General features: G+C 38.4%; 2 protein-coding genes across 4 annotated transcripts; one reads left to right on the top strand and one right to left on the bottom strand.

The window, feature by feature from the left end:
- Positions 1 to 68,347: 68,347 nt before the first annotated feature.
- Positions 68,348 to 69,334, bottom strand: LOC127463747 (uncharacterized). The gene has a single exon (XM_051773563.1). The coding sequence runs from the start codon at positions 69,332 to 69,334 to the stop codon at positions 68,348 to 68,350; it is 987 nt and encodes a 328-aa protein (XP_051629523.1).
- SLC12A2 (solute carrier family 12 member 2) lies at positions 69,082 to 132,081 on the top strand. 3 transcript variants are annotated; one of them, XM_051773538.1, is made up of 27 exons: positions 69,083 to 69,833; positions 91,240 to 91,359; positions 93,097 to 93,172; positions 93,777 to 93,872; positions 95,383 to 95,522; positions 96,163 to 96,273; positions 99,233 to 99,341; positions 99,792 to 99,919; positions 100,008 to 100,092; positions 104,131 to 104,279; positions 108,757 to 108,864; positions 109,463 to 109,586; positions 110,756 to 110,857; positions 112,084 to 112,239; positions 113,221 to 113,320; positions 116,007 to 116,118; positions 118,502 to 118,642; positions 118,847 to 118,953; positions 120,653 to 120,732; positions 122,049 to 122,186; positions 122,855 to 122,902; positions 124,241 to 124,363; positions 124,523 to 124,634; positions 125,112 to 125,198; positions 127,148 to 127,283; positions 128,286 to 128,353; positions 129,080 to 132,081. In XM_051773538.1, the coding sequence occupies exons 1-27, from the start codon at positions 69,333 to 69,335 to the stop codon at positions 129,213 to 129,215; spliced, it is 3,393 nt and encodes a 1,130-aa protein (XP_051629498.1). In that variant the 5' UTR covers positions 69,083 to 69,332; the 3' UTR covers positions 129,216 to 132,081. The 3 variants fall into 3 exon arrangements, with proteins under 3 accessions (XP_051629499.1, XP_051629498.1, XP_051629497.1); XM_051773537.1 differs by having other exon boundaries at positions 122,046 to 122,186; XM_051773539.1 differs by lacking the exon at positions 122,855 to 122,902 and having other exon boundaries at positions 69,082 to 69,833; positions 122,046 to 122,186.
- Positions 132,082 to 144,179: the final 12,098 nt, after the last annotated feature.

The raw sequence follows: 144,179 nt of genomic DNA, 5'->3' as shown, positions 1-144,179 counted from the left end.
ATAAATATCATATAATAGTTTAACAGTGTAATATATTTTAAAATAATCTTACATTTTTCACTGATACTTGTAAATCAGAGTGAGAGCTGTCTCTCTCAACCAGAAACACAAGCACACATTTTTTTCTGAGTAGCATTATATTGATTCTACCTTCTTTATTTTTCTTAATAAATAATACTGTATATAATTATCTATAGCTATATAGATATAAAATTATTATTGCCCCATTCTATTAGAAGAGGATTCAGAGTAAATCATGCAAATACAATGGCAACAGGAAGTGATTCCAATGAACTACAAACTTTAATTTGTACATAGATCTACCTGGCAAAGGTAGAAGTAACCTGCTCCTCATATGTCATCGCAAGAAACTGTATCCCAGGCAGCAGACTCTGTGTCCCTCTTATTTAGGTCCTGGCTTTTTCCAGGTCATCTGCAATTTGCATGAAGCCCATCGTCTTAGCAGGTTTCTGTTTCCAACAATTTAGATGTGGTATTTTTCATGTATGTGATTCTTGTTGAAGCCCCTTTCTCACGCGTGTCTCCCACATGTTTTGCCATTATTTATTTCGCAAGACATTTGCCCTAAGGAGAAGTAAATTAACTGAAAACAGATCAACTGAAAACAGATGTATGAAAACTGGTTTTGTTTTTTGTCCCTGTGAAGGTCAGTGACAATCACAGTGCCTGGGGGAGCAGTTTCCCAGGCAGCCCATTGGGTGACATTTCTTCCGTGCTCTTCATTCCCACAGTTAATGAAGCTGATTCCAAGCCCATGGAACCACTGAGAATAGTACAGTTATCTCCTCTGTGTCTTAGGTCAAGTCCTCCAAGTCTCTGAAGAAACCATTTGTGACTGGTAGAGGTTTATTTTGTTGTGTCTCTTACAAGCAGGGAGAGTGGTTTTATTGATTCATGTGGCATGATCCAGCAAACATGTGACAGTGGCCCTGTGCCAGCAGGATTTCAGGAGCACCCGCTGCTCCTGCCACTTCTCCTGAGCTTGTGACCTCAGTTGTGACAAGGAGACAGCTGAGAGCCTTCTGCTCTGTTTGCCTGTGCTATTTCTCCTGCCTTCATCCCAGCTTGTCCTTAGTTAAATAATGTAAAACTGTGAAGTCTTCGCCATATAAAATCTGCATTCTTTGTGGGTTTCCTGTAATTTTTGTTGTACTGCTCTACCACTAATATAGTATTAGCCAGACTGGGTAGGCTGGTATTTTTTTTCCTATTTGTCTGTATTTACACTGTGGAAGACTGGCAAACCTGACAGGAATAGTCAAATCTGATGGGATCCGTGGTGCTTTTCTCCCTCATCTCAGCACTGGTGATGCTGCTTAGACAGAAATGAGAATTCCAAAAGTTCCCCACTGAGAATTTGTCATGTCCTTTTACTGTAGCCACCTATACTGAATGGAGAAAAAAAAGAAGAAATCAAGGCAGAAGAATTTGCTGATTATTCTAAAATACAGATGAGTGTGGGTTGTTAGTTTTCAAAGACTCCTTTTACTTCTTTAAACAGGAGAGATGGAACTCTCCCTTGAGCACAAATGAAACAATTGGTCTCGATAACCTTGATTTAGTAATGCAGCTATTAGAGCCATGATGCTGTAAAAATATAAGGCAGAGTAAAATTTCCAAGTAAGGTAGTATCTTTTATTAGACCAGAACTAGTTAGTTCAGTTAGAAAAGACCATCAAACTTGGAGGCACACAAGCCTTTCTCCAGAATCACAACTGCAGTCTTTACTAGAGTTCTCTCCTGTGTGCATTATCCAAGAACTGTCTTTAGCCACACTGACGTAGACCTTTACTTCTAGAATATTTGTATTTCCCCTGCCTCTTCTGTTTAACTTCCTTCAGGTTTTGAAGGGTTATTTAGGTTTCCCCTCTGAAAGACAGACTTTATTTTGTTATATAGTCAAAATAAAACCCAGAAGCAGCACTGAATATGCTCAGTTCATGTTTTTTTACTGTCTTTCTTCTTGAGATTTCTATAGAGTTGAACGGTGTTAGAAATTTCTTCCTCTTGGAAGCTTAGAACTGAATAGGTTCAGGGAGAAAAGTATCAATTCTTCATTTTTTAAGATATTATATAGGTATTTAACTGGACAGAAAATTCCGATGTTTGGAGAGGACTGACTGTTCAGTTCAAAGTGGTGGGTTACTTGTATAGTCTAATAATGTAGATGAGCAGAATGATCCACTTAGTCCCTCAACTAGACTGCTGGATGGAGCTGTGATATTTTTTTCTTCCCCCCTGACAGTTTGCCTTTTGCTGAGGTAACCTGTTTGTCTTATATCTGTTTTAAGGCAGAAGTTCCCTGCACAGTCTCAAAATCTCTAAAGTAATAGTTATGCTGTTACAGTGACTGACAGCTGTTGAACAGGAAAAAGAACAGGTGAGGGTGCACGACAAGTAGGATTCTTGAGCTTTTTATTCCTGAGAGTTCCTTAGAGTAGAAGAAATATTATAGCTCTGCTTTTTTTTTTTTTTTTAATTTTCTTTTCCTTTTTCTCTAACAGAAACTGAATTTTGTTTGTGTATGTTTGTTTGTTTTCAATTTTTGTAGGAAATCTCCCAGACAAAAACCATGGGTTGCTTAAAACTTCATCTGCCCCAGCTGTGATAACCTTCTTGCAGACACTTGTAAGCATAGAACAAGAGTTAGGGACTGGGACCTTAGGGAATGCATTTGAAATCCTGCCAATTTAGCCAGTTGCCTCCCACTCCTGAATTAAGCTCCAGTCTTGTCAGTCGAGGAGATGGATAGCATAGCAGTGCAGCAAAATGGGCTTCAGAAAAGGAGTGTTACCACTGTTAGAAAGTGATGAATCTACATTAGAGTATTTAATTTGCACAGGTTGGCAATTATTTTTGCTTACTGTATATGGATGATTTTACATGGGAACAGAGGGACTAACAAAAGCTTTTGAGGCATCTCATCTAATCCTCAAAAACTGTAATTCTTAAGACCTGAAGAAAAATAAAAGCACTGAACTTCAAGGTTTGGGTGTGGGTTTCCACCAGATAGTGGGGCGAGTAGAAAGGAACTATTTTCATATCCTGGAAAGATAGTTCTTAATGTTGAGGACAGAAAACATAAGTCTCTTCCTCCCTCCAAACATTTATTTTCCTTGAAAAACAAACAAGCAAACCTCCCCACAAAACAAAACAAAACAAAACAAAACAAAAAACCAAGCAAAAACCAGAAGCAAACAGACTTCATTTTTAGCGGTGTAATAATGTTTCAAAAATTCAAAGTGTCCAAATGCCTGGGGCCTGGGATTTTAAATTATCCCTTTTCAAGAACTCCAAACTTATTCTGAAAGTCTTTGCTATCTCTGTTCTCTGATTTCTGTTTTCTGCTGAAACAAAACTACAATGTAGCTGTTTCATATGAAGTTTGGACTCTGTAATTTAGGTAGGAGGTGCAAGATTTGGAGTCTTAGTTGACAAGTATTAAAAAATGTGAGAGCTGAGTTAGAATCTTGAGAAAGATAAAAACTTGTAGGATTTTCAGAATTTCCTATGTTCATTTGAATCAAGAAAGAAATTTTTTATGTCTGTTCCCATTGTTTTCAAAGATAATATGTAACCCTTCTCTTCTTTGACCTTTAAATTAGCTGTGTCTTTTGAACTAGATCTTGTTCAGGTTGGCTTTCTTTTCAAAAGGCTTTCTTTTCAAAAGATCTGTTACTCCTTTTTAAATTCAATTCGAACCTTGAAAATGTTCTGATCAATGTAATAATACATACATATATATATAAGTAATCATAAAAAGGTAGATTACACCAGCAGCTGAAACTGTTCTCTTTTATGGAAGACAAAGAAAGAATTATAATAATAATAATAATAATACCTTATTTTATTTGCTTTGTAATATATTGTAATACAATAAAATACTGTAAAGTAATGTAACATTCCATTGGGAAAAAAAGAAGAAAGGAGATAATACGTTTATAAAATTGGCACAAGAGGAAACTGAGAGAAATCCTCAGTTGTCTTTATCATCTAAGCAGGTAATTACAAATTCTTCTGTTAGGACATTTTAGATCTCGATGTGCCATGTGAAAATCCATTTTTTCATTTATTTTAATTGAAGAACTGTAGGAACTTTGATGCGATTTAAGTGTCTACATGTCTTCCCACTTACTTTGTTGAAGAAAGAACAGACAGACAGATGTAGCTCTTTCAAGGTAAATCAGGTTGTAACTGAAGTAGGTTAAGCTGAACGACAGCAATGTAGTTCTTGGCCCATGATAACCATACCAGAAAATAAGGTGAAAGCCGATAGAATCATCATATTTACCTTAGGTACCTGGTAAATGCCAAGAATAATTAATTAAAAACCCTATAAGACTGCTTGAGATACTCAAGCCAAATTATTTTCTTAATTTCATGGGAAAAAAATGTTATAAAATAAATTAGGAGATTTTGAGAAAAACTATGATCTAAATAGACTTAAAGAATTTTCTATCCAAGTTTCAGTATCTCAGCACTAAAATAAATGAAATAAATGTGAATTGCATGGTTTTTTGGGGTTTCTTCCCAGTAAAACAGGTATCTAACTCAAGAAACCTCAATATAGCCTTCTGTTTTGGTAGGGCAATGGACTGAAAAGAATTACAGCATTACTGCTGTAATCGCCCTTGTCAGTTTTTGTGTCAGTTTTAAACTTATATTGGTGGATGGCTATTAAACAATATGAACTTTATCCCACTAGGACCAACTTAAAGGAAGCTGTGAAGTGCAGGTACTAAAGGAGAGGTGGTTATATTACCAATATTATAAATTTTCAGTTCATATCTGATAATCCACTTATTTTGAAATGGTTAAAGTCAGTCCTGAATATCTGAACCAGTCACCAATTTTGAGGCATTGGTCATGGTGAGAAAGGACTAAATGTGTTTTCATCCCTGATAAAGACTGATGATGCCTCACTGGAGACAAATACAAGAGAGAGATGAGTAAAGAGGTGAGAAAGAAGATTCTTGGAGTGATTTGAGCAGGCCTGAGGCAAGAGGCCTAGAAGCATTTAAGTCTGGCAAATATTAATTGGTTTTTGAACAAAGACCTGAAAGGGCAAAGCATTGACAGTCACTACTAATGTGACATATGAAGACATGTACCTGTTTTCCATTTATTTTTGTAGTATTTGAACTTCTTTTAGTGTCATTTAAACAGATGCTTAAATGTTTCTTTAATATTGATAATTTTCTAAAGCAGAGGCTTTGGTTCCTATATTTTAGGTTGGAAGGGACCTCAAAGATCATCTTGTTCCAACCCCCTGCCATGGGCAGGGACATCTTCCACAAGACCAGGTTTCTCCAGGCTGCATCCAACTTGGCCTTGAACACTCAGGTCAGGTAAGTATGGTAAGGCTTAGAACAAGCCTTATTACTGCTGAATGTGATAATGAAATACTGCTTACTGCTGTGAAAATCAAGGATTAATAAGTTCTCAGAAAATTTCTGTCTCCTGGACATGCACAGTGAACTCAAAGGTACAACAGACACTGTAGGTACCCAGGGTGTCCAGCTCAAGACTGAATTCAGGAAAAATAACAGTCTTGGCAGCAAAAATACTTAGGCTATATGTTCTCAAAACAGTAGAAATTTAATTAATGACTGCTTGTCCAAACACTCCTGGGAACTACTTTTTATATGGGAATGAAAAAATCAGATGGCACCAGACTACAGTAAACAAACACAAATGCTTTCAAAACAGTTGGGGATTGTATTTTTCCATATTATGATTGAAAATGTCCAAACAACGCTACTGATGGTGCTAAAATGATGCTGTCGATAGAAGTGATAAGGCATTATTATTTTTCGTGCAATTTTTCAAATTACTAATTTATGGTTTTTAATTAAATATTTATATACAATTTTTTCAGGAGAACAACATCAGAATAAGATCTGCACTGGTTAAAATAGCTAAGATAAATATGAATCACAGGCATATTCTCACATTGATTACAGAAAATGAGTTCAGGTAGAGCTCAATTGCACCCTTCTGAGTTGTTGCAGATGAAGGAGTAGGGACCATGACCAATGAGTTATCATTAAGATCATTAAATAGCATGTGATTTCTTTGAGAAGGGAAGAGAAGGTTTAAAAAAGAAAGCCTAATGTTAGTAGTTAAAATTAAATTTAGAAAATTTAAGGAAAAGCTTTTTATTTATATACATGAAAAATATTCTGTATTGTGGTAGCTATTAATACATGAATCAGCAATTTCTGATTCTCATTTTTTAATAGTTGAACAAAAAGATGTTCTTATTTTGAAGAGTCATATCCTGAAGTCTTTATTTGTTATTCTGTAGGAATAAATATTCATTGATGCCTTGACATATTAAAAGAGTGAAAAATAGGAGGAAGAGAAGAGGGTGAGATTTAAAAAAATAACCCCCCCAAATCCCAACAATATGTTTTCCACTTCCTTAAACACTGTTTATGAAGTCCTCTTTTATCTGTTTACGCAGACACAACCTGTTAAACTCTGAACTCCAACGTGATATCAAGAGTAAATTCACCCCCTAAATTTATGAAATTTTATACTCTCAAAACACTCATCATATTTGGCTCTGAGAGCTGCAAATACTGCAAGTGCTGTACCAGGTGCATGAAACATGTTAAACTATCACACTTCATAGCATGACTTTTGTATACATGAAAACCCCTTTATCTTAGAACAGAAAAGGTGATAAGATTAAATGTCCTTCACAGAGGTCTAGAAAAGGTATCTTTTCTGGGCTCATGCAGTATTGCAGGGCTTGGCCCTTATAGGTGTTCAGACAGTAACCCTTTCTCTTTGTTTTAACTATTTGACATGAAAATTCCTCACAATAATTGGACATGAGTGTGCAGTTATTTTATTTTTTAACAGTTATACAATAAACCATCAATTTCAGAGTTCACAGAAAAGGTCTAAGGACATTATCACTAACATAGGTCATTGGCTGATCAATGACAGGGTAGATGCAAAATTGGATTTGTAGTACTCAATACTTGTTCCCCAAATAACAGAATAATATGTTGATGCCAAATTTTAGTGAAGTTACCTCAAGATATATTCTTTCAAAAAGTGTTGACTTAAAGAGGAAAAGAGTATCTTCTGTTGGAGAAAAACCATGTAATTGTTCTGATTGCTTTTTTTCAGGTGCCTGAAGTATATTGTGGCATAGTTGCTCTGCCCACAGGGATGGGCTTTCTCCGCTCTGGACTACAAGTCTGTAGATTTACATCTTAAAAGAAATGAAAACTGTGCCCAGAATTTTACATTAGGAATGATTGTTCACATCAGTCAAACAGGTTCATTGCAATGTACACTGTATGAATAGGATTACAAAGATACTCTCAACAGCTTATTCTTATTTCTAATTTGACAACCACTACACCATCACATATATGGATTATACATGTGTTTTATATAAACTTATGCTAGTAAATTTATCTAAACATGGAAGTATATACATAAAAATATATCTACTGAAAATGGGAACAAGCTGCCCAGGGAAGTGGTTGAGCACTGTCCCTGCAAATGTTCTAAAAACATGAAAATGTGGCACTCAGGGACATGATTTAGATGGAAGTACTGGGTAAGTGGTTGGACTTGATGAACATAGAGGTCTTTTCCTACCAAAACAATTCCATGATTCTATGGAAAGCACACACACAGGCATATAATTAGTATATTGTAGGTAGTATTTATATCATATATAATATGTATATTTTAAAATTACACACACATACATATATATGTAATATTTTCAAATGCAAGGACCTAATCCAGTTGTCTGTATTTAAATAAACTTGGTTTATTCTAAATAGAAAAGGTAAGATGCAGTCTGCATGACAATGCAGTCATAGTGCCACCTCAGAAATTTCAACCAAAGTTTTAAGTGCTCTCACCTCCTTGTATTTCATTGGCAGCCTTTCAGGAATTGAACTCATGCATGAGCACTTCTCTCCATCCCAAGAAACTTCTGTCCTTTGTTTCTTTGGGAGAGTGATGCAACCACTTGAAAATTTTCCTATTCCAGGTTACTTGTTTTATTCACTTTATCCTTTAAAAATAATGCATTATTCATAATGATGCTTTCAAATCAGCTTTAATCTGCATTTATATGATGAAGTATATGCAGCTGTGAACAATCTTTCATTTAGCTTCATACTAAAACTAGCATTGAGCAATAACCAACAGGGGTTTATTAACAGAAATTGCAGATGGTTTTGATTGATTTAATCTCTGTAAAAAGCTAGTCCGTTTAATACATAATATTTTTTTTCCTCCTGTAGTATGCTGCTTCCTTCTTTCTTTGCACAAGGTGCAGTAAATTAAATAGAAAGTACTTGGACATGATATAAATACTAAAAACGTCTGCTTGCCTCCCTTTATATTTGTCTTCTTCCCTAGCCAGTACAACCTTATTTAGACAAGTTTTATCTAGTCACAATCTTCCACTGTGAGCTCTGCAGCATGGATTGACCATAGTGCTTCTTCATGTCATGTTAGTGCAATTTGAGACTAATTCATGATTGAACACTCTTGGTGTAACTATTCAGTAGAATTGAAAGGGAGTTTGTTTGGTTTGGTTTTGAACAGTAGTGGGAAAACTAGAGCCAACATCCCATTAATTTATTCCTTGGTTCTGAAGAAACGAGAAAATATCTGAGCTCCAGGGAGAATGCTATTAGATTTTTATTTAAAAAAAAATTCATTAATATATGCAAAAGTCTACTAGTGATCAGTATATTATGCTATAATCAAAGGTTTTCATCTGAAAGAGAGGAAATTCTTAAAAGGCTGAAATCACTTAATAAGATGATGCTCCACTCTACTGAATATTACATTATTTGATAACTGTCTAATTAGAACGTTTTTCCCCCAAATCTGAGTGCCTAGAAGAAATGATGGAGTTTATGGTTTTATGAAAAGCATTTTAACTATTAATAGTGTTCAGAACACAGAACATGCATTTTGAGGAAATAGCTTAGCTTCCCACTCTCCTCCTAACCCCTTGCTGAGGCTGAACTTCTTATGCTGTGTTTCCAGTAAAAATAACACTATAAGATTTTCCTAGGCAAAATCCTAGAATAACACCCTTCTTTTCAGCACTGTAGCTTCATCTCTGATGTGACTTTGAAAAATTACATTCTCATTTAATTGGACTCATATTTGCAGGTATCGTATGCTTTTTACCAGTAATGTTCTTCTTATTACAACTGGATGAAAATCTTATATGAATTTTTTCCATGGTTTCTCAGTGGAAAAAGGATTTCTGATTTGTTTTTGAAAATTTCTGGGGCCTACGAAAACATTAGAGCATCAAACTGCAAAAGTTCGTGTAGGGGAAGTGCTTAGCAAGTGCCTGACTTCTACCTTCAATAACCATGTTGATTTTGCTATGAGCTGGGCTTCCGAGCCTGACTTCCCTGTTCATGACACCTTTAGACTGCCAGAATCTTTTCCCCAAAAAGGAAGAGGGTGGTGAAGGTGCACAGATGAAACCCAAGTTGTCTTTAGGGGAAAAGCTGGGAACATTCAGCCTCTGAACTACAGACATGATGTAGAACACCATAACGCTTCCAAACTGAAAAATACCACTTTGGAGTTTTCCACCTCAATGTGGAGATTTCCACTGAGAAGAACCAGGGAAGCAAAGAGGCATGCCTAGTCCTGCTCCCACCAAATAATTTCAAAGATAATATCATCATATTTTATTTTCAGCAGCACTGCTAAACAAGGGCAGTTTGGGGACAACAAGTGAAAGCTTTTCAATTTTGGTCCATGACCTCCAGAACAGTCTCCTAAATCCCATTAGTTGTATTCTGCAACCATCAATGTAAATGTTAATCCCATATCTTTGAGGAAACATACCAAGCCCTATTTCATTGCTTAGCCTGTTTGAGAAGAGAGATATTTACCTGTCTTCTGAAGGGTCCAAGAGGAGTAGATGAAGGATACTGGAGAGATAACTAAGAAACTTTTCATTCATAGACCAAGCCTCTGTGAGACAGGCTAAAGAGAAATAAAAAAAGTCCAAGCCTGGTTTGTCTTTTTTTTTGAGACTTTTCAAAGCAGAACTCAGTAGTGAATGCTAACAAGTCATATCCTATTCTTCTGTGACTAGGACTTAACCATGACAACACAGTAATGACAGTTCTCTAATCTGTGTACAGGGATATGCCTAGTTGAAACAGTCCCATGTGATCTCTGCCCTTCTCATATCTCATAAATGCTCACAGGGAAGAGACAGAAACTTTGCATCATGTTCCTTGAATTTTCTGCTTCAGTGGACCTTCACAAGGGCTCAGGGTCATTCGACTTCTGAGTTGGAGACAAATGGTTGCTTGGGTATTCTATGGCTGAGTAAAGGAAATGCTGTTTAGTGGAGCTGTGGATGGACTGGCCCCATGGCACTCAGGCATGACACAGCCTGCAGTGAGCCCTAAACATGCAAAAGAAAGCAGTTCTTGCCTGTGATATCTGGTTGCTTCAGATTACTCATTCCTGATTAGTTTTGCTCTGCTATGCTTTCACCATCAGATGAATTTGTAAGTCACAGCAGCTGACTCAAGCAAACATTGCAGTTGTATTCCAACCCCACACACACACCTGAGAAGTTGGAGTGAATAAAAAAGGGGGGCTAAGGTTACTAGCACAGATCCAGATTACATCTAGGCATTTGTGTTTAGAACATTACTGCCTTATTCAGCATTTTAGAAAATTTCATCACCGTTTCTTTCTGATGAGCCTGATATGGCCAAATTCCAATGTACAGAGTAGTGATAGCATTGGGAAGTACCACCGCATGACAAACACTTAAACTAAGGCTAATACTTTTCAGGTGTCCATTTGTAGGTTTTTTTCCGTTGTATTTTCAATTAGAAAGTTTACTCCCATCCCATGTGGGACAAAAATTCCTGGTGAAGTACTACCTCTTATCCTGTGTGCAACAATTTTATCTGATCTTTTAACCCATGCTTTATGAGCAATAGCGAGTAAAGTATCGCCTTTCTTTACTGCTCTGTCTGGACCACAGACAGTGATAATTATCTTTTCTTGTGAAGATATTGCCTTGCAAGGCAGCTGCTCTCCTTCACTGTGAAATCTGCCATGCATTCCTCTCCAACTGCATCCACTGTATGATTAATAGTATTTGGGGCCTGGCCATAGAACCTACACATTGGACCCTCCCTACCACCTTTCTTTCTTTCGCATACTTTGGTAGCCAAAATGTCCTACAATCTCTTGTGTACTTTACCTTAGACTCTGCTTATAATATGCCACTTCATTTTCCCTTAGTTTTTTAAGGAAAACTGTGCTTTCTTTTTCTGTTTCTTCTTTATACCACCTGTCTGCTGGATTTGGGGTCAGGAATTTGGCTTGGAACTTGCTTTCATTTCCAGTGAGGCCTTTATGCACCCTAAATAATAAGTTTATATTTTTATCATTATATATCCTTGTTTCACACCACTCTTGATGGCTGTCAGCCCAAAAAGTTTTACTTTTTGGTCACTTTTCTCTCAACAAGATGAATATAGAGTGGAAGACACTATCACACAGTAGCAGTCAGTTGCTACTGCAGGGTTAAAACCTGCCCATTATCACTTTACCTTCATGTTGTCACTAAAGTCCCAATTTTCTGGGGTTTAACGCCAAATGAAAATGAAATTTCATCTGCTATATGTTTGCAATTATGAAAAAGAAGTTTGAAACATACATGTGATTGTAGAAGCAGAGAAGTGTATTGGTTATGATTTTTGTAATAACTTTATTTTTGGAGAACTCAATATTTCTGAAGGTATCTGACATGTCCTTGACAAGGTTCCTGGAGGTTATTAACAACCCAGCACAGCAAATGCCTGTCTGTGACCATTCCTGACACTGGTGCTTGAGGACCTCAAAGAAAAAAATATCAAAGTATGTAAATAAATGATAGGATCCAAAGGTCTACATTAAAAAAACACTGTACACTATAACATAGCCTTTCTCTTATGAACGACAGAACCCTTTCACACTTTGTCCTCCTGAAGGCTTGGTTAAAAGAATAGCTGGGTCTCAGAAATATATTGTGCAGTTTCCTTCCCTTTCCTTGTTCTTTATTAATGAAAATATTTAGATAAAAAGGGAACCTTTTTCCTAACAGTTCATCCGCCTCTCCTGTTTTTTCTCTACCTGGTGTCACAGTCCTCCGAGTTTTGGCAGTTCAATAATTTCCATAGCAGTCCTGCTGTGGACACCCTCACGAGCAGAGGATTAGGATTTTAAATTCTTAATAAGCAGAAAACGAAAGATGAATACCTAAACAAAGACTCTGTCTTTAAGTAAATATCCTTGATAATGTGTGATAAGGAAAGAAAAATAGGGGAAATGTCTAATACCTACGCAGAACTGTTTAAGAACAGTTTAGCTTTCTCAAACTTTTCCACACACTCCCAGACGGACTTCAGAAATCCACTGCCTTATGTCTTTATCCTCTCTGGTTCTGTATCATTTTGGGCAGCAGAAAGTGCTTGGCAAAGTTTCAGGCTGAAATGAATTAGATTTTAATGACACTTTTGTAAAGCTAAGTGGCAGGATCCTACCTTAAATACAGGCCTGGATTTCCAAAATAATTAGTGTAGGGAGAATTTGTCCAGATGGGGGCATATCAAAGTGGGTATGAGATGGGCTGGGGAGAACGAGGCAATCTTCCTGCTTATTGTTCAGGGCTTGGGGCTGTGAAAAAACATCAGAGGTGATTCTGAGGAGGCCCTCAGTAGTTTTTAACCTGCATCATGGATCACACTAAAACAGATACATGGCTTGGACTAATTGGGTTGGCTGGTCAAGCGCATAAATAATTGAAGATTTTAAATGAAAGCACTATAAAGCCTATGAAGCAACTGAAGTTTGACACCATGAATACAAAACTCAGGTGTAGCTTGCTCAAATCCAAGTTAAAATAATCACTAGGGACAAGACTGTGCCATCAGTATTCCCACCGGTTAGTTGTTTATTCTCCAAGTAATCCCTTCGAAAGAGAGACTGTTTAGAGCAGCAAGATCTGTTGTAAACAGGTACCAGCGACTGACCAGATAGCAAATAAGAATTATCTGAAAACTTATGTTTCCATATTTTAGTTGTCCAGCCATGTTAGACAACTAAAATAAGGCTTTATGTGATGTGTATTTTTACTGTTATCAGAGTAATATTTCTGTGATAGCTGTCCAAGTCATAACATTTCACACCACTTATTAAATACGATGGTATAACTATAGTTCTTGGGAAATCTGCATTTGTTCTGAGACAAAAACAAACTGATACAAAACATGAAGTTTTAAGACCTGCAAAAGATAATGTGCTGCTTTCCATGGAACATGTTTGTCTGTAATTTTGCAGATAAAGTAGGAAGAGAATTTTTATGCTTTGGTTGAAAGACACAGCACACAATTTACAAAAAGACTGCTATTTTGCATATTATATTTGATAATGTCTTATGTTAAATTCTTCCCTTCAAAACACTGAATTTTTTAGTGATGTTCTGAGACTGATTATTTTTATATTGGAGTAAAACAAATCTACCAAGCGTCTACTCTAAGGGGAAACCAGGTCCTTGGTGTTTACTTCCTTGCTGTATGTTTGCAGTCTCTTATACAAGTTCAGTAGTCAGAGTAAGATGTAAGGTAAATACACTCTGGTCTATGACTACCCTCCATAGTTCTAGTCATTCCTGTATCAGGCAATTGGTTCTGATTTTCTGAAAATACAGCACAAAGTAAATGTAGCACAAAAATGTAAGGTAGCTGTTGAGTAGACTGGATAAACAGTCTGCTACCATCTAGTTCAAGCAGGTTTTCAGGACTGCATTTGCATTTCATGTGTATGTTACATAGACAAATCAGTCATACTGTGAAGTGTTTTCTTATACATTCCTGAAGGAAATTATTGTGTAATATGTCTGATGGTGGTTTCATTTGCATATGCAATTATGACCATTATATTTGCAAATTAAGTATGTACTTATTTACACACGTGGGATAACCACAGGTAAGAAAAAAAAAAAAAAAGAGAGAGAAAATTTAATGCCACTAGGGGCATTTGGCGATTTTGGTGGTTTTATTTGGGTACAGTGTTGTCTGGGTTGTGGGGCTGGGTTTTTTCATCTTTTATGAGAAATTACGAGGAATTAATTTCTTGACGTTAAGATGCTGTGTTGAAGGCAAGGAGAGAAGGGTAAAAATGACAGGTAAGGTGAATACCAAAGTAATTTCAAATTGTTTTTCTCTACTATTTCAGAGTGGAAGAATCTGTTACTTGTAAATCTATTGCACACTGCCAAGTGGTGGCAGGTTGTAACTGCAGGTATGTCGCCTTAAACCACGGGGTAAAATAAACACTCTACACAGGCACCTACTATTGATGAATTGTGTGCACTTGTGTTAACTAGTGCACTTTCAGGAACTGCAGGTGAATGACCACCACTCATAGCATACAACCAAAGTATGATGTGGAAGCCCTGGTATAACACTCCTTGAGTGTATTTAGTTGAGGGAAATTTGTCAAAGAACTTGAGGATTATTTTTTCACAGTATCAGACAGCAGTGAATACTTCTAAGTCCCAAGCCTTTCAGAATCAGACCTGGGAAACAGGATGTGGGATTTAGCATTCTGAGTAGTGAAAAACACCGCTTTTATGTAGACACCATGAAAAAATAACAGGAAAGTAAACTTCTCATAGTGCCGAGAATTCCCTAAGGATTTGAAAGAGGGACTGTGTTTCTGCAGGTGCAGGTGGAAATGTCTTTGAGTAGGAGTCACAGAGTAGATTTTTCTTAACTATGGATGATGCAAAAATATGTGTTTCAAAAGTCCCAGGGACTCCCATATGATTTTAGGGTGTAGGTTGGATTAGATTGGATAGCCTGCTACCACCAATTCCTATTTTAGCAATATTCATTCAACTATTTGTCCCCGAAAGGCTGGATTTCAAAGCTAGTGCTGTGAGGGACTATGTGGGACACAAAATCAGTTTAACTTACCTTTGTAGATGTGTAAGGATGTAGCCTGGAGCTACACCAGGCCAGTACGAGAATCAGTGCTCCCCAGGGAGGAGGTTCACACAGTCCCACCATCTTCCTGTCTTATGTGGAAAGAGGAGGTGCCATAGAAACTACTCTGGTGTTTCTACTTCTTTCTGTTGGTTCTTTATCCAAGATTCAGAACAATATTTTTTGAAGAAAAAATTAGGGTTTAGCCTAATGTAATTCCAAAAAATTTTTGTTTGTATCACACTTCCCAAAAATTTGAATGCTGTTCAGACTAAACTTCATGGATTTCAGAGTACTCTTCTGAAGAGAGAGATTTCCTTTTGAGCCTCGACCATGATATTACCTCCTATGCATTACTGATGCTGATTCCAAAGTAACTGCATTACAATGGTCCTGGTTGCAAAATCTTGAAGCTTTTGAGCTAAAGTAGCTACACCAATTTTAAAATACATCTGTTATAAAAAATCTGGAAATTCTACAGCCTTGTAATGGTCATAGACCCTTGCTTGCAGCTTCTACTAAGGAAGCAGACTAAGAAGTGTGCAGATGCGGATTCAGAGAGCAGAAGTCTGGTTTTGGAAGGCAGAATGTAGTTGTTACACTAGTCAAGGTTGGAAGTTCTTTATTTTCTGACTGAAGAGTTAATCCTTAGGTGGCCAGAGGAGCTGGATTTAGGCTAGGCATTACAACAACAGCCTCTCTGACAGCTGGCTTTGAAATATTGTCTTTTTTTTTGTTGTTGTTGTTTTTGGTTTTTTTTTAATTAAAGAGAGAAAAAACAAAGCCAGAGAAACAGAATTTGAGAACTCAGACATTAAAGGATCTGAAAGAAGAGCATTTCTCTGGTGAGGAGGTAGTGATGCTGTGGTTTCTGACACTGTTGTATATTTTTCCATCAGGCAGCTCCTTCTCTCTCATCTTCATGAAGCCACATATTGTGACCATCTTGGAAATACATCACCCTTTCTGTAACAGTTGTGCTGCTTTCATGTCTTGTCCTTTGTTCGTTACTCTTCTCTTTTGTGAATCGTTATTACCATAACTTTGTTCTAAGCATAATTGGGTTGGGGAAAAAAGCATTAATGTCTAAAAATGAGAAGACAGTGGAGCTTTATTGTGTCAGTTTTACTGTCATTTGTTTTAGCAGAAGAAACTTTATTTGAGATTAGATGAATGAGAGATAGTCATGGTTCTTACATTTTTAGAACTTGCTGAGGTCCTTTCATGGACACAAATTAATTTTCTATTAGACACAACTGCTATTTTATTTTCAAGTTGTTGTCAAGTGTATTGCAACTAATCATCCAATTTATTACCTTTACTCTAGGAAATAAATGGCCCTTCACTTGCAGGTTCAAGCTTTCCCAAAAAAATATTGTTTAGATGAACCATGGGTCAGTACAGAACCACTGTAAGCTATATCTGATATTTTTTCTAAAACTATTAGGTTATATTGTGGTCTGTTTTCTAGTAAAATTAAAGCTAAATAGAAATATGTGAGTCAAATATTTTTATGAATATATTTTCTGATATTTGCTCTAGTACAGACAATATAATTTTTCAGCATTGTGCTGAACATTAGGAAATAGAAAACATTGAAATTATCTGTTTTCATTTCTTAAGATGAAAGGAAAATCAAATCACATAAATAACAAAAACATTAAACTATAGAAATAACTGTTCAATTTTTCATATATGTTTTCTTTTAAATTATTAATTGTGGAAGAGTATTCCTCTGGATACAGTCTTCTGAACATACTTGATAAAATTAAGAGATTAAGGCATTGCTAAAACTGGTAAATCTCACTGAGTAACTTGAGAAGCTTCACTTGTGCTTTCAATTAATGCTAGTATTTTTACTATTATTTAATTAACTAACCATAACAATTTGCCTTAAAAAGGGCTGAAAGGTATCAAAGGCAAAGAAGAAAACTTCTAGAAGAGTTTATTGCTACATATGTAAACAGGAAATGTTGGCCACATAGGGGCATGTTTACCATAAAGACTTGGTGCGTATGCAGGGAAGGTCACAGATTTGCAACGTGGAGAAACCCAGTTCTGTCTGGAAGGGCCTGGAGCTTTCTAGGAGGAAGTTTTGTGTCATTGACCTTTATTTATGGTTTGTAGTCATGTATGCTGTGTGGTGAAATGTTCAACATTTCTTTTATGAAGATCTGCTTCAAATACTGTGTCTGAAAGATAACTTCACATAAACAGATAAATTGCACAAGAAGCATGGACTTTATTGAGTTTACCACTGAAGCAGATTTCAAATGTAGGTGTATGGGGGTTTTTCTGTTTGTATTAACAAAAACAAAGCGTTAGTGAAGCACCCTGTTAAATGGTAAACTGAAACATCATAATTGAATAGTAGAAGTAATTGTATATAGAAATGTAAGAGTAAAATGTCTGGTACACTGAGGGAAGATGTACTTCTGTAGAATATACTTGAAGATATTGTTCCTTTATCCCATGTGACTACTCTAGTAGCCTGTGACTTCAAAAAGAAACAGTAATATAGCTTATGCTTTTTTCTCGTTATTGGGATTTTCTGGTTTTAGCTTCCCCAAGCATTTGTATTTCTGCTGTACCTGACTAAGAGCTGTGACTGTACCACATACATTAACAGTGTTGTGGATTGTCCAGTCTTGCCCTGACTGACATAAACTGTAGGTTCACACTGATTTGGCAGGTTCATAGGACACTTAAAGGTAGCACCAGCTAGTTCCACTAGATTCACAATAATCTTGTGCTCAGACATCAGCATGAGGCTGTTCTAAAGAGCTTCGGAGTCAGAACAGATTTCTTCACTTTTCTTCAGGTAATAAATAAAAAATTGTTTTAAAATAAGCAGGGAAGTAAAAAATTCAGAAATGCCAAGTGCCAACCAATAAAAGAACTCACAAAACCTGCTGTGATAGGAACCATTTTTCAAGGCAATTCAGATGTTTCAGACCAAGGCAGCAGCCAAAAAATGTGTTACTCTCATTGTTTTAGGTGTTTAAATCCTTTTAGAAATCTGTCCTTCAGTCATGTGTACTGTGCTTAGCTATCAAAACACTTGTACCCATTCTTTTTCAACTTGCATTTTCTTTCAGAAGTTCTTCAGGATATATAATTTCTGTGAATCCTATACTTACTTCATGTGCTTTCCCTCCTACTGTCTTCCTCTTTTTGTTCTATCTCTTTCCTCTAGGGAAAGGAATGACTTTCAAGAGTATGGAAAAAAGTTGAATACTGGATTTGAAGATCCTTGCATTTGTCATTGCTTAAGGAGCTAATAAATCATCAGATATTTTACCTCATTCTATGGTAAGCCCTAGAGCCTCAAACTCTGTTCCAAATTCCTCTCTGTCAGTGTCATCATAGTTGTTAGCTGTTTACAGTAGTGATAGTAATCTGTCTTCACTTACTTGGTACCAAAATATGCTGTGGTAAAAAATTCAGATAAAGGGAAATAAGAACTCTTCAAATACAGCTGGTATAAGTTCAATTTCAGAAGTTTTCCAGCAGGAACCCACACTTGTCAACATCAGTTACAACTCTTTAACCTGTTTTTTCATTTGTTTGTTTTTACTTTTCTAAGAATTTGTGTGATATAGTGGCCAGAGGAAAAAGAAATTTCTCCCTTAAGCCAAGTGAAATTGAACAGACCTTTTTTTTAAAGTTTATTTTAAAGGAAAACCTGCCAGATGGGTCTGTAGAGATCTCACACCAGTTGGGAAGAGAGACACTAGGCTTTGTTTCATTCTGCTGTCATCTACTTGAGTTTCACTGTAGCATGAGAAGATAAAGCAACTGCAACAAGTTTCAGAGCAAAATAAAAAGAAGATGCAGCAGCTGGTAGCAGATTTGGGGTCCAAGGCTATTCTGATTGCTAAAATCTCTTGGAAATATTTATCAGAGGTACCAAATGGCAATAACGTAAGGATAAATCTCACTGAAACTTCTGAGAACTGGGACTTTCTTAACTGAAACCACTAAGTTTATAATGTGTTATGAAATCAGCCAACGTCCACACAGTTCTCAGAAGCAAAATACACAAAAGCATGTTTCCCAGGAATAAACAGAACTTCTTCCTGCTTAGTTATATCACTTAGAAATAGAACCCGACAAATTTCAAAGCCAGATCAGGAAGCTGAGTCTTAACGGTAAGTTTAATCACATAATTAGCAAGATATGAATAACCTTGGGTGAGGGAGACACAGTATTAGTTAAATTGGAAGGAGTGCAGCAGTCACTCATCAGGGAAAGCACTGAAAAATAAACAGAAATACTGGAGTTCAAAACTACTTAGCAGAAATATCAGATTGTGCATTTCTCTTTGGGTGTCCTATATATTGAATTCACTGCAAAATTATTCCTAAGCAGTAAATTAGCTTGAAGTTTCTCTCCGTTTTCTCAGTTTTTTTGGTGTTGCTTTTTATTTGTCTAGAACAGATTTCACTAACACTTCATAAATGTTTATAATGCTAAAAAAGAAGGTCTGGGCAAACTGTGGTGTGATAATTTCAGTCAAGTGGGCAAATTCCATAAGGATGTTGAGAATACAAAACTGCATGAGAAAGCACAAGATCCGTACTTTCTCTCATGTCTGTGGCTTACTAAAAAAGGAAATGGAAATACCGATAAATGTTCTACCTTTGTCATACAGCACGGTGGGAGTAATCCCTAAGGGGGGAAGATTTTTTTTTAAAGTGGAAAGGGAAATTTCAATAAATCCAGAACCGCAGTGTCTAACCCCTGTACAGGATGCCAGTGAGCTGATCAGCAGCCTCACAAATGTTATGGATCAGTCAGAGCTGCAGTCTAAGCACTTTTCGCCCTTTTTCCTCAGATGACTAAATTCCACAGGATGGGCAGAGGTATGGTCCTGACCACAGTTCATCAGCAGGTCAAAGTGAAGGAAAGGGGAGGCATGTTGCTCCTTGCAAAGTTAGGTGTTTTTTGTGGGTTCAGGGAAGATTTTTGATTCTTGTTTCTACCATTTAGTGGCACAGTACAAAAATTACTACAATATGAAATCTCATTCATTCTGTAGGGATAGCTTTTAACTTAACAAAGAGCAATCCTTTCCCACCACAGCTGCAGTCTGTGCTGTACAGGTTCCAGATGATTTAGAGAGTCTCCCACAGTCTCTACAGTCTCCTCTGCAGTCTCTCCTAGAGGCTGAAGCACAGTCTCTCCCAGCTGCCACTCAGGATTACATTTAAATGTTTTTTTTACTTCTTTAAGACCCATAACTTATTTCATTTAATGGGCCATTTAATAATAGAATGATTAAGAATGTTTGGGTAGACTTTGTACCATTTTAGGACACAGAAATTGAGTTGTATGACCAAGGACGTTAAGAGATATCGAAACATTGAATGGGGCCCATTCATGAGACAGCTTGATTTTGTCACATGCCATGAGACGACATATCCGTAAGGCCCATTGTCCCCCTTTGGACTTTGAGAGGCTGCTGATACTGTACAGCATCAAAGTGAAGGTTGGTTGAAATATGATGTAATTGATTTTCCATTAGAGAAAACTGCTGCGATAGAAATTTCTTTGTTAAACAAATCATAGCATTTTTGATCTTTTAAGAAAAAACAAGTTGGAAAATGTTTAAAAAAATCCAAAAGCCCATTTTCACATTTTAAATTTATATTAATAATTTCAAAGTAATTTTTTGCTTTTTAAACTTCTTACAGTGTTTCAAAGGAATTTGAATTCCAAATGTAATGTTTCACATTTATTATAGTAAAACACTTATGTTGATCCAATTTGACCTTTACAGACATATGAAAGTATCCATGAGCTTGAAAACTAATTTTCTGACAAGGCATAATTAAGCTTATGACAGAAAATATAAATTCATGAACTATAATAATTAACGAGATTTGTAATCTTGCATAAAGAAGCGCATAACTTCAGTTAGTTATAGAACAAACACCCTGTAGTCATGTAAGAATTGAGTAAATCCACAATAAAGCAAATTCAAAGTAAATTTACTTTTAAAGGAAAGTAAAAGCTATTTCAGAGTCAGTTCTTCTGGATCAAAAAATTATTATTTTCAAAGCCAAAAGTTATATCCAGATACTCCTAGTAACAAAAGGCTGTAACCTGCAACTTCATTTGAGGGGTCTTGTATTGATTCCCTCCTATTGGGAGTCTTGAAAAACTGTGACCCAAAGTGAGCGAAATGTACGGCACAAACAGATCTTTGCATTTCTAGGCACTCTACAAAGACAAGCAAGCATTAAGATTTTTGTTTGACAGACACAAAACTAACTCGGGGGAGGTTAGATGGGCAGTTATGAAGCAGGAAAAACAGCTCTGGTCCCACATGCCCTGAAAGCCGTGATGTTTGCCATCAGAAATTAGCCAGCTGCAGGAGACCTGAGGAACTGTTCAGGACAGACTATGTAGTTTTTGTACAGCAAGACTGTAAAAAATCCCAAAGTGCAATATTTTAAATTTTTAGAATGGATTATCACTACTTATCACCTAAGTCCTGATGAAGCAAAGAGTTTAAGCATCACTGCTAATCCCTTTGACTTGAATGAGCTTTGAGTCAGTTGCTTTTTTGTGTTCATACCCTTTATTGTGTTTTTTGATGCAAAACAGAGTCTAAGTTGGTTGTATTGCTTACTTGCATACAAATACTGTAGTTGTTGTTTCATATCGTTAGTTACCCAGTCCAGAAGTATGAAACTTGTTCAAAGAATCCAAAGCAGCATCATATCACACTACTTATTGGGTGGTATCCTGTGTACACAATATAATGTATGTGACAATATGATCCTGAGAGGAATTTGGTGCTCTTAAACATGGTTTATTCTTTGGAGCATCACTAACTCTTTGAAATCTCTTTGGAGCAATTACATGAAAGTAATATCCTACTTAAATGTAGAAATGTTCATTCTGTTTTTCCTATGATTTAGAAACCAAATATATGAGTTTGTGATAATAACTGCTTCTGCAACAGAGTCTAGCGCAATATTTGCTTCACTTAATAAAAATTCAGCAGGTTAAGCTAAAGGTTTAGCTAGCACATACAGAAAAAATACCCAAACCAAAATTACACAATAAACCCCTGCATCCTTATAGTTCCTATAGAAAATATAAATGCCAACCAACAAGGACACTTAGAAATATCTTTAAAATATATTCATAAAAACCCATAAAAGTTAAGCTAAGCACTTCTACCAGTAATTTATTGCACAGGCATAACTAGCTAAATACGTGATATAAGGTTTTGTATATTTAGGATAAACAATTGTTCTCTTAATAATTTAACTATTTTTTTTTATTTCTGTATGCCTCAGAAATGTTTAGTGTGAGATGACATCATCCCATACATACAGACATACTAATGACTAGTTTCAACATTTGAAGGAAGAAAATTTCAAATGGAAGACTTGCATGAACAGAAAAGACTTTGGCAGTAGGTCAAAACTACAGCAATGTAGCTACAAATATAGCTTTGTGGAAAAAAACACTTTTCACCAATTCTTGGCTCATAATTTGAATGTTTTGCTCATTAAATTCATTCCTACATGTTCGCAAGGGAGTGAGAGCAAGAGTGAGAACGAGGGTGTTCTATCATTAACTTTGGAAAAGTATTAGACCAGTCTTTTTACTTAAGCATAATGACAAAGCACCATTTTCCAAAGATCTAACCAAATATATGGGAAAAGTAGTTGAGACATACAAGCAAGTATATATGATGCTCTAAAACTTAAAGGCTCTTGTCTGAGTTGAAAAATTAACATCATTAATATTAAAGTCCTAAATAAATTGCCAGATAAATGTGAGAACTATGTAGAAAGTAAATTATTAAGCTTTTCCTGAGCCTTGAATAAAAGAATTGTTAATTTTTAAAGAATATGTCCCTGAAAGGATGTGTTTGTACAAGGACGCAGATAACTTCACTTTACTGTGTTTTGGCTCCTCCTAAAGAAAAATATAACAAGCATGTATCAATTGTGAGAAAACAGAACAAAGGCAAGATAGGGAGGAAGAAGAAGACTAATAATTACACACTTTTTTACACACTTTGAAGTGTGTAAAAAATTATCTGTTTGTATTAAAAAGGGAGTCCAGAGGAGAACCATAAAGGTGATCAGAGGGCTGGATCAGGTCTCCTATGGAACCAGGCTGGGAGAACTCAGGTTGTTCAACCTGAGAAGAGAAGGCTCCTGGAAGACCATAGAACCCCTTCCAGCACTTCATGGGCTTATAAAAAGGAGAGAGAGGGACTTTTGAAAAGGGCATAGAGTGACAAAACAAGGAGTAATGGCCTTAAACTGAATGAGAGTAGATTTAGATTGGATATTAGGAGGAAATTCTTCCCTGTGAGGGTCGTGAGGCCTTTGCACAGGTTGCCCAGAGAAGTCATGGGTGTCCCATTCCTCGAAGTGTCCAAGGCCAGGTTGGAGGGAGCTCTGAGCAATAAAATCTAACAGAAAGGTGCTCCTACTCATGACAGCGCAGTTGGAACTAGCAGAACCTTAAGATGAACCCAAACCTGTGTATGATCCTATGAAAATAACAGATTCATATTGGTGGATTTTTGCTCACCACTGACGGTATGAATTACTTTTTTATACATAACTTATTCATTTTTATGTATTTTTATTAAAGGAAATAGGGCCTGATGTTAGGGATTTTAAAATGGATGCAAAGTTTTTTCCATTTTTATTTTGTATTCACTGGATTCGTCTCATGGACTATAGAAGAGCAAATGTGGGAGAAAAGCCTTGATTACAGGCTCTCTCCTAGACCATTTCTAACTTGTTTTAGGGGTTTGCACGCTATTCTGGAGGAAAGTGTTTGCAACAACTTTCTGTAGTGTAGTTTGCTCACTGTCATCTGTACAAAAGTACAGTTCTTATAGAACTGTTGATGGAATAATCAATGCAGTAGCTCCAACCACTTATATTTTAGCCAGTTTTATTGCTGTTTTTCTTTCAAGGCAATTATCACCTCAGGATGTTGCAGTTTTGTTTTTAAGTTGCTGAAATAACTCCAGACGCGGATAGAAACCTCAGCACGACTTTCAAAAGCTGACTTTCAAAAGCTGACATTCATCTTAAAATTAATTAGATGTGCAGGGGTTTTACAAGTTCTGTGTAGGTATGTAATCTCTAAATACCCTTAAAACCTTTAAATACCACCACCTTGATAAATATCAGTATCGGCTTTCAGGGACATCCTTCCAGGAAGTAATAAGCTCTCTGTGTAGAACAAAACTCATTTCTTTGTGACATTTATTGCACATGCTTTCAGGCTAAAACAGGTAGGTCATTTCAGGCTATAGAGTGGGAAAAACAAAGAGGTTTGTATGATTGCTGCCCGTTGCAGATTATGTAGAAAATAAAAACTCTGTGTTTCAGAGGTGATTTAACGTCTAAGTACTTAAGCACTACTATCAAATACAAATGATTGAAATGTGCATACTACCATTTCTTCAAATTAAAATGATGTGGCAATACATGGAGAATATACAGAATAATATTTAAGTTTTATTTTTTTAATTCTTGCAAGAAGAAAGGCTCAGCCTGGCATTTTTTCCCAATGTAGGATGAAATACTGCTAAGCAAACAGCTCCCATTAGTTGAGAACTTTATTTCTGCTTGTCATATTTGTGGATCTGTAGTTACAGTCTCGTAATTCTCAGAACAACTTGTCTCTCTGTAAACTTCTCCACACATGAAGTTCAATGAGTTATGGATTTTCTATATATTGTGTTTGAAAAGTGCAGGTACTATGGCACCTTGAATGAATGATCACTTCCCACTTTATCCCTAATACATGTGAGATGATTTTTACTTCAATCAGTAGTGTCACACAGTTCAGTCACATATGCAAAAATCAGTAAAGACACTTCTCTCTTGTCTACCTGTCTTGTAAGGCAATAAGTCCCTCTTCCGTCTTTTACTTCTTTGCCCAAAGCATGGGAATTTCCATGCAGCTTCCATTCTCAAGAGACCACCCACCCCCAGTTGCTGACAACACTTACTACATACTCACTGTGCATTTCCCAATAAGGAACGAAGCCACATTCTTTTGCCTTTCATTTAGCTTTCACAGTAGCTTTGTTCCACTGACAATGCGTGGTCCTACCTAGCTGGATTCTGCAAGACTGGCTGTAAAACCAGTTTTGAGGGTGAATGTTTACAAGTGGCATTGTGTACTCATTAAATTCTCAGGCAGTCAGAATCCAGGAACTGAGTATCATAGCTATGAGTTTAAAAGCAAACAGTTGGGACTATTAGCCTGGTCCCCCCAACACCATCTCCACCATTCTCTGTTTCACGAAAAGCATCGTGGTGCCACAATGTGAAGCCAGGAGCTGCCACGCACTTAATTCTATATGTAGCTCTGAGTGCTTCATATCGCAAAGCAGTGGTACAAAAAAACGTTCACATAATCAAAATAAAGCGTATGATACGTGAACAAGAGTGGCATAGAAGTGGGAACATGTATGCTGGAGCTCCTCTCTTTGGAAAAGTCAGAAAAAGGGCCCAGACAGCACTCCATGAAAATCACTTGAGACAGGGAAAATGCAATGGCTTGATTGCCTTTCAAATACAAGAATTAGGAAACATTTAACAACACATCTGAACAAAACTGTGGTCTTCCAAGTTCAGCTAAAACAAAAAGGAAAGATAAAAATTGTCATGTATTCAAAAAGCAACCATAAAAATTTAATGGAAGAACAATCCAGCAAGAGTGATTAAATATAGTGGAGGAGTCCTCGGAGTGACAATTACTGGAGGCCCTGACTTTTCTGGAAAAATATTGTTACTAGGTGTCCTCTGTTCTTATTTTAGGTATCCAGTGTTGGCAGCCATTTCCTTTATTACTCCAGTTATTTGGAAGATTTTCTGCAGATTTTGAAAAGACAACACTGACGCTGCTTGTTACTGTCATTTTTTTTCTTTTTTAATTTCCACGAGAATCAGTACATCTACCACAGTGATTGTTGTGCTCTGTCACTGCAGGAATATTAAATACCACGCTCTTTCCCAAACAGGAGGGATTCCCAACAGTGCAGGTTTGATTCACTTGACTCCTTCAGCAACAACCAGCCTTATACCTCAGAATAACTGAGAAGTCCCCATTTCTCTCCTCCATTTTGCTACACCAGTGGTGTTCTATATTTGTCTGCTTTATTCTTATCTGGCAAAATCAGTGAAGCAAACCCTGCACACAGGAACTGCCAGTTATGTAGTAGCTTCCCTTCACAACAAATCCAGCTAAATTTCTTTAGCATATTTATTCTTACACGTTTTAGAGGATTATTTAAAAGACTCCATGTAAGCAGCCGTTTCCTTTTACATATTACATGGTGGGTTTTCTCCTGTTTGCAGATAGAGTGTAGCCAGAATTTACCTCCTTGCTTCTTCCTGGCAGCCTCCACTCCTCACAGTCTGGAGGGAAGCTGTTTGAGACGCTACCATGGAATTCAGTCCAATTAAACTTGGTATTTATTGTGATCCCATTAATTTACTCTACCAGGAGGGCTGAGTGAGCTGTGTGACAGAGCACCTGTCAGTAGAAGAATTCTGGCTGATGCTGATGCTCACCTCAGCTGAGCGCTTACATGGAGCCCAGGATTCCGGAAAGAGGAAGGCCCTGAGAGTTACATTAAATGGGGTGGCAAAATGAGAAAGTGAGTTGGCTTACACCATGGAGCCTTCACCACTTCCCATGCACACACCAAAACCTACTGAGTGTAAAGACAGAGAGGAGACACAGGGAAGCTTCTGAGTTTCCCTGCAACAGGCTAAGGAAAGACTTCTGAAAGTATGTCCAAAGTGACTGGAGAGGGTCTAGGTGTTTCAAGCACAACATGTGCACACCAGTATCTGTGCCAGCCTGTGGTATGTGCAGTATTGTTGCTCAACTACATATTGGCTTGAAAGTTTTCTTGCCCAACCAACAGTACCTTTTAGATCAAAAATAAACAGATCTTTTAGAAAATAAATAAATTCCACATTTAATGTTATGTAAACTTCTGTGCAACTCCTTAGTTGTTATTTTCCCATTTTTTAAATTCTTTTCATCAACTATGAACATGGCAATCAAGCTTCTCACATTGTATTTGTGCTTTTTGCATCTCCTGAGGATATGAGAAAAAATGCACTTTAAAGAGTGAGCCATTCACTTAACCTCACAGAGGCAAAGTCAGAAAAGCCTCCTCGCACTTTTTGGGGTTTGAAAGAGACTAATTATTTTATTTCCACATTCTTGTAAGTAAAGAGTTGTAGCACTCCTACATTTAATGAAAAGGACACAAAGAAATATATCCAAGAGTCAGACTGAGAACAAACTCCAGTTTTGACTTCGACTTGACAATCCTGCTCAAACTAACAGGAAACACTGAAAAACCTTCTCACAAACATATTATTCTTTTCCCTTGACAAACATGCATATACATAAATAGACTAAAACTTCACCACCATTTGTAGGTGCAGTTTTATGATTCCAAAAGGAGCTGAGCCTCTTGAGCAGGCATATACCCTACAGGACCAAAGAAAAATTTCTATGGTGTGATCACAAATTATTTTGTGCCTCAGAAAAACCTCTTTTGCTGCAGAACTCTTTGTTTCAGCTTTCAGCCTTGCTCCGTGGCTGAGACAGCCAGTCATGGGAAACTGTGTTTAAACCCCCCCCTTCTAACACACTGTGGGAAGAGTCCTTTCAGTTGCTACCATGGCTACGAGATATAAGCCAAGGTCATTGTTTGTTATGATTGTAGCTGTGCTAAGCCTGGTTTGTTTTATTTTTAAATTGACAGCTGTTGCATATCAGGGAAATTAAATCATGTTTGAGGCAGATATAAAGTGTAGGATTTTTCTAATGCAGGTGAGTCATGTTGATATTTCTGTCCTCTGTGTGGCACAATCTCTGATTTTCACTATTGCTCCATTCATTACCTTTAAATACAGAATAATATCTCTAGTTGTCCTGCACCACAAAAGGAATAACAGAATATATTAACTCTGTATGAATGGTTTCAAATAAACTGGTAGTTACAGAAGTGGGTTACGCCTGCATGTTTGCAAGCCTCCATGTGTTAGAGATGCATTTTCTAAAACTAATGGCATTGCTGGCAATCTGAGCTTGTGCTTTATTTAAGTTGTATTATCCTCCGAATTAATCAGATTTATCAGATTTATTCTGCGTGGATTTAGGATCAGCCATTCACAAGCCATTTCAAAAACAAGATAAAAAAAGAGACAGGACATAAAAAAATAAGGACCCTTCTCTCTATACCTGTAAGGTTGATTTGGCTATTTTTGTGGATATAAAAATCACTTTCAAGTACCTGGAGTGTAAGAAAATCTGTCATGTATTTTAAACGAGGCCTCTGTACTAAGGAATACTTCCATGTGGTGAATACATACCATAGGATGCAAGAAGCTGCTCCAAAGCTACATTCTTGTTTTTTAGGCCCATTAAGGCAACAACAGAGATAAATATAATTCCTAGGGTAACTTGAAAAAAATCCAGAATTGTTTTATTGTGTGTGAACTCGGATTGTTTCCTCAAGTAACTTAATGCTTTTATTAGGTTAAAATTGCTGCAGCAGTCTAGCAGGGGGTTTGATACAGAGCAGAAGCCAAAGCAGTAAATAAATGAGATATGATGTGATATGGTGAACAAGAGAGTTCTTTGCAGTAGTTTTTTCTAAGTGTAAGACAGAGAACTAAAATACAAAAGGCACAACATGTATTATTTTGCTTTTTGTTTACTTTCTATTTCTAAAAACGGTTTTTCATGTGTAACCTTCCAAAATACATAACAATGCCTATGACAGGTATTTATCACAAAAGAGAAATATTGCCAACATGTAGATTCCTCTGCAGAAAATTTCCCGTACTGCATTTTCCTTTCAAAATGGTGTAAAACACAATGCTTCACATTGCCAGATGAAATATGATTAGTCTCTAAACATCCACTTCCTTAAAAAAAAATTATATATATACTCACATATAATCAAAGCTGTGCTTATCTTCTATTTCATGTGGACAGTCATGTAATAGGTGTTCTTAAATGCATCCATGACCTTAGTTAAACCTTACAGTGGAGGCTCTTATTTTCCATCATTTCCTTTCTGACAGTTGTTGACACTAAGCCAAGAAGGCAGAAAGAATTCTTATCTAGATGTATAATGAAATAAATAAGGACATTACTTTTGCAGGACTGAATCATTTTGTTTCAGAAAAGCACATGGAATAAAATACTTCAGAAAGAATCACTAAGTTAATTATCTCTTCACATCCAAGCTTTAGCATATTGCAGTTTTTCTGAATGTAAACAGACTGAAGATTTGTTAGTAGGGAGAACACTGGATGACAAATTCTTGGGTAAAATTATTTACAGGAAGATAGGAAATGAGTAAGGATTCTCAGGAAAAAATAGCTATCTTACAGGCTTCTGAAAAAATGTCCAAAGCTTTTTTTTTAGATGGAGAAAGGAAGGGGAAATGTATCAATAGGAGTTACAAATCACAAATTCCTAACTTCCTTCTTAGCTGCATACCAACTTTGTATTAAACTTCTAGTGCTAGGCACCAATGGGCAAAGAAGAGAAATTTTTAGCTTTATTTGGTATATTAAAGGCTCCTCGATGCAGATGCCAAATAGAAGTCGAATAAGTAATTTTGTCTGCTTCTGAATTTCTTTGGAAATATCAATAGCACTGCAGAGAAAAGGTTTCTGAGAAAAAGTTTCTGAAAGCTGCTTCAGGAGCTTTTCATATGCAATGCAGAAAGCATTGTCATATGATAAGCAGAATAATAGAATGGTTGGTATGTGGTAACTACAGTTTTGCGTGCTCAGAGGAATCCAAAATGTTCATGGAAAGAATAAGGAAGGTATCAGCGAAAACAATCACTGAATAACATTCTTTAAATGCTGATATTTCAAAGGAATGGCTTTCAAGTTGAGGAACACCAGATTCCAATAGCATCATCCAGTACATTCTTTTAGGATTACTTGCCATTTGCATGCAGCAATGAGATGGATGTCTTTCTATATTCTCAACTCTCTCCCTCGCCTTGCTATCCAAGAGATATTAAAGAGTCTGTGAGACTCTTGTTGGGACCAAGTGACAAAAGTTGCATTCTAGTCAGAAATTTGAGGTGGATGAAGGACAGGAGATTACTGTGGGCGCTGTTTTACTAAACAAGTGAAACAAATTCTCACTTATGTATGTTCGAAGATGACACCAAGTGTTGATCTTTTGGAGGGCAGGAAGGCTATGCAGAGGGATCTGGATAGACTGGATCTGTGGGCTGAAGCCAACTGTGTGAGGTACAACAACGGGAAGTGCTGGTTCCTGACCCGGGGTCACGACAACCTCCTGCATTGCTACAGGCTGGGGACAGAGTGGCTGGAAAACTGCCCAGTGGGATACGACCTGGGGGGGTGCTGGTAACAGTGACTGAACATGAGCCCAGATGTGCCCAGGTGGGCAAGAGGCCAATGGTCCCTGTGCTGTCCCAGCCATGGTGTGTCACAGGCCCAGGGCAGTGCCCGTCCCTGTGCTGGGCACTGCTGGGGCCACACCTCGAGTGCTGGGGGCAGTTCTGGGCCCCTCAGACAAGAGAGACATTGAGGGACTGGAGTATTTCTAGGGAAGGGACCGGAGCTGGGGAAAGATCTGGAGCACCAGGAGTGGCTGAGGGAGCTGGGGGGGGCTCAGCCTGGAGACAAGGAGTCGCAGGAGGGACCTTCTTGCTCGCTGCAACTCCCTGACAGGAGGGTGGAGCCAGGGAGGGGTCAGTCTTCCAGGTAACAAGTAATAGAATGAGGAAATGGCCTGAAATTGCACCAGGACAGGTTTAAATTAGGCATTGGGAAAAGTTTCATCACTCAAAGGGTGGTCAGGCATTGGAAGAGTCAGGCCAGGGAAGTGGTTGCGTCACCATTCCTGAAGGTATTTAAAGGACCTGTAGATGTGGGAGTTGGGGACATGGTTCAGTGCTGGGTCAGTGATTGGACTCAATGATCTTAGAGGTTTTTTCCAACCTAAATGACTCTATGATTCCAAGAACATGAACCCAGAGAGAAAGGGCTCGTTTTTCCATATAGTCTAATTAATTTAAAAAACCCACACTGGTCCATGTGGTCAAGTTTTACTGGCATAGTGGCAGTAGAATCATTACTGCCCTACAGAGAAGTTGGTCAGTTCCTTTGTATAGAGGAACAGAGAGTAGCTGCTTTTAAGGCCTTTTCAAGATTTGGAAGTAGAAAGGGTTGTGAATGTTTTTCAACTAAACTGTTGTAATTTGCTTTAAAAATTTAAGATTAATCAACCCCAGTCTGACATCTTTATTTCAATTTAATAAGTCAGCTTATAGCTTCGCAGTCCAAAAATCCATTCACTTAAATCAACTGGGGAACTGATCTCCTTCTGTTAGCCCCAAGAGAGTACCAACATCCACAGTTCTAAATCATTACTGTCAAGCTTTTTGAAAAGGTGGTAGTTCCCTGGAAAAAAGAAGTACATGTCAATCAAATCTCACATACAGAGGTTTTTTTGTATAGTACCCATAACTTATTTTTATTGTAATCCTTAGGTATACATGTCAGCAGTAAAAAAGCCAGCCCAAATGGCAACACAGGCTTTAAGGAACAGTACATTTCTATATACTAAGAAAAAGGATACACAGATGATTAATAGTTTGGTTGATTTTTTTATTGGATGGTTTGTTGTTTTGTTGTTTTGTTTTGTTTTGTTTTTAACACAGGCCTGCTTAAGTTAAAGTCTTATGATTATATTTGCTGTTGCTCCATAAAATACATGTTTAAAACCAGAGTTGCTCTTGCATTAAAATAACATAAAAATGACTCTAACTAACTATTGTGTGATGGTCTCAGACTTTGATTTGGCAAAGCAGGCAGAAAATTACCTAATTGATTCTCTGTACTCTTCTTAGGTTATTTTAGTCTTCCCAAAGCTGTAGAGAAGTATTTTAGGTATGTAACCTATATTTTAGATAGTCTGTGTTACCTTTTAAATATTATTATTGGAAAAGAAATACTTAGAGAATTTTTATATCAGAACAGATCAATCCCTTCTCTTGCAATCCTCAGAATGGGTGATAATCAAAAAATAAATCACCAGCCAAAAATGTTATGCAATCATTTTGTGTGAGACCTTGTGCATTATTTTACTGTCCATCATTGATATTATGTTGTACATGCAGACAGATTAATTTCCTCCTAGATTTTCCTCTAGTATCAAATGATTTTAGGACTTCTTTTAACATAATTTAATCTCCCTCCAAAGTTCTGTGTCTGTTTGCTTTCATGAGTTTTTAATATTTCTGTTTCATCTTTGAGTTCTTATTACCATTAATGATCTGCATCTTGATTGTTTAGAAATGTTGCTTAATAACAACCATGAAGTCAGTTGGCAATTTTCTTAACTGGGGAGGAGAATAGGAAAACATTAAACTTAAAACTAATTCAGAATTGATATATTTATAATACTTATCAGATACTTTTTTTTAAAAAGTTTAGCATGTCATCGGAAATTCAAAGTCTTGACTTCAACAGCAACAGTCATGGCAGTTTATTGCAGATCAGGCCCTATATATTTTAAGCCCCTACAATACAAGAAATGCTCACCATCTGGGAAAATGTGACTTGGTCAGCATTGCATCCTAACTTATTATTCAAGGTGACATTCAAGAACTATGAATGTGAAACTGTTTGAGTTTTTCTGGATTTTTTTTCTTGATTTGTTACCCACCTTTGGTTACATACAGTAAGTCACATATGTAATTAATTCACTTAATGAATATGTAAATACATTCCTGTAATGTATGAATAAACATTTTAAATCTTGGACTTTTTACCTTTGGATAATATTTATAATTTTTTTCTGCTATCAGATTAGTTAGCCATCATTGGAATGTGTTTGAAAACTGACAATCTGATGATTGCCTATGGATTACAAGTAATACTTTTTTTATAATTAATTTTGAATACACTTATGTAAGCTTGCACCTCTAATTCCAAAATTCTGAATAGTATTTAAGACATATTTGTATCTACACCTGGATGCAAATGTAATTGCATGGAGTCAAAGTCCTATTTAAGCCAAGTATTTAATGAATTCTCCTCCTTAAATAAATGTCACGGATTATAGTGTTCTTTCAGCCATGTAGCTGAAACAACAATAGGTCTCATTAATTAATTAATGAGAAGGATAAGAAAGAAAAGAATCAGCTTATCAATAAATACATTCAACAGTTTAGTCATAATAAGGTGCTCTTACTACCATGTGAACTTTCAGGATACAGGATTGAGCAAAATGGGTACAACTTTCTTTGTAAAGGTCAGGTGCTGTTGAAATTTCTCTTCCGCAGAGAATAGAATTTATTTTACCTTCTAAATTCTCACAAGGTGAAGCTTGTCAGCCAAATTCAGTTCGAATATCTGATTTTAAGGTCATATTTTTCCAATATTTTTGCCTTTTTAACTGTGAAAATCTACAAAGTTTAGAATAATTTCTTTACATCTCCTTTGAAATGGAGTACTTTCCGTGTATTATGATATTTCAGTCTTAATTCCTGTAGGTGCCAGATTTCTCTTTTTACCTTTGAATCAAGAGCATGTTCTGTTTTATTAGTCTAATTTAAAGGCCAGAAAGTAATTTAAAGAGAGCTGATCACTTGAATAACTTTGTACAGCTTACATATGGTAGTGAGGAGGTAAGACAGTTATATAGTAGTTTTAACTGTATGAATAAGCACTAGTAGAGTTTCTTGGATCATCTTCGCTTATACTGATGAGGTCTTTTTAATATGACAGCAGTATTTGAGGACTTCATGAAGTACTGAGTTCTTATTTTGCTGAAGATTGTGCAAACATAGCAAAAACAACCTGTCCACTGAAAACCTCTGGACTAACCTGTCTGCCATAGAGCCATGAAGAGAAGACAAAAGGTCATAGAAAAAAGTTTGATATCTAATTGTTATATGCCCAGCTCTTGATTATCTTTATGTGTTTATGTACCTGTCATTAGCTTAGTTGTTACTTGTTGCACTGTTATATTGTTATATATATTGTCCATATATAATAACCACATCTGTAGAAACTTTACCAATATGATAACCTGCACTGTCTGTAATACAGACCAGTTACAGACCTTCTCTTGTCAGCAGTAACTGTCAAAGGAACTAATCTGTTTTACAGATAACTAATTGAAAGATGCTTATCCATGCTTGTTACCAAAAAAGCCTGAAAACATTGAGGTCAGCTTTAAATAACTTATTAAGAGTAGTACTGTATGAGTCCTAAAACTCTCACATTATTACAGTATTACTGGAACATGACTTTCATTTGTCATAAAAGCTAAACCAGACAGACCTGTGCAGCTGGAAAAAATTACAAAAATTAGAAGTTAAAATCCCTTATATTTATCTTGGCCTTATGCCTTTTAAGGAGAAAGCAAGATTGGAAACATGAGTTTTCACAAAATTAAGACAGAAAAATAAGGGAATCCATGGTTCACAAAAGTTGTCGCTTCATGTTTTATTACACCTTCATTTTCTCTCTGGATGACAAGGCGCTGTGTTTCTGGAATTAAGGTACTAGACTCAAAAAAGAAAAAGATATATTCTTCCTGACCTCCTGTGCAGGAAGTTATTTAGGGGCTAAACCCTGAGTTGACCATGCCCCAGATTAGCAAAGCAAATCATCTATCCTCATTGAGAAGTGTTTTGCTTTAGCCTGTAAATAAGTGAGCACATTTTCAACACAACAATTCAAGAATCTTGAATTGCAGTAATTAATTCATGGAGACATCACACAGTTGAAGAAAATGTGTCCTGTTGATTAAATTCTTGAATGGGAATCAATGGCTTCCTTGCTTGGACCATATTAACTTTCTAAATATCATCACTGTGGGTTTCATTACAGAAAACACAATGGGTCGCACATGACTGAGGGAGGCCCACCTGGGACATCAGTCACTCAGAATTAACCTACAGTAGTCTGTGAATCAAACTTTCCTGCAGAAAGAAGGACACAAAGGGAGGAAAGTTCAGTGAAAGAAACAGATTCATTGTATTTTGTCCTCCAATTTTCCTATTTGTACAGCTTGAGAGTTACCTATTCTGCCACATGCTAAATTGCAAAAGAGAAAGAAAAAAACCTCAAACATTTAATTTGCATTAAAATAATAACGTTCTGGAATGAAAATCAGAAAATATTTTTACAGAAAAAAACTTTTCTTTTTTGTTTTAACCACTTCAGTTACAGGAGGTGTGGAGCTTCTAGAATACAAGGTAAGCATGAACTGTGCAAAATCTTGAGACACATGACTTGAACTAAAGGTTGCCTTCATTGACAAAGAGAAGGATTCTTTGGTGATGTCCTTAAACATGGTGCTAACACTGATGGAGTGCTGTCAAGTGGACTGTTATAGTGGAACTGTGGTGTTTGGGATGCTCCAAAGCTATAGTGTGTTACTGTACCACACTATCACCTTTTTTTAATGAGTTCCTTGGTTTTGCTTGGTTTTTCCTACCTCTTCTTTTTTCCTGCCTCTCGTGTATCTAAAACTTACTTGCCTCGTGCTTTATTCTTCCACCCCATGGTGGGTACAGAACATGGCCAAGTACAAGCACAAGCACTACCTTAAAAATGCGACCATTGAGGGCAGATCCTCTCCTCAAACCATCTGCAAGTCTAGTGTACCTCTTTTACTGTTTTTGTGTCAAGAGTAAGCGTTAGAAGACAAAAGATAACAATATATGTTTCCTATATATTGATTCTGTGATTTTTTGCAACCGGACGTGCCTGTCTCGTATTGACCTTTTTAGCCACCAGCCCCCTTGTAACAAATGTGGGTAGAGCCCTTCCCAAATCTTCATGCGCAAAGCCTAGCCATGATTCTGTGATTCTAAAGTATTTAAAATCCCTCACCAAAGGTGACCATTTCTACAGCATTCTACACAGATTTCCACTTCCAGAGCCAAAAGAAGTTCTTTTACTTGGCATTATTTGGTATTTTGAATGGACACGTGATTAAAAATCTTTTTCTTTAACTAACTGAGGAGCTGGAATCCTGATGTTCAGAATATACAGAGTGTTGAAAAGATAAATGGCACTGCTCTATTAACATCTTAATGAACTTACAGGGAAGGGAAGCCCATCTGATGTCTTAAATTCATGTTTCACACGTGTCGAACAGTTTTAGGTTTCTTTTACATTCCTTTGAAGTCCTTACATGCAAAAGGTCATCACAGCATTTTTTTTTAACCTCAACTATTAAGAGCAGTTGCATGTCTGACTCCAAGCATGTTACCGACTGCTGATATATGGCATACAGGAGAGAAAACAAAATGCCAGGCCTTTATCATAAACACCACCTGTTTCATACACTGTCAGTTACCAATCTTTTGAACTTCTCGTGTCATTGCAGACATGGCACTGAGAAAGAGGAAAGGGAGCTGGGGGAGGACAGAAAGATTTCAAGGCAAAAGCTCTAAAAACAAACTCCAGCTTCCTTCCAGTCCAGGGAGTACATCAGAAATGTCTTTGCCTGAAACAAAGCAAAGGGAGGAGGGGTGAGGTTGAATTTTGTGTTTTACAGTCTGTCTCAATTCCACATGAGCATTTCTTATGGATCAGGCCAGAAACATATTTCTGCATCAGCACTGATGAGACCAATTTGTTTCAGCATTTGCATCACAAAGCAGTTTTGCAGTTTCATCAGTACACTCTTCGTGGGCCATTTCCAAGGTCCATCTAATCTGTGAAATTTATCACAATTATGAAGGAACACAATTTTCAATCTAAGCCCTTTTGGCAGTGATTTTGGTTACACCTTGAAAGAAAAGGGAACCTATTTTTTTATTTCAAATTTTCAAAAGTTTTGTCCTTACATTGGAATTTCAGGAACTTAAATTCCAAATGTTGTAACTCCTTCAGACTTGCTGTTAAATAAAGTGAGACGCAAGCATTTAATTTTTCACAGTCAGTGTTCAGATGGAGTAATTTATCTATAAGATGATGATAAAGAAATTGCTCCTCCGTTATGTCAGTATATCACAGTCCAGAAGGCTAAAAAAATTTTATGGAAATTTTATCTCATAACACCAAATTATGGATATATAAAAGTAAATTATTTATTAAGATGGCTGCCACCAGCCGTATGCCACTGGACTCTGGCCACAATGGGCCATGCTACCGCCGGCTGCACGGCACTGCCGCCGGCAGGGGAGAGGAAAGGGGGAGCTTTGCTGGCAGGGATTGCGCCCTCGTGGGAGAGGAGAGGGGGAGCTTTGGAGCGCACAGAGGTTTGCCAGTCTGGTTTGGGGGAGGGAATGGGTGTCAGGCGGGCAGTGGGGGTCCTCAGACTGGTGGGAGGGCTGGTGGGGCAGTCCTGTATGAAGTGTTGCAGGTGAGCAGTGCGAGGGAAGATCTGTGGTAACATGGGGGGGGAGGATAAGGTCAGGGTGGATAATGTGTTCTTCTGAGGGGTTGAGGGGTCTTGGGCGGGCTGGGATCTTGGGAGGTACCTGAGCCCCAGGTGGGTGCAGGAGCCAGAACGGCTTGGTTTTGGCTCTCCTTCGGTTACTGTCCAGATTCAGTTTGGTTTGGATTTATTTATTGCATCCTGAAAGGGCAGTCAGAACAAAGGGATGTTTCTGGGTATTTCCCTGGGATTAAGTATAGATGGGTGGCAGAAAAGCAGGGAGTGAAAGGCTTGCCCTAACTACTTTAGTGGGAAAGAAGCCTGTGTACCCCATGTGGTTGAGAGCTATGCTGGCGATGGTACGTGCCTTCAGTAGGGTCTCCCATGCCAGATAGGTCAAAACCAAAGGGTCGGATAAAATATGTCCATGGGCAGGATGAGCTCGCTATCCTTCTGGCAGTCATCCTAGGAGAAGGTCAGCTCTAATTCCAAACCCAGGCAGATGGAGCTCGCTTAACCCTGTAAGGCCATCCATCTAAGAGAAGGTCACTCTAATCAAACCTACATCCTGAGGACCTTGCTGCCACTGTCCAAGCTCGCTAGGCCCTGGCAGATGAACATTAGGATTAAAGGGCGAGTCCAGTTCCACGCATGCTGCTCTCAGTGAAGTTCATCTCCACGAGGAAGGCAGCCTTAGAGAACATGATGCTGGTTACACACTCTTTTGGTCAGGTAAACCCAGAACCAAAAGGCATCTTTCAGGAGTTGGCTTCATGATTAAGAACTCTATTGTTCCTAAACTCGAAAATCTGCTGACAGGTCATTCTGATCACATTATCTCCCTATGCCTTCCACTACACAACAAACAACATGTTGTCCTCTTTAGTATATATGCCTCAACTATCCAATGGTGTGAAACAAGGTTGCGTTCTTGCACCAACCCTATTCACAATCTTTTTCAGCATGATGCTCCAAAGGGCCACGGTAGACCTTGATGAAGAAGATGGTATCTACATTCGATATCGTATCGATGGAAGCCTATTCAACCTAAGGCGACTGGAGACCCACACTAAGACCTTAAACCATCTTGTCCGTTGTCCTAGTTAGAACAGCTGGGACCAGTTCATCATTGTATGGATGTAATCAAAAACTGTGTATTCTATAGCCTTCCATGCCATTTCCCAGAAACTGTTGTCAATAGACTACAGTTTAGGCTGCCCAGAGCAGCCTGACTCCTCAGGCTATAAACTAGGTGTTAAGAGGCCTGCGAGATAGGAGGATGCTCCTGTCCTCATACCCACTGTGGAACTCCCCGCCCTGAGTGAGGTACTGGGCATTCCTGCCTGAACTGGAGGATATATTATCTTGGAGTCTTGGGACTTTTTTAACCACTCATGGGATCCAGAGAAGGACTGTGACCACCATTCTCAACCAGACTGCAACCACCACTCAACTGGACTGCAATCACCACTCTTGACCAGACTGCAACAGCACTCTCACCAACAGGCTTTTTCCCTCCCCTTTTACTTTGGACTCAGGGGGCCCAAAGAACACCACTCTGTTCATGCCCCAGAGTGCTGGGTTATACATTTGGGTTTTGTGGGTTAAAACCAATTGTTTGTCTGTATAATCGTATTTATTGTATTATTTTATTAAATTGTTATTCTGATTTATAATCTCTCCTTTGAGTTGAGTTCATTTCACATCCATGAGCTCACATCCATGAGCTGCTTTACGCTGACGATGATGCCCTTGTCGCTCACACAGAAGTAGCTCTGCAGCGTTTAACATCCTGCTTTCCTGAGGCTGCTGAGCTTTTTGGGCTGGAAGTCAGTTTGAAGAAGACAGAAGTTTTCTATCAACCTGCACCTCAGGAAGTCTTCCATCATCCCCATATCACCATTGGCCAATCAGAGCTCAAATCAGCCCAGCAGTTTAATTACCTAGGTAGCATCGTCTCCTTGGATGGTAAAATTGACGGAGAGATAGACAACAGGTTAGCAAAGGCATAGAGAGCTTTTGGAAAACTCCATAAAAGGGTCTGGCAAAATAAACACCTGAAGAAAAGTACAAAGATCAGTGTTTACAGAGCCATTGTCTTGTCTACTCTTTTATATGGGTACAAATCATGGGTCATCTACCGCCACCACCTGCGACTTCCAGAACGCTTCCATCAATGCTGTCTCCGTACAATCCTAAACATCCACTGGTCAGATTATGTAAGTAATATGTCTGTTCTTGAACAGGCAGCAGTTATGAGTATTGAGGCCATGTTGCTGAGAACACAGCTGCATTGGGCCGGACATGTCTCCACGATGAAGGACTACCACCTCCCCAAGATCATACTCTATGGTGAACTTGCCACTGGCCACCGCAGAAGAGGACCCCCAAAGAGGAGATACAAGGACTCCCTGAAGCAACATCTCAGCCTTGGCCACATTGATCTTCATTGCTGGTCTACCCTGGCCTCCAGGGTGTGTCTGGAGCCATACTATCCATAAATGCTGCTGCTTCCTTTGAGAACGCATGAAGGATCATCCTTGAGGAGAGAAAAGACAACACAGAAAGAATCGTATCCTGCCGATACCATCCAAGGAGTCTTTCTGTTGTGCCTTTTGCAACCAATCTTGTATATCTCGCACTGACCTCTTTAGCCACCAGCGCACCTGTAGCAAATGCGGGTAGAGTCCTTCCCAAATCTTTGTTTGCAAAGCCTAGCCATGACATGACATAATTTATTATAATAATGATTAACCTAAAAGATCTTATTAAGAATTATTTACCGCACAGTATAGGTAGCTCTAATTACTAGTATAGTATAGCATAGTGTGCTATTTCTGGAGCAATATTGAAGTAATTATATTGGAGCTAGCAAAAAACAATTATCAAGTAGAGGTGGGTGTTGCTCACCCAAGGACTGTGTGCAAATCTCTCTGTGAACTTCTCAAAGAGATAACTTTGAGTGGTGTCCCCAGTCAAGGGAGGGATCTCAGACACTCCAGGAAGGGGTGTGTTAGAAGACCCTCCCATTAAAAAGTGGGACTGGGCTTTTATAGTGATTTTATTGTGACTGACTGTCAGTCAGATGTCTCCAGGCCACCTTTGGATAAGTTATCAGCAGTATGACTTGTTTGTTCCTTTATCGGGTACTTTACGAGCTCTGCCACATCCTCACCTCACTATCAGGATGTTTAACTTTGGCATTGATGAATCAGGCCGATTTCACATTATTCAAAACAAAAAAGCACAGATACCCCCTTGTCCGCTCACAGTTGATGGGGTATTTTTACAATTGTTGCACCCCTACTCCAGGCAGAGCATCCTGTTGCAATTACTACTTTTTATTTTCTCTGGAGCACCTGAAGTGGTGTATGTGAGTTGGAAAACTTTTTGGCTGTTTTTTTCCTCTCACTCTGGTTATATGGATGGAGAGGCATTCACTGAGGAGTTTGTTGGTTTTTTTGTTTTGTTTTGTGGTTTTTTTTAAGGGTCCTTATGAGCTTAGAGCAACATATTCACCTTCAGAAAGCTCGATGAACTGGAGTGGTAGGATTCTGGGACAAGAAATAGGATTGATTTAATCACTTACAATGTTGCTGGCAATGTACAAACAAGCTTTCTGACTGAAGACTGTTGTATCAGTAAGATGTTTAGTAGAATAAGAAATAGTATCTTAAGGATACTTGGGCTGCCTAAGGTAAAGCAAGTGTTGTAAGGCACAGTGGAGACTTTGAAATACAACATTGGCTTGTTATGATTATAATTCATATTTATCACTTCAGTTGTCATGAAAAGCCTTGCAAACTGAGTCATCCTGAATGATATACAAACCTCCTACATACACCCTGTAAAGAACGGTCCTTTATAAATATATACTGTAAACATCCTACCCATTTTCTGAAGTTACTGTCGGATATTCTGTTGTCTTTGTGTTGCAGGAAGGAGCCTTACATGTAGCAAATAATATAACATTTAGCACTGTTTTTCTAGTAACAGCTTAAAATCCTTGAAACAGGTAGGAGTCACCTTCCTAATAACATACACATTTCTGAGAAAGCCAAGATATTAATGGGAAGTCACTGCTATTCTGGTACATGGTGAATTACTCACATGTTTCTCCAGACCAGAATTCAACTTTTTTATATAAGCACTAAGTGATGAAATATGAATGAAATATTCTTAAAATACTTGACACATCCCAGAACTGCCACTGAGCTACAACTGGACCTGGTTGGCAATTCCCCATCAATAACTCCACATGAAAAGTGGAGACAGTTACCCAGAAGCAAATTGAACTCTGAGAACCCTGAGGGCACTCAGTATAAATAAATGAATTAACAGCTGCATCAGGTGTTGAATAATACCAAAACAGGCACAATTTTGTTTTTTGGATCAGAGCTGGAGAACCCTAGGCTCCTCTATGTCTTTACTGTTCTTGGGAACACTGCTTTATTAGATCATAGAATCATAGATCATAGATGCTTTATTTGTTTCCCTGGATGATAAACGTGGGTCCCTTCCAACTCAGCATATTCTATGATCTGACAGCTGATCTCTGTAGTGCCTAAGATGGTGAGTTTATAACTGTACCCCTTTCTGCTCCCACATTGGGTACTACTGACTGCCAGCTCAGTTTGCCACTAAAGGAATTTGAGTTGTTTAAACATTGTGATGTTTGTATTTGTTTTGTTGACATTCAGAGGGCATTGTGTGTTCAAATGAAATGTGAGATCTTGGTAAAACTGTGACATCTAACCTTACCACCACTGCACCAATTTTCACATGTTTTTTCTGGATCTTCAAACTCTGAATAAAACATGCTTTTATAGTATCTAACACACAACTGAGTTTCACAGCAGCTCATGAACTGCTAAATTCTTTTAAAAATTAGTCTGGCAAATATTTAAATGTGGAAGGTGTTCTTTTTAGAAACTTGTTTACCCACCTACTATATTGTCATTATCTCACTTTTAATTGCCATTTATTTATTGGATTCTGACAAAGAGTTGCAAAACATGCCTCTGATGATTGCATACATTCAAACACATTTAGATAGCACTTGCCTTAAGCAATTGGTGCTGTGAAAGTATTCCTTATGTAAAAGAGGTGAAAAAACCCTGTGAACTAAAAAGGAGACAATTTTCTGTCATCTTTAGAAACACACAGTCAGTCAAACACTAACAGCAAGTTTGCTAAAACAGTGGAAAAACCCCAAGCTTTGTACGTCAGCATTGCAGTATCTTTCACAAATGGTTCCTGCAGCTTTGTGACCAGAAGACACAAGACATCAATCTTCTCCTCATCTGCAACAACAAAATCATACTCCACTTGGGACATCTAATTTATTTTCTCTGTCTTATAGGCAGGAGCAATGTTCCCTCATGCACTAAAATGCTCTGAAATATACATGGAGCAGTGCTGTGTCACTGAAAAACATTATTGGAATAGTATCACAATTGTAATGGTCTAATGATAAAGTGAGAAGTAAGGTGTGACAGACTAGATTTCTCTCTTGTATTTAGACATCTGGAAAAAGATTTGTGTAGAATGTTCTGTCATCCAAACAGTTGACTTGGTTGCCTTAATGGGTCATCATTTCCTCCTTTCTGCAAGAATGTCATCAGCATTCACATATCACCCTGATATGTGAATATATTGGCACCTGGTTCCTTCTTACTCTTAACAGTAGAAGGCATAAAAGAAGTACCAGTTATGCCAAGAGGGAAAGAAGTTAGGGAAGGACTGTAAGACAAATAATAACTTAGGGAACAGGGGTAGAAGTCACTAATATAGCTAAACCAAACATTTGCTTAACTAAAGAATGTTCAGTGACCCATTTCTATCATAAGTATTAATTATGACACTGGTGTGTCTCAAACAGATCACTTGCAGTGCAAGGCAGATTCTGCTTGAAAAAACCCATTAAATAACAATATTAGAAAGTGTGTGACTGGCTCGCCAGTAATTCGAACTTGTGTCCTTCTCTCCGCGTGCTTGCACTGCCTCTTGCTTGAATTTAGTAAAGCAGAAGATTAAAGCTGTCAGTTTACATATAAGGGTTAAGAACTCCAAAAGGATTTATGATCTCTGTGCAGTCTCCAGGGAGAATAAGCAGACTGTTCCCTGCCAAAACACTCCTAAGCTGCCCTGCAGTGAGAAGCATTACAGGAAAAGTACCAGAGTTAGACAGGGGGAGGGGGAATAGCTCGGGAATAGGGAAATGCAGCTGTCAGCATCTTACCTGCTGTGTCTATTCTCCATTCTTACTTCAGCATACTTCTTCTTTTCTTTCAATAAATGTAAATTTAAATAGGCTTAAATTTAATTCAAATTTTAATTAATTCAAGTCACAGAGTACCAGTACATCTTCTGCTGCATACAGAAACTTCCTTAGAATAATGAACTTTAGGAACTCAGAAATAATGAACTACTAAGAACAGTGAATTACTCATGAAGATGGCTCCTTTCTCAATTTGCCTATTCCTTGTTTGAAAAAATATTAATAATTTACAACTCCAATGCTGGCTGAGACAATTTTTATCGCTTTAGCACTCTCCCGGAGAATAGTGTTTATCAAACTTTAATTAATGATCACAGTATTTTAGTGTCTGAAAATCTGGGAATAATTTGCTTTCAGCTCCTCTCATTGAAGTATTACCAAAAGCAAAATCTTTAGGAATGATCACGGTCCAGTCTCTTGTCAAAACACAATCATATCATCTGCTTCTGCCTCAGTAGCTTTTGCACAAATTTATCAGTCAGCAGAGGTCTTTCAATGACTGATTTCTCAAAGGGTTGTTGAGAGGACAGTAACTCTAGCCAAGGGAAAAAAAACCCCTGTGATTTTACTACAGATCTGCATCTGAGGCAAATGCTTATGTGTTGCAGCTGTGTGAAGCATCCAGCTGGAGGAACACACATTTCTGTAAATATCAACCATAGTTCATCTCAGTCTGCATTTCCACTGCCTCATCAGACTGTGGCAAAGGTAATGACAAACATTTACAGGAGCCTAAGCTCACCCACATGCTTATTCATGCGATTCCTGTCATTTGGGTTGGCATTTCAAAAACTGCCCAATTGGCACCGAATCTGCTGCTTAAGGGTACGTTCAGCAGGGGTCAACCCCACCTTGAACATGGAGAGGGGGGCTGTTTCTCACTGTACAGCCCTTCCCCATTAGTGATGAAGAAGCAGTGTTTTTGTCAGCCCCAAAACAAGAGGGAGGGTTTCACTATCTGGCTCAGAGAAGGGCCATGATGACTGCACCTCAATAGTTGTTTCAAGCAAGACATTGCATGTCCTCACTTGTGTAGCAATTTATATCTTGTTTGCATAAGGTGTGTGAATGAGATGCATCTTTCCTGTGAAATTGAAGCATTTCTGAACAGTCATGTAATAAAGGTATTAGCGTGCCTGTCTGCATGCATAATGCCGAAGGAGAGGGAGGAAAGTGGCTGAAACTGGAAGGAAAATTAAGAAGCTCAAGAATTCTCTCTAACTCCAGATCAAACTTCTGTGCATCTTTGGCCAATGCCTTTCTGCATTACGGAACACTGGCAAAACGAAATGCAGTCTGGTGTAAGTCATGCACAAACCCGGCTGTGGCTTTGAGTATGCTGTGCAACCCCAAGTAGTGCTAAAACTCGGTAAGCAGGAGAAGAATCTGATACTTCTGTATACTAGATTGGCTCCAAAACATGCCTTCTTAGTGTACCTGAGAAGTAATTTTCTTATAATGTCATTGAATGTTTTAATTCCATGAGCATCCACGTGTAACAATTCATGGGGGGAAAAAAATCAACCATAGATTACCTAGAGATGCAGTTCTGCCTGAACTCTGCAATTCTGTATGGTTTGGGTTAAACTGGTTGTCAGAATGACTCACTGAACTGAGATCATTACAATGGGAAAGAATTCTTCTGGAAGGAAATTAATGAGTTGAAGGTACAATCTGGCAAGACCCAGGATACTGGTACCATTTCCAAGCAAATAGGAAGTTTCTTTATAGAACACAAGTATTTTTTGAGAGCACTAAGACAGTGCCATAAGGAAGTGTAGGAGGAGAGCAGATTACAAGGCAGGATCTCAGAAAAACTCAGAGGCAGGAAACAAGCAGAAGAAGCTGTGGGGAGCCTGTCTACATCCCAAAGTCTCTTTGGAATGACTCCAAAGTTAGGAACTGAGAAGACATGGGAAAAGAAAGACAAGCTAATATATTTTCCAATTATACAATGCTTTTATTGTTATCTCCATCCCTTCCATGCCAGACCTAACAGCTTAATAAATTTTCAACCTTTTTTTGGTCAGGAAATGAACTGAAGTTGTACTTCAAAATCCCCTTTTTCTTCTACTTCCAGCGCTCAGCCCCAGTGTCAGTCTTGTCACACTTCAACACCTGATTTGTTTCCTTTCTGGGCAATGCAGGACATTTTATCCTTGTATGAATCCCTTTCTATCATGGTTTCTCCTCCATATGGGCCAGAAGTCCAAGGTAGATGGCTGATAGCAGTTGACTGCATTTTGTCTCTAGCCACCAACTGCATATGCAAAAAGCTCAAACCAAGAATAAATACAAGCAATACAGTAAAGCAATCACAAAATTACCATGAATACAGTTCCTTCCACATTGTTAGACACTGAAATCAATGTATTTTCTAAAGAAAACAGGAAAAAAAAATCATCATATTTCTTCTTTCCTCAAGGATAGTCTCAGTATTTGTTTTTTAATTTATTGCTTAAGTTTAGCATTCTCCATAGTCAGGTGACAATAATTTCCCTGTAATCCCTGACAAATTCTTCAGTGGTTTTCCTGTTGTGGAGGATTTCTCTCAACTAATTTTACCTGTTTGAAAGTCAGATATCTTCCATAAATTCAAAATCTGGGTACCTTCTCTAATGGAAAGATAAGCACTTCCCATCTGTCTTAAATTTCTATCTTCAAGTGGCTGAATCATCCACTGGAGGTGCCTATCTCTCTCCATTAGAGCAGCGTGAGAAATCAGACAAGTAATTTAAACTTGATGTTTAAAGTTAGGTGGCTAAAGTCAGGTATGATGAATCCCACCCTTTGACACTTTAACAGCACCTTGAGTTACACTTCTCTCTATTTCCAAATGAGAACAGTTTAGGAGGATTTATAATTGCTTGAGCCACACACTTCTTGCAGATGATCCCAAAGTAATCAGGTGTGAAACTAGATTATAAATATTTGTTGAGAACAGGAAAAGCAAGCCAAATTTTTTTGGCTGGAAATTTTTTTGTTCCCTGGAAAATTTTACTGACATTCAGTGACAGAAGGGAATACTGATTTGGGACAATTTCCTGTAACAGAGGATACTTTAATCTTCATCAACATTGTTTTGTAGATTGAATCTTTTAGCAAAATTTAGTACACCTGTTTGATGTCTTATGGAAGAGGCCATGTTTTTAAGCTGCAGATACTAAATCTATAACAGTTAATATCGAAGTAGTATGTGGTTAGAGCTTTGGTTAAAAGTCAGTTTTGATGAAGTTAGTTTTGGCAGGGTGAGTCTAATTTATAACATATACTGTACTGCCTACAATTCATATAAACCAATCTTCTAGTGAACAGCTCAAAAAAACATTGTGGTGAAACACTCTTAAAGGTATTTTTCATTAACTACATTAGTGTACAGATGATGGCCAGAGCACACTGACTAAACAATTTTCTTGTCAATGTTCTGTCTATATTGTCAAGAGTTAGAAAGGGGAATATAATAATTTTTAAATCAAAGCTCTGTTTAATGGTAGTGCTCCATCTGAGATGCATGCCATTTAGTTTTCCTGTGTTGAGTTCTGGTACTATGTTCCCATGTTTCTGAGTTCCTGTGTTTCTATCCTAGGATGCCGTGTTTCTTATGTTGAATTCTCATACTCTACCAAAGTGCACAGGAACCTCGATTATCACAGGAAAAATGGTTCCTAGGTATCTTTAATTGACTTTGCAGGATCAGGGGCTGTTTTTGAAATCTCTGATATGAATGATAATTCAAGGTGACCCCCAAAGACATCAGTAATTCTAGGAACAAAGCCTACTTATTTTCAAATCTGTTGTTTCAAATATTGCTTTTTTTCTGGTTTTTAGAATTACCGTTCTACTACAAAATCAGGTTAATTATAATTATAAAGTACCAAAATCTTGTGTGCCTTAAATGCATCATGTATTCAAGAAACCCTAGATGCATGAATTACATTCCCAGAGGCATTCACAAATCAGTGTAATTAAGTTAACCTCCATAGTTCATACATTTTCTGTCTTTTTTTTTTTTTTTGTAAATCATTAACTGAAAGAATTATTTTCTTACAATAATGAAAAAAAGCAAACATTATTTGATCATGACTTTTACTCATTACCTTTTTCAGGCAACAAAGCAAAAACTCAGGGTTACATAACCAAAATGTGCCCATGGACTCAAAGAACAGAAAATTTAACAGAGCCAGCATTGTCCCTTCAGAAGGTGGCTGGCAGGTGAAATGAGTGAGGAAGAGCCTCAGCAGTGAGTTCTGCAGTGTGACCTCAGACCAGCACAAAGCATGTGCTTGACGCCGGTTTCTCCACTTCTTAAAGGGCAAGAGCAAGAGAAAGGCTGATTCCTTGAGCCCAGCTGATCCAGAGAGAGCAGTAATGTTGTCCTTCTGGTAGCTGGAAGAATGTTACCATCACTTGATCACTAGGACTGCGCTCAGAGAGAAGCACTGTAGCATTTAGGAAATGTCTGTCTATACTTGTTTTCATTGTTTGTGTTATTTGGAGCTATCTGCCATATTCCTACAAAGTGACTTCATCTGAGAAATGTGCAACCAGTTACAGCCAAGTGTCAAAGAATGCAAACAATAAGACAGAGAATGTAGAAGTTTAATATTTACTTAGTGTTTTAAAATAGAACATCTATTCCAACATACGTAGAGGTTTAGATGCCATGAGAAAGGGAGAGCACTCATCTGAGAAGTGCACCAGGCAGTTATTATTACCCTGTAGCTTTCCCTTTTCTGCTTTTCAGTTTTCATGAGACTTCACAAGCAATTCAGTTTCCAGATCAATTTACACATTGCCTTGTACTCATCGGAGTAACTTTTTTTTTAATTTTTTTTTTGGTCTGGAACATTACTGAGGGGAGAGATAATTGGAGAATGTGTGTAACATGAAACACCTGCAGATTTGTATAAAGTAAATAGTATCTTGTTTATGTTTCCCATGACTTAGTTAAAGAATTGGGAAACAGGCCCAAATCAATACAGCTAAGTGTATGCATTGTGTAAATATGGCCACATCCCAAAAAGAAGTATTAAGTGGGAGGGCACTGGACACTGGGTAGTTTTTTTGCTCATGTTTTTGCACATAAGTACATCCTGTAAAAAGGATAATTATGTATGTGGCACTTTCTTTTTCTTTTCAGAAACTAGAATAACTAAATGTTATTATATTTAGCAGGTTTGTAGTTAATCTGCTTGAGTACCAGTTTAAAATTTCACTTTAGTCTTTTTGTTTATTTAAAATTCTGCCCACAGATACTCAGACACTATTCTCTAAATCCACATCCTTATGTTCCAGGTTGTAGTTCAGAATAAGGATAACCCAAGCTCACAGCACAGACTCAGGCACTGTTTCCCTTGGAGCTGAGGTTCATTCCTACATGCCACTTGGTAAAGCTGGTTCTCAAAGAAATGGCCTTTCAGAAGAGCAGGAGCTTGAAAGAAAGGCTTAGGAGAGGAGCTTATGACTAATTTGATTCAGCCAGCTCACAGGCATGTGTCTTTCCCAAGATAATCAGCCTCCAATCCTTTTCTGGTGATAGTAAGCATTCAAGAAGCTTAGACTGGACCTGCTAAACCCCTGCACTTGTAATTCGCTTGCACTGGCTTCCTCTTATATATTCCTTAAATTCCAAGTGCTTTCTGCAGGAGTTCTCTGCTGTCTCTCGCCTATTAGGGACCTCTCTTCTCTCATGATTAAGTAACAGTTATCAGGTATGTTGTAGGAGTGCCAAGGATAAGGAAAGGCTGCCTGAGGCTCATGTTGTGAACAGTTCAGCTGTAGCACCCACAGCAGTCTACCTCACGTGCTGTTGGACTGAAAACTCCTGGGCAGTCCTAATCCTAACCTCAGGAACAAGGTTACCATGCGACTCAACTACTCCAGTCCAGTTAACATCCAAACTAAATCTATCGGAAGCTCATGTCATCTGCCTTGAACCCCACAGAGCTCTCTTCTTTTGGCCTCTCTGGGGTCCAGCCTCTGTGAATGTTTGGACAGATGGTCCTTAACACGAGGAAGGTTGGTTTACGAAATTGTACATTTTCAGCCTAACAAAATAATCGACTTCAAGGGTCTTGGGATTCTTAGAAGTTGGGTTTTCCGTGATGTTTTAGTCCTGGGGAGACACACAGTGGTTTCTAAATGTGAAAAGGTAGTAGAATAAATGGGACTGTCATCTGAGTAATTTGGGGGTTTTATGCTGGATCAAGATGGGAACAAAACGTGAAATTGCTGTCATAACTTGCATATCAGCCTCTCTTTGTCTATTTATTGCGTTTGTTCCAGTAATGACTCAAGAGTAAACATGGACAGGGTCTCACTTATCATCGTACAAAATTAAATATATAGCAATGTATATTGTTGCTTTTTTTAGTGCTTTATATCCAAAGTACACTTGGAGGCTCTCTCAGGTACACGTTGTCCTGCTTGCAGCCAGCCAGTCAGGGAGATGATCAAGAATTCTGTGCTATGCAAAACCGACATTCTGAAAACATTGTACCTCCTAAGCATTAGTTTGAAAGCAACTTACCAGCATGGAGACCTGTATATCCTCAAATAAGAAAGATCTTACTTGCAAATGGGGAAGTAAAATGATATGAAGTTTAGGACAAACTCTAAATGACCAGAATCATTCTCTTTAGTGCAGGTCAGCATAATCCAAGGAAGTTTTAGGTTTAAAAATTCTCAACAACACCTTGTGTGGTGTGGTTCTTCAGATCCACCATGTTCAGATTAACACTTGATTGATCCTCCTGGAAGGGTCACTACAATGGGAATAAAAACCTCACTCACTGCTGCTCAGGCAAATTTTCAGAATACTTGTTTCTACTTTTGAAAAGACAAGACAGTTGCACGGGGACAGAAATGATACTGGCAAATTGCTGCAAGGAAACCACCTGACCAAGGGTGCAAGACTCTAAGACTATTTTATTGCCAATATCACTGTCAAAACATGAATACTGTTTCCAACTCTCCTGTTACTGGGCATCTCCTGAATAGTCTAGTACTTTCAAAATTGCTTTGAAAGATCTCAGCCTTAGGTACATTTTTTGTCTCCCTCTGTAAATGTTTAATTACTGGCTCACAGCATAATGTCCAGTTGACACAAGCATGCACACATCCTGATGTCTACATTTCCATTACCTTATAGTCACACAACACTTTGTGAATGCTGTTAGAAGCTATTTAAATGTTTTGCACCACATCAAAATCACTGTGCAGCATGTTGAGTGTTTTCACAAAGATATGCAAAAATCCATACAGTCACAACCTCATAGTGCCTGATAATTTAGATGCAATTTAATAATACTGTAAATGTATTGATATATATATGAAAAATACTTTTTAAAACCCTCTCAAAATTCAGTAATCCACTTTATAGAAATTGGACTTACAGAAAAGATATTCCCGCATAATGAAATATAACAGTGCTTGGTTGGAAATACTTATGCTGCACTGTAACTCTAAGCTCTGCTGGAGTATGTAAGATTTTATCAAGACATGTCAAGTAAATTGTTCGTAACTGGATCACAGCAATGCAGCAAATCTAAATCAAGATTAAAAACACAGCAGAATGCATATAAAACCTCCACAAATCTGCCTGAGAGGTACTTGCAAGTGGTTTGTTTGGATGTGTGATATCTTGTTCCATTTTTAACATTTTCAGCAGAAAACAAGCTAAACTCAGCACTCAAAGGTGAAAAGAAATGTGAAAGTACTTATCAGATGATGAACATGTGGAAAAGATGGCACCATCTCCGGTTTTGCTATTATTAAAATCACTGTTTCTGCAGGGAGTCAACTCCTGTGCAACAAAGTCTTTCAGCATATGCCAGCATTTTAGCACCAACCAGTTCTATTCCTGATTAATGAAACATCTAGTCAGTTCTAACAGAATTTAAATATGTATAAAAATTGTAAGTTTAAGTGAGTTGCTCAAAGCCACTGATCTTCTGTCACAGAATTTAACATCACCTGAATGTAAATGTCATAAGTTAAACAGAAGCTGACTTCTTTCACTCTGGGGATTTTAACATTACTCATAAAGCACTTAGTTTGAGATTACTCTACTGAAATTAATCAGTTTTGCTATCAGTTATTCATGATGCTTAAATTTAAAATTTAAATACAAAAAAACCACCAACTCCTCAACATATTTCAGTCCACTTCATAGTGAGTGGTAATTTTGTCTAATGCAGATTTCTAACTTTTAACAGTGTAGATGATACTGTTTTGATCTAATTTCCACCAAAACTTAGTAAGCAGCACATTGCATACTCCAAGGAAAATGCTGTATTCCTCAAAGGGTAGATTATCAAAGTACTTCATAGCTCTAATTATAGCTTTCTGGCATTAACAACCTAGAACACAAATGACATCCGTTGGATATTTGTTAATTATGTTTTTGAATTGCTTATGGCTACAGTGGAGGATATATTCCAGGCTCTGATTTCTATTAATAGATGCCTGCTTTGGAAAGCATAAAACTCCCTCTTTCCTGTCCAACCCCTCCATAGCTAAGACAGACAGTCACCTTCTTTTAAATCACCTACTCTCAATAAAATACAACAAACTGCTGTTCTCCCATATGTAGGGAATATCCATGTGGATGCACAATGTGTAGATCTCTAAGTTTTGTGAAATGGTTTGTGAGCCCTTAAAAAATGCAGAACACTAATTAATCTGAGACAGTAGTTGTATTTAGTGCTTTCATGGACTTCAGTGTTCTGTAATCCTTTAGGAATAGGTGAGGTTCAGTTCAAAGGGATGCTTATCATAGCTATCTGAACACACTGAGATTAGACCATACTGTAAACAGCATAAAGTGAACTTTCTTACTAGGCATCTATTAATTTCTCTTTTGATCACTCGGAAACAATTCAAGTGCAATCAGACCCCATACCAAAACCTGGAACTGTGGAGCTATAATATTTACACAGTCTTTTGATAACAAATACTGAATTTCAGAAAGTTCTGACAAAAGCTCATGTCTGCTTTTGTTTTGCCTCTTCAGCTTTACTGAACTGACTGAATCTAAAGAAGGACCATATGCACGTAAGATTTCTCCCCAGTTTTAGGACCACCAACAGCTAGTCCATATGACAGGAGCACAGATTTTCTCTTCCACTATCACTGTTAAGTCCCCTCTGCTTCTACAACTGTGAGGAGGAAGACGCATAGTAAAGTACCTGTTTCCCCATGAGTGTTTCCAATAGAAAATACAAGATATATTTTGAAAAGTAAGAAGATGTAAATGAGACCTGAAAATGCTGTGGAATGATCTCTTCAGGAGATGGAATATTGCTACACCAAAAGCAGATATTTTAAAGTTCACAGTAGTCATAAAATATTATAATTATGATATAAGTAATACTATTGAATTAATTGCTCTTTTTGTATAACAAGGTGATAGTCTTTTCAGAAATCTTACCCCGTATTTTCAGAAATGTCCTTGAAAAGAACGTACTCTACGTACTCACTGTAGACACAAACATTTACATGTTGCAGCTCGTGGTAGAGATTAAAAAAAAATTCATGAAAACATATTACGTATGAATTGACAAGTTGGATAAGAATGTAAAGACTGATCCAGGAACATGTATCTGCCACTTTTGGCATGGAATAAGCCTGACATTACACCTGCCCTGGCTAGGTGAAAGATTGTCTGGATATGAAAAGGCAGAACAAACACTGACAATGGGACTTTCATGTGAGAGGCTGGAGAACTTTGTGGTGTGAGGGTAGGGCAGATAGAAATATCTGCTCAAATGCGCTCTCCAAGGGCAGAACACCAGTGCCAGTCAAACCCTAGATGAGAGACGAGACAGGGGGAAATCTACCATTGCAGGTTTTGTTAGGCAAGCATGTATTGTAAATGCCATTGGGGCAGTTGATTTGTCTTACTCCAAAGCTACAGTTACATACCTTCTGAAAATCTATTTTTCTTTCTCCTCACCCTGCCCATTATTGTTCTCATGGTCTTAGGCCATTGCACTTTTTTCTTGGTCAAATTTGCCTCTCTAGGTCATAGATGGCTGTAATAACTCTACTGCTTCCTTTCAAGGGTGAAAAAGAATCAAAAGGAGACCTAGAGGTCCTGCATCTAGAGGCAAAGATTTTATTCTCCAATCATAGAATCCAGTGTAGAACAGTTCTCTTCTCATAGCCTGGGTGACAAAAGCTTCCCCTCCCCTACCCCTGCCCTGAGTCTTGATGCAAGCCCCACACATCTCATGGGTTGTGTGCCAGCTCCCTCATTTTGCAAACTTTTAGAACTTTGCTGGCCTATCTGCTCTCCACAGCCAGCAGAAGGAGTTAGGACCCTTTGGGAGGTGACTGGAACTTGACTAGGCCAGTTGCCTTCTAGAAATTCTCTCCCCACCAGTTTCAGACCGACTCTGGGAAGACAAGGCCCATCAGCTGAACAGATTCATTAATTTCCTGTGAACCGAGGCTTCTGTGCAGCACCATAACTGATTTTCCTCAGAGAATAGGATTGCAAAACTGAAGGGCTCTTGGAGTTAACCTTTAACTCGAATGACTAATCCAGTGTTTTGTATACCCAGGGCAGGTAAGCTCCTAGTGTTCCCATCAGAAGAGGAAGACAAGGTGCTTTGGCACAGCCGGGTTGTAGGATGTTGGCACTGGAAGGTAGTTTAAATGGGAGCTCTGGAAGAGGCTGTTCTATTCCTGTCTTTGGGCAATTCCCATTTGGGCTAGTCCTGCATAGCAGAAATGAGGTATCAAAGCAGCAAATTTATTCACTGAGAATGGCTTTTTCCCTGCTAAAATTTATGTTTATACTCTGTAAACCAGGAGGTGAGGAGCAAAAGAAAGACTTGGCTCTTACTAACCGTGGGGAGGGAGAAGGAGGAAGCAAAGGAAGAAAAAGAACAGCCTTATCCTGGCAAGAAAACAATGGTGAGAGGGAGAGGAAAGAATTTTCCCTGCATACTTTCCCAAGTTGGAACACCACTGAGGAAGCATCTGAGTTACTTCTCTGAAGGTTGTTTGCACCCTTGAATCTTTGGCAATAATTTAATGTACAAAGCAGTTACTCCCGTATTTACCAGGCAAGAAAAACTGAAGTACAGCATTTCTTTTGTGAAATTAGGAGGACAACAAATTATTGACCCAATTAGTCACATGGCTTATAATATTTTATATATATAATATATATGGTTTATAATATTTTTGTCAAATATATAGAAGTACATATGTAATTTTCTAATGTTGTACTGCCTAAATCAGAGTTGCTGTCATAATTAATTCATCTTTAACTAAAGAACACCTACTTTCCTGTATATATAAGTAAATAAATAAGTAAAAAAAAAAAAAGTATAAATAAGTAAATAAATAGATTTTCAGTTTGCATTTCAGCAAACTTTTCATGCAAGAGTGCTATGTATCCATAGTTCCCATGAACTACAGGGATACATTTCAATTAATGCATTGTTATGATGAAACTCTAGAGCTATTTCTGAAAATCCACTATTTTGAGAAATGCTAGTTCATGTTTTAGAAAATAAATCTTAGGAAAATAAAACTGGCATCAAGATACTAATTTACAAACCCACTAACCAGACTCAGAACAAGACAAAAGAGTGTCTACTACTAAATCAGTCTCCAAACCTGACAAGAATTTGAATAGAGGTTGCAATATTTCAGTGACAGGGCAGGACTAAAATAAACAGACTGATTACACATTTTGATCTTGTTTTGTGGGTTTGGGTTTTTTTGGGGGAGTTGTTTGTTTGTTTGTTTGTTTGTTTGAAATAATAAAGTAGCTAAGCATTTCAGCTGCATTCAGTGTTCATCAATTACATTTAAAAAAGCAGCACAACATCAATGTAAGTTAGAAACGATTACATCAGAGAACAATGGAAAAATGATCCAGTAGAATCTAAGGTTTTTCTCAGTACTGTGTTTTCCCCCAATATCTGCAGAATGACTTGACTGTTAAAAAATAGGACTGAAATCTGACCCATGTCCAAGTCAGAATGCAGGTGAAGAAATCAAGAGTGCCTTCAATTGTGTATGTGAAATGTTTATCATTCAATATGACATTAGCCAGATTAAAAACAAGAATTTTGGTACATCTGGATAGTACAGCAACAGCTGCAAAAATTTAAAAGTTAGTATGTACTGTAACATGTTATCCTGGATTTCTAAACTTTCTGCCTTTAGCCCCGACCTTTCCTTCCTGTGCATATTGGATAAACAGAAAACGCAATCTGTACTGTGAACTCTCAGTGAATCACATTTGTATTCATGAGTCAGTTATCTTAAAGGAATATTCATTCAACCACTAAAATATTATTTATCAAAAGACTAATTATTTTACAGAACTGTAAGGACTATATTGTGTGAAGTATTCATAGCTAACACAACAGTTTTAATGCATAGTTATTTTCTAATTTCATTGTCTTCAGTGGTAAAAACATTACGTAATGTTTGAAAGTCACCCTGGTTTCTTCAAGAAAAACCATTCATTTTCTTTGAGAAAAATTGAAATATTATGGGGTTTTAATCAAAAAACAATTTAATGAAATATCATCAGAAATCCAGTTGAAGATGCAAATGCATGAAAACTGATTAGATTATTAAATCAAAGTTGCAGTTTTCACAGAGCACTGTTAAGTACAAGTTTTCGGGTAATCTTACTAGGGAAGGCCTTTCTAGTGTCTTCTATATATTTAATGACACCTACATTTTAGTTATGGTAATAATTCATAAGTAGACGACCATTTAATTACATCCAGTTGCCAAATGCTTGAGATGTTAACACTTCATCAATCTGTTGACGGAGAATCAAGGAATGATTGGAGTGACAAGCACTGCCTTCCTAAACGTCATTCTCAGCATTTACCTGTTTTACTTGGTCAAAAGGAGAAAACACCTGCTTTCCTGTTGGAACATGAAAGTGGGTGCATTAATATCCTACCTATACAGAAATAATTGTCAAATTAGCAAAGTAATGGTGGCATCCATATTCTATTAGTAGTAGAAATCTAGAAAAAACCCTCCATACTTTTTTGTCTAATATTACATTTCTGAAGTGTCAGTTTCCCTTCAGACAAAATATGCTGTGTGTTATTTCCTGCAAAAGCTGTAATTAGAATTTAAAATTTACCAAAAGTTTCCCCCAAATCATACACAGAATTTTTTTTTATATTTAATACAGGAACAAGTTACAATGCCTGTGGATGGATCAGAGTATATGTTCACCTGAGGAGTGAAAAACTCATATGGGAAAAACCCCATATGAATCATTAAAGAATCTGCAATGGAGTTCAGTCTGCGGCTCACAACTAGGTTCAGTTGCTAGAAAATTAAATGCAGAGAAATTCTATGTAAATATCATTACTCAATTCTATTTCCAGTTTCCATCAAATACATTTCTTTCCCCAAAAAAAAAAAGAGCAACCAAATAAATAACCTCAGTCACAATACTTAAACATGTCTGGTGAGAGGTGAAGTATTTCAATCCATATCTCTAAACCTCCTCATTTGTGTCCATATATTTTACCTTTTTTTTTCTTTTCTCATGTACTAAAACGTAAAACAAGGGATCTCTTTTAGCAATCCACCTCTGTTTGGCATGTGTCTTAAACAAACTGCTTGACCTTAGTGAACCTGAACAAGTTGAATGCTAAATGAATTCTTCAGTGGCTTGCTGAATAGCAAAGGAGATAAACACATACTTATATAATTTGCTAAGTTGGGTGTCCAGCTATGTATATAATATAGATATTCAACTGAATATTTATTCCAGTACAGTATAGGAGATAAAGCAGTTTTTAAAATTCAGTGGCCTAGAGGAGTACTGAAAACTGTAATCTGGGATGAGATACTTTTCAACCTGCTAAAACTCCAGCTGTATTGTTGGATGAAGGCCAAGAGGAAAGACAGAGCAGAACAAGACAAGGAATATAAAACAGAGTACTAGCCATCATTTTAGGAGAAACAATCAGATAGGGATCCAGAATTTCACTTGTAAATGAGACAAGATGGGCGGAATGGTGGCAAATCCTTGTCTATGTCTTTGCTGTGGAAGGTGACTGATCACACAAGGAACAAGGTTTTGTCATTACAGGGCCAAACTGGAGGACAAAAGTAATGAAAATCAGTTATCATTTCTGTTACAAAACAAAACAAAAACATTCTTTGAAGACATCATACCATACAGGGTATAGGAGGAAAAACTGCTGCTTACTGACAGAGTAAAGACATAAGAAGGAATACTGAGCACTGCAAAAAGACAAATTTAATTATTTTTGCATTTTGATGTTCCAGCTGAGAAGGATAACCAGATCTCACAAGTAGAGGATGTGCAGGGACAGCTGCAGGACAGTATTTCTGATGCATTTTCTTCAGCCACTGAGAAGATGAAGCAGTGCCTAGGATATTAATTCCCTTTGACATAAATGCACGATGACAATAGGCTGTGACATGTGGGGGTTATGCTTCCCATATGTTTTTTGACACAGTTGAAGTAGTTATTTTTGAAACTGCATAAAACAAATTTTACAATATGACATATGGGATAGGAATGAGCTGTAGCTACAGTAGAAGTTCTCCCTCTTGGTCTAAATGAACTGCTTACAGGACATTTTGAAAATATGAACCAGTTAGTTGACCAAAGCAGGAGCAAGTCGGTCTCTGTTTTGCTGGTGCTGTAGGTACCTTTCATTAAGGGGGAAGAAAATGGAAAGAGTAGATTATCTTTTGAATATTTCTACCAGAATTTCCATCCAATTTTGTGTTGCCAGTTTAGTTTCCAAGTATTTATAAAGATACCTGATGTCCACTTTTTCCACCAGCTATCTCTGAATAGAGGTGTTTTCCTAGGAACAAAAGTAAGATAATGCAAACATCATCTGGAAATCTTAAGTGACCTGTGCCAGAAGCAAGCAGGGAGAAAATTCAGATAGCAATTAGTACACTGATTTGGTGAGAAATTCTTTCTAATCCTTGTTGAGAGTTCACATATACTTTGACAGAAACAGATTAGGAGCTTTTAAAAAAAAATCTTCCTCTGCCTGGAAACTGCTGATGTGTTGTTGGTTATTTGAATGGCTCTTCCCTTCTTCCCACCTACTTAAGTCTATGGCATCTGCATAAATGACTTTATTACGCTGTATGCCATTATTTTTAACTTAATTGATTGTCCCATTCTAGTGGAGTGGTTGACTGTAGCCCCCTGTTTTCCCTTTTCCAGTGCCTTACGGCATTTTGCACACATATGCTAAGCCCTTTCTTATTTGACCTCTCTGAAAAAACACAGCCTTTTCAGTTTCTTATTTTTCCACTTCTAAACACTTTCATTTCTCTCAAACTGGAGCTTTTTGTCTACTTCTTTTTTCTTTTATGCAAACTAATCAATCAGAACTGTCTGTATGATTTCAAATGGAGATGAGTGACTGATTGATTATTATTATTATAACAATTTCATAGAATAATAAAATTATAGAATTGTTTGGGTTGGAAGGGACCAAAATGACCATCTTTTTTCAAAAACCCTGACATGGGCAGGGACACCTTCCACTAGACCAGGTTGCTCCAAGCCCCATCCAATCTGGCCTTGAACACTTCCAGAAATGGGTCATCCACAGTTTCTCTGGGCAACCTGTACCAGGGCCTCACTACCCTCACAGGTTTTATCCCTTTTTTAACTGTTACAGCATCATGATGGGCCTTTCATCATAATTTTTTTTCTTTTGAATCATTCATGCTTACTTAGCTGAATGTACAGCTGTCTTTACCAATGAATTTTCATAAACATTAAATTTCCTTAGATGTCCTGGGGACCATTCATTCAGGTCACCCTGATCTTATCCTGGGGAAAAAAAAGTTCAAAAACATTTTTAATGATAGAAAGAAAAACATTTGGATTCCAGCCCTACATAAAGTTCTTTTAATAGAACTTCAGTATAATGATTTTCAGAGATTAGCGATAAACTCTTTGAAAGGATGCAGGTGAGTCACTGTGTTAGCATTTAAAGACTTAATAGCATATACAAAAATACCCCAAGAAAAAAGAACACTTGAATATTTAGCATTGTTCAGGAATACAATATACAGCAACTTATCCTGGCAACATATCTTTAAAAGTTACACAAAGAACCTACAACTAATATCTATAATGCAGTCTGTAGTTCTAAGTCTGAAAGCAATGGAAAAACAAGTACATTGCTACAAACGTGCGTTTTCAGCTTCCACTACTTATAAGATTATAATGGATTTGACTGCCTCTGCTATTAATAATTTCCCAAATGAATCTGTGGGTGGAACAAAAATGTGGAAATGAAAACTGAGAGGGTATTGTATGTTCAGGATAATCCACCTCCACTCTTATACACTAGATGCAATTTGAGCTGTCATCTTTCTATGCCTTAGTTTTCCCATTTGTGAAATGGTTCGTTTCTACTAGATATCTTCTACTACATTAATTCCTTTTTATTCCCACACTAATTTCCTGTTCTGAAAGTGAAAGGAGAAAAATAATTATGAAAAGTGCTTATGAACAAGCTTACCTGATTCCCTCCGAGTGGCTGTGCTCCAAAGGTTGGGTATGTGTGTGGGACACAATTCTCCTGTGCAGACACCCTCAAAGATGTGGTAAAGATGGATCTTCCCTGCACGGTCCCCCAGGATCCTCTCCTCTGATGCCAATCATACACCATAAGCATCACAATTACATACCGTACCTCCCCAAGTATTTGAATATTAATTGAAATTAAAGGAGTAAGAGAGGACACTGGTGGCATATAATAGAAGTAGTGTAATCCTCCTTTCCCATCACCTTAACTTCCTGAACATTTAAACTCTACAAACTCAAAAAGTAACATGAAAAAATATATAATGAATGGATAAACAGCACTTTATGCTGCTGGCATAAAGAGACATTTAGTTTATCATATCGGAGGAGGATATTAGATTTCCAAATAATTAGACTTCTCCCTCCAGTCTGAACCACTTAGTTTAAGCAGATATTTTACTCTACTTTGCCAAATAGCTTTATGGCACCTACCAGAAAGACTCTGAAGCTAAATTCTTCTTAGATTTCTGACTACCTTAGGAAACATCCTAGAATTAATTAAAATCTGTCTTTCTGGCAAATTCAGTAGTAGAAATGAATGAAAAATTCTTTCGTTGCAGGGACATGTAGCACACATGAATCTCTTTGGCAGTGCCTGCTCCGGTTCCCACTCTTAAAATGCATGTTAGAACTTCTGTTGATGAGTGGTAGATCCCAAATCTGACTCAAATTGATTTAACTTCTATAAGGTCAGCATACAAAACTTTGCAAGTTTAAACTGCTGTAAAGCTACATATAAGGAATCCACTGATTCCACGTGAAATAATGCATATAAGGTATCATGGAGACATGATTGGCATCAAGTGACATCAGGCAGTAACCATGAAAAACTCTTTAATAACCGCTCAAGCTGATAGTTACACTTTAGAGGCAAATCATGATAGTTTGTAACATGAGAGGCAGTCTGAACAGCTGTGGTCAAAAAACAGTAAGATAAGTCAATACGAACCTGTCAGCATCACTTGGGCTACAAAGGCTGTGAAAGCAAAATGCCATTCTACTAATTTCTGTAGTTTCCATTAGTTCTGGATTATTGTTTACAAGCATAAACTTAATTTGAAAGACTAGGATTTTCTAGGTTTGCTGCCTTTTTTTTTTTTTTTTGAGAAAACTGTGTTATAGTCCTCAGATGGATCAACGTTTAAATCATCAGGTATGTCCCTGGTGTATAGCTGAGCTCTGTGTGCATCTGCTTGCTGAGATCACGTCTCTGGCATCCATGCTGGCAAGACCCAGGGAGATGGAGTTGAGCAGCCTCATCTCTCCCTCTTCCAGGCTCTTGGATCCAGCAGGTTGTATTTGCTCACTTACGTGGTTTCCTACACTTCTTTTAGTCTTCTGTCCCTTCACCAACCTGTCATTAAACAATAAATAGTGATAGATGGTTCCTCGTAACAAAAATGCAGGAAAAAGTGTCTAAAATAATACATTATAATAAGGCAGGACAAAAACTAAGAGTTTTCAAAACAGTGAATGAAGTAGTCAGGTGAAAAAAAAAACCCTACAAAAGGATGACTGTACCATAAATGATTGGTAACTTCCACTCCATTTCAATAATGAGTGTTTATAGAACATGAAATAAAAAAAATATTAACGGACTGACTGTCATAATGCAAGAAGAATTAAAAGAAAAGGACTGAAAATTAATTGTGTGAGTAGAATGTGGTTGGCTGGCTTGAGCCTCTGGAAATACAGATATCTGTGGATACTGGTGGGCTGCTGGCCAACCCCCCTCCTCCAGGTTCTTCACAAAATGGGTATTTGCTCCAAAGGACACACATTTCAGAAGATAATGAAAGGAAAACAAAGATGTGGAAGCTATTCTATCTTCAAGAAACATGATTAAGTAACCAAACCCAAAATACATCTCTTTGAAAAGGAAAAATGGGAAACAGCTACACCCCTGGAGGGTAAAGTATTTCCTCATCCCTGTATTCTGGCTATCTCATGACCATATCCAGATTACAATCTCCAGAAGCTTTATGTCTGAGACAGATTCCTGCCTGTAGATCCAAAGAGCGGAGTGATGAACTGAAGAAGCAACTGAGTCATGTGAAATCAACTTGATTCACACAGAGGTGTCAGGAATAAAGTATCAGGACAGGTTCCTACCTCACAGAGAAATGAAATAGGATGATCTGTCATGCGATTGACTGTGAGCTCTGTCCTGAGATACTTGGCTGCATGGTTTGGATCAAAGTTAATACTCTGTAGTCTGGACTGAACAGTTACTGAGCATTCAGGCTGCCCACTTTACCTCAACGATACCCTGCAGCTTCATCTACTATAAAATTCCTTAGAGACTGAGACAAGTAGAAATTACTAAAACTAGAAAACAACAAAAAAATTCACAAAGAGTATCATTTTGCTTTGAAGAAACATTATACTGCACAAAAACATGTTTGTTGGCATATTTATTTACATTTCCAGAATTGTTGCAATTACTTCATCTATATTCTCAAGTTATTCTTGGTGTATCTGCCTATAACCACAGCAGTTTAAGATAATGAACTCCATCTCTCTTTGAATAATTTCTTCTTCCTAACACATGTACATACAGACTACAATTTTCAAATGTTGGGCAAAAAAAAAAAGGAATGAGTCAGACATTAAGTGCTCTGAATGATATGTGATAATTGAAGCTCATAATTATAAGGTCTTTGCATTTAATCTCACTGTGTCACATGTACACCTTGGCAGTGGTTTCTAGAGCCTGTGGGGCTTTACTGGTCTCAACTGGACTGATATGGGCACAGAATTAAAGGCAGTCTCTTGGATGGAAGACAATCAGAACTTTAAAGATAAACCAGCATCCTAAAACTAGACACAGAAACTCACAAACTCAGAGCAGGCAGCAGGTACTGAGTATCCTTCCTCCAGCTACCAAAAATGCAAAACCTTACATTTTTAGATGATATATACCCTCCATTTCACTCCTAAGTAAATACATATTGCTGACAGAGTATTAAAACTGAAGTCCTTTGAAGAAGTCATCCAAAAACTATCTTGCACGTCAGCCTTTAGAGAATGTTAGAAATACTGAAATTTTAGGCATGGCATCAATATGGAGGTGGTCCCACTACCACCAGGTCCATAAAAACAAAAACAGTGGAATATTGACAGCATACATGTATGGAGCAAAAGCGTGGTCGGAACAAGAAAGGCCCCCTGGAAAAGATTTTCCAGCACCACATCTGGCTGCCAGCAAATGGATTTAATTTCTGAGTGTCTTAATCACAGGATTTATCTGGCAACCTCTCAAAAGTGTTGCTGCAATTACCTTTTTTTCTTGTAAGCTAGGATTAGTGTAATACAAATACAAGTAAGTTGCCACATGACAATACAGTATTTGTTAGGACTTCATCTAGGTTTCTTGGAAAAGAAAGACAGTATTACTTAAACACTGATTTGGATGAACACCTGTAATAATTATAAAGGATGCAATAAACAGCACAGGAGGACAATACAAATATTAACTCTGCCTCTATTTGCTATGGAACAAGAAGGAAAAAAAGAAGGAAGGGAAGAATATAAAAGAAGAAAAATGAAGGAAGGAAAAAGAGAAATGATGTATCAGACTGTGTGCAGGCTGCGGAAATGTGACATGGGATCGAGATGAAGAAACAACAATTTTAGATGCTAACAACAACTGTATCAAGGAACACCTGGGCAGATGATACACAAAAGGGGAAATAACCCTAATTATGATTTAAGCAGCACAGGATCTGCTCTAAAATTTTAGCACTGAAGAACTGCATTGCAACAAGGACTACAGATTGCCCTGCAGGCACAAGAAGTATACAAAACCGCAGAATCCAGCAGACCTAAGCTCAAAAAACAAACCCCCAAAATGAGTAAGCTGATCAAAGACAAAGCTGGCAAGGAGACCAAAACCAGCTAGGTTCTTACAGGTGCCAATTGCTGAAAAAAATAATTTTTGAGAGATGACAAATTTGTATCAGCAACCAAGAATGTCTTGAGAAAGGCTGAGAGGAAACTGGCGCAGCCAAACAGCAGGAATAAGGCAAGCTACAAGAAGAAATGTTTTCCTTGGAAAACCTGAAGTGTCAAAATATAGTAAGCCTAAACCAGAACGCATCATAAGCATGAGATGACTGCCCAAACAGAACATACAGAAAAAAAAATTAGTAAGAAATCACCCCTTAGAAGCATCTGGAATAGCAAGCCTGTCAAGAAACTAAGGCCAATGGATGACAATGATATAAAAAGAGCTCTCAGAGAAGATAAGGCCCTATCAGGAACCAAACTGAATTCTTGTCATCTGCCTGCACTTTGGAAGAGGCAGGAGATGTTCCTCCGATGGAGCCTTTTTGTAAGGAATGAATAGGAGGGATCTGCCTGAACAGTAACAAGGCAATACGTCCAAATGACACTCAGAAGCGCTAGAGGAACTCAAGGGTGAACCTGTTGAATTATTAACTCTGATGCACAGCATCTTAAAACCAGCTTTGTGCCTTAGGACATGAACTTCGAAAACAGATACCCAGTTTTAATGATCTGAGGGGAGACCTGTGGACCTGTGGATCTACGGACTTGTGAGTCGGAGACCGCTCAAAAAGGATCTGTTAGAACCAAAGAGGTGCAAAGTGAGGAACAGTGTCCACAGGAGCAAGGACTTAAAATTAGAGTTCTTCTGCTTGGAAAAGAGGCAAATGGGAGAGAGATCTAGTCAAGATCTGAATGATTACCACAATCACAGTGTCATAAAATGTTTGCATTTTCCAGTGTTTTAAATTGGTTATCAAATGAGGACTATAGTGTATCAGTTGAAGCTGGCAAATGGCATGTTCAAAGTTGAAAAGGATGCCTGGTGACTAAAACCAAGTCTGGGATTTTCAGTAATGCTTTTGCATCTTCGAGAGGACACTGAAACCCTCTACAGCTCCTCTCTCCTCCCTTTTTAGAAACAAAAAATTGCTAACGTTCTGTGGTAAATAATCTTGGCCAGAACAAGAGTAATTTATTGCTTACTTTTATTTAACGTGTTATCCTTTTGTTTTGTTCATCAACAATACCCAAACTCTACCGTGATAATGTTTTAAGTAATGGTATGTCAGAAACCATTTAATTATGAGCCTTTTTTTTTTCTCAAAGTGTATTTTTTAGTATTGATGACATTTTAATTGGCAGTTAATGCGAATTTATGTGCCTTTTATTCTCCCTTACAGTTACAGATTCTCTTACTGTTTTTCCATCTGGATGATGTGCTCTCCTCTCTCAGGGCTTCTCTGTGCACCATTTTCTTCCCATTAGCACACTCTTTGCACCCACTTCCCTCTTCCTTCTTCTAAAGAGGAACTTCTTCTTGAAGCCTAAAGTGTAAAGCTTTGATCGTCCTCAGCATGAGCACGGCCAACCTCATCACTGGATCTGGGGATTCACAACTGTAGGCCATGTTAAACTTTTGAGCATTGCATTGCAATGATATGAATGCAGACCAAAGAGGAACTAACACCACGCAGACACAGCCAACACACATGTAGAATGCTCTTTAAAATAGCTAAATGCCATAATCCCATCATCACCAATCCATGGGATTTCACAAGCTGCTTTCCTCCTCTTTCCTTATATATACAGGGAACTAACAGAAATCACCGTTTCCAAGTCTAAACTGTTTCCAAACACCTTATCATATGACATTCTATGCAGATGTTGATCAAGAAGTGTTTATGTCTGCCAATAAAAATGTTCCAGTGGATTTTGTTTGTGTTTCATCTGCTGTTTGGGTGCTGTTTGCTTTCAGTTCTGAACAAAAATCTTTTATTCTGATTCTGGTTCTCTTCATCATCCACTGTTTTCCAAACAAAGTAGTGAAAACGTCAGCACAGCTTGATATTTTATTTTCCAGTTCACACACAGATTATTTTTCTTTACATTCTGAAAATTTGCCAAATTCTGCATTTTTTAAAACTGTTATCTTTTTTTTTTTTTTAAATTTTGAGTGAATCAAGGAATTTCTCAAACTATTTTGAATTATAAGATTTTTATTGGTTTTTTTTCTAGAAGAGTGTTCGAAAAATCTGCCAAGGCATCTTCAGCTTTTTTTAGGTGTATACACATCCCTAAAATTGAAATACTTCTTCCTCTAACTAACTGTTATGGAAAAGCAAGCTTTGTTTTACAGCTCTAGTCCTTTTCTGTTGGATTATGTCACCAGGTTTGTTGTTAATTGAAATAAAACAGTAGAGAAGTGGTGAGTTAGAAAATGGATGTTGGCACTCAGACTTTGCTAGGCAGAGGGGGAAAATATACAAAACTGCACACTAGGGAAAAAAGAGGTTTAGAACCAAGAAATACCAACTATAATGTCATTGAAATAAAGAGGCGCCATTGCTCTAGAGGCCTAACTGAACATTTGCTAAATGATTTTTACCACCTAAGCAGACTTTTGAAGACACAGCCCCCTTCTGGTATTCTGTGAGATACTGCCTTCAAGTATAAATACAAAAAAATACACAATGAAAATCATTGGTGAGTCCCTCCTTAATTTCTGACTGTGGAAGCTGAAGCATTTGACTCACATCTGAGGTTTCTTTTCACACCCTCAGAGCCAACTTTCTATGCTTTAATGGATTATCCAGGCACTTTTATTCCAGTAAGAGCAGGGAGGCAGAATGACCCCACTTTTCAAATTAAAGAACTGTGTATACTTTTGAAGAAAGAATGAGCTCTAAAAGGATAGGGATGAAAAACTGCAGCAGAAAAAGGCATTACTGACAGTAGATCTATTATGCAAGTGGTTTTTACAGTACACTTGGCAGAGATCTGGAGGCTGGAAGGTGAAAAGGGGGATTTGGGGTGTGTGTGAGGGAATCTGGGGGTGCGTGAAGGGTATGGGGGGTATTTGAGGGGGTCTGGGGCCAACGACGATGGTTCAGGGGCTGAAGCATCTCTCTTATGAGTAAAGCCTGAGTGAGCTGGGCCTGTTCAGCCTCAAGAACAGACAGCTGAGGAGGGACGTCATCAATGTGTATAAATATCTGAAGGGGGGGTTGCCAAGAAGATGGAGCCTGGCTCCTCTTGGTGGTGCCGAACAACAGAACACAAGAGACAATGGACAGAAACTGATGCCCAGGAAGTTCCACCTCTACATGAAGAAGAACTTCACTGTGTGGGTGACCATGCACTGGAACAGACTGCACAGAGAGCATGTGGAGTCTCTCTCACTGGAGATATTCCAAAACTGTCGGGACACAGTCCCATGCCATGTGCTCTGGGATGACCCTGCTGGAGCACGGAGGTGGGACCAGCTGAGCCGCTGTGGTTCCTTCCAACCTGAACCATTCTGGGATTCTGTGGGGTGTTTGAGGGGGAGCAGGGGGTGTGTGAGGGATGGGGTGTGTGTGAGGGGGTCCAAGGGGTATGTGAGAAGGTACCTGGGGGGTGTGAGTGGGGTCAAGGGGTGTGTGATGGACCAGTGTGTGTGTGAGGGGCCCTGGGGGTGTTTCAGGGGTCCAGGGGTGTTTGGGGGTCCAGAGGTGTTTTAGGGACTGGGGTGTCTGTGAGGAGATGCTGGGATGTATGTGAGGGACTTGGATGTGTGAAGGAGTCTGGGGGTGTGTGTCAGAGACCAGGGTGTGCATGAGTGATTTCAGGGGGTGTATGAGGAGTTCAGGGCATGTCTGAGCATCCAGGAGTGTCTGAACGGTTTTGGAGGGTTTGGGTCCAGACGGAGTGTGAGGGGTTCTGGGGGTGAGGGTCTAGGGGGTGTGTGAGGGAATGGGGGGAGATGTGAGGAATGAGGGTGTGACGGGACCAAGGGATGAGGGGTCCAGGGTGTATGTGAGGGGTCCAGGTGTGTGTGAGGGGTCAGGGTGTGTGTGAGGGACTGGGCTGTGCATGATGGGGTTCAGGGTGTATCTGAGGGGTCTGGGGGTGTCTGAAGGGTCTGGGCAGTGTGTGAGGCGGTTTGGAGGGTTTCTGAGGGGTCTGTGTGTGTGAGGGGCATCAAGGGGTGTACAAGGGGGTTCACGGGGAGCCTGAGAGAACCAGTTTTGTGAGGGGCACCTGGCAGGGTGTGAGGGGGTCTGGGGATGTGTGAGGTATTGGGGTTGCGTGAGGGACTGGGGTTGTGTGAGGGGATTTAGGGGTGTGTGTGAGGGGATTTAGGGGTGTGTGTGAGGGACCGGGGGTGGTGTGGGTGGGATCGAGGGTGTATGAGGGGGTTCGAGGGGTGCCTGAGAGGACCGGGGATTTTGTGACGGGGATCGGGGGTGTCTGAGGGGTCCTAGGGAGTGTGTGAGGGAGATCGGGCATGTGAGAGGGGTTCGGGCTGCGTGTGAGGGACTTGAGGTTGAGTGAGGGGTCCGGGCGGTGTGTGAGGGGGCTCGGGGATGTGTGTGAGGTACGGGGTTGTATCAGGGACCGGCGGTATGTGAGGGGGTCCGGGATGTGTGAGGGAGTCCAGGGTGTGTCTGAGGGATCCGAGAGGGGCGTAACGGACCGGGCGTACGGACCGGCCGCCGCACCGGTCTCGCGAGACGTGGCGTCGGCCGGGGGGGCTGTGCCGGGCGGGAGCGCGTCGCGGCCCCCCCACCACTCCCGTCTTCTCTCCTCCCAGCGGCGCCGCGGGGCGGATGCGGCGGGGCCGCCATAGTGCGGGCGGGAGGAGCCGCCGCCGCCGTCCGCCCGGGGACGCGCTGCCGCCACTCCCTCCGCCGCAGCCGGGAGCGGGCGGAGCCTGCGCGGCGCCGCCGGTTTTATCCCCAGCATCCCTCCCTCCGCGCCAGCGGTGCAAGCTGAGCGCGCTCCTGCCCGGGCACAGCGGCATCGGGCGGGAGGGACCGGAGGCGCCGGCGCCGTCACCGTCACCTGGCGTTGCGGTGGGGGCGGGCCGCGCCGCTGTGTCTGCAGTAGCCCCGGGGTGCTGCTCGGGCGCCTTAAAGCTGCGGGAGCCGCCTGCGGGGGCAGAAGCCGCGGCGTTCGGAGGAGCGGAGCGAGGGGGAAGGAAGGCATGGAGGGCAAGCGGGCGGCGCCGGCGTCTGCGAGCGATGAGGGCGCCAAGGATGCACTGGGCAAAGCGCTGGGTCCCACGCCGAGCCAGAGCCGCTTCCAGGTGGACTTGGTGGCCGAGGGGCCCCGCAAAGCGGGCGGGGACGTCGGCGCGGCGGGGAAGGGCGGCGAGGAAGCCAAGGGCAGGTTTCGCGTGAACTTCGTGGACCCGTCGGCCGGCGGCGAGAGCCCAGGCGAGCCCGGCGGGGGCGGCTCGGAGAGCGGCAATGTTAGCAGCGTCCAGAACGGCGGCGACACGGTGATGAGCGAGGGCAGCCTGCACTCGGGCGGGCACCACCACTACTACTATGACACCCACACCAACACCTACTACCTGCGCACCTTCGGCCACAACACCTTGGACGCCGTGCCCCGCATCGACCACTACCGCCACACGGCCGCCGACCTGGGCGAGAAGCTGCTCCGGCCCAGCCTGGCCGAGCTGCACGATGAGCTGGACAAGGTGAGAGAGGGGCCCCCCGGGAGGGAGAAAAAGCTAAAAAAAAAAAAAAAAAAAGAAGCTAAATCTCGTCCAGCCTCAGGGAGGCGCAGACAACGCGGATGCATCGCTGGCGCCTCGGTTTTATTATTTATTATTTTTTATTTTTTCGTTTCGTGACGCAGTGATAGCCACCCCTCCATCCCCACGTGTTTTTGGGAGATGGTTCCCCCCCCCCAAGTGCGAGAGGTATTTAGAGATGTAGGTCTGTTTGCAGCCGAGCAGGTTTTCCACTTCCATATCGCCTCCGGCAGATAGGGAATTAATTCCCTATTTGGGGAAAATTGGGCGTTTGCCATAGGTATTAGTCTGGGAAGGGGACTGGAAATGCTGGAAGGGGACTGGAAAATCTCGGAAGAGATAAATAGGACGGTCCTCCTATTTATCAGTGGCCGGAGGTTTGTGTCCAAGCATCTGCAGATCTGCATCTGATCGGATCCGGATCAGATGCTGCGGGATCCGCACAGGCACAGATCCTGAACGAGCCTTTCCAGGGGTGCTGAGCGGCCCCATTGTCGGTGTCAGGGCTTCGGACCTCAAGCTTTTTCTATTTCGGACTACTAAGTCGGTGGGTTACAGTGGAAGCTGTTTTTGTGTTGCAGGCTGTCTTGGCTAAAAGGCGAGCTTTAGCTGAACGTAGGATTAATGCATTTTTTTTAAACTACCATGATTAAATTAAAGCCAGATAAACCTACTGTAGTGCTTTTGCCTCGCAGTTTTTTGCTGCGCTCCAAGAAGCCCATGTTCCACTGGGGTTTTTCAGCTGGGTTTAGAGAAAACAAAGGAGCATGTGGGCCACGTCCCAATGAAGAATATTTTGTTTCCAGAACTTTTTTCGTCTCACCTTTCACTCCTTATAGGTGGAGTTCCATGGGGAAAGTCTGTTCTTGCCAGACTTTCACACCATTATTAGGCTGTTCAGTACTGGTTTGGGTTGGGGTTTTTTGTTTGTTTTTTTGAGGAGGTTGTGGTGATTGTTTAAGTCCATTTTTTGAAACTGACTCTTGATAGGAATAATTGTTGGATGTATTATAGAGATACTTCGTTCTGGCATCTAAGATTAGTTCTCCAAATAACTGCTACCTGTAACAGCAAGTTACTCCTGCCTTCCAGGTCCCCTTCTGATGGAGTTAAATGATGTTCTGTAGTCTGATTTTAAGTTAGTATAAAATAGAAATTGGCAATTACTCTCTTGTGCATGGACTAGGTGTGCTATAAATAGAACACACATATGTGTGCTCATAATATATGTGAAAACATAGTGATTTCCTGCCCCTTTCCCTGAATTTCTGACTTCTGGCCCTGATGGTACACCCGGGTGTTTGGATACTCCGCACTGTAAGCAGAACATTGCTTAAATTTCTAAGCTTGGCAGCTAGGTTTTTTGGTGTATTTAGGTTGCAGCAATCATGAAAGCTTTTTGACACCATTAAGAAATTCAAGTGCAGAATCTAATGTATTCTGGAACTGTAATTTCTAGAATGGTGATATCTTCATTAAGAGGAAACTCATGGCAAGGAATTTTCCTTGTAGTTTGTTGCATAGAGGAGTGGTAGACAACCTAATTACAGGATCATTATCAAAACAGTTTCATTGTGAGCATTAATTAAGTCAAATCATTAATTTCTTAAATGTCATGAATTTGTTCTGCAGTGTGGATAAATGTATACATGAAATTTTTTTTTTCTTAAAAGTCATGCCCTGTCTGCTGTGGGTCCTTCCCACCTCAAAAAAAATTACTGGGGATAGAATATGCATTTTTTGGTTGCATTTGCTGTCTAGTATCAATTTTAGAAAGGGTCACAAATATAAACTTCAGAATTTGAGTTGAAGTTCAATGGAGTAACACAGCTATTCTGTTGTAGGATGCTTAATTTCCAAAGCAGTTCATGTATTCGCAGCAATTTAGGCTTATATGAAGAGGAGAAGCCATTATTTTTGCTTCCAACTTAGCAAGACATTTTCCAAGGTGAAGTTAAGAACACAAAAAAACTTTTAATAAGGGTGTGTCATGCATACTAATAGCACTGGATACCTACATTTCTCCCAATCTCAGGGGTATGAAATACGTCTCTGATTATGTACTTGATTTCTGGACACAGTGCTGATAACTTTTAAATCAAGATGGTACTGTACTTCTCTGTAGAAGATGGTCACAAAGCTATTGTGCTTTTTTTGCTGTTTTCAGGGGGCTTATTGTCTCCATTCCCAAAGTGACTTCAGTTCCTGCTGACTAACAGTAGTGATCTCTACTGCTAAATAATGCAGTGCATTAAAGAAGATATTTTCAGTAAGTGGAAGGGTTAAGATCGCTCTTTAGCTGTGGATTTCATACTAATTTAACAGGTACAGCATGTCTGTAAAGGGCAGCTGGTACAAACATTTCCATACCCTTATATAAAGTTTACTCTGTGTGAATACCTATTGTTGTGCCTGTGCTCTTGACCCAGGGAATCAAGGTTGGCAGTGACTTTGTGTTAATCCAAAACCATTCACTGTCAATGTGGTTCACTGCTTTGAATGCAGCAATTTCACCTTGCAGTTAGAGTTTGTGCTATTCTGTTTGCTTTCAATAGCTAAATAAATGTCAGGGAGTGTTGGAGCATTGTTGATGCTGATACCAGTTAAAGAAAAAAAATTTTTTTCACTTAGATTTGTTCATTATGTCTAACTCTTCTACTGATTCTGTTCTCACAGAAAAGCACTGTTGGAAGAAGATGCACTGTTTGAGGAAGATGCATGTACATGTACACAAGGGGTACCATTTCTCAAGGGTTTGTCTTGCAGTCCGAGCAGGATAGGTCATTCCAGCAGTGGCTGTTCTAACAGAAAAGAGATTGCTCTTGATTCTGTTTTTGTGAACATGGCTGGCTGATGCTGCAGTACTCTGAGGTGGATGAATTGCATAATGTTGATCTTGGTAGATCATTTTAAATTTCAAGGGAGGGGGTCTTGTTTTAGTATGTCATTGGCTGCCAAGTATGTCATAGCCAAGATGATCAATCTGTTCCTGACCCGGGTGGTGTGCATTAATCTTACTCTGCCTTAGAGAGATGATAGAGGGAATTTTGTGATGGGGTTATGATTGCTTATGTCATAGATCAGGGGGATGCTTTAGTCTCCAGAGATGCAGAGGTAAGAGGGTGTTTATTAGCAAAGAGGTGGGAGGGGAACCAGCATACTGTGACGCGACAGGCAGGTTTTTGTTGCAGTTGTGGTGTCCCCTGCCCTCCAGAGGGAATCTGCCTTCAGACAGTAGGAAGAGTAAAAGTGTCCTTGCTTTTCTTGATTTTTCCTTTTCTTGATTTTTCCTTTTCTTGATTTTTCCTTTTCTTGATTTTTCCTTTTCTTGATTTTTCCTTTTCTTGATTTTTCCTTTTCTTGATTTTTCCTTTTCTTGATTTTTCCTTTTCTTGATTTTTCCTTTTCTTGATTTTTCCTTTTCTTGATTTTTCCTTTTCTTGATTTTTCCTTTTCTTGATTTTTCCTTTTCTTGATTTTTCCTTTTCTTGACTTTTCCTTTTCTTGACTTTTCCTTTTCTTGACTTTTCCTTTTCTTGATTTTTCCTTTTCTTGACTTTTCCTTTTCTTGACTTTTCCTTTTCTTGACTTTTCCTTTTCTTGACTTTTCCTTTTCTTGACTTTTCCTTTTCTTGACTTTTCCTTTTCTTGACTTTTCCTTTTCTTGACTTTTCCTTTTCTTGACTTTTCCTTTTCTTGACTTTTCCTTTTCTTGACTTTTCCTTTTCTTGACTTTTCCTTTTCTTGACTTTTCCTTTTCTTGACTTTTCCTTTTCTTGACTTTTCCTTTTCTTGACTTTTCCTTTTCTTGACTTTTCCTTTTCTTGACTTTTCCTTTTCTTGACTTTTCCTTTTCTTGACTTTTCCTTTTCTTGACTTTTCCTTTTCTTGACTTTTCCTTTTCTTGACTTTTCCTTTTCTTGACTTTTCCTTTTCTTGACTTTTCCTTTTCTTGACTTTTCCTTTTCTTGACTTTTCCTTTTCTTGACTTTTCCTTTTCTTGACTTTTCCTTTTCTTGACTTTTCCTTTTCTTGACTTTTCCTTTTCTTGACTTTTCCTTTTCTTGACTTTTCCTTTTCTTGACTTTTCCTTTTCTTGACTTTTCCTTTTCTTGACTTTTCCTTTTCTTGACTTTTCCTTTTCTTGACTTTTCCTTTTCTTGACTTTTCCTTTTCTTGACTTTTCCTTTTCTTGACTTTTCCTTTTCTTGACTTTTCCTTTTCTTGACTTTTCCTTTTCTTGACTTTTCCTTTTCTTGACTTTTCCTTTTCTTGACTTTTCCTTTTCTTGACTTTTCCTTTTCTTGACTTTTCCTTTTCTTGACTTTTCCTTTTCTTGACTTTTCCTTTTCTTGACTTTTCCTTTTCTTGACTTTTCCTTTTCTTGACTTTTCCTTTTCTTGACTTTTCCTTTTCTTGACTTTTCCTTTTCTTGACTTTTCCTTTTCTTGACTTTTCCTTTTCTTGACTTTTCCTTTTCTTGACTTTTCCTTTTCTTGACTTTTCCTTTTCTTGACTTTTCCTTTTCTTGACTTTTCCTTTTCTTGACTTTTCCTTTTCTTGACTTTTCCTTTTCTTGACTTTTCCTTTTCTTGACTTTTCCTTTTCTTGACTTTTCCTTTTCTTGACTTTTCCTTTTCTTGACTTTTCCTTTTCTTGACTTTTCCTTTTCTTGACTTTTCCTTTTCTTGACTTTTCCTTTTCTTGACTTTTCCTTTTCTTGACTTTTCCTTTTCTTGACTTTTCCTTTTCTTGACTTTTCCTTTTCTTGACTTTTCCTTTTCTTGACTTTTCCTTTTCTTGACTTTTCCTTTTCTTGACTTTTCCTTTTCTTGACTTTTCCTTTTCTTGACTTTTCCTTTTCTTGACTTTTCCTTTTCTTGACTTTTCCTTTTCTTGACTTTTCCTTTTCTTGACTTTTCCTTTTCTTGACTTTTCCTTTTCTTGACTTTTCCTTTTCTTGACTTTTCCTTTTCTTGACTTTTCCTTTTCTTGACTTTTCCTTTTCTTGACTTTTCCTTTTCTTGACTTTTCCTTTTCTTGACTTTTCCTTTTCTTGACTTTTCCTTTTCTTGACTTTTCCTTTTCTTGACTTTTCCTTTTCTTGACTTTTCCTTTTCTTGACTTTTCCTTTTCTTGACTTTTCCTTTTCTTGACTTTTCCTTTTCTTGACTTTTCCTTTTCTTGACTTTTCCTTTTCTTGACTTTTCCTTTTCTTGACTTTTCCTTTTCTTGACTTTTCCTTTTCTTGACTTTTCCTTTTCTTGACTTTTCCTTTTCTTGACTTTTCCTTTTCTTGACTTTTCCTTTTCTTGACTTTTCCTTTTCTTGACTTTTCCTTTTCTTGACTTTTCCTTTTCTTGACTTTTCCTTTTCTTGACTTTTCCTTTTCTTGACTTTTCCTTTTCTTGACTTTTCCTTTTCTTGACTTTTCCTTTTCTTGACTTTTCCTTTTCTTGACTTTTCCTTTTCTTGACTTTTCCTTTTCTTGACTTTTCCTTTTCTTGACTTTTCCTTTTCTTGACTTTTCCTTTTCTTGACTTTTCCTTTTCTTGACTTTTCCTTTTCTTGACTTTTCCTTTTCTTGACTTTTCCTTTTCTTGACTTTTCCTTTTCTTGACTTTTCCTTTTCTTGACTTTTCCTTTTCTTGACTTTTCCTTTTCTTGACTTTTCCTTTTCTTGACTTTTCCTTTTCTTGACTTTTCCTTTTCTTGACTTTTCCTTTTCTTGACTTTTCCTTTTCTTGACTTTTCCTTTTCTTGACTTTTCCTTTTCTTGACTTTTCCTTTTCTTGACTTTTCCTTTTCTTGACTTTTCCTTTTCTTGACTTTTCCTTTTCTTGACTTTTCCTTTTCTTGACTTTTCCTTTTCTTGACTTTTCCTTTTCTTGACTTTTCCTTTTCTTGACTTTTCCTTTTCTTGACTTTTCCTTTTCTTGACTTTTCCTTTTCTTGACTTTTCCTTTTCTTGACTTTTCCTTTTCTTGACTTTTCCTTTTCTTGACTTTTCCTTTTCTTGACTTTTCCTTTTCTTGACTTTTCCTTTTCTTGACTTTTCCTTTTCTTGACTTTTCCTTTTCTTGACTTTTCCTTTTCTTGACTTTTCCTTTTCTTGACTTTTCCTTTTCTTGACTTTTCCTTTTCTTGACTTTTCCTTTTCTTGACTTTTCCTTTTCTTGACTTTTCCTTTTCTTGACTTTTCCTTTTCTTGACTTTTCCTTTTCTTGACTTTTCCTTTTCTTGACTTTTCCTTTTCTTGACTTTTCCTTTTCTTGACTTTTCCTTTTCTTGACTTTTCCTTTTCTTGACTTTTCCTTTTCTTGACTTTTCCTTTTCTTGACTTTTCCTTTTCTTGACTTTTCCTTTTCTTGACTTTTCCTTTTCTTGACTTTTCCTTTTCTTGACTTTTCCTTTTCTTGACTTTTCCTTTTCTTGACTTTTCCTTTTCTTGACTTTTCCTTTTCTTGACTTTTCCTTTTCTTGACTTTTCCTTTTCTTGACTTTTCCTTTTCTTGACTTTTCCTTTTCTTGACTTTTCCTTTTCTTGACTTTTCCTTTTCTTGACTTTTCCTTTTCTTGACTTTTCCTTTTCTTGACTTTTCCTTTTCTTGACTTTTCCTTTTCTTGACTTTTCCTTTTCTTTTCTTGATTTTCCTTTCCTCCTGTCTTACAGTTTAGAAATATCTGTTTTGCCTGGGTCAGCTACACATGTATGTAAAGATACAGCCTGTAGAATGCATTTCACCTGCCTTCATGTTCCTAAGTTTATCAATTACCATGGCATAATGTCACAGACCTGGTTTTGAAAGGGATCTACTCATAAAGTATTCAGAATTGCACAGTGTCGTCCACTGCTGTGCTTTAATTTATGATTTTTCTGTATAGACTGAATGAATTGTGGTGCTTTTTGGTATTTTTTTTTTAAGACTAAAGCTTTGCTGTATGTCAGTGATTCTAATATGAGCTTTGTGCCAGCCCTCGCAGCCGCGTTGAGTGGATCCAGTGTGAACCAAGCCCTCTACTGGCAGCTCTGCTCTGTTGTTGGTTAAATACTCACCGAGAGCACTGACAGGCTCACAAGGCAGTGATCTCAGAGGAAGATCTTCACACCACCTTCACCCCCCGGGCTCAAATTATAAAGCAAAACAAAAAGAAATCCAAAGGCATTTAAAAACACGAGTGTGTTTTGCTTCCTCCCGCATAAAAATCCGTGCACTTGTCATCTGAATTTGGAGACAGACGTAAGAAAGAAGGCATTACTGATAGTCTTGATGCAGAATTGAGGGGGGGGGTGTTTGTTTGTTTTCACTGAAGTTGGATGACTACAAATTCTTTAAATTGTCTTTCTGGCTTAGATTAGTATTTTCTCAAGCATTGCTGTTTTCCATCTTACTTAAAATGTTTAACGTAAGTGAAAAGGCTCTGTATGGCACTACTTTTTAACAGAATGTATTCTGTCTTGAAAATGTTAAACAGCTACTGCACCTCTAATATTTATTTTTATTTCAGTTCTTGGTTTGTCTGCTTGGGTCTCTAAAGAAAGCAGAACTCAGCTAAAACTGCATAAAAAGCTAAAAGCTGATTCTAGGTCATCAGATTAGCTGACCGTGATAATTATGTAAGGTCTGTCTCTAAAAGCTCCTTCCTCCCCTTGCCCAGAAGACTGAGACCCCCTTGAAGATTGTTTTTACTGCACTTCCTTGCTGAATCTTTTTTTGGTGTCTATAGGTATCTTATTTCCTGAGTCCCTGTGATTTTTTGATTCTGATAGCTTTTCCTTCTTGCTGTCCTTCATATATGTGAGCAGAATTCAGACTTTCTTTCCGAACTTCACTGTACTAAAATAAAACAAGAAACTCTTAGTCTTGCTCTCTGTGATCTTGGGGTATTCCAGAAGCCTATAATTTGTAATTGTACTCTTTAATCACTTTTGAACAGCACTGATCTTAATGTGCTTGTACTCAGATGAGGCTTTACTGACACCATGCAAAGTGATGTTTTTACACTTTTTTAATCCATGTGGAAAATCCTCACTTTGCTTGTATTTTATAAGGACTGTGTATAATTTGTATTTTTACATTTCTTGATGTTTGTATCTCTGTGACAAGTTTCCAGTCCAAAACACCTGTGGAATACTGAAACACTTGAAACTGTCCTCAGCAAACTGCTACTGTGGTTCTTACTACTTTGTTTTTGTCCCAGAGAAGCTGGAAATAAATGAACCCTGCTCACAGTTTATCGTTTCAGAGCACAAGTTTGGACTCCTGCTGAAAGGGGTGAACTTTTGTACCCTCATAGATCTTAGTTGGTTGTGGGAGGTGATCTGGTTTATAGAAAGCCAGCACCCCCTCAGCTGCAAAATCTTACATTGGATGTGGTGATTCAGTTCCCTGATCCAGTACTCCAGTGATGTCCACAGTCCTTCAACTGCACACTTGTATCAATAAAAAAGTTCAGGTGTGCACTCCTAATATGCGTGTATTTATTTACTTAAAAATTTTATATATGTGTACTACTGTACAAGTATTGTGGATGATACAAAGTAAAACTCCAAGAATTATATAAAAATGAAATAAAAATATTTTTTATCTTTATTAACGTCATGCAAAAGAACCTGAAAGAACAGCACTAACTTCTCTCTAGATGGACGCCTTTTTTTTCAACATAACATATTTCAGAATTGGTTAAAAGGGAAGGTGCAGCAGAATAAATCTTAATCTTCAGATTAACTTTTTCCCATTTGGTACTGCACTTGATTAGACCTCTGATAATTTTCATTCTTGCAGAGGAGGAGCTTGGCAAGATCAGTATCTTGGAGTAACTTAAACCAGTGTACCACATCTTCTGTTGAATTCTTCAGATTTTTTCCAAAGCCTCATATGATATCCATTCATGAGCAAACACAGACCTATTTCCCCCACTTCTTGGTATAGGTAATAGCAGTCCCACTATGATCACTTGTCACTACTAACAATTTTTTTAAGTAGTTGACTTCGAATGGTTTGCCTTTCAGTATTTTGGAAGCTATCCAGGCTTTGCAGTTTAAGTGCATGGAAGTGCACTTCAGCATAATGATTATGCCTGACCAACTTACTGAAATTCCTTTTTATGCATAAAAACTAACTTAGGATGCATTATCTGTGGTCTTCAAACTTAACTCGTGATATGATGATTAAAAGTGTAGAAAAATTCCTACCCTCCATTTTAGTAAGGAGAGTTATCTCTTGCATCTTCATTTTGCTAGTGAACTTTCCTTCTTTGAATTAACAGTTTCTATTTCAGATTATTCAGTTGTTTGGTGGCGGGGTTTTTTTGTTGTTGGTTGTTTTTTGGTTTGTTTTTGTTTGGTTTTTTTCTGTTGTTTGTTTGTTTGTTTTTAATTCAAAGAAAAAGCCATGTCTGTTTCATCTGTAAAGTGACTGTGATGCTGGATTAGTGTTTCAGTTTAGTCTGACAGTTTACATGGCAGAGACTCCTAAGACTATTCTGAGTAATGCTGCTTTTGAACTGTTCAGCAACTTTGGTTGTGCCAGTACAAGTGAGTGCTGTGCTGTGTGAATGTACCAGCTCTGCTCAATGCTGGCTCAGAGGCTGCACTATGTTTGTATTTGCCACTTCATGGCATGGCATTAAAAATTCAGGCAGTACTTAGATTTTTAGGATTATTTCAGTTGGCTTTTTAGCCTGTTGTAAGGCAGTAGGTTAAATGTAATTTTTCAGGAACTGACTGCACTTGGAGCTAGACCTCTAATAAAAATGGGACATTCTATTAGGGTAATTGCTGCAAAGAGTCATTGGCTCCCTATCCCCCACCTCAAAGTGCATTGTTCTGTTTTGCAGAAGTGGATGTAAACCAAAAGGTGTTAAGAGCAAGAATGCCTGAAATTAACCTGGTTTTGGAGGTGGAGTATAGAAGATGACTTGTGTGCTGGTTTTTGCTGGGGTAGAATTATTTGTGTTCCCGGTGGATGTGTTTGGATTTGTGCTGAACACAGGGTTGATAATATGGAGATGTTTTTGTTACTGCTGAGCTCACAGAGAGATAAGGCCTTTTCTGCTTTTTGTGTTGCCACACTGGCAAGAAAGTTGGAGGTGCAGGGGGGTTTGAAGGAGACACAGCCAGGATGGGTGACCCCAGCTGGCCAGAGGAATATTCCAGACCTTATGGCATCATGCTCAGTGTATCATCAGCAGATCTGCAGATGACAATAAGCTGCGGGGGGAGTGTCAATCAGCTGGAAGGCAGGAGGGCTCTGCAGAGGGACCTGGACAGGCTGGAGAGTTGGGCTGATTCCAGCGGGATGAGGTGCAACAAGGCAAGTGCCGGGTCCTGCACTTTGGCCACAACAACCCCCAGCAGCGCTACAGGCTGGGGACAGAGTGGCTGGAGAGCAGCCAGGCAGAGAGACCTGGGAGTTTGGATTGACAGGAAGCTGAACATGAGCCAGCAGTGTGCCCAGGTGGCCAAGAAGGCCAATGGCATCCTGGCCTGGATCAGGAACAGTGTGGCCAACAGGTCCAGGGAAGTGATTCTTCCCCTGTACTCAGTGCTGGTGAGGCCACACCTGGAGTGCTGTGTCCAGTTCTGGGCCCCTCAGTTCAGGAAGGATATTGAGGTGCTGGAGCAGGTGCGGAGGAGAGCAATAAGGCTGGTGAAGGGACTCAAGCACAAGTCCTATGAGGAGAGGCTGAGGGAGCTGGGGCTGTTCAGCCTGGAGAAGAGGAGGCTCAGAGGAGACCTCCTCACTCTCTACAACTCCCTGAAAGGAGGTTGTAGCCAGGTGGGGGTTGGTCTCTTCTCCCAGGCAACTATCAGCAAGACAAGAGGGCATGGTCTTAAGCTGTGCCAGGGAAGGTTTAGATTGGATATTAGGAAGAATTTCTTTACAGAGAGGGTAATCAGGCATTGGAATGGGCTGCCCAGGGAAGTGGTGGATTCTCTGTCTCTGGAGGTTTTTAAGATGAGACTGGATGTGGTGTGGCACTTAGTGCCATGGTCTAGTAACCACAGCGGTAGTGGATCAAGGGTTGGACTTGATGATCTCAGAGTTCCCTTCCAACCCAGCTGATTCTATGATTCTGTGGTACAGTGGGGGGAAGGAGGAGGAAAAGGGGGATGTTTGGAGTGATGGAGTTTGTCTTCCCAAGTAATCTGGGACCCTGCTGTCCTGGAGGTGGCTGACACCTGCCTGCCCATTGGAATCAGTGAATTCATTCCTTGTTTTACCTTGTTTGTGTGTTTGGCTTTTGCTTTCCCTGTTCAACTGCCCTTATTTCAACTCGTAAGTTTTCCAGCTTTTACCGTTCCCATTTTCTCATTGATCCCACTGGTGGGTAAGAGTGAGTGGCTGTGAGGGGCTTGGTGTTGGCTGGGGTTATACCACAATTTGGAAATCTGGTGTGCTCAAAACAGCTTCTTGACAAGATTGAAATGGATTCTCTTTTGTACTTAATTGCAGAACATTGTATTTCTTGGACTGTAACTGAGGATGCAAAACTGCTCTGCAGGAGACTTGCTAATTGGATTTACTTCAGCCCTCGTGCAGTCAAGTGCTGCATCTGCTTCATTCTGGGGTGTTTCAGGCTTATGTGTTTCAGATGCTCATGTGAAAACTTTCCATGCTCAGAGCCTGGATGCATTTTTCCTGGTAGTGTGATTTCTCCTTTCAGGAGAATGGATGTCAAAAGGAATATTGCAGTCAATGTGCAGTAAGGAATAATTACTCGAGTAAATCATTCAGAGTACAGTGGTTCTTCTGGAAAGGATCAAATACATTAGTGCAGAAGGGAAGGTGCATTCTTGAGGTGTGAAATAGACTACCTGAAGTCTACAAGTAGACTTCCTCCTAAGCGGAATGGATTGATTGCCTCTACACTTGTGCAGGAAATCATGCTTCCTTCTGGCCAGATTAGTGGTGCACTTTTCTGTTAACTAGAAGTAGAGAGACAGGGAAAGGAAGTTTGGGCTTTTCTGGGGAGAGACTTGGGCTTTTTTTAGTTGGTTTTGATTTTTGTGGGTTTTTTGTTGTTGTTTTGGGGGGGGGGGTCATTTAGTGGTGGGTTTTTTTACTGTGACAGACCATGTTGACTATTTCTTGTCAAAAAGGCCTGACTTTGCCTACAGTATTTCTGGGAGTGTAGACCATAAGCATTGTGAGTCTTCCATGGGGTGTCCACACTGCAGAGCTCCTGAACAGAGGCCTTTTTTTCATTTGTCTCTAATTCTCGTGATCAGCTTGCCCAGAGTTTTCATATCATCCTCTGCCTATGGAGGAATGTATGAATCAAGGTGTGAAGATGTAGGGAGTTTTCTTTGTTTTGCTAAGTGCTCTCTTTAATATTTTTGGTATGGAGGATGAAAACATTCTGTATATTTCAAATAGGAAGGATAGTGCTCTTGCATACCTGCAGATGTCAACAAAACTTTGCTGCTGTGTCACATGCAGAAACTACTTCAAAGGAATTTGTCTGGTCACACCATACTGGCTGTGGGCTTTCAAATTTCAGACTTAATTGCTTCCCTTGGGAACTTTTCTTTTGGAAATACGGATAGTCCTTTCCTGTCAGGAAAGTTGCAGAGATTTGATTCTGAATGTCCTGTGCTGATTTCATGACAAGCAGATCAAATGGTATTGACACTGTCACTGTTTCCAGAGACACTGTTTAGTAACCTGCCTTGTGAGAGACTTTATTTTGATGTGATGCTTAGGAAGCATTGAATCATTTTGCTTAGAAAAGGCTGAAAACTCAAAATCCTAGTAGAGAAAGTATATAGATGAAGGGATGAGCTCACCCTTGGAGTATTACACAATGTTCTGATGCCTGGATTAGTTGGGTGACATAAAAGGTTGGGGGGGCTGTTGGGCACTGCCATGGCAATCAAGGTCATCAGGATCACTCAGGGGCCAGCTTCTGTCTATTTTCACCAACTTCCATGGCCAATGTTCACGAGCGAAGATTTGGGAAAGGTCATTACCCTTCCAGCCTGCGCAATGGATTTTTTAGGTGAGACACAGTGTGCGCTGAACGGAGCCCACCCTTTAATCCTGAGGTTCATCTGCCGGGGCTGAGTGAGCTCGGACAGTGGCAGTGAGGTCCTCAGGACGTAGGTTTGTTTAGAGTGACCTTCTCTTAGATGGATGGCCTTACAGGGCTGACGAGCTCCATCTGCCCGGAGGGGTTCCCTGACCGGGAATCGAACCCAGGCCGCAGCGGTGAGAGCGCCGCATCCCAACCACTAGACCGCCAGGGGGCCCCTTTCACCAACTAAAGTACTCTTAAGTGTGGGCAGTTTTGCTGTTACTTCACTTCTGAATTGATTCCACACTTTTTTCTTCAAGCAGAAGTCTACCAGATTGCATTTTGCATCCATCTCATTTTAGGACAGAAGGATGGTAATCATCTCCTTAAAGAGAAAAGCCTTCATGTAGTAAGCTTAGAGATTTGTCAGGAAAACTGTGTGCATGTGTGACATTAAAATGGTGCTAATATTCACAAACAAAGCTCCTGTCTATGTAAGTGTACCACCTAGAAAGAACAAGGATTTTACTCCTAAGCTGAAATCAATTGCCTGAGTAAATTTCTTGATTAACAGTCTTGCTAGACTGGTTAATGCATAATCCTGCTGTAAGAGTTGGAAGGATGAGTGTATGATTTTCCCTTTAAAAGAATAAAAGTAAAAATGGCTTTTAAAATAAGTATATATATATATGCATACATACAGAAAGTATTGTTTAATGTTTCTCTATTAAAAGCACTGAGTGCAAGACAGAGAAACACAAGCTGATGGCAGAGACGTAGCTAATTTTTCAGTTGACATGTTAATTGCAACTATAAATTTCTTCTGTTTAAAATTGCTCTGCTGTAATCAAAGTACAGCACTCTTTAATTTCAGCTTAAGATAACATTAATGTTCTGTGTTTGATGCAATCTGTTTTAAAATCTGTGGAGGTGGATGCCAAAGGCATTTGCTGCTATGTTTTAAATGTGTAATTGTAGAGAAGGTAACATAGGATTTTCTTTGATTGAAGTGAGTAACCAATGATTGAAGCTGTTCATGTTTGATTCCAAGGAATCCCGAGTTTTATAAACTGACTGTTTTATCTGGGCAGTTTATCTCCAGTTGCTCCAGGTAACTTCTGGATGCCATTTAATAGGTTAGTAGGCTTTTTCTGCGTTATGACTGTAAAGATGCTGGAGTCAGAATTATGGTAAAATTTACTAATAGAATTTGTAATTCTCTCCTGTTTTATAACCAAATAGTAAAGTACCAAAAATGACCGCTGAAATTTCTGAGCTGCTGTCAACAAGCAATGATTAGCAATATTCCCCGATAGTTTTTTGAGTTTGTTTTTTCAAGAAAATGCAGAAAAGATGCTTAGGCAGACTGAGGTATGACTATGTCCTCCGCCATGTTTTCTTTTGCATGTGCTACCTGAATGGGGTTTTTCCCCACTGGTAGCAGTATTAACCAGTCCAGCTTCCTATCTAACTCCTGAAAAACCTGAACACCTGAATCTATTTTCTTAACTTAAAATTATTTTTAAGTTATTATTTTAACGAATTATCAGAAATTTGTAAACTGTCCCAGGTGTCTGTGAAAGATACTGGCTTGATGAGTAGTAATTTTTAAGTGATAAATAATGCTGTTTGAAGCATCAAAGATTCAGACTTCTACGTCTGTTGATAAGATGTAAATGGTGTAATTAAGATGCAGAAAGTCATAACCTGCTTTCAGTTTTAGAATTTACACTTTCATTGCACTTTCATCAGAATGAGGACTGTAACAAAGCATTAGTTGAGAGTTGTTAACAGTTGTTCTTCGTTTCTAAACTTTCTCATGATAACCCTGCCAGTATCCTTATTCCAGCAAAGTAGAAACAGTGAGGAATGACTAGAACTGCATGCAGTATTTAAAGTTTGTGTGTACTACAGTTGTGTATTGTGGGTTTTTTCCCATTTGATTTACTCGTTACAGGATTATTTTTGTAGTTTTATAGGCTTTTCAACTGTTACTATGTAGAAAGGTGATAGTTTTCTAAAAGTATTTAGGATTGGTCAGAAAAAGTTCTTTCAAGGGTAGTGGGAGATGTAGACAGCATACTTTTTTTTTCCTTATGACTTTGCTTTCCTAGGCACTGACTTTCAGTTGTGTCAGTTTCCAGTCCCTAGTTCTAATAAAGATTATTCTACGTTAAGATTCTTCTGCATTGTTTGATAGGTCCAATTAGTAAATGCCTTTCTCAAGAAGTAACCGTTTCAGTCAGGTTTGGATATTGGTTGAGTATAGTTTTGGGGGTTTTGTGGGAGGGAGGCTTAAGTATAGTGAAAAAATAGCTCTTTGCCAACAATGGTATTGCAAGTGTTATTAATTTACAGAAGAGCCTGTCCAGTCAGACTGTTCTTTTAAGAGAGTGCTATGTAGAGTAAGATATTTTGAAAGTCATTACCTATGATACTTCCTCCCTTTTAGAGCTTATATAGAGCTTAATTTCCTTACATGCACAAAAAAAAAAATCCACTTGAAAACTGTCAGACCTGGCAGAGGTGTTTTTCAAATTTAGTATTAAAAACTCACCGTGATTTTTTGATTTTTTTGTTAGTCTATAAACAAAGGTAAAAATGAACAGTGATTGTTTGAAAAACTGGTTACAAACAGTAGTCAGTGTCACCAGGTCAAGTCAAAGACTGGCAAGAACTTATTTTTCTTCTCATATATTTCAGTACTGAAATACTTCTGAATTTTGTTGCCTGACCAAGATTCCAGGCTTTACTTGATAAAGTTAATGGGTTAAAGTGTTAATGACAGGACTGTCTGGTGTCCCTGGACAACAGTCTGCTTAAAACCATTCAGTAGATTTAGGTGTTTTGGAAAGGAAACTCAGAGCTCTTGATTTCTTTCACAGCTACTTAGATAAAAGCATTAAAACATGAAAACAGTTTATCAAACTGACCCTTAGGCAAAAACTGGGAATTTCATGGCTGCAAGCATTAGCATGCTGCAAAAGTAATGTTTGAAGAACAGATTTGTTTGATACTGTTTGGTGTCCTTCAGACAGCATTTAATTCCTAGTTTATTATTCTTTATCACACTTTATCGCACAGTATCCACCGTATCACCCAGTATCACACTTGTACCGGTACAGACTGTTTGCAAAAGTTGTAATTGTTATATTGGAAGTAAACAACTGTGCAGCAGAATTATTCAGTGCAGTTACTCTATGTGTGCAATACATCTAGCACTTCTAAAATATTTTATTCAGATAATTAGAAATGTCATAAGTGGTGGGAGCTAGAATCCAAAAGTTCATTCCAGCAGGGAAAGTGGAAGGTTTGCTCTTTCAAGAAAAGATAGTAGGTACTGTTTAAAAATCATGGTGTTAGTGTAATCTGAGGCAAAATGTCTAGTAATTCTGCTGTATTTGGATAACTTTCTTTAATCTGTCATTGTTATTTGCTTAATTGGATAAAGTGTGTTTGAATGAGAGTAGCAAAAAACCAAATGTTCATAAGCTCTTTTTCTGTGTATGTTTTAAGCTGTGTTAATTCTGAAAGTATTCTGTCAGGTTATGCAGTCGTAGTCTTAACGGTGTGCAGCTGTAGAGTTGGGATATCTTGAGAGTATAATCTCCACAAGTAGGGATTCTTCCTCTGTTCAGACAGCTGGCATGCTACATCTGGATCAATATATTTTACTGCTTTCTTCCTTCCACAGTAATATTTTAAAATGGCAGTACCTACAAAATTTAACCTTTGGGAGATGAAAACAAGAAATTGTCGTGGTAGGGTGCGGCAAACAGCTTGTCTGTAACACTGGAAGCTGCAGTGAAGGGCTGCAGAAGATGTGTGATAGTTGCCCTTGTGAAGATGGGTTCCTGCAAACATCTCTGACCTCAGATCTCCTGCTCTTGAGGCTCTGACTGCAGCTGGTGGGAGAGAGACCCGTTGCTGTGCAGAACTGTTCTGTCAGTACCTCTTGGGGAAAGATGGTTCTCAGGTGGCTTCTCTTATTTTTTTGTTCTCAGCAAGCACGTTAAATGGTAAGAGCACTGTGCTCAGTATACATAGATGTAAAGCAGTTTTAAATGTAAGCAGCTTCATTAAATGTGGTGGAATGCCATTTTTATATTTCCTTGCAGGAATTGGAGCTTGAAAATATAAGGCTCTTAATTTTCCTTAACATGATAGCATAAGCTGTTGGAACCAGCCTCAGTACTATATCCTACTAAGAGAGAAAAAGCTACTGTTTTGAAGCCTTTCTGAGGAATTTATATAAGAACTCTACTATATGGCATGTGGTAACCCTGTAACTGGTCACACTTGAGACATGGAAAAAGCAGTTAAATGCTTTAGTCTCAGCTGCTTCTTGGGCATCCTCTTTCCACACAGGACTAAGGGTAGTTGGATGGGTTAGCTAAAGGTTAATGACTACTAGGGACGTACCAAATCAGGCAGTCTGCAAAGACAGCAGTCTGCCTGAAGTACCACCCTGTAATCTTGCACACAAACTTGCTTGTTGTCCTGTCCTTTACTTGGGGCTTCCAAGTTGTGATTTTTGAAAAGAAAACAAGAGCAGAAGACTTCACGTCTGTTTATTCTGGTACTACCTCATACAGTTCAGTATAGCCAAAGTATGTTGCCATTAAGGTAGAATTTAGATAGGTTCATTACAAACATGCTGCATGACATACACCACTATCAAGACCTCTTAAGTAAAACTAAATAGCAATTTTTACTGATTAGAAACTTTCCCATGCACTGCTGTACTCCACGCTGTGTGTGAAAGATCACTTCTGGCTACTAAGTATTTTGTCATTACTAATCTACGAGGCTATTCACAATTGGCACAAATAGCTTATTGTTATGATCCAGTACTGGAGATGAAATAGTAGATTATTTGTATTTTTCAGATACTGTGAAACAGCAATGCAAAATTCTGTGTAGGAGCAGAAATTAACTATTTCTTGTCTGAAGTCCTCTCAGTGTGTGATAAATTGTCAACATGTAAATGTATCTTACTTTTCCTTTAGCCGTGTAAGTGAACACCATAACTGAGTATTTTTGGACTGATTATTTTGATTTAAAAGTTGTGTCAATAAGAGCATTTCTGATCTGAAATACTAAACCCTCTTTTCTTTCCCCTATTGTTACACCTCCTCCAAATCTAATCTGTTTATGAACAGATGTCCTCCAGTCTGTTTATGAAGATCTTATCGTACATGTGTTGCTGTTCTAAAATAGTTCTGGTGCAGTTTTTTCCATTCAGTATGTGACTTGAGTAGAAGCATTGTATCCTCATGAGTACAAGCATGAAAAATACTACACTGCTTGATTTACAGCTGAAACCACAGTGGTGCTTTCTTAATCTTGCATTAGAGGGCTGAACTTAGAGCCTTATGTAGTGGAATTCTTTTGTGCCCACACTCTGTAATATCTGTTCTCACTAGTGCTTTATTGGGCGCCCACTAGCACTGATAACCAGGAGTAACCTTTCATTTATTACATTTTGCTTGTGCTTCAAAATATTTTCCTAAGAAATATTGCATTGTGTGGAGAGATGAGACATACAGAACAAAACTTCCTTGTGTTCACAGTGTGCTATCCTGGGGCTGATCTGGTAACTGATAACTCAGAACACCAGTTGTGAGCGATTATCTCCTTCCCGGAGTACAACAGGCTGAGCTATGGGGCTTTTTCGAACACTACAGTAAAACATGTAGCTGTGACATGATGGTTGAGGTTGGAAGTGACCTCTGGAGGTCACCTTGGTGATTTGTGCAGATTCTGCCAACACCTGGCAAGCCACATTCACATACTCAAGTATATGATTCTTTCTTACATTAGATAATAAGATATTCTCCGCCTTCTTGTAGAACATAAACATGCAGTAAACAAACTCAAAGCTTGTTTAAAAAAAAAGAAAAAAGAAAAAACCCATATTAACTACTTTAGTCCTAAAACAGTATTTTAGGACATGAAGATGCAAATTCCTTCTGTCCTTCCTCAATCTTCCCTGACTAGTCTTCTCAAAGAACAGTTTTGTTGTTTCTATTAGAGACATTATGTTTGTTTTTGTAATAGCAGATGTTGCCTAGTAGTGTCAGTTTTCTTGGCCAGAGCTTAAAAATTGCATAGGTAACATGAATGTTACAGTGTAGACTTGAGTTTGTTGCAGGTATAACGTGATGGTTTTCTGTGAGAAATAAGAATGTGTTTTATATGAAGAAGTAATGAGTGGTTATACAGTTCTGTGCTTGACTGGCAGTTTTATTGTAGTTGTGAACATATTTTGTAATCTTTCCCTTGTTCTAATGCATCTTTGTTTCCTCCCCACTTCTGAAAGTGGGTGGGGAAGAAGTGGGGAGAAACTTCTGGTGAGTGCTCCTGGAAACAGCAGAATCTGAGGGAGACATGCATACTAGAAGGATTTTTATGGTTTACTCCTACATTTCTAGGCCACCAGACCACAGCAGTAGGTCTTCTCATCCTCTTCTGTTGTGAGCCTGAGTAGGGGGCTTTACGTTTCCTTGGTTCTGATTTAGGCAGGTCAGCGTATCTGAAATGTAGCAGCATGGTAATTGTCTTTTTTTTGGTCCTCACTGTTCTTCTACCACTCTAATGGATCTAAATCTACCACTACTTGATTTGGCTTGAGTGCCTGAATGCAAATAATCAGCAAATCAATAGATTAATCTGGTCAAAGGCAGTGCAAATCTCGGGAGAATTACAGCCATTAGTTCTCTTTTGCCCAGAAGAGCTGCAGTTCAGCAAACTGTATAACTCCTGGTTATTTTTCTTTTTGTCATGTGTTTAATAGATGTAATACAGTATATATACACACACATATATATAAAACACTTATATGTCTATTTTTTAAAAATCCCTTCTGGAGTCGATAAAATGTACTCTTCAAGAAAACTCACTGTTAAAGGTAATGATCTGGAAACCCATCGTGATTCTGCCTAGTGGTGGAAAGCTGATGCCTTACAGGATCTCCAGGTGTGTTGCAGGTACGCATGGGTTTATGAGAATTTCATAATTCAGAGTCAGTGAGAGAAGCACTGACATGAATATGTCAATGGATAAGGTTGACATAATCCGATTTTTTTTTTAGGTCTGTTTTGTGTGTTTACTGCTGGTTATAAGGGGCTATAGGTGACATCCTTCATAATAGACAGGTTTAGAAATATTTTCTCTTGATTCTGTACCTAGAGTATATTTGGTATTAATGCATCAGGAATATAAATAATTTATTAAATACCTTACCCTAATTCTTCTTCAGCATGGCCCATACTTCTTGAAAGCATTGTTTGGGTCCATTCTATTTTGTGTTTTATTTAGCAAATGTAGGTTCTGCCCTTTACCTCATTGGGATTGAACCTCTAATGGTTTAAATGTTTTCTAAGCCCTCTGGTTTGCAGCCAACTTCATTATACACTGCTTGAACTGGTTTGTTAAATGGTGTTCAGAGTCTTTCTAGGGTTTCCATTCTTAATACTTGTTGCCTTGGATAATTAACATACTTTGCTTAGAGTGCTTCTTACAGATTTCTTACAGCAAATGTAGAAACTATTTGACTTTAAATGCTCAGGTGTTTGCTTGGCTTGGCAAAACAAAACTCCCTTTCAAGTGTATATAGACATAATTTTTAATAAATATCAGATAGTTAATATTTCTGCATTGTGAGGTTGGGAGTAAAATTGTAAAGAAAAGCCCTGAGTTTGTCCATGGGACTGATGTTTTCTACATCTATCATTCTTCCCATTTAAACCGGGAAAAGTGGGAAGAGATTTCTCTTCCCTCCTTTTCCCTGAAAAGCCAATCTCCCACCCTTCTTTCCACCAGAGTCACCTTACAATGAATAGTAGAATAGTTTACAGAGAAGTGAATAATATATTTCCTGAAAATTTGATCAAATGACAGGTGGGTCTGAACTGCAGGAAACACTACAGCTGACATCAGTAACTTGTGGTAGAACAGTAAATGCTTCCAAGATTAAGAAGTAAAACCTCTTGTGCTGTAGAAGTCAATGCATTTGAAATCTTCTAGCCATTTTTCTAAGAGATTAAGTGTTTGTTTTTTTAGGGGATGTAGAACTGGTTCTTGTAAATACTTACTACAGTGGCTTCTAACAGTTTGCTCTTGTAAGTTTGTTACATTCTTTGAAATCCGAGATGTGCGTTGTGCAAAAAACATAAAGGAACAGCTCAAAACTTCAGCTGCGTCATTCTTTAATTTTTCTGTTTATACAAGTAGATGGGTTGGTTTTTTTTACAACATAAGTATCACATGCGCACTCCACTCTTTCAATCACATAATATATTAACTTTTTGTTTGTTTGTTTTCCAAGGAGCCTTTTGAAGATGGCTATGCAAATGGTGAAGAAGGCACTGCAGCCGGGGAAGCAGCTGTCACTTACACACCTGATAGCAAAGGGGTGGTCAAATTTGGATGGATAAAAGGTGTATTGGTAAGTTTGATGTATTATACTTAAGTTTCTTACAGATATAATCTTTCTAATAATCATCTTTTTTGAGAGGTGTTGTGATAGTGCAGTATAAACAAAAGATTATATGTATGAGAGATGTGAAAATAATTTTAGGAAGGGTTGCTCCAACTTTACTGAATTTTAAGGAAGTAAGTACTTCAGGACTTCAAGTTTTTAGGGGATTATGGTTTCTTAGCACATTTTAGAGTTTAAGTTGCATAATTTCCAAGAAGGAAAAAGATCATGTTCAGTATTCATATGTAGTAAAAAAAATTTATGAATTTTAAGTCACAAATGTAAATGGAGAGAATACACTTAATGTGTGTCCACTTTGAATCGGGACTGCGTGAAACAAAAAATAATGTTTTGAGGAGAATACCTGTCTGTATATAACAAAACTTGACCAGGGTTAAATATTTAAATTTTGTTGAGCATGTTACAAAAAGTCATCTTCTAAGCTGTAGAAGTCTTTGACACTAAATACAATGTAGTAATAGTGAAAAAAACTGATTTGGAGTAGTGAAAAATTATGGGTTGCATGGGAGTTTTTTATTACAAGTACATAATAATATATTTTTAGTATTTTGGCAAAGAGAAACCATGGTTAATATGTATTCTCCAAAGCTCTAAGAATTTATAGTGCTGGCTGCAAACAAGGCAGTTGGTTAAAACATGCTGAACTCAAGCATTCAGAATACCTAACTTTAGTTCAGCTAATTTCCACTGTGCATTAGTAACTTCCTAATAAGTCTTGAAGTAGCTACATTCCCTACCTTGAAAGAAGGAGAGTGTCTGTGGTAGCTGTGAAACTCAAATTCTGTATAGGACTATTCTCGTAAGCAATGTTCTGATATTAAAGAGTTACAGGGTAAATGTTGCTGAAGGTTTCTTCCGAAGTCAATTTAAAATTTTCTAGATGGATGATCTCATTTTTAATGGTTTGGAAGTTATAGTTAATATTTCCTAATAAGCATAAGCTGCGTGGATGAATATTTTCAGCTCAGGTGATCTGCATTTAGCAAAAGATTTGAAAACTTCTGTGGTTTGGAGAAGGTCTCCCTTCTCTTTGCAGGATTGATATCCTATTGTTTAGGTAAGAGAGAGACCCAAGATTTGTTTTTATTTTCCTGTCTAAATTCTACACAGTGCAAACTCTACTTTTATTGGGAGCTAAGAGTTTTAAATGCAAGGATTAAAACAACATGCAACCCTCCATCCTCTTATTGCGCAGCAGTTGTAAGACACAAAAGTTTTAGGAGTGAGAAGTTGTAGCAGTTGTTTTAGGATATTGCTTCAGTGCATTTCTTTTTGAGAGAGTTTTGTGGGAGATCTGAACTGGGATTGTAGACCTCACAGTCATAGTAGACCTGTGTCTTGTTTTTAGTTATGTGTTCTGTAGTATGCATTTTGGATCCTGAAGGTTAGGGTCTAGATTATTTTTATTGTTTGGTGAAGATATACTGCAAGTGTCAGATATTGAATTAATCTTAACTTTATCTGTGTTCAAGGTAGTAACTTCTAAATTTTATTTAGGTTCCTTTTTTTTTAATCAAATGTTAACTTGTCTAATAACAGAGTCTATTCTTGTGATATAATTTAAAAAGTGGTGAGGAAAGACAGCAAGATAATTTCAAGAATGTTAAAAACTGAAATGAAAACCTAGTGAAAATGACTGCAGATGTAAGACCTAACCATTGTAAAATTTCTGTTTTATATTAGGTACGATGCATGTTAAATATTTGGGGGGTGATGCTCTTCATCAGACTATCATGGATTGTAGGACAAGCTGGGATAGGTACGTGTACTAATGCTGTTATTTTATTTCACTGACTTTTAAATGTGATCCAAAAGAGGTGTTGATCCTGAGCTTACACTCCAAAAGGAGTAGAAAATGACCTTGATATTGCCTATTTTTATGGTAATTTGCCCTTATCAAAACTTGAGGCACTTACTTAGACTTTTTTGTTTAGGTATAAGGCATGTAATTTAAAATGGGCATTTTTAATTCTTCAGTGAACTGCAGAGATAAACTTTTGATCTCTGGTTATTGAAATTTGAGTATAGACCATGTAGCATATAAACAATTCTTTTCAAAGACTTGCCTTAGTATTGGACTGCACAAAATCTCTGATCTGCAAAAGGATTATGTTTTCTTGAAGCTCGGGGATGCAGCTCTTACCTTGCTGATTTAAGAGAACATTTACCCAGTTTTATTTGTATCCTGGAAACTTCTCTTTACAAAAAGGGAGAGGAGAAGCCTTTTACCTGAATGTGTGGAATCATGCACAGTAAATTTGTGTTGTTTTTGCAAGATCAGGTATTTAAATGGAGTTAAGTTGAAAATCTGTATTCTTTAATACCACTGGGCTTACACTGTTTCCCCCCCCTTTTTCCAAAAGGTCTGTCTGTCTTGGTGATTGGAATGGCCACTGTTGTGACAACTATTACAGGCCTCTCTACTTCAGCAATAGCCACAAATGGGTTTGTAAGAGGAGGTAACCCAACTTTCATAAAGTTTTTAAAGCTTTCCTCACCGTGAAGTGCACACTTTACGGTTGCTGAGGAGAAGAGTCTTCTTTGTGTTCTGTATTTGACTAAACAGTCATATAAATAATGTTTATTTATCAACCAAGCAGTCACGTAAATAAACAGTCATGCTAACAAAAAGTCAATAGTTAGCCTGCTAATTTGATCTGACTACTGGCTTCTTTTCCACTGTGAAAGAAACATTATTCTTAACTTTTAGAATACAAAGATTTTTAGGGATACATATCCAGGAATAATGGGGTCTTAATAGTCTCCTGCATCTGCACTGTGCACATATGCTTGTATATGTTCATGTCCTAAAATAAATCTACATACAAGTAACTCTTCAAACGCTTGGTTACCTCCAGCTTCCCTGAGATTGATGGTTTTCATTCTCTTTCATGGTTTATGTGCTGTTGTCAGCAATTCGTATAAATATTTTTGTAAGTGGTTGGTCTAACATGGTCAGACTGCTTCATAACATACAAGACTGTTACTAGTAGAAAATGTGGTGGAATTAAAATAGAAACTTATAAAACTGTCTTCATTAAGGTTAAGAATGAAGAGAACAAGCCTCAGTATCACAGAGTAAGCAGATATAATGGGAAAGAGCAGCGATGAGTGTTAACATTATGTCAAGCTTAGTTTCTAAATGCCTTTTCTTCTTTTTTAATTGTATTGTGCATATCAGATTTTCCCATTCCCATGGGAGCCTTTTTTTAGTCTCTCTTGAAATAAAGTACTTCATTGGAAAATTTAAAGTGCCGAATGGGCAGCACTGTAGAATAAAATCACAATTGTTTCTATAAAAATCTTATACTGCAGTAAGATTTTTTTTTTTTTATGTTACATAAGGCATTGAGAGTGTGGCCAAGCTGGCTACATACATATGATTTGCACAAGAAGTGTCAGGCAGTGAAATTAATGATTTCCATACTCAATTACTTCAGACTGAAGCTGGAGGACTTTGCTGCTTCTAGAAAGCTTAGCTCTAAATTTGAGGAATATGCCTTTGCTACATTTTCTAATGCAGAAAACTCCTTTAACACAACAGAGCTTTAAGAAACAGATCTTGGAGGTTTGGGACTTTAGTGGGCTTATTACAGTTGGCTTTGCCAGTTTCTTGATCTATAACTAAAGAAGATGTTTAGCAGCAGAACTGTACACAAGGGCTTTCAGCAGTTTGAAGCAAAAAGCCCAATAATACTGCTGTTTGTTTTACAATTTGTTTTTTTACCCAGAGAACTGGTTACATAGCTGAATAATATGATGTGGTGCATAAACTGTGGTTCAGATATATTTCTGACACTTAAACACGTCTGTCCCTAAAATACTGAGTTTAGGGTTGTTTTCTAATACATCAGGGAAGGTACAAGAATAAGTAGATTCTGGTTCATGTAAACATTAAATTGCTGATGACTGACTGTTCTTTGGCTCTGTCATATGAGGTTTTTTGTCTTTTGTTTTTCTTTTTTTCAGGGGGAGCATATTACTTAATTTCACGAAGTCTGGGGCCAGAGTTTGGTGGTGCTATAGGTCTGATTTTTGCATTTGCCAATGCTGTAGCAGTAGCAATGTATGTTGTTGGCTTTGCAGAGACAGTTGTGGAGCTACTCAAGGTACATGGATGATAGTACTTGTATTGATTACACTTTATGCAAGTTTGAGCTGTGATCTAATCCCAGAATGGTTGATGTTGGGAGGGACCTTAAAGCTCATCCCATTAAACCCCCTGCCATGGGCAGGGACACCTTCCACTAGACCAGGTTTCTCCAAGCCCCATCCAACCTGGCCTTGGACACTTTCAGGAATGGGACATCTACAGCCTCCCTGGACAACCTGTCCTAATGTTTGACCACTCTTGCTGTGAAATGTTTCCTCCTTTTATCTAGTCTAAATCTGCCCTCTTTTAGTCCAAAACCATTCCTTCTTGTCCTGTCGCTTACTACAAGCCCTGTCCAAAAGTCTGTCCCCATCTTTCTTATAAGCCCCCTTTAAATATTGCTGGAGCTTTCTTTTCCCCAGTCTGAAGGACCCCAACAACCCCAGTCATTTCCATTTAGAAGATGCATTGATGTAAATACAAGGCAAAAAAGCTATTTACTTGTATCCTTAAAGGGAATTTAAAATTAGTGCATTTGTGGTATAGAGATTAGCTACTAATAAATGACAGTAAATAAAATGCTATTCTGTAGATGTGAAGATAATTACCTGATGAAGTATATGACTGTGGGGTTTTTTTTTTGTTTGTTTCATTAGGAAAATGGAACATTGATGATTGATGAAATGAATGATATCAGAATCATAGGGGCTATTACAGTGGTTATACTGCTGGGTATTTCCATTGCAGGAATGGAATGGGAAGCAAAAGTAAGGAACCCCATCTTTTTCTTTTATTCTCTGCTTCATAATGCTGATTCCATTTTTGTACCTCGGTTATTTGACTTATATTTAATATATTTAGTGTATTCGGTACTGCATGGTGGTATGTTAGAAGTCAGTCAGTTACTTTTTATGTAATAGCTCCTGGTTTGGCACTGGCATGTGCAGGTCTGGACAGCATTTCAGTTCTTAGACCACTTCCCTTCATTGGAAGCTTAAGCATCTATGAGAACCTGAAATCCATCATGATCTACTCTTAATGACACTGCTAAGTAAGTTAATGGTATTGCCCTCTTCTGGGCAACTACAGCACAAGAAGAAAAGGTAAGAACTTTAGCATGGGAATTTTCTCCTACTACAGACTTCAGGTGAGTTCTGTGAAAAGTACAGGAAGCCAGTCTAAAGCTATATAGTTTCTGCTGACTTAAAACCAGTGTTCTTCCATTCTCTTCCATTCTCTCCTGGTTTGGTTTTTACTTGGAAACAGCCAGACAGGGAGATGCATTCACTGGGCCCAGCAATGAGAGAGGTTTTGAATGCTTTTGGTGATGAATGTGTAGGAGGGTAAACCTACTTCCTTCATTTTGCTGTGGCTGCAGTGTCTTAGTTCAATTCTTTGTTGGTCAACTGTTCATGAAAACAAACAGTTAAGAATTCTTAGAGTACCTTAATATAGAGGTTGCCTGATTTTTTTTCTTCTTGGCATTATTAGGCAGTGTAGTTTACTTTGTTTCCTGCACCTGGTGGGCTTTTTCTGAGTATCTGTCCATAGTGTGCTCAAAAATAATTGAGAAGAGCCTCTCACAACTGATACTTGTGTCACTATAACTCTTATTTTCTGCACTGAAGGAACTTCTTCATGAAGTGTTAAAAGTTTCTTATGCTCCTGCATCAAGAAGATAATGATATTCATAACCAAATGAGAGTTTTTTGTCATGGTTGCTTCCAGCCCTAGAAATAGGAGTCATAGAAGTGAGTGAAGATCTACTACAGGGAGAAAAGAAACTTGCAGAAATTGACTTTGGCATGTACTTTTAAACTGAACTTCTGTAAAAACTGTTTACATTTCTCAAGTAGTCCTTCCCTGTCTGTAACCTTGAATTTGTAATGGTGTCTTTATACACCCAGCTTTGAACAATGCTGACCTCCTTACTCTGAACTGTGTAGTTTTTCCTTTTAACGAATTAGCTGTTATTTAACTCTGTGGCCACTGCAACTTCAAGTCACAGGAAATATCTTGCTTTTGCTGTGTACCATGAGCAATTATATAACAATTGCTTGCATGGAAATAGCCCTGTTTAGTGTTTTTATATCAAACGCAAATTGTGGTATCACTACAGTGCCGTCCTTACTAGGGAACGGGTAGCTTTCCAAAATCCAGTGCTCAGTTCAGAAGTCAAAGCTTGTCTTGGTTTCTGCCTCATGGAAGAGGACCGGTGGGAGCAGTGATAAGCAACTGAACCTGTCAAACGAGCATTTCATGTGGGCTAATGTACAACTCAGCATAGCAAAACACTCATGCTTTCCTCTTGATTACGGTATCTGTGATGTTCTCCTATGCTTTACCCACATCTTAGAAAACACCTTGGAAAGTGGAACAGGGGGAATCTATAGTAATGCCTTTGAAATAGATCTAAAAGCTAAGAGAGAGTGGGATTCCAGGGAAGTCTGTTTTGAAAAATGGCTTTTCAGAGTTTGTGATCTCTTACTGCTCAACTCCTTGTGTTGCAGGAGTGTATTGTGTTAGGAAGCCCATTCTTTCAGTCTTTTGAATTTAAGGAAAATACTCAGCAAACAGCCCTAGCTTAAGGGAGAAGCCTGGGTTTGTGACTGGAAAAATCCAGTAACTTGTGACAATTGCTCTGTGATAACTTCATGTTGAATTCTCTGGTTTTATTGAAGACTTCTGTAAGCACCCAGCTGAATCCTCACACCTCTTCCCTATTCCTGACGCTTTACAAAGATTTAGGTTCAATGGACAAAGTGGTTTCTTCAGGTGGACTTTTAAATCTGCTCCAGGACATTATGCTCTGTTTATCATTGTTCTACCTTGTTTTCTTGGGAGGCTGTGTGAACTGAAAACTTTGACTTGTAGCAATGAGCAATGCCACAGTGCTATTGCACATTAATTTCTGATCCTAGGTGTGAAAAAAGTCTATTAATAGCTTTCCCTATGCCACTGGCACATGCCTTTCTAAGGAATCAAAATAACTCAGAAGATAACCGAGCAGTGTGGTTGCTTACTTAAATGTAGAACCTGAAGTACTTCTTCAAAGTATGTATTTATCTTTATTCACACTTTGGAGGTGTTGGATGGTTTAAAGTGCTTTTTTTTCCATTTGTAGGGTTCTGTGGAAGAGTGACTAAAAATCTAGGTTGTGATCAAAGAAGCCTCAAGAAAACTAGAAATTAACAACTACTTGTTGTAGTCTGCAATTCCATAAATAAGTGTTGACAACATAAGAATGTAGCAAAATAAGCTAGTTCACTGCATAAAGTAGGGAACCAAAGCTGTTTGATTCCAGATGTAATAAAATTTTTACTAAATATCACATACTGAAGTATAAGGCAAAGTATTATGATCACGGTTTATAAGGCAATAGCAGCATTTGTGTTGCACTTGGCTATTTTCATAGCCAAATTTGCTCTGGAAGGCCTATATAGAGAGAAAATAGTTCATTTAAGCATTCTATTTTTAGATGTATGACTTCGAGGGATTTGTTAAAAATGAACTTTTGATTAGATATTAAACTTGGAAATTATTCCTATTTGTTCATTAAAAATCTTTGTGCCAGTTCTCTCCAGCTTTCCTTATTTATTTGTGGAAAACATGCTGATAAGACTAAGCTGAATTTGGAATCAAGCAAACATTTACATTTTAGAGCACAACACTTGATACTGTGAAGAGAACAAGTTCTTCTGGGTGACTGCAGTCATTATGTTTCAGGCACAGATAGTCCTGCTGGTGATCCTCATACTTGCTATTGGAGACTTTGTCATAGGAACATTTATTCCTTTGGATAGCAAGAAGCCCAAAGGATTCTTCGGTTATAAAGGTATGCTGGAACAGTTTACAGTATTGCAAACAATACCTTTTTTGCAAAAAAGAAATAGGCTGTTAAAATTAAGTTAAATATCTAATATAGGTTATAGTCCCATTTACTATAGAGTTTTTTTTGTTTCCTGATTCTTTCAAAGTTTTGCAGTTTTGTCCTTTAAAGCTATTGGGCCAAAACTTGGTCCTGACTGCTTAATATTGAATATATTAAATTTAAAAAAATTGTATGATACCGTAAGTACTTTTTCTGGTTATAAAAGCTCTTTAAGTTTACTGTGTTAATTTTACTTTGAGTCGAAGTGATAAATAAGGGCTCAACTGTTCTGCACTTAATTTTAAGGTCATAGAGCTGTGACTTTCATCTTTTTCATGGGTCTAATAATGGCTGGAATGGTTTAATACTGTAACTTCTATAAAAATAGTGATAGACTTAAATCTTTCCCTACAGCTGAAATATTTATGGAGAATTTTGGACCAGATTTCCGAGAGGATGAAACTTTCTTTTCTGTATTTGCTATTTTCTTCCCTGCTGCAACTGGCATACTTGCTGGTGCAAATATCTCGGGGGACCTTGCGGTGAGTAGTGGATGAGCAAACACTGTTCACGACCACTGGAGTGTGCATTTATCTCTGTCATCACTGTCCACTGACATTTTTCTTTCAGGATCCTCAGTCAGCCATACCTAAAGGAACGCTGTTGGCCATCTTAATCACTACATTGGTTTACGTAGGAATTGCAGTATCTGTAGGTAAATAGAGAATGTTTTTAACTTTTATCCTTTCACGTTCATTCTGAGGATGTATTTTGATGTGGTTGTATGTAATTTATTACATAAAGCCATTATGTAATTGACTTCCCTGCACAGGAAAGTAATAGCCAAAGGTTTCTAATTTTTACTGTTGGAAATTCAGTTTTCAGCTGGTTTTATAATTTCCTGGAATATTTTCCTAAGACTGGTGACTGCTTCAGACTAAAGATAACAAAAGACACCATATGGATGTTTCCTCATTTGTTGCAGTTATTTATGTTAAAGGATTTACAGTTTAGCAGTGGAATAATCCCTGGGTTAAAAAGTGTATTTTCAGGAAATACTCACTGAACTAACACCTGTATTGGTTTGAGGATGGTAGTAATCAGCCACTTCTTGGAGGGAAGGAAGCACTTTCGTGAGGATGCTTTAGTTCACCAGCTGAGGGAGGAGACTGAGTAATGCCTTAGTCATCCACTGTCAGAAACATCATGTTCAGAAACGTGTTCTTTGGATTTATTTTCATGGGGAAAGAGGAGGAACAGTCATAGACTAATCTGAGTCTTGTACAGTTTCTCTTCCCAGTGTTCCTCTCCCCACAATGGGTTGAAATTCTCTGTAGAAGTTGCGTTGGAGTTGGATACCAGTTTTACTCTAGAGCAGCAGTGGTTAACCATCCATAAAAGTAATTCTAGTAACCTTAAGATTGTAAGATTGTAATTGTATCTTGCATATTTCTTGCCTGTGGTTGGAAATGTTTTCATTCGTATCATATAAACTACTTTCTGGCAGCAATAATCAGTTTTCTTATATGAAAGACCTTGTTCTATCATAGCTGTGCTGCCTTTTGAATTAAATTCTCATTTATAAGAGTACCACTGATCTTACCACTAATGAGATTTCCTTTTTTAAGATACCAATCTTGCTAGCCTGCCTTTGTTGGCTAACACTGGAGTGTAGCTCTGCCAAATAGTTGCTCTGTGGTGATTGTGTTTTATGCAGCAATAATGGCCTACACTTATTGCCTAATTAGATTGACTGCATAGACCTCTGCTACCAAATTTGAATATTTTGGAACTTCAACCCACATGAGAATAAAATGCTTGTTAATACTCACTTGTTAATGGAATACTTTGATCATCTTCCAAGCATGAAAAATGCAATATAAAATAGTGACAAAACAAGCAGTTTGCAAAACCAACTGAATGGGGAATTGTTGGATGCTCGCTAGAAAAGGGCAGCAGAAGTCAGCGATTATAAGTGAAATTTGGCTTTTTTTCAAGGCATTGAATTAGGCATATTGGACAAATACAAATACTTTTATCCCTTTTCCAGAGTAGTAGTAAGCAAGTCATAAACTTTGAAGGGGCGGAGGTTGCTGACCAGTCACAGCTGAAGAAGATGATGTTCTGAACTTAGCTCAGTATTTTTATGTTCTGTAGCAAGTACGAGGTTTAAACTGAATAGAAAAGGCTTGAAAAAAGGAAAATTGCTAGTCCCGCTGATACAACTAGGCAGCTATTTCAAGAAGATAATAGCTGTGAGAAGAAGGTATGCAGTTTCATATTTTAGCAAAGGACTAGTGCAAACAGGCAAGTGGCAGGAGGCAGATGTCATAGGCAAATTTGGCATCAGAATTCTTGAAAGATCCATTTCAAAGAACAACATTAATTGCTTTAAAAGGGAGGGAAGCACTAATAAAAAATAAGCCAAAGTTCTGAGTAGGCTCAAGACGTGCTTCCTGTACTTTGGAAAGTAAAACTAATTAACAAGAACCTAACTGTAGATGCTTGTAGCAGTGGTGAAGTTTAAAATTCTGAACTACAGTCTAAGGGACTCAGGATGGTACCTCTGGAATTCACGTAGTTAAGGAAATATGTGATATAGATGGTCTTTTAACCTTCTCAGGCTTATAGCATGGCAAAACTTCATTTGACTTTGGCAGGAACGTGCTTATAAATGCCTGTGGAAAGGGGAAACACTGTTTTTACCAGAAAGAAGACCTAGAGGTTCTCACGGAAAATATTGCCAGAACTGTATAAATCAATAAAACTTTTCTGAAAAAGCATTAAATACAGTGTCCAGATTGTTACTTAGATTTAAGTGTCTTCTGCTGAGAACAGAGCCAGCCCAGCTGGCTTATGTTCCACATCCTTTCGTAGTAAGGCCCACATTAATTCCTAGTGCCATTATTCCTTTCTGTCACACTTTGAATCTGTGTCTGAAAGTCCTGCTAGCCAGTTGGATCTGAACTATGAAAAAATGAGGCAGAGAAAGGTTGTGATAGTGCGTGGTATTTAAAAGGTTGCTCAACTTACTGGGCCTGCCACTGCAATCTGTCACCAACAAAATGTTACCTACAAATAGTTCAACTGGGAACTGTATTGTCCCACCCATTATATACTGCTTGAGTGTCTGCGGCAAATACTTGCGTGGTGGAGAAGAAACATTTTCCTTTTACAGAGCTTTTAATTCCATTTAAAACAGAAAAAGACAAAAAAACCCCCAGCTCCTCCACATGCTTACAAAAAGCATAAGACAGGTGATGAATATAGGAATTTTGTGCTGTAATTTAACCAATTGAGCCTAATTAAGTAACTAAAAAAGAAATCTGAGGAGTGGAAGGATTAAGTAATATCTGTCTAATGGGACCAGGTTTTACTGTGGACTGTTAAGCAAGTTCTAATGGCTGAGAAGCAATCTGAATATGGTATAGGTAATTAGGAATTAATTTTCCCAATGGAAGAGAGACAATTTGCATAGATATCTAGGAATATGACTGGAGAAAGTTAAACTTGCAGCACATCTCTGCCCTTCCCATTTTGCAAGTAAATAGTTTAGGTCCTCAGGTGTTCTGGTTGCCAGAACCTCCTTGTCATTCAAGTTGCTAAAAGATCAAAGTAAGAGAATTTTATTGACTGTTGCTATATAGACTTTTTCTTCCCAATTCCTTTTTTAATTCCTGTTCTTGGAAGTATTTACTGTGTCCAAACAAACGTTTGACTGCCTCAACTATTAAACCATAAAATATTAAATAATACTTAGTCTGCTCTAATTTTTATCCTGTATGAGACAAGAAACCTTGATGTAGAAGGCTTATGGCCTTTTAGTACCTTTAGTTATTTTTCTTAGTATTTACAGGCTGAAATCATGTGTCTTCACCATTCTCTTGACCAGCAGAAATTATAAATAATCATAGATGAACTGTAGATAGCAATTAATGTGATAATTATTTTAAAAATGTGGAAGGAATGGTACTGTGTGGCTTTGTTTTTCACCAGGAAACCAACTCAAAATACCATGGTCACATGGGAGATGGCTTGTTTAAATGTTGGGAAATGGCTTGCAACAGACTTCATGACAAACTGTTCAGGTTTTTTTAAATTTATGAGCCATATTGACTGGGGAAAAAAGTAACTGCAGCACTCTGTACACCTGTCTGCATACATCTATAGATACAAAACAAACATGCACTCCCATAGAATGGCCTGGGTTGGAAGAGGACCTTAAAGATCACCTCATTCCAACCCCCTGCCATGGGCAGGGACACCTTCCACTATGCCAGGTTGCTTCAAGCCCCATCCAACCTGGCCTTCCAGGGTTGGGGCAGCCACAGCTTCTCTGGGCAACCTGTGCCAATCCTGTCAAATTAAGTGTTGGTGCATAATACTCACTTCAGTTCAAAAGCTGTGTGGAAACTCATTTTTCAAAGAAATAGTATATTAGGCTGAAATCGTGCCATTAAATTTTTGCAAGTCTGTTGACATTGTTTTGCTCTGTGCTGAAACTTTTCTTATTAGACTCAGATTTATTAAAAAACTGAAGGTCTTCTCAGGCAAGAGAGCAGTTAGTTTGCTTTTTGGTATGTTTTCTTCATGGTAAAGATGTGCTTAGTACTGAAATGTGTTAAAAATAACACTGCATTTTAATGTTGCTCTGTGAGATAGTGTTTACATAAAAAGAGAAATGAGCTTGACACACGTCCTTAAGTTCAGGTTCAGTTTGTTAATGCCTTTTTTATTGTTGTGTCCACTGTAGGTTCCTGTGTTGTGCGAGATGCCACAGGGAACATTAATGACACCATTGTCACCGAGCTGACAAACTGCACTGCTGCAGCCTGCAAATTAAACTATGATTTCTCATCCTGTCAGACAAAGTGTTCCTATGGGCTGATGAACAATTTCCAGGTATAAACTTTCTCCTAATTCTGTTCTTTGGCTTTTGGGTGGGGTTTTTTTGTTTGGTTGGTTTGTTTTTTGGTTTTGGATGGTCTTGTTTGGTTGGTTTGGTTTTGAGATTTTGTTTGTTTTGGGTTTGGAGGGTTTGGGTTGTGTTTGTGTTGTTTGTGTTTTGTATGTTTTTTGTTTGGTTTGTTTTTGTTGTTTGTTTTTGTTTTGTGTTTGCTTTTTGTTTTGTTTTCTGTTTGGTTTTGGTTTTGTGGTGTTTGGGTTTTAGTTTGGTTTTTTTTTTTACTTGCATATCAAGAAAAATCATAGGATAAATATGCCCATCTCCAAAAAGACAAGGTTTATCTGGAATGGTGAAGTAGTGCACTCTAGCTGGTATGTAGAAGAAGAGTGTATGCATATCAAACTTCTGAGTGTTTATACACAAGTGGTATAAATATTTACTTTTCTTCTGAGTAAACTGGTTAGGTGGTACTGCAACTCTCTTTAGGTACTTGAATGTCATCATTCACTGATGGGGATAGATGTACTCTTTTTTTTTCAATAGAGATGCATAGTAATCATAGGTAGCCTCTGTCAATAACTTGTTTGTTAATTTTATAAGTACCTTAGAAAATATGCTGACTTCTTAAGAATGTTTTACATCTTTATCACAGTATCCCCTTTAATGGTAGGAGTCTCGTGAATTTCCATTAAAACTGATGTTACTGTATTTAAAAATCCTTGAAGAGTTACAGGGTAATTCATAGTCTTCAATACACATTTCACAGGTAATTGTGCTGTCCGTGAACTATTGGCAAGTGTTTGAAAGAACCCAAGGAAAATGTACTTACTGCCAGTTGATTTTCAGCTTGGTTTGTGGTAACCCATCTTTGCCCTAAATCTTTCCAGTAGGTGTAAAAAACGTTGACTAGAGATTAAGCTGAAATCCACTACTGGAAAAGATTTGATGAGAAGTGTATGTGGTGCATGTACTCCTTACATGTGCTGGCACGTTAGGCTGACAACCTTATCTGCAAAGCACTGTTGGAAAACCTGTTTCATATGTGCTGAAATAACACTGCAGTACAGACCATTCTTTTACAATAAAATACATTTTTATAGTGGAATGATTTGAGTATTTCGTGTAATGTTACTTTGTTCTTGTTTAGACAAAGTCAGAATTGCTCTTGTGGTGGGAATGATAATTCTGCAAAATCGGGTGATTTTCCTCATCTATTTAAGCTCAGAAGAGCCACCATATTGTCAGATGTACAGCTGCAAATAGCATGTAACTGGTTTCCTCTGATATGTCTTTTTCTTTAAGTCATAACTTTTGTTTACCATAAATGTTGCTTGTACTTTCAATGGAGTATTTCTGTCTTCCAAATTATTCCTGCTTCTCTCTGGGAAAACAAGTGAGTGCCAAATAGAAAAACTCACTTCCAAGGCCAGAGGCAGCACAGAGAATGCAGTGCTCCTCACACCCCCCTGCTTTGTTGGGGTTTTGAAAACTTTGTCATGGAGACTGCACAGCATCTCTGGGCAACCTGCTGCAGTGCTTAGCCACCTTCTCTCTGGAATTTTGTTTTCCTAATACCCAGTGGGACTTTCTCTTGCTCTTTTTTCTCTCATCCTCATAGCTTTTGCTGTTTATCTGTGAGAAGAGTCTGATTCTGTCTTCTCAGAGGATGTTAGAAGGAAGTTGTGTGAGAGACTGTTTACCTAATGAGAAACTCTTGACCATTTTCTAGAAGAACTGCCCTCAACTTTAGATCTGTGTGTATGGTAGCTGTAAGGAGATACTTTTTTTTTTTCCATATGTAGGGCACAGTGTGTGCAGGCACAGGGACTCCGAGCTTGTATACCTCTCAAGCTCTTCATACAAACATAACTTCTTTCTGTTACTTTAAATAATTTGAGAACAAATTCTTCAGAAACTGAAATTAATCCCTCAGGTGAACTAAGAGTGTTGTATTTGTCTTACAGCTTATAAACATAGAGGTTCTGAGGCTGAAAGTGCCAGTTTGTGTGCACAGCCTGATGACTTTTTATCGCTTCAGTACACTCTGTACTGCATTAAGTTCTTCTGGCAAAGAACTGATCTGAAGTTCCTGCTCAGGCAGCTCAGGTTTTGAGTGTGTTTGGACAGCAAATGCATGGCTTGTGGAAATCTTAGATGAGAAACTTAAAAATGAGGACAGTTGGTCAGACTGGCTTAGTCAAACTTGCATTAAAAGACCATTTCTAGTTGCTGTTGTAGTCAGTACCAGTGAATTATAGTCCTCCTGACAGGTTTCAGACATTTCTCTGATCAGTGTCAGTGGTTATTCTGTGCACAGGCTGTCACCTGGCAGAAGAGTAATTGGGCTCTATAGCCTCACCCTAAGACTTCTGTAGAAGTTGTTACAGCTTTGGGTAACTTAAACACAGAATCTGGTCAACTTTGGATGAAAGTTGAAAGTAGCATGAAACACCATTGTTTTGATACAGCATTTTTTTTCTGCTCCACAGTGGCTGGACCAAAGAACTAAAACTGTAGTCAAAATATGGTATTTCATTATCCCAAACGTTTGGAATTTAAGAAACTGCCTAAACTGCAAATGCCAAGCAAACATAATGAGGCCCTTATCAGCAGGAACTGTATATCTGTGTCACCACACCACTGGTTACAGGGCCATTCTGCCCTTCCAATTCTGCATGTTCTTTCAGGGATGAAAATTTCGGTTCTGTAGCCAACTGCAGTGTGTGCACTACTTGATTTGTGGTCATGAGATCTGGATTATGGGGTCTGTGCTGGAGGTGGGAGGGAGGGGTGTTTAACTCCACGACATACTGGTTCTGCTGGAACTGGTTTCCCTTGTATTCCTCCAAAAACTTCTTCCTAAAGTCTCTTACATTAGTAACCTAAGGCAAAACTTGCTAGCTTTTAAAATGCCAAATGTTATTTGCATACATATTGCTCACATATCTCTCAATTTTATATATTTTATTTCTGTGAAAGGGTGTAATACTCAAAAGTACATAGTATAAATAATTGGAGGCATTGGACAGAGCCTGGAAAGAGAATGTAAAATATGAGTAGATGGTAAGAAGTTGATGCAAGTGTAGTAAAGTGATGGAGATTCGTACATAAATTCTGTCTGTAACCAGGGAAGATTGACTGTCATCTTTGCAGGGAAGAAAACTTTTGTGCTGCTTCTATAAAAGTTATTCTCTGCTTGTTTATTATGTTGCTGTAGCAAAAGTTTCTTTCTAAAATAACAGCAAAGCATTAACACCCTTAAGCTTTCTTCTATAATATAGTGTAGGATTATTAGAAATTGGCATTTAGAACTGTAACTTTTTCTGTTGCTCATAAAACTAGCTTAAACCCAGGCATAGGAGGCATAACTTAATAAATGTGTTGTTAGTTTTGTTCATCTATGATTAAAGGCTGGCATACCTTTTTTTATAAACTATAAATAGGCTTCAGGAAATTCTGTCCTTTCATTACAGTACTGTGACAGTAACTTCACTATCATCTATTGCAACCTGCAGTTATTTAATTTCTCTTTTTAGGCAAGGCATGCCTTGTATTGACCAATGAAAGCTGATACAGTGTAGAGTTCCAGTTGCCTGTTGGAGAGGCCCAGCAGTCTTTGTTAACTTGGTCTGGGGAAAACCACTAAATTTCATCATGAAGTTGGCCCTAGGAATGTGAACAAAACTTCATCAGTCACCTATATATTGTGTCTGAGAACATGTCCTGCCTAGTAAGATTGCTTTAAACAGCTAGATTCTACAACTTCAGGTGACAGTAACTTTAAAATGGGACACTTCTGCATGATCTTTCTTGCCTTCCATCAGTTCCTTTCTTGCTAATCTAGCTGAGTTTGCCAGGATGAAAGGCAAGTAAGTAGTGCAAATAATGCAGAACTGGAGTTTGGTCGGTTGACTAAAAGCATGGTATAAAATTCTTAAACATTGGCTGTCTTAAAGCAACTTAGGCTTTTGTTTTATAAAGAGAAGTGCTCTATTAAGCCCTGAATATTTTTAAATACATTGTTTTGTATCTTAATTGTGCGGGTTTTCACTGCAAGCCCAAGTCCTCCTCAGCAGGGCAACTCTCAGTGAATTCTTCTCCTCGTCTGTACTTGTGTCTGGGTCAGTGATAGGCTAGTCAAAATATGAAACAAAGTCCAATATACTTGTCTTCCATTACCATTTTTTATACCTCTTATGAGCCCATGAAGACTTGTAGCATTGATTATTTGATCTGAGGATTACATGGTTTGACAATATATTGTGTGAAAAGCCACCTTCTCTTGTTCTAAAAATAGGGTCCATTTATATCCCCTGATTTGTCTCTAGTTCATTCGTTTATATGAATGCATGATATTCAAACAGCTTTTAAGTGGCGAGTACATAGTATTTTTTCTTTTTGTGTAGTTAAGGATGTCATCCATTTGTGTGGAATACTTTTTCACATTCTTTAAAAAAATTATTTTTCTTTCAGGTAATGAGCATGGTATCAGGATTTGCACCATTGATTTCTGCAGGTATTTTTTCAGCCACCCTGTCTTCTGCTTTGGCATCTCTTGTGAGTGCACCTAAGATCTTCCAGGTAAGTAGGGGAACAGAACCATAATATTTTAAAGAATAATTAATTTTGAGTCATGATTCTTGGAAGGGGACTCTTGACATACTGCCATCATGATTCATACCAGTTGAAATCAGTAGATTGTGTTAATATTAACCTTTTGTTTAGAATGGGAGAACAGTATGTTACTGTTTGATGTTTGTGTTATTTTGCCTTACCTTCTTTTAACTACTTAGTCTCCTCCTTTGTTTTAAAATTTGTCTTTAATTGGGTTAAAAAAATCAGTAGGAGTCTGTTGTAGAAAGGATTTTGTTGCACAATAGAAACACAAGTACTAGTGTATGTATTGGGCAACTTTCTGCTTTCTGAGAAAACAGTCCCTAAAGAAAGAATAGTCAGTTAGTTACAGGAGAGCAGAGCTGCTATTAGTATAAATAGACATTACTGAAGGATATGTTGGAAATGCAAAATGTCAAGATGGAACAACAACTGAAAATAGAATTAGTACATGTTGGTTATAAACCTTTGTTCAGGAAGGTAATTTGCAATGGAAGATGGCATTAGTAGGGAAATATTTTGAACAAAATGCATACTGACTTGTGATTTTAATTTTTTTTCTTAGGCTTTGTGCAAAGACAGCATTTACCCAGGATTTCAGATGTTTGCTAAAGGCTACGGGAAGAACAATGAACCACTGAGAGGATATATTTTAACATTTTTAATTGCTCTTGGATTCATACTAATTGGTTAGTTGGAAATTGTAATAAATCTCAGGACCATTTTGTCCTTTAGAACGCATTCAAGTCCAAGTCCAAACTGTGACTTCATGACAGGGATCTAATGCAAAGCTTAATTCTGAGCTAGCATTCTAAATCTGTTTATTTGGAGGATTAATTTTTCCTATCTTCTAGATATAACTGTCTAAAACTGCAGTAAATTTTAACTGTAGGAATACAGCACCTGCAGATATCTGTCTTCAGTTACTATCAGTCAATAAAAATACAGCTTTTGTTTGAGTAGAGAGATGTTACATCTTGTAAATATGAAAGTTTATTTCAGATTTTTAATAATTATAAAAGCTTCTGTAAAGGACAAACCTGCCTGAGCAATATTTTTTAAAATGTGTTTTTATATTAAGTTACAGATAATAGAGATGCGTGCTGATGCCACTGTTTCTAAAGATAAAGATTAGTTTAGGTACAATTACATGTGTTCTGTGTAGATGGCAAACTAGTTGTGCTGTGTCCACCCATGAGTTCTGTGCCAGTGCTTTTGAACTTCTTTTCCCAGTTTGCTCTTTCCTCCAAGTCTGCTTAAGGCAGAGGTATACCCATGAGGTTCCTAGTGACCATGTTGACAGAAGCTTAATTGCAACAAGTAGAAACTTGTAAACTAGCATGGCACATTCTGTATTTTGGGGTTTTTTTGATGGTGAGAGTACACATATAAATGTTTCGTACCATGCTGCCTCGAGGAAAGGAGGGCATCAGGTTCTTTCCTCTCACTAAAAAGGATTTAGGCATCACTGTTGTAATGATGTTGGTGTGTAATAATGCTCTGTACTGGTACCATTGATACAACTTTCAGTTTAAAATGCAGGCAGATGAACATGTTTATCATATTGCTCACATTAACTTTGTCAGCTGTTGCTATTCACTGTAGTTAAGTCTGAAAGTTAGAAGTGTCTTGTTCTTTGCTGTTTGAGAATTGACCTGGAGAGAGGTACTGCAGATGTATTAGTGCTCTATCTATTTCTGATGGAATTCTTCAGAACCCAGTGTATTGGTGCACTAAACTGCATCTCCTGAGAGTATATTACAGAGTAACGTGGTTTGTAGCAAAATTTTTACTTTATAGTCTACAAAGCCGTTGGATGATTTCTTGATAACAGCCTGCTTTGTTTTTCATTTTGCAGCTGAACTGAATGTCATTGCTCCAATTATTTCTAATTTCTTCTTGGCCTCATATGCCTTGATTAACTTCTCTGTATTCCATGCTTCTCTTGCAAAATCTCCAGGTAGGAACTACATTTTGGGAGTGGGTGTTTAACCTGCAATTCCTTTATGCATAAATGCAGTTTTAAAAGTATTAATATAAATTAAGGTTTACTTTAATTACTGAAAACATACTTGATTCTCATGGCACATTTGAATTAAAAGCGTAATATCTTGTGTACCTGGGTCTTCTGAAATTTTGAGAACTGAGTGATCCAGTAGAGCTTGGGAGCTACTAATTTTGTCATCTTTGCTGAGGGAACACAAGATAATTCAGAGTCTATTCAGAAACTCCTCAAGAAAGCTTTCTTACTTATTCAGTATTTGGTGTTGGCAAACCACCCTTTTGTTGTCTTTGCATTTCTCTTAATATATTCCATCTTCCAGTCCAGAAGAAACAGGAATTGCGGGTGGTATTGCCACATTTTTGTAGTCTGTATTGTGGGAGGTTAGTTAATTTATAGGAATAAGCCAAAACCCGGTACTAGCAGAACAGATGTATATCATACCTAGTCCACATGCATTTGTACTGAAATAACACCCTTTAAAGCTTCTTAAGTTACTGAACTGAAAGATAGTTGGAGAATTTTTTTTCCAGAGTTTACACAACAGTTCTGTGTTTAATACACTTGTTAATCTTGGATGTGTTTGTGGGGGTGTACGTGTGCACGTGTATTTACTTGATTTGGGATAAACTTGAGGCAAATAAGGCTGTAAAACGGTGACAGTCCAGTACTTTGACATACTCAAGTTCTACTTGGATATATCTGTCCTTTTTGTGTGGTGAAAATTTACGACCATGTGAAAACAGTAAAAATGCACAACTAAAAACAATTAGTAGTATATAGGAGACTGAGTCATGAGCCGATGATTCATGTTATACTGCCTTTTACTGCAAAAATCAGTTGTCAGACAAGCCATTGTAAAAGGTTTCTGTGGCCTGATTTAATAGACATACTAGCACAAGCATCTTTGAAACTTTCCTTTTGAGCTATGCTTTTAGAGGGCAAAATTAGGAGCATTTACATATCTGTCTAAGAAAGATGCAAATTCATTTGAAAGGTGTTGGATAATTGAAAGCATAAATGTGCCAATCTGTATTTTGTACATCACTGAAAACGACACATTCACATGAAATGTGATACAGAACACTAGGGAAGGGAAGAACAGACAGTGATTCCTTCTCTTGGAGTAGTACTAAAATTAATTTTCCCCTTCTTTTCTGTCCTCCAAATCATATTTTTACTAGGTTGGCGCCCTGCTTTCAAATACTACAATATGTGGATTTCTCTTATTGGAGCTATTCTGTGCTGCATTGTAATGTTTGTCATTAATTGGTGGGCAGCACTTCTAACATATGTAATAGTCCTTGGGCTTTACATTTATGTCACTTACAAGAAACCAGGTATGTATAGGGACTTCTTTTGATTGTGGTGAGTGGGAAAGAGGGTTGCAGAAGGGAAAAAGTGGTGGCCTTTGTGGGGAGAAGACACCCAACAATTTCTTTCTGTTTGGGCAACTAGTTCAAATTTCTGTTTCAGGCTTTTTAGTTATAAAGGAATGTAATTATGCCTGTGTAGTCAGTGCTGTTTCCCCTCCTCCCAAATTATGAAGATGTGTGCCTTTCACTTAGATATATGTATCTGAATAAAAATTTGAGGAAAAGGGTGATACGGAAAGAGCTCAGGTTGCAGCAAAAAAGGCACTAGGAAAGAATGTGATATCTTGATGGGAAGTGAGAGAGGATGCTTCTCTACCGTTCTTAATTGAAAAGGGATTTGAGTGGTGGATGCTTTTTCTGTAAACCATTCCTATTGCTATGAGCGATTTATTAGTGCTTCTAAGAGCTCTGTATGTCATAAATGCAAGATGGAGCAAAACTGAGCCAAAAGGTGTTTCTGAAGTTGGAAATGAGGAAAACTCTACATCTGGGTCTATGAATATATATGAAGTACTTGGATGAAAAGGGTTAGACTCCATGATCCTTGTGGGATATTCTTTGACTCTGTGATATTTCATTGTAGCCATCAGAAGATGTGTATTGGAACAAAAAGAGAGGATAGTGGGATCTTTCTTTTCCTCATAAAAGTAATAATCTAAAAGGATTTGCTTAATGTAGCAGTTTTTCACTGCAAATATCTTGACTATGTAGGAAATGCTTTGAAATAAAATAGTTTCTTTGTTGTGATATAAAAACACACAGCGTTTTTTCTGAAGTTATCTTTAATAGAGTTGCCTGTTTAGCTGTCGGGTTTGTGTATACATTGTGTAGAATGTATAGAGGTATAGCTTGAATTTCTTGTTTTCAGTTGGTATGCAATATTCATGTTGTGATTATGTAGTTTTATGCATAAATAATATATTGGAACTTCAAATTTTTCAACAGATGTGAACTGGGGATCCTCTACACAAGCCTTGACTTACTTGAATGCACTTCAGCATTCTATCCGGCTCTCAGGAGTGGAAGATCACGTGAAGAATTTCAGGTAACTTTAGTTAATATTAAAAATAGGAAATTCAGTGTTCAGTAGAGCACTGTCACAATGTTGTGACATTAAATGCATTAAATGCAGTTACACCCTATCCTGCTTGGCAGGTTGTTTGATTCACTCTGGGCCATGCACGGGAGAAACAACAAAATCCTCAGGAGGTTCAATAACAAACTTTCACGTGCAAACTTTAGAACATTAAGGTAGAAAAAAGTACTTGGCAGATTTTAAAACAACATCCAGACAAAGTAAAGCACTTTACAGACTGTAACTTAGCAAGCTTAAACTTAGCCAACTTTAATTTACCTGGACACAAGAAGGCACTTACTAAGGCATTGACTGGAATTTTTAGGCTGGTTTACAATATATTTTGAGCAGTTAGGAGAAAGAAAGGATAAGAGTAGAAAGATATCACCACTCATGGATCAAGTGACAAGTGTCACTGTTGCAGTTTTGATGTCTGATGGTCACAGTCTTGGTCTGTCAGGGCTGGGGAAAGCCCACAAGGCACAAAGTTCATTGGGTTAATGACTGTTTAGGTTCAGGTGGGAACACCCAGATACTTCTGCTGAGCGGGGAGTTCAGCGCTGTTGCAACACTGTGGATCATGTGCAGTCCCCTGGTGGAAAGCCCCAGAAATGAGTCTGGAGGCTCTTTGTGAGTCTTTGATGGTTTAGGACACCTTCTAAGATGGCAGCTGCCTCTCACATCAGCATGTTTTAGCCAGTTTTACCCTATCAGAAGGGATGAACACCGTCAGGCCTAGGTTTGAATGTCTCAGTATCTCCTTGCAGGGGAATTTTTACACCTGAGTCAGTTGTGTAAGGGAGAACATTGCCACGATAAAAAGCACTGTCCCATCTCACAGGATCTGTTTCTTATTGAACTCTTTCCTGGTCTGGCTCAAAACCCAGCTTGTTGCCAAACAAAAGTTGGTTTGTCATGGTCATCCTTTCCTTCACTGCGCCTGGGCTGTTACTTTGCACATCCTTAGCAAAGCATCTGCTGCTTTTGCAAATGGCCAGTTGTCTGAGCCATTAACCATTAACATTTAGTCTCTCGTGTACATGTTCATCTCCTGTGATTTATATCAGCTTTGAATTTCTTCACTGTGGACATCCCCTGGACATCCCCTGAACATACTTGTGTGAGCATTTTGTTTGTGGTTAGAGTTTGCACTTCAGAAGCAAGGCTGTGGATGATGCCTGCTTACTGTTAGATGCCTTGTGGTCTGCATCATGAACTGTGATTTGTGTTCCTCTTGGAGTTGGAAGATATGCTCCAAAGTGCTAACAAGCATTCACTTCACTTGGGATGAATCTGATGTAAGCTTAAATCCTGAAGATAAGTATCTGTGGATGTTGCACTCAACACCATCTGTTTCACTTCAGAAATCTCTCATTGCAGTTCAGTAATGGCAAACAGGCTGGATGGGTGTTCTTCATGAAGCTGAGGAACAGAACTGATTTGTTGTCTATCAACATGGCTTCCCAGGAAAGGTCCTACTCAAAGAGGCAGTTTTCTGTCCTATTAGTAACTATGCCACTTGTCTGGGATAAGCTGTTGTAAAAGAAAGATGCTTCAAATAAATTTAACAAAAAGTATTGATTTAAACTAATCCATCCAAATAAGTGGAATTATAGATTGAGATGGATCATTTTCCCTTGAACGCAACTCTTCCATCTGGTCTTGTCCAGTCCCCAACTCAACTGACTCACCATAGGTCCAATTGCAAAGTTAGATCAAACTCTGATGTTACAGCAGGTTGCTCAGGGCCGTATCCAGTCAAGTGTTGTGTATTTCCAAAGCTGGATATTCTATGGACCTGTCATTACCTCCTACATGCTGCCTTTGCCCAGCACAGGATTTATAATCTTGGCAATTAGTCTAGCAAATCTCTATCTTTGCATTCTTAGGGCAGAATTTAATAAGAAATTAGTTAAGGGAGAGATTCTTAATACAGGTGACATTCTCTGAGGTTATGAAGAACGTGGCAGGAACACAAGGTTTAGTGGTGGATTTAGTAGTGTTAAGTTTATAGTTGGACTCAATAATCTTAAGAGTCTTTTCCAGCCTAAATAACTCTGATTCTGTTCTATGATTCTAACATCAAAAATGAACTGGAGCTGCTACAGAGGTTGAGACAGATTACTTTAGGTGATTCTTATGATATGGAAAATTTTCACCGGAAATGAATTCTGAAGTCTGGACACATCATCTTTTAAAATTGATGAGAAAGTAGTCTTTAATAACTTACTTGCAGTAGTTTGGTTCTGCCTTCTGAATGACAGTAATTTTAAAAAGAGCATATGATTCCAATTTTTTTGTTGGACACAGAAGAATCTAAGCTAGAAAATGCAAAGGGATGGAACTTAAAATGGGGGAGGAAATTCATCCCTCTGACCTAATCTTGTCTGAAATCTGTTCTTGAACTTTTTAAATGCATAAATTTTTAGATTTAATGGGAATACTAAATTTTTATCCAATTAGTCATAGATCCACTGACAGTTCTGGAACAATTGATCTTTACTCAATTTAACCTAGTCTTGTAATAGTAGATCATTTTCAGTGATGATTATGTTGTTATGGCTAATATTTAGAAGAAACATTTGTGTTTATAAAAACGCCCCAGAACTCCAGATTAATTCCCATTTCCCCCCCCCCCATCTCTTCATAATTCTAGACCTCAGTGCTTAATTATGACAGGAGCTCCAAATGCACGTCCAGCTTTGCTTCACCTTGTCCACGCTTTCACCAAGAATGTGGGCTTGATGATCTGTGGCCATGTGCATATGGTAAGTGTATTCTGTCTTTACTTCAAAATTACCTTGTTGAGTTTTTTTTTTCTGTCTAGTTTGGGGTTTGTTTTTGGTTTTTTTAACCTGTTTGCTTTTTGTTTCTCTTTTTTGTTTAAATGTAGGGGTTTTGGTTTTTTTCCCAAAGTTAGTACTTTAGATCATTTGACATCTAAATGCTGAAGAACCTTTCTAGGAATAAAGTTAATACTGGATTACAGCCTGGGCCTCTTTCCGTTTCTGCATCATACACTCTCATATTCTGTCTCATGCTTTGAATCTGCAGTACAGAGCTAAATTTCCTCTCAATGTGACTATTTCAGAGAGACTGATTACTATGTAGAGCTCTTAAAAAGCATGAGAGAAAATAAACCTTCTTTAGCAGGGAAGTCAATAACAGTTTAGCTAGTAGTTAAAAATTGCTCTTAACCTCCCAAGTAGGTTTTTTATTTCTTCAGTTATCAGGTTCATTTCACTGGCAGCTGCAACAGTAATGTGAACAGGTATTTCCTGTTTCCTTTCTGTCCAGCCCCTACTATTTCACTAAGCATCTCTGTTTTTTTTAATCATAATGTGAAATGTGGGTGTTTTTGCACTGGGGTGTGTTGTGAGGGTGGTTCTGCAAGGACATAATTTTAACAGATCTTACTACCTAAAGTGTCTTTTATGGCATACTTATAGGGTGGTTTCATGGTGGTGAGAAGGAAGCAAACTTCAAGTAATTACTCCTCAGAATCATGCTCAGTTACGTTAGCTGAGATGTAGGGTGGCTGTCACACTGTGATCTTTACCAGAACTTAAGCTAGCTACAGAGAGGCCATGGCATCTCTGATAAACATTAGCATGTTAGGATTGTGTAGTTTAGTTTCATATCTTCAGGCCAGACTTTGTCACATCACTGAGAACATTTAGGCAAGTGTAAATATAACTGACATATGTCACCTCAGCACAAGAAAGACATGGACCTGTTAGAAGGAGTCTAAAGGAGGGCCATGAAGATGTTCAGAGAACTGGGCCAGCTCTCCTACAAAGACAGGCTGAGAGAACTGGGGTTGTGCAGCCTGGAGAAGAGAAGCTCTGGGAAGACCTTAGAGCACCGTCCAGTACCAAAAGGGGGCTTATAAAAAGGAGGGAGAGGGACATTTTGTACAGGCAGGTAGGTGTCAGGACAAGGGGCAATGTTTTTTGAAAGGGCAGGTTTAGATTATATGTTAGGAAGAAATTATTTATTCAGAGCATGGTGATGCCCTGGCAGAGGTTGCCCAGAGAAGCTTGTGGCTGCCCCATCCCTGGGAGTATCCAAGGCCAGGTTGGAAGGGGCTTGGAACAACCTGGGATAGTGAAAGGCATCTCTGCCCATGGTGGGGGTTGGCAGGTCACTTCTAACTATAACCATTCTATGATTCTGTAACTTTAAATACTCTACAACGGGTTTGAATATACTATGCTTACTAAATATAACTTGCTTCTGATCTCATGAACAGATAAGAGCAAACTGAGTTAATGCAATCCACAGTACATACATATTTTGTCTTCAGAAACTTCCAGTTTCTGTCTATACAAACTTTATATTTCAATGAGTACGAAAGGACAGAAACTGAGTAACAGATATTCCATCTATGATGGAATATCCTCCTTGAAAAAAATAGGGCTGTACTGAAAAGAATAAGGGGGTGTCATCCTTGTAGGAAGGCAATTCTATTAGATATTATTTGGGAGAAGTATCCTATCTCTATTTAAAATGGCTTTCCTGCAGGAAGGGTGACACTACTTCACTCTTCACTAACTCTAAGTATTTGGTCAGAGTCTGTGTCCTTTTGCAAAAACTGGGCTGCTGTGTTCTTGGTTATACCTTGTCCTGTATTCTGCATTTTGATGTCTAGGAGGAACACAAAAGATTCATCCTGATGGAAGTAATAATAAAGGAAGTATTTAAAGAGGAAGTGACTTTGGCTGCAAGATAAAACTGCAGAAGTGACACTACTGTGACAGAGGCTTTCTGATTAGGATTGGTACACATGGAGGCACACTTGTACAGCTTGAAACAGATATTCCCAGATATTCTTTGGAGGACAAGCTTGTGCCACCCTCTGGGTAAAAGTGTAGTGTTCTGCAGGGACAAGTTTGTTAAAAGCTTGAGCAACCCTCTTCCTAAAGATGATAACATTTTTCAGCCTTCGCTGCTGATAATCCCCGGTATTTTGTGGGTTTTGGGTGTTTTTGGTAGGGTGCAAGCTTTTTTTGAGGTCCTCTGAGTCTGACTTGTATTGTAGCAGTGAAATTTAAAAAAAAAAAAGGTGGGGTGGGGGGGCTTTTTTTACTCCCACTACTTATATTCCTAATTGTTGTTCAGTCTTCTCTTATTATTTCCTTATTTTGAAAGGGTCCTCGGAGGCAAGCCATGAAGGAATTGACTACTGATTTGGCTAGGTATCAGCGATGGCTAATTAAAAACAAGATGAAAGCTTTCTATGCACCAGTGCATGCAGAGGACTTGAGGGATGGAGGACAATATTTAATGCAGGTACATCTCTTTCAATTTTCGTTTTAAAGTGGTGAAGATACACATCAAAATTGGAAGTGGCTTTGTTCTTTGAAATATGTTCCGTTTGCAATATTATCTGATAGCTTTGATGAAAAGTACTTTGTTTTTTGCTTAAGAGAATAATAGAACCTTTAGTTGTTTCAATAACATATTATTTTATAATATACTTTTTGTTCCTCTTAGGCTGCTGGTCTGGGTAGAATGAGACCTAACACCCTTGTTGTTGGATTTAAGAAAAACTGGAGGCAAGGTGATATGAGAGAGGTTGAAACCTATATCAACTTATTCCAGTAAGTAGAAAATGTGAAGCTGTAGGTCCTGTGTTCCATTTCGGTATGTTTAGTAGTAAGTCAAGATGTTAGTTGCACAGAGTCTTCTACAGGTATAGATTTTCCATATGACTGATTCGGCAGTCTTCAATACCTTGGTTTTTCCTGATGTGGAAACTAATAAGTCTTTGGTAGATTACAAAACACAGCACTGACCCCTAAGATAATATAGTAGCCATAAAGGAGATAAGAAAGGAAATCCCAGTGTAATTTGACAGCACTGAAAAGCAGACCAGTTCTGGCTGAAAAATACAAATAACTTGTGCGACACAAACACTTAAGGAAAAAACCTCCATATTTCACTTACACAGAGATTTTTTTGTTGAACGCAAGTGCCGCTTAACCCTCTTCATTTGTGCTTTATATTTCTTGTTTACTGGGCTTCTAAAAGAAAGAGAGGATGGGGGTTTACAGGCAGAAATTAGAAAAGGGGGAAAAAAGTCACACCCAGGTCCTTAAGAGAAAAGCAGGGGCACCATATGAAGTGAAAAATAAGGAAACACATCAGTTAGTTCTTAGCTTTTCTTTTTTTTCGTATTATGTTTCGGGATGGCTTTTGCTGGAAGATCTGTCAACTCATGTGGTTCTCAACCACAAGTCATGTGATTCTCCACATCCCTAAAGAAGCCTCAGGAGGTAATGACTGTAGGTTAAGCATATTTCTGGAAAATTAAAAATTTCTGAAGCACAGAATAGAAACACATCTAATCTGTATAAATCTAGCACATTGAACAATTAAATTAAAATGTTCACTAATGCACAAAACGTTTTCCTCTTAAATCAACTCCAATTCTTGTTGCACTTACTATAGAATATATTGATACTTCAAACATTTCTAATCGAGTCTTAGTGCTTCCAAAAAAAAGTGTTTGTTGAGTGAAATCTTGAGAAATTTCTGTCTGTGGAAAGGATATGGGAGGTAGTTCTCTGATTTATGGTTGTTTGTAATTAATGAGGTATTTATATGTAAAGGATGATTAGTGGCTAATGCAAACTATGATATCGTTAAGCTCATGTTTTTCATATCTTGTATCTTGGAGGAGAGGAAATTGTTACTAATTTTACTACAGTTTTACTTACCAATTTATTCAGGCTCTCTGGTTGTTTTTACAATAATGAAGTTTTCCCTCTGTTTTTGAATGGAGTGAGTTCCTACCTCATCAGATGTAATGGAACTAGGAGCACTATAGCTTACCTATAGATAATTTGATTCTAAATTACAACATCATAGGTGTTTTTAATACTCCAAATGTTTTGAAAAGATGTCAGAATGTTTTAGTTCTCAGTTCAAGATCTACACAAAGTAAATCTCTTTGTTGATTGAGGGAGATAAAAATACAATTTTCTTAGTGTATCTTATCTGTGCAGAATTTGACTGACCTGTTCATGTTGCTTTTGTGTAATCACTTTTTACGTAGATGGGAGAAGGAGAAGAGGGAATAGGTATCCTCTTTAGACATCGCTTTTCAGGATTTGCTGTTCAGTTTACTGATACAGTTAATGTTTTGGAATCAAAACTGAAATTGTAATGCAAATTTATTATTTGGGACTTCCAATGGCAGTGTTTAATCACTGGAATTTATTCAAGGAGGGTGCATAAGGTAGGTCCTTTGGAAAGGAAAAAGCTGTAAAATAATTTGGGTTTGTCCCTTTTGTTTAGTGATGCCTTTGATGTTCAGTATGGTGTGGTTGTCATTCGCCTACAGGAGGGCCTGGACATTTCTCATCTTCAGGGCCAAGGTAAGACTTATTTTTTTCTATCTGGTGAATAGCTGTTCTAATTCCCTTTTAATATTGCTTGCTAAAAATACTAAAGGAAAAATTATTAAAAAAATAAAACACCACCCTTCTTATGGAATAAAATTCACTGAAATTAGCAAGCCAGAACTGTAAAATAAGAATAATTCAGCAACAGATCTTGGTTTTTTGTGTTTAAGGTTTCTGTATTTGTAAGCTGTATATAGTTGTTTCCCAAAGATTTACTATTTTACTGGAACAAATTAAAGATAAGTTGGTATCAAGTATCTGGGACTCAAGCCTAGAAATTGTGAAAATCACAAATGATGCAAGAATATCATGAGTCTGGTGTGGGATGCCAACCCCTACACACACTAGTTTAGAGCTTTTGAGTAGTCTGTCTCAAATTTGGAAAGGTCTTCTGTTTTCCTCGTAGAAGGCGTGGTTGTGCTTTGTGGGTAGTGTTCTTAAGATGAATGGTATCATTTTTAATTCAGCATCAAGCACAATAATGAAAGAAGCCTGTGAGCTTTGGTGACAACTGTCTGCTGAGTTGATAATGTGTAATTTGTTTGTAGCTTGCTCCATACAGAGCTGCTGCAGTGAGGAGGAATCCTTGTGACACAAATTAGGTAGGAGGGGCACCCTCCTGGAAGAGGGGAGGGTTGCTCCTTCACTGGAAACATGTGAATGTCTTAGAATTTGGAGAGAGAGAGCCTGTCACTGCATGCAGGAGGGCAGAGGAGTATGAGAGATGACAGGTTGTGAAACAACACTGCTGAGAAAACTGGGAGTGTAATACAGAGGTGTCAGAAGAGAATCTCAGTGCCCACTGAGGACTGTGAGTTTGCTTTAACTCTGACAGCTGCCAAGTTGCTCCACAGAAGCCAAATTTGGAAAAAAAGATTTGGCTGTGAGACATACTTGGTCTGTGCCTTGTCTAAGGCTTACCTGCGTTTTGGAGTTGGAGTGGAAATGGAAAACACTTCATCAACTAATTTTTTTCCTCCTAGTTGTGCTTCCACAGCGTTAACTAGCTCTGCTTTATTATGTTTAGCTTGTGGGAGTGCATTCAATAACCACAATGTGGGGAAGTAGCAAAGAATTACAGCTCTGCTCAAAGGAGGAGCATCCTTGTACTCTGAAGCAGTTCATACAAGACTTTTGTGCTGGTTTTTCCCCCCCTCTTTGCCAAAGCATAGCAGTTGCTGTAGAGTTTAATTAATTGTGAACCAGCACACTGTAGTCACGTACCTCTGTTGATACCATTTGAAACAATTAAGTGGTTTATAGTGTGTTTCTCTGCTTTTTCAAAGAAGAGTTACTGTCATCCCAAGAAAAATCTCCGTGCACCAAGGATGTCATAGTAAAAGTGGATTATAGCAAGAAGTCTGAGACAGACACTTCTATAGCTTTTGCTCCATCATCTAGTGAAAGAACTCCCACTCCACGTAAAGGTAACTTGCTAGTTAGTAGTGAAACTTGAGTTCTCACTCTTTCTCTCTCTCTCTCATTCCCTCTTCAGTTCCTCTCTCCCTTCACCAAGGGGTTATTTATGGGATCTCTGTATCTGTGAAACAGAAGTGTGTCATGCTTTTCTAGATGTTGATGTCTAATTATTTAAGTGATTAGGTTTAGAGCTTACCTGTATGTGAAATAAATCTTTTTATTCTAGTCCCCTAAATAAAACAGGTGGTAGACAATTACCTACAATGGGATTTTCTTTGTTATTGAGTTTGACAGGCATTAAAAAGGGCTTGAGATTTGTACCCCACATGTGATTGGAAGGCTGCTAAATTTTTGAAGGCTTTTTCATCCTGGACTAAAATATTCTGTGCATGTTAGCAGACACAGAGCATCCAAGATACTTTGACAATAACCAACTTTCCTCTTCTCTTATAAAGCAAAAGCCTAATAGTTAAGTGAGCAATGGGAGTAGAGTGTTTTTTAAAGTACAAATGAATCTCAGGATTTGGTAGACTGCATTGTGTGCTTTCCTTTGTGTGAAAATCCACTTCATTCTACATCTTATTTTCTAATTTTTTTATATATACACTTGTATTGTTTTCATTAATATCACAAAGCAAATTAACATTTTTATTTTGTATCTTTAAAAACCTTCCAGAGGAGGACGAGGATGGAAAGACTTCAGCACAGCCACTGTTAAAAAAAGGCAGGCATTTTCCACCTTTTTGTGTTAAATCATTCTTTCACATTGTTAATTTCAGTTTTCCTTTTGTACTTCTTTCTACACCTTAGTACCAGAGAGGAAAATATCAACCATGCAATGTTAATTTGTTACTTCATATCTGCTTTAAAATGGGCTTCATCTTTAGGGATTAGGCTATGAAAAAAAAAAGCAGCATTATGGAAATTCCCAGAACAAGTTACTACTAAGAAAGTATTGTGCATAAATGTTGGAATTTAAAAAAAAACAAACAACCCTTTTGTTTTTAAGTAATATTTGAAAAGTGTTCAGGAGCTTTCTGAGTGAGGTGAACATCTGAAATAACCTGAAGTAGTTGTTCAAATCATAGCAATTTGAGAGACAAACTGAGCAGTTTTTACTTCTTGGTTTATTTCAGACTTCTTCTGAGTTAAATCAGGTATTTTTCCCTTAACTACAACTCATCTCACTGTTTTGATATTTTCTTCATGATTTCAGCAGCTAGAAGCTTTTGTGTTTTAATAATGGAAAGTGAGATTACATCTTGAAGCACAAGATGGCAGTTTGGAAGAAGTCCAGTATGCAGTAAAGTAGTATTTAATGTGAATCAGTCACAGATGTGCTCTAAATTTAAAAAATCCTAATAAAATAAGGACAGAGACAAAGTCAAACTCCTGGCTCTTGTTCAGTCTGAGATTCTAATTAAGAGAAAGAGGTTAGGGTTTTTTCCTATACTGAAAAACAAAATTACCTGTATTGTTCTAATTGAAAATTCCATCATTGTTTTCTTCTCAGCAAATCAAATAATTTTGTTATGCAGAACAGTCTGTATTGTGCTTTAGAGTCTTGTACTTGCAAAAAGGTATTTGTAGAAGACAGGATTCCAATGGGCATAAGTAGCTTTTATTTTCACCACATGCTTAAGGAAAATCAGATTTAAGGAAAAGAAGTGCTTAGGATGTGGTATTTACTTGTAAAATTAGTTATCTACCTATTTTAGGGAAGTTTCGTTATTTACAACAGGTAAAAACAGTGCATAGCCTAATGCTCTGAAGCAAGGTCAGTTAAATTGTCCAGGCAAATATCAATATAAAGATCTCACACATCCTTTATTTGTCAGATGCCTGCTAAACTACTTCATCTGCTGAAATTGTGAGTTAGACTCCCTAAATACAGATAGCTCAGTTTATATCCAGTCAATGAAAATCTGGAATTGGGGGGTGGGGGAACAGTTTTTATTCAAAATTATAGGTACCACAAAATATTAAGAAGTTATATTTGATGAATTTCAAGGTGATTAAGCAAAACAGTTCAAAAACAGGGTGTTATCATAATTTTTTCCAGATTCAAAGAGCTCATCTTCTCCTTTAAATATGACTGACCAAAGACTTCTTGATGCCAGTTCTCAGTTTCAGAAGAAACAAGGCAAAAGCAATATTGATGTTTGGTGGCTCTTTGATGATGGAGGTAATGTACTTTATAGTTTAAAAAACGTGATTAAAAAATCATTGAAGTGATTTTGCATTAATTGTCAATAGATATTTTTTCAGTCAGTTCATATAAAATCTATACTGTTTAACAAGATGCTGTTTTCTCAATCAGTCTCAAATTCTGATCTAAACACAGGTTTGACACTGTTGATTCCATATCTTATCACAACCAAGAAGAAGTGGAAAGACTGTAAGATCAGAGTGTTCATTGGTGGGAAAATAAACAGGATTGATCATGACAGAAGAGCGTAAGTTTCCCTTAAAAATTCAAGTGCACTTACTTGAATGTTACATGCATTCAAGGGCATGTTATTCGTTGGATTACTATCTCTTCCTTAGTAGTTTTATTTCAGTTGTTCTTTGGTTGAGGTGTTATCATATTCTATTCCCTTGATCCAGAAAAGGTTTCGTTTCCCCCAGGTGGTTTTGGGTGAGATACCTCAAACTAAGTTTTCTGCAGTATTGTCTGATGCTAACATTTTCTTTTTCAAATATTTTCTTTTTCAAATTATTTAAAACCATAAAACAGTTTTGAGTTTTTTCCAAAAGCATGGTGTTGATTTGTAATCATATGTCAGTTCTGTTGATTCCCCCTCCTTACATTTAAGATGCCTTTTTTTTGTTTTATTTCTTAGACCAATGTTTTTATTACCAAACATCTACTGTTTACCCTGTGAAATAATTAAAAATATGATAATATATAAAGGCTTGTTTTTCTGATACAGGATGGCTACTTTGCTGAGCAAGTTTCGGATAGACTTCTCAGATATTATGGTTCTTGGGGATATTAATACTAAGCCAAAGAAAGAAAAGTAAGTCTCGAAAAACCACATTGTGTTCGTTATTTGAATTTATGATGTGTTTCATTAATTTAGAACACGTCATTCTTTTCTACATAGCATTTATGGCACAGCTAATTCCTGTGACATTCATCGTTTGACAGAAATGGAGGAAATTAATTAATAACCTCCAAGAATATAGAAATCAGGATTTTTTTAGGTCTGTGGGCCTTTGACTGTAATACTGAACTGAGACAAATACAGAGAAAAAAAATCCATGATGTCTGGAGCAATCCTGTTTATAAAGAGAAATGCTCACAAAAACTGAAATGGTCTGAATCTTATTTGGAATCCTAGTTTAATGCAACAAAGCTCAGTCTCGAAATATAGCCTTATCTGGGTTTTTTTGGTTGGTTGGTTTTTGTTTGTTTGGGGTTTGTTTTTTTTGGGTTTGGTTTGGTTTCATTGTTGGTTTGGTTTGGGGGGTTTTTTTGTTTGTTTTTCCTTTTTTTTAAATTCCTTGGACTTTTAATTTACACAGGAATGATCATAGATCTGATACTTCTCCATTTCAAGTTCAAAAAATATTAGTTGTAGATGACTTTCAGTAAAAATTTGTAACAGAATGTGTACAATTTAAAAAACTATCCTACTTCCCTTTCAATTCTTCTTGAGTATGCTGAAGTTGTAAAAATGTCTTTTACATGGATATGCACGTATCTGAAAGACTTGACATGCCATGCAAATTGGGAAGGGTTGTTTTACAAGTAAGGTAAATGCTAAATACTAATACACATTATTTTATACCCTGCTTTTTAATCACCTTTTCTTCATTATATAGAATACATCAAGCAACTAAAACATTATAGTACTTATGGCACACTGGTGTCTTTGCTCCCAGGATTCTGCCACTGTGAAAGATGTAAACTTTGAGGTAGCGCCCGTTTGTGCATCAGACTTGAGGTGGTAGAATTAATGGAAATAGTTCTATTTTATAGAAGTGATCTGAGTTATTTCTTCTGAGAGCATTTTTTTCTTCTTTGTGTGAATACATTCCCCATAATATATCCAAAACCTTTCTGAGATACCATTTGGCACTAATAGAAGCTGAAAACCAAGCGCAGGAAGATTTATTTTTAACAGTTGCTGTGATGTTTAGTATAAAATTGTTAATAATTCTCCTTTTTGTCCAGCCAAAATGTAGCAGATCAAATTTGTTTTCTTCCTTTTGATTAAGGTGAAGTCATTGTGTCAACTACAGTAAAAAATACCAAGGATAGATAAAAAATTGTATTAGTAGTAATGTGGGCATTTCCTGGAGGAAATGTGAGTAGAAAAGTAGGGTAATGCGAGTTGGTGCTACTAGGTATTTAACGCCTCTTTGATCTTCAGGTGGTTTTTTAGTGAATTCAGAATGTTCTTACTCTAACAAGTGCAACAGGAAGACTAAATAAGGTGTCTGGTTTTTTGCATTTGAATGTGACTCTTGGGCTGTACTGGTGAAAGACTAAAAAGAAGAAAAATAAAAATACCAAAGCCAAAATTGTAATGGCAGTAGCATGAGACTTGATTGCTGGGTCTTTTTGAGTGTGACGTGTAAATTCCCCCTCTTTCAAATTTAGTTTGGAAGAAGCTGCTGTTAGTTACTGGCTGTTTTCTAAGGGTAGTACTCTTCAGCTTTCAAAACTAGAGTGAAACTCAGGAAAAGTTGAGGTGGGGGTTGTTTGTTTTTTGAACTGGGTAGAACTTCAATTGGGTAATGAACAGTGAAAGCTCCTACAGCTGCCACAGATTGTTTGCTGAATTACAGTGTCTTTGTAATGCAAACAGCTGATCTGATGTTCTAACTGCACCAGGCAGGGAAAAAAACTTCAGTTCACTTTATTTTTATATAGTAATATTAGTTTCTGACACCGCGAAAGTAATTGTTGACATACAGACTCACATCAGTTTTAATATGTCTGTTCACTTAATCCTTCAAGCATTGCAGCTTTTGAGGAAATGATAGAGCCCTTCCGACTTCATGAGGATGATAAAGAGCAAGAAGTTGCAGATAAAATGAAGGAGGATGAACCATGGAGGATAACAGATAATGAACTTGAGCTTTACAAAACAAAGGTACTGTTTTCTTTAGAGCATTATCTTAGATACCCTTTTTTCTCCTACTGTATTTGTGGGAGTGATACTGATGAGTTCATTGTTGTTATTCTCTCTTGTAGCTGTTTTTATGTGTGGCTCATGAAAGCAACATCTAAAACCATTTAGATGGTTCACAAAAGAAAAAAGAAGCTTTGCACTTGAGTATGAGCAGGGGCCAAACTTTTCCTACAGTATTTCAGCAGTTAGTTTAGAATAATATAGTTTGTATTCAGGCATTTGCTTCCTTTTTTTTTTTCCCTTTTGACCAAACTAATGTTTTTTGCTTGGCTATTTTTGAAAAATCCCACCAGAAACCAAAACCAAGCAACACAGCACATCTAATTGTGATGTAAAGGAGCAGTTAAAGGTTTGATATCTTTTTCCAAGCTATTGTGCACTACAGAGACATCAGAAGTGCTTCTTCTCAAGTGCTTCTATGGGGGAGAACAATAAATGTCATCTATAATAGGATGCAGATACAGACACATACCTAAAGAAAGATTAGGTAAAGTTGCGTTGATCTGAAGCTCTTCAAGATGGTCCTGAGTTTATTCCACCTTATCTTTTTTCCTGTTTGGATTTTTACAACTTCTGTGAGGATGTGCAGGAGGGGGGTTGGAACTAGAGGATCTTTTTAAGGTCATTTCCAATGCAAACCATTCTATGATCCTTCGATAAGGGACTTGCACTTCCAGGAGCTATGGAGGATGGCGGTATTGTAAGAGGAACTATCTTAAATTTATCTGTTATAGTACTTGACTTATTTGCACACTTTACTGCTTTCTTTTCTCCCAGCCTTGCAACCTTTTTCTTTCTTTTTTTTTGGAAAGGGGAAAAGTTCCCACACTGAGGTGAAAATGTGCTTTTTTATGCTTTTTATAAATTACTTATACCAATTGATCATAATTGTTTTTCATTTTTCTTGAATAAATAAAGTTTTTAAATAAAATATCTTCCTAACAAGTTTTATTTTATTTACAGACTTACCGACAGATTAGGCTAAATGAGTTGCTGAAAGAACATTCAAGTACAGCTAACATAATTGTCATGTAAGTAAGTTACTTCAATTTGTGTCAATATGGAATTGTAATTTGAAATATACAAAGATGTAAATAGAGATCAGGAACTACCCTGTGCCTTGTCACTGAAGTGTAGAAATACTCAAGGAGATTTCAATGCTGACTGTATTTATTTATTAGAAGCATGGAACTGCTATACTAATGAAAAAATTTCCTGTGGAGTTATGTGCTTTTGATGTGCTGTTTTAGTTGATCACCTCCACATTTGCAGTGCAGTTCAGGATTCGCACATGCCTCCTGAATGCCACCTGTTCCCTTTTTTTCCAGTTCTTTCAGTCTGTTTTTCTAGATCTCTCATGATGAAGTTGGATAATTATCCTGGTCACAGATTTTCGTAGAATTGCTTTTGGTGTAAACAAACAGGATGTGGATTGTAGGTTTCTTACTGCTGTATTTTAAAATCTTGAAAGAGTCTTTCAAGAGACTCTTCAGTTGTTCGTGAAGCTGCCTGAATAGAAAATGGTGGTAACAGACCAAAAGTGAGGGGTCAATAGGTATTAAGGCCTGTGATGCTTGAGATGCAAAATCTCAACTCATTGACTGAATTCTGAAGGAAAAACAATAAATTAAAAAGGTTAAGAAATTTGACCAAATTTGACTTCTTTGCAGAATCATAGTTTCATATTTATTATGCTCAGACTTGTACTTCACCATGTTTTTCTGACTGTTGAACATTATTTTCCTTGTGAATTGCAGGAGTTTGCCGGTTGCACGAAAAGGTGCAGTTTCTAGTGCACTGTACATGGCCTGGTTAGAAGCCCTTTCTAAAGATCTGCCACCAATTCTTCTTGTTCGTGGGAATCATCAGAGTGTTCTCACCTTCTATTCCTAAGAGTACTGCATGTGGCTCAGCTGTGATGAAATGGTACTTCAGTGACCAGGGGAGAGTGACTGATGTGGTCTGTAGTTCATTAACATCACAAAGGCAAAAAGTGACTCTTCTTTTACTATTTCACTGACTTGAAAGCACACAAGGAAAGTCACTGTATTTCTAAAGTTGTGACATCTTCAGTTTTATTCGATATTTTCTGTAATTTAATCTTGCTTAATGGGGGAGGATTCCTTCTTAGACTGAAGAACAAGACAAGCTTTTTTGTTTGCTATTTGAGTAGCAGCAATAAAATGTTGTATTTTTGATCAATGAAAGGATTATAGATTTATAAAAGCCTTTTAGCCTTGAGGTGCCTTCTGAAATTAACCAAATCTCACCCATACATCCTATTTTTTAAATTTATATAGAATGTCAAAATCTGCCTTCAACTAAGAGTTTAGATCAGACTTCCTTTAGTTTCTAGTCACTTCCATATTACAATAAAAATGAATGCTGCTTTTCAGTCTTCCATTGAGCTATTAGTTCTTAGCACTGTATGTTTTCTATCGTCAGAAAGTTTTTAGGTTTTTTTATTATTATATCTGTTAGATTTAAAGGTGAGAATTGGGGCAGGTCAGCTGAACTAAAGCAATTCCCTGATGTTATTGTCAAGACTTCATTCTACTAAGTTTTGTAACTGTGAAAATAAAACTAATGTTATTTGCAGAGAGCATCCTTTTCTCAAATTTGACAATTGTGTACTACTTGGGCACTAGTTTGAGACAGAGAACTAAAATTAGCTACTTTGGCAGAGAATACTGGTCAGTCAGCTCTACTACGAAACGAAATTCATCTTGCTGGCTGAGGCTTTTTATCTTAACCACAAATTAGAAGAAAATTAAAAGACCTGTCCTAGTTGTTGGCCTGTTACGTTTTAGTGTCACTTTCTACTTATTTTTGAAACAAAACTCAACTTAAGGCTTGAATGGGGATAATAGAAGCAATGTGATGCTATCTAACAGAAAACAGTAAACACTATGTGGAATTGTGCTATCCAATATGAAATGTAAAAGCTGCAGTTCTCTCGCATTTTTCAACAAATGGTTAAAAGGACCACTAGTTATTAGGGGAGATGTTTTAGGTCAATTTGTTCAGTTGTCAGAAAATACATTTAGTCTTATTAAATAATACTCAGGTTTGATTGTCCAGCTATTTTGATCTATTCCATACATCTTACTTTATACATTTTCTATGTTCACTAAAAAAACTGCCAGTCTTGTGTGCCCTTTCATTGTATATTTTGAAAACTTCATAATTTAGTCTACTATGAACACCTGCAAAAGAAATTTCACTTGAGCCTTTATATAAAGGTTAGTAATGTGAACTGTTTTTTAAATTCCTAATATATTTTGGATAGAAAGGATTGCCTAAAAACATTTCACAAGTTTTTGATATTATTATTGGACATGCTATTGGATCAGTTTACCAGTGGGTGAGTGACTTTCATTTAAGGATGCACAGAAAAGGTGTTTTGTGGGTTTTTTGTTTGTTTGTTTTGCTGAATGCAGGATCAAATTGAAATGTAACTGTTCCTTTTGAAGGACAAAGCATAATCATTGTGTGGCAAGGTAGAGCTTCAACTTGTGATTAAAGATTAAAATATTCTACACTGTGCAGTATACACTGTTGTCAAGTTCTTGGTAAACTGCAAAAAGTCTTTTTTGTTTGGTTGGTTTGGTTTGGTTTTTTGTTTATTGGGGCTTTTTTGCTGTTTCTGTCATTTGGATTTGAGACTATTGAATCATTTCACTTTGAAAAACTTAAGAAAAACAAACATGCATGTTTTGCTGCTAAGCGTGAGATAACTGATGCCAGCATGAACCCAGCTTGTTATGATAAACATTGTAAGACAAAGACAGTTTGCAGTAAAAGTGGTGTTTCCTTCCAGGTGATGGAGTTTGGATCAAATTTACCAACATATCTGTCACAGGTTTTACAGTGGTTTTTTAGGAGATGAGGTTGTCACATTGTGCATATGGAATCATTGCCATGTTTCTTGTTGGTTTGTGGGAAACATTCTTTTGAACAGATGGACAGTATGGCATGGACTTAGTGCTGCTATCTTAAAAAACAAACGTGCACAGGTACACTTATTTAAGGCGTTTATTTGCCCATTCACGAAACCATTGCTTGTGATCTGTAACACAACACAGAAACCAAATGAAGTGTGTGTGTGTACATGCATATATGTGTATAAAATTATATAAAATATATCTAAATATGCATATGGGGATAGTTAAGGTAATGTCTGCAAAATAAGATAGGATGCTTTTCACATGCACTCTCAGGAGTTCACTAATGCTGGGCAGGAGGCCAAGTTTTTCAAGATCATTTGCTCACTAAAATTTGAACAGTTAATGGTAATTATTTGCAACAGATATCAGTTAGCGGCAGTCACTCCAACTTCTGCTTTGATTTTGATGCCAAATTTACTTATGTTCCAATCATCATTAATTACGTGGAAAATGAAATCGCTTACACATGGCAATTCATACCTTCTGTAGATTAGGTTCCTTGGTATGGGTTTAGAAAGATAGTAATAGCTGGCAAAAATCAATTATTTATTTGCTCACTGTATTTAGGTTTCCTTTTACATACATTCTTTTTATATGCTTTTTCTGACATTGCCTATTTAAAAATAACTGAAAATAATTTAAAGGATTTGAGCATTCAGTGGGTCATGGCCCACTTGGTTTGAAGATGTAAGATTTGACACTGTACTGTAACTGTCACACAGATGCTTTTCTAATGTTTTAACGTAATTATTGCAGTTAAAACTTTGTACTGGGGGATGTCACTGCAATAAAAGGAAGTGAATTCAATACAACTGTCTTGTCTAACAAAGCTTTTTTTTTTTGGTGGTGGGAAGGGAATAAAGTCCATAGTTCAGCAGATTAATGCTGAATATAGTTTGATGTGTGAGTATGCTCACTGCATGCATCTGATAATTAGCTTTACAGTGGAATTTGGATAGGACCAGTAGAACTTTAGCACTTCATGTGTCTGGTATAAGAACACAAGTGTGTTGGTTTTTCTGGGGGGGGAATGTTTGCCTCTGCTGGGTTAGGAACAGCAGTGGTAGCATAACAAATTAAACCTTGTTTTACCCTCTAGAATTTGTCATGACTTGCCAGACAACATGGACCCATCCTCAGCACATGGTGTGTTTAAGCTGCAACATTGATATCTGAAAACCTGTTGCAATTTGTTTTGACTCAGAATACAGTAAAGGGCTGTTTTAACTCCTCTTTCTACCTTAAAATAGTTCCCTTGTGGGACATGTTGGGAAAGATAACTGGTAAGACTTTTGCATAGTTGCTTGTAAGCAAGACATGTTTGGCCTTCACTAATGTACATTCAACTAAAAACTAGTTGAAAAACAAAAGTTTAAAAGCATAATGGTAAGAAAGGGCAAGTTCTTTTCTCATATTAAAATCATACTTAGAACCGCTGAAGAATTTTTTAACCTCATTCAGAGCTCTACTGTGTATCCATTGTTAGTTATGTGTTTAAATCGAGGCCTTAAGAGTGAGGTGTGAAGGCCACTGGAAGGGAAAGCTTGTTAAAAGTACACTACCAGTTTCTGTGGCATTGACTGTAACCTGTTTTACTCTGTGAAGAGCCAGAGGAGAAGGTATGTAGCAGTTTTTTCTAGATCCTCATGTGTGCTGGAGAAGTGTTTGATCTAAGTAATGACACTACTATTTGCTGAATTCATAGATAAGTGACTTCAAAGCAAAAACATGAGAATTGGACCAAGGTTGATCTCATCACTTAAATGCAGAAACAGCAGTGAATTTAAGAGAAACAGGCTCATACAGCACAGTAATGTGCTTTGGTTTTGTTTTGAAACAGTGAAGCAGGACTACCTTCACCATGGTACATGTTCTTCACCAGTCCAGTTACACTTCTCGTGTAGCGGCTTGTAATGGGTTTGTTACTCTCCCTGGGAAGAAAATGGAAATAGCATAGGTCATCTGATGTGTATTTTACCAATAAAGGTATTCCATACCATGTCACATCAGCTCAGATATAAGATAGACAGGAAGGAAGCAAGTGGCCCTTCTCTTCCAGGTAGCTGAGCGGAGCAGTTGGGCAGTTCCTCTGGGGGAGAAGAGCGTCAGTTGTGGGGAAGTATCCTTATTTTTAGTTCTTCTCTGCGCATTTAGTGTTTATAACATCTTCCCTCTTTATGTAAATATAAACACCCTTTCTTAGCAGCTTCAATTCTGGTTTTTTTTTTTTCCTTCTTTCCCTTCTTTTCCCCCCTTCTCCCTCCCCTTCCCGCTGGAGGCACTGGGCGCAGGCCCAGGAGATACTTGGTGTTCATCCAAAGTAAACAATAACACTGCTATGTGATCTTGTAAATACTAAAACCTGGTTTGTGTCCAGCTGGAGTGGGAGACCACAGAGGCAGTGAGAGGTGGTACAATGCATCATCAAATCCTTCTTGCTATTCTGCCTTTTGACAGCGTGGTGTGCACAGGTTTCCAGAGTCCAGACTGTGGATTAGGTTGATGAAGGCCACATTCAGGAAAGAGAGATGCAAGCTGGTGCAAAGTTTTGAGAATTAATGTGGAAGGAGTAAATGCAGAAGCAGTAGCAAGCGCCTTCTCCAAACAGAAGCAGGGAAGACATTTCTCTGGAAACATAGATAGTCTCCTGCATCCAGAGGTCCATCTCATGCTGACAGACAGCTGGATTTGCTGACATGAACCAGCAGAGGCTACCTGTGTGACCAGGTGCAAGTCAAGACCTTGCTGACTTCTTATATCCCCATTCTGACTGAATTAAGAAGCAGGAGAAGGAACCTGAGAACAGTTTCTTTGTCACCCTTGATCTGCCAACTGTCTCTTCCAGAAAACACCGGTTTTGTAGCCCCAGGGACCTTCACCCTGCCCTCTGACAGCCCTGCCTCTCTTCCCTGCTTGCACCTCACAATGTAATAGGGAGAGTAGAAAGGGGATCATTCAGGATTTAAAATGTCAGGAAATGCTGAATTTAACTTTTTAACCATCCTTCTCCAAACCACTCTGTTTTGTGCCCTTTGCAGCCCCCTTGCCCCTTTTCACAGGAATCCAGTCACAGCAGCACCTCGATGTGAGAGAAGTGCCCCACAATCCTTCTCCCACACCTGGGGGACCCGGGGTAAACTGAGCCTGGTGAGGTGTAGCCAAAACAAATTCCAGTGTGAGGTTCTAGGTATCTCATATTTATAGTCCCTCAGTCCCCTCCACAGCAATCATAACAAAATCCTGCTAATTGAACATTATTTGTAGTGAAGGAAATACTATCCCATTAGTTTTCTAGGAGTTCAAACTAAAATAGTATCACCAGGTGGCACTACTGTCTTTCAGCATTTCAGGTGATGCCTGAAACTGCACTGTTGAATACACTCTTCTTGAACTGTTTCTTTGGTTTCATGGGCTAAATGACTTAACAATTTGACTAAACAGCACATATCAGCATGATAATATTCTTTCCCATTAATTTTTTCATAATTTTGACTGTGGATTGGAGAAAAGTTTAATATTAATTCTGCCTCCCGCGGTGGGAAAAAATACTCTGGTTGTTCCAAAGGGATGCAGAAATCTCCAAGCAAGTGCTGCCTGTTGAGATCAAACAGCCTTTTTACCACTGAGTAACCACCTTTTCATAACACAGTGTGTGAGGCTCTTCTCAGTGGCTATTTCCAGCTGTGTGAACCTTAGCAGAAGGAGAAATGCTGCAGGCAAAGAGAGAAGAGACATTAGAAAACAAAACAGATTGGCATGTCCCATCTGATTTCAGAGTGATCCATAACATTCCAACAAGATATTTTTTCAGCAGGAAACTGAATAATGCAGCACTAGGCATTTTCAAATTTATTAAGCTTGAAAATAACTTTATCACTGTTGAAGTGCATTACAACTACTAAATCTTGGAACATCTCTCTGCAGTTAGATTCATCTCTGCAAAACAGACGGCAAAATAGAGTCACAAGCAAAGGATTTCCACAGGCTCTGGCTGAAAATTAAGAGAGCTGGGATTAGCCTTGAAATATCCTCACTCCCAGGCCTGTGAAATTAATCATTTTTTCAGATCAAGCTGCTTGTCTGGGTGGTTTAACCACGGTGTTGCAAATTATAGGGACTCTTGAATGTTGTACTACTATGACTGATTGCATAGACTAACATTTAGAGTAGTAGTAAAAATAAAAAGTATGTATAAAGCAGGGGGTGAGATACATGTACAAAAGAATATGCCAGATAATCCAATGTGTTTCATAAACCTTGGGGTCGATTTAATATGACTCATCTCTGATGGCAGTGGGGGTAAATAAAAATGGAATCAAAACAGATATAAAGTGCAAAACTATAAGCACAAAAATTAAGCACTGCTGCTTGTAGGTTATTCACAGGTAACCCAGAAATCTTGGCAGGTCAAAGCACAGTGGCTGCCAAGGGGAGCAAATGACTACAGAGTCAACCAAGGACAGCCTTTCATGGTATTAACACATTAAATCAAAGCTAACCACAGAATACTGTGGGCTTCCATATGGGATTTTGGCTAACCTCACACAGACTTCTTTTTCTGGAGCATTGTTAATTTAAAGAGTCTTTGTTCTCATTTAAATATTTCTGTCTCCTTCAACTAGTAGTAATAGTGATTCAGGCATGGTAGGATTTATCAGGAAAGCTCAACATGCCAAACCTTGCTGAGCACTTTTTTATCCCTGATATTTTTATATTAATTATATTGTGGGGTTTGGGACTTCCTGCTTTCATGTTCTTGCCACATGTGTAAATACTTTAAAAAACAAGGCTTTATTCCCAGCTGAGACTTGGAACTGCAAATAATTCCAACAGGTTAAAAAAAAAAGTTATGATTCCTTGCCAACCCTGGGAACTGAGCATCCTCTAGCCATAAAGCAGATCTGACTTCTTCTATCCTGTACTAGTGGCCAACTCTGAAACCCTTCAGTCATTGCAGGAAACTCATTCTGTCCAGAAACATTCCAGTATTAATTTATGGTTTGGAGTCTGTCTTTGCAAATGTATCCGTGTGCCACCACTCCAAATGCATCACAGTCAAGAAATTATCACTTTCCCAGGATTAGGCAAGCTTAAAAATAAAAACCATCTTCTCCTGCTGTAGCTTTGACTATATGTAGTCAGTCATTAAATAAAGGACAATAGAATCATAGAATCATAGAATCAACTGGGTTAGAAGGGACCTCTGAGATCATCAAGTCCAACCCTTGGTCCACTACCACCGTGGTTACTAGACCATGGCACTAAGTGCCACATCCAGTCTCATCTTAAAAACCTCCAGGGACAGAGAATCCACCACTTCCCTGGGCAGCCCATTCCAATGCCTGATTACCCTCTTTGTAAAGAATTCTTTCTAATACCTAACCTAAACCTCCCCTGACACAGCTTAAGACCATGCCCTCTTGCCTTACTGATAGCTGCCTGGGAGGAGAGACCAACCCCCACCTGGCTACAACCTCCTTTCAGGGAGTTGTAGAGAGTGATGAGGTCTCCCCTGAGCCTCCTCTTCTCCAGGCTGAACAGCCCCAGCTCCCTCAGCCTCTCCTCATAGGACTTGTGCTCGAGTCCCTTCACCAGCCTTGTTGCTCTTCTCTGGACCTGCTCCAGCACCTCAATATCCTTCCTGAACTGAGGGGCCCAGAACTGGACACAGCACTCCAGGTGTGGCCTCACCAGTGCTGAGTACAGGGGAAGAATCACTTCTCTGGACCTGTTGGCCACACTGTTCCTGATCCAGGCCAGGATGCCATTGGCCTTCTTGGCCACCTGGGCACACTGCTGGCTCATGTTCAGCTTCCTGTCAATCCAAACTCCCAGGTCCCTTTCTGCCTGGCTGCTCTCCAGCCACTCTGTCCCCAGCCTGTAGCTCTGCTGGGGGTTGTTGTGGCCAAAGTGCAGGACCCAGCACTTGGCCTTGTTGAACCTCATCCCACTGGAATCAGCCCAACTCTCCAGCCTGTCCAGGTCCCTCTGCAGAGCCCTCCTGCCTTCCAGCTGATCGACACACCCCCCCCAACTTGGTGTCATCTGCAAATTTACTGATGGTGGACTGAATCCCCTCATCTAAATCATCGATAAAGATATTAAACAGAACTGGGCCCAACACTGATCCCTGGGGGACACCACTAGTGACCAGCTGCCAACTGGATGCAGCACTGTTCACCACCACTCTCTGGGCCCGGCCCTGCAGCCAGTTCCTAACCCAGCACAGAGTGCCCCTGTCCAGGCCATGGGCTGCAGCTTTTCCAGGAGTGTGCTGTGGGAAACGGTGTCAAAGGCTTTGCTGAAGTCCAGATAGCCTTCCCCTCATCCCGCAGGCAGGTCATCCAATCATGATAAGAGATCAGGTTGGTCAGACAGGACCTGCCCCTCCTGGGTCTGATCCCTTGTCCATCCTGTAGGTGCTGAACTTAGGATGATCTGCTCCATAACCTTGCCAGGCACTGAGGTCAGGCTGACAGGCCTGTAGTTTCCCAGGTCCTCCTTCTGGCCCTTTTTGTGGATTGGCGTGACATTCACCAACTTCCAATCATCTGGGACCTCCCCAGTGAGCCAGGACTGTTGGTAAATGACAGAGAGCAGCTTGGTGAGCTCTTCCGCCAGCTCTCTCATCACCCTTGGGTGGATCCCATCTGGTCCCATAGACTTGTGGGGATCCAAGTGGCTCAGCAGGTCACTAACTGTTTCCTTCTGGATTACAAAGGGGCTATTCAGATTCTTATCTTTGTCTACCAGTTCCAGAAGCTATTTGTCCTGAGGACAACCTGTCTTACTGTTGAAAACCGAGGTAAAGAAGGTGTTAAATACCTCAGCCTTTTCTTCATCTTTGATAACTATATTCCCCCCCATGTCCAGTAAAGAATGGAGGTTTTCCTTGCCCCTCCTTTTGCTACTGATGTATCTGTAGAAAGACTTTTTTTATCCTTCACAGAAGTGGTGAGATCAAGTTGTGCCTTTGTCTCTCTGATTTTCTTTCTGCATGAACTAACTATATTCCTAAACTCTTCCTGAGTAGCCAGCCCTTTTTTCCATAATTGGTAGGCTCTCTTCTTTATCCTAATTTCCTTCAAAATCTCCCTGTTCAGCCAGATCGGTTGTCTTCCCCACCAGCTTGCCTTTCAGCAGACTGGGACAGCCTGGTCATGTGCTTTCAAGACTTCCTTCTTGAAGCATGTCCATCCCTCCTGCACCACTTTGTTTTCAAGGGCTGTTTCCCAGGGTACCCTCTGAACCAGTCTTCTAAATAGGCCAAAATCTGCTCTCTGGAAGTCCAGGGTAGAAGTTTTATTGATGTCCCTCCTTGCATCCCTGAGTTTTGAAAACTCTATTATTTCATGGTCACTGTGCCCCAGATGGCCTCTGACCACCACATCTCCCACCAGCCCCTCTGTGTTTGTAAATAGCAGGTCTAGCAGGGCCCCACCCCTGGTAGGTTCATTTACCAGCTGGAGCAGGAAATTATCCTCTATATGCTCTAAGAATCTTCTAGACTGCCTCTTCTCTGCCATGTGGAGTTCTCAGCAGACATCCAGCAGGTTAAAGTCGCCCATGAGGACAAGGGCTGGCGATTTTGAGATATCCACCAGCTGCCTGTAGAATAATTCATCACCCTCATCATCCTGGTTGGGTGGTCTGTAACAGACTCCCATCAGGATGTCAGCGTTGTTGGCCTTCCCCCTGATTCTGATCCACAGGCACTCAACCTTATTGTTACTGACTTCAACTTCTACAGAGTCAAGAGACTCTCTAACATACAGAGCCACCCCTCCACCTCTCCTACCTTGCCTGTCCCTTCTGAAGAGCTTGTAGTCACCCACAGCAGCACTCCAGTCACGCGACTCATCCCACCAGGTTTCCGTGATGGCAACTACAGCACAGCTTTCCTGCTGCACAATGGCTTCCAGCTCCTCTTGTTTGTTGCCTATGCTGTGTGCATTGGTGTACATGCACTTCAGCTGGGCTGCTGATTTCACTTCTAACTCTGGCTTTCCACCCTTAGGCAACTCTCTGGAGAGCCTGGTTTTAATCCCTTCCCCCTTCAAACCTAGTTTAGAGCCCTCCTGATCAGCCCTGACAACTTATGGGCTAGAGTCCTTTTGCCCTTGCTAGACAGATGAAGCCCATCTGATTTGAAAAGACTAGGTACTATGGCATTTGCCCCATGGTCAAAAAACCCAAAATTCCACCAGTGGCACCAATCCTTCAGCCACCTATTAATGTTTCCTATTCCTCTCCTCATTCATCCCCGCTACTGCAGGAACTGAGGCGAACACCACCTGTGCTCCTGTCCCATTAACTAAGGGACTCAGTGCCTTGAAGTCCTTTTTAATCACCCTGGTACTTCTTACATTCATGTCATTAATGTCATTACTGCCAGCCTGGACTACCAACAGTGGATAATAATCTGAGGGCTGGATTAGCTCAGGGAGTGTCCCACTAATATCCCTCACCTGGGCCCTGGGAAGGCAGCAGACATCCCTGTGGGTCTGGTCGACATACAGGGCCCTCAGTTCCCCTCAGAAGGGAGTCACCAACTACAACTACCCTTTTTTTTTTTTTTTTCTTTATAGCTGTGGTTGTAATCCATCTGGTAGATGGGGTGCAACCAGGAGACTCTCCAAGCAGATCCTCCTCTTGACTGTCCTCTGCCTGACTCTCTGGGTCCAGGGCCTCATACCTGTTCTATAAGGGCACTGTGGGAGGTGATGGGGGGTTGGGAGAGGATTCTTTTACCTCTCTGGTCAGGGACCTGTTTCCATTCCCCCCATCTACTTGGTTTGCTCCATCTGCCTGATGGCAGGAGGGGTAGGGCTTCACCATCTCCTGCTGGACTTTTTTGGGGGGCAAAAGGGTGTGACTTTACCAGTCTATTTCCCTTTCACTTTCCCTAATGCTTCTTAGCCTCTCTACGTCTTCCTTGAGCTCTGCCACCACGCACAGCACATCATTCACCTGCTCACATTGTACACAGACGCCAATTACACTGTCTTCTGGTACTAAAGCCAGGCTCAAACACTCTGTGCAGCCAGAGACTTGAACAGCTGCATCCTTCTTGGTGTCCTTCTTGAGGGGTTCTGTTTGTGTGAACACACTCCTTGTGATAACAGCAGCAGCAACGGCTTTCTATTTTCTGGAAACCATTGCTTAAGTTGAGTTACGGGGAAAAAAAAGAAAAAAAAAAAAAAGCTCACCTGAGAGAGCTGGGAGGTGGCTGTGTCCCTCCTGCTTGCCCTGCCTGCACAGACTGCCGCGCAAACTGCAGCACCGTGTCCCTCTTTGCCCGCTCCGGGTCGCTGGCGCTCCCAGCAGCCTTTTAAATCCCTCGTCGACGGGCTGGGTTCCGTCCCCTAGTGAGCTGACTGGCCTCCAGGAGACCTCCAGCAGACCGCGTGCAGCTCCAGCAGCCAGGTTCTGGGTTTGTGGTTCTGACCATGTTCTGATAGTAATTAACCATATTCTGTGGCACCTTTTATGCCAGGAAATTACTTAGTGACAGATTCGGAATTCAGATCAAATCCTGTTTCCTAGGTTTCACTGTGAATACTAGTAATGTTTTCTCTCCCCTTTAATGGAAATACTTTAAAATTAATCCTTTGTAATTACTTTAAAAATACGCTTCAGAATAAAAATTACTCTTTGTAATCTACTTTGAAACATTAATTATCCCTGTGTTGTCTGGATAAGTAATTGTTATTGATAAAGAAAAATCAAATACATCAACCAGCTTGTTCCTTCAGTCCTTAAGCATAATACTTCCGAAATCTAAGCAAGAGCAGGAAAAAATATCATGTGCGTTCACTGCCTTTGCTACAACATATGTGCAGAGATTTGAGATTGCCCTGTGAAATATGGAGCTTGAAGGACTGACAAGGTTCTACCTAAGGCTTAAGATTTTCTTGATAGCAGCAGTAAAACTGGGGCTGGTCAGGTCACATTGTTTAACAGGTTTTTGAAGTTTGTATTGCTTGTCCTCCAGTTTGTTTTTTTTTCTTTTGTTTGTTTATTTTCATGATAAACCATTTTGTTATGGAATACTTAATATTACTTGCATCATTGAAAACTTTTGATTTTGAGAGTTTGTGCGGACCATACTCTGGATTCTGCTTCCTCTTGCTTTTAACAAATCTTGGGTTTTGTCTTGATTACTTTAGAATAATTTGTTCTTTGTTGCTCTCATAAGCAGCTTGTTTGAGGTAGACTGCATTCTACATCTGAATGCATAGTTGTTTGATATGTTACTACAGCAGCACATGACAGAGTTTCTCTATTTATGGGGACTGGTGATAAATGTTCTGCTTTTACAGATGAGACTTCTAAATGTTATGGAGAATTTGTGACACTAGGGAATTGAGAAGCAATTAAAAAAATAAATGGGTGAAAGTGAAAAATTAAGAAAATAAGAGTGGTTAATTAGGTAGCAACACTAAACAAAAGCAAAACTAAGAAGCTTTCATAACAAGGAACAAGGTTATTTCACAAAAACAATTATATAGTGTTAACTGATATTGTTACTCTGAAGAGAATAAAAAGACTGTGAGATTTAAGAGTGGTTTCTTTTTATGGAAGAAATTTCTATTATGTTAATTTTGGAAAGTACTGTCTGAACAACAAAGAAAGTAGATCAGGCACTGTGACTAACATTTTTGTATGTTGTGGATAAATAGATATGACCCAATTTTCTATCTTGAGTTCATCTGGAAACTTCAGAAACATTAAAAAAAATACTGCTTTCCACAAAGGATAGGTTTGCTGGGGTTTTTTGTTTGTTTTTATTAAGCATACCAAGTTCTATGCATAATTGATACCCTTTTCATGTTGTCTTTTACTGTTTTGTTTTGTCTTGCCAGCAACAATGTTTTCATGGGTGTTTAATGTAACTTTAGGGGAACAGGAGCTTTTCAATCATTTGCTTTGCTGGTGCTCAATTTGAGATTTGGTTACTGTGTTTTGTTTTTCTTGGGTATTTCCTCTGGACTGTACTTTTCCTTAGGAACATGTGTCCTGATGAAGGGTAGCTGAGTTTTCCTTTCACTGAAAGAAGCTGGAGGACGTACAGGAGTAGACAGGATGTCAGACACAAACACAGGAGCCAGTTCAGCCCATTTAATTACGTTCTGTTCAAGTGTTGCGTGGATCCAGAAGGAAAAAAGGCTCATTTGTGGGTTGATCCATATTCCACAAACTTTCATATTTTGAAGTTTATAAACTTTACATTTGTGTTCTCAGCAGGTGAAAAGTTACTTACAACAATAAAGTTTATTTTCGAACAGTCGTCTTCTACTTTCACTTTGGCTTTAAAACTGAATTCCAGGACAGCTACTGTTTAGCCAAAAAAACAGCTGTTGTGAGACTGAATGGATCTCTTATTCTGTGGGATGCTTGGAAATAGCATTTCTTGGCATCATATGATAAGCAAGCAAAGAAATTTCAGTCCATTTAGTTACCAGCATGGTATACTGGTATACTTGGTATTTTCCATGGATTGATATTAATAGATGGTCTATATTAGGAGCCATCCTAATGAAGCTCAACTCTAATTCAAGAGCAGCAATTTAAGACCATCACTCTGTGCTTGATCAGTGTAAAAATAGTACACATTGTAAGGATTTCACTGAGTTTTAGGCATACTGAAATAAAAAAGCCTAAAATACTGTGCATGTCCAGGAATTCAATGAGTGATTCAGAAAAGTGCTTTTCTGCAGAGATCAGAGACCCATTGAGAAACACACTGTACTTTCCAGAGGTGGGGCTGCTGTTGACAGAACTGTCTGGTGTTTATTCTTCATGATCAAGATTGAGAGACCTAGAGCTGAGGTATCTCCATAGTGGGTTTGGCCTTAAAAATACTGTAGTTGGGGTTTTTTTGTTTAGATGGTTGGTTTTTGTTTGTTTTGTTTTGGTTTTTGTTTGTTTGGGGTTTTGTTTGTTTCTGTTTTGTTTGTTTGTTTGTTTTTTAATTTATCTTCTCTGGGCCTTGGGCACTAATTGATAAATATGATGACTGGCATTTCAAGCTGGATCTTGATTCTTAACTATCAGTTTTCAGTCTCTTATCTGTATATTTGAAACAATGCCATGAAAATAAAGCATTCAGCAACGCTGGGCCCTTCATTTTACAATATAAAAATGTAAAACAATGACACAAATTGTGAAGTTAGTAGTTTAGATGGGGGAAAACAAAACTCTGTGACTGCCAGGTGGTGTGGGATTGCAGACTTTACTCTAGACCAGAAGTTAAAGATTGTGGTTGTCTATATAATTAGGACCTGGAAATAAGTGCAGCTTGAATGTTGAGGATGCAAGAGCAGGGTAGGGCAGTGCTGAATCAGTAAGGTTGAGAGGGAGACTGGTGATGGCATTTTATTCTTACTTTTGACAGATTAAGCATAAAATATGAAGGCTGTGCAATTCTAAAAGCCTCTTTGTAAGAGGTAGGAATTGTTGGATTTTTTAGTTAATCTCGAAATTCCCAAATCTGATCACTTCTTGGTGGGCTGATTGTGCATACACACGAGGAAAAATATGTGTACCAAATGATGGTGTAAATGTCCTATCTCATTATAGGAGACCAGATGTGTTATATTTGTACTAAACAACTTTTCCTTCTTGATTTTAAATGTTTACATTTTTATGTTTACATTTTTATGTTTACAGGCAACTCAGGCCATAAATCATTCGTGCCTGTCAGTGTTATGTGGGAGCTGTTCTTCTCAAATGTTTTGCATGCTCAAAACTGACTTTATTTCTGATTTTTAAGAATTCATGGCTTTCAAAAATGTTATGTGAGTTGGGGAGAGCAGTTCAAATACTTTTTAACCCTTGGGTTGAACTACTTGGCAGGATTTCTATTTAATTGGTAAGTTTTTAATCAGTTACTTCTTGCCTACTTTCA

The sequence above is a fragment of the Manacus candei genome, unplaced genomic scaffold, assembly GCF_025592945.1.
Source record: "Manacus candei isolate 608988 ecotype Guabito, Panama unplaced genomic scaffold, ASM2559294v1 h1tg000171l, whole genome shotgun sequence".
NCBI lineage: Eukaryota > Metazoa > Chordata > Aves > Passeriformes > Pipridae > Manacus > Manacus candei.
This window is presented reverse-complemented; position numbering and strand designations above follow the sequence as displayed.

Bases quoted from the DNA above. Each gene is read 5' to 3' on its own strand.
- SLC12A2 (XM_051773537.1), top strand. From the start codon at position 69,333: ATGGAGGGCAAGCGGGCGGCGCCGGCGTCTGCGAGCGATGAGGGCGCC. The intron at 109,587-110,755 runs GTTAGTTGGAAA...TTCATTTTGCAG, and splicing joins TCTTGGATTCATACTAATTG to CTGAACTGAATGTCATTGCT. The intron at 112,240-113,220 runs GTATGTATAGGG...ATTTTTCAACAG, and splicing joins TGTCACTTACAAGAAACCAG to ATGTGAACTGGGGATCCTCT.
- LOC127463747 (XM_051773563.1), bottom strand. From the start codon at position 69,334: ATGCCTTCCTTCCCCCTCGCTCCGCTCCTCCGAACGCCGCGGCTTCTG.